The sequence below is a fragment of the Hippoglossus hippoglossus genome, chromosome 11 (genome assembly GCF_009819705.1).
Source record: "Hippoglossus hippoglossus isolate fHipHip1 chromosome 11, fHipHip1.pri, whole genome shotgun sequence".
Taxonomy (NCBI): Eukaryota; Metazoa; Chordata; class Actinopteri; order Pleuronectiformes; family Pleuronectidae; genus Hippoglossus; species Hippoglossus hippoglossus.
In genome coordinates this window covers 18,407,231-18,551,409 of record NC_047161.1, presented here as the reverse complement: position 1 = coordinate 18,551,409, position 144,179 = coordinate 18,407,231, and the positions used below count along the sequence as shown (strand labels likewise).

The window sequence follows — 144,179 nt, the reverse complement described above, 5'->3', positions numbered from 1 at the left end:
CTTCATGCAAATTAACACTTTACGTCATTTGTGTTAGTTAAGACAAAACAATGTTGTTTTGAGCCAGTCTGAGTTTACGTGTGTGTGTGTGTGTGTGTGTGTGTGTGTGTGTGTGTGTGTGTGTGTGTGTGTGTGTGTGTGTGTGTGTGTGTGTGTGTGTGGGCACAAGCAAAAGAGAGTTAGAGAGATGAGTCAAGAGAGTCTGAATGAATCTTGTGCAGCTGTGAAGAAAGATTTTATCACGGGAAAGTATCGATCATTACATGAATCGATAAATGTGGTGATCAGAGTTGATGAACCACTGTCATATCAATATTACAAACAAATCAAGAAGAGAAAAATATGTTTGAAAGACGTCAGCTGAGTAGTTCCCTCATAATGTGGCTCAGGACGGATTTGCATTAACATTGTGAAAAGAATGTGGCCGGGACCACCTCTGAATGTGGTCTGGCGTGATCGCATCTATATCCGATCTGAGTGCATTCACACCTGTACTTGGAACTGTCTGCTTGTGATCGGATCACAAAAACCAGGTGTTAATACCAGGTGTATTCGGGGTATTAAGTTCCTCAGAGAGGCACCAACATGGCTGCTACAGTCTCATTATTCACTCACTCAAATCGCTCACTGAATGAATGAAAGTTAAACCCTGGTTTCCTCTGGGCTCAAACAAAACACACTTTAAAAACATGATAAATCCCAAAGTTGAGGAATGAATGGATAAATAAATCTCCCTTCTAAAAAATGTCAGACTACCCTCTATCTTTCCAATGAAAAGAAACCACCAACCCCCCCTCTCATCACCCAATTCCTTTCCACATAGTCTCTTAGTGGTTCTACTCATGTATGACCAATACAAAAAATAAAATACTATGAAGTGTTTTTGTTCACAGCAAGTGAACAAGTGGTACCAGCCTCTTCACAGGTATTCACACTACCTCCTGTGCTCCTGGTAACCAGCCAGCCAATGTCTGACTCCACTTCATTTCACCATGTTATCTCCTGGTTGTCGTCTTCTGCAGCTCGTGCTGATCTCAATTCAGAGGCCCTGATGATTTGTGACGGCAGGTTGGATAAAGGGGAACGTTCCTCATGGAAAGCTCATATGTGGATAATAAAAGAGCTGCTGGTGGGAAAATTTATTGAAGGTGTTTATTTTTCACATAGTCAGAGGGTGTGACGTGGTGATGCTGTGCTTTGGAAAATGTTTGGTGGACTTAGAGGGTAACGTAGAACTTCTGTGTATGAACCTGCTCTAAATCTATTGTTTAAAAGACAGAGATTTTATCATAAAGGTCTATTGTACTGTACGTGTTCGTAGAGCCTTATACAAATAGTTGTTTAATACAGTAGGTAAATGATCGGCAATTGAAAACTATCAATCCAATCAAATTTGTACAGATTGTATTATTAGATAAGAGCTTCCAGAGCTCGGGTCGTCCTGTAACAAATGCAAATGATCATATTCACACAGGACAAACAGATTACGTCCTCTTTAAATATCAAACCACTATTACTGTAACTACATTTTTATTTTATTTTTATTGTGAATAATTAAAAATACATTAAAATATATTTTTTAAATTGTTGTAGTTATTGAATATCTTTGGGCTGTTAGTGAGGTAAAATAAGCCACCTGAAGAAGTCACCTTGGAGTTAAGAAGATTTTTGATGAATGTTTGTCACTTTTAATAAGATTTCATGGAACAAACAATTAATCAACATTAATGGAAAATGAAAATGATCTTTGGTAGCAGATGCAAATACAAGATTACAAAGTCACTAATGAGCCTAGATTAAAACATGTTGCAGACCGTGCAGAGGAAATTGCAGTTTAGATTCATATATGCCTAAATGATTGTACATCACGGATGGTAACAGGTGTTTTTCACTCACTTTGGAAATAAAAACGTGTGTGCTTGTTTCCTTGGCTCCCAGCTTGACCTGAGCAGGCTTCCTCTTTAACAAGGATACAGAATGTGGAGGCGAAGGCTCAAAAGCTTCCATGGAGAAGGAAACGCAGCAGCTTTTCTGAACACAGCGCTACACTACACTTGGTCAAATGGCACCTGAGGGCTGTTTTCTTCTTCTGCCGCAGAGTCTTTCCTTACTTCACAAAGTTGTTTTTATCTGCAAATAGCAGTTGTTGTTTTTTTGCTGTATCTCTTCCTCTGTGAAAATGCAGCATTTTACTGCACTAGCAATTTCATATGAGCCATATAGGAGGTTTGCCCTTCATGAGTTTTATGCTGCTGTTTTTATTTATTTATTTCACATCAGGCAGATCTCAGAAGAATTGAATCCTCCATATATTGGGCTGATTGATCTACTGAAGAGCAATGTTGCTCTTCTTTTTGCATTTAATGGCAGAAGAGCTATGGGAGCGCCCCTCGTATTCTGGCCTGTATATATGCACTCTCACAAATTTCCCGGAGCATCAACAATTCACTGATATATGCTCAAGATGTCTGCCCCATCGCTTCCCCACAGCGAGCTGTTGTCTGAGAAAAGTGGGTGTTTGTGAATGGAACACATTTGTTCTGCGAAGCTACCTGAGAGCTCAGAGCACGGCTCTTCTCCGCAGCTCCTTGAAACTCGTCTTTGTGAGAGGCTGTTTTCTTACGCCGGAGAGAGAAAAGACTGGTCAGTGTTAAGCCGCCCACGCTCCACCTCCACAAGGTCACCGGGGGTTAAGATCACCAATCAGAGAATGGTGATTGAGCCCTTGGGATGAGAAACTGCGAGAGCCTCTGGCGATCCAATCAAGAGTTCCCAGGCAGGATACAAAATCTGCGCTTTAGCGGACTCTTTCACATTGGGATTCAATCAGGTGCTTTGTGCGAGATGGGGAGTCTTCTCATGTCAAGGTTAGAGATAGTGAAAGAGAGAGAGAGAGATGGATGCATTAGAGCAGCTCTTTAATGGTGTTAGCGCCGGCAAAACAAGGTGCAGCTAATCTTCTTTTTGAGCGACATCCAAATTGGCCGACACGAGTAAAGTTGCATCAAAGTTTGTCCCAGGGCTGATTTACTGGAGAGAGCTGCATTTGAGAATTGTCAGTGTGTCACTTTTTCTGTCCCTCCCTCTCCTCTGGCCCATCTCTCTCTCTCAGGCACTCTAAGCTGCACAGATTGGCACTCCCTTAATTCCCATAATTCTATGCATTTACAAACAGTCACATGAAAACCGCTGGTGAATTTCAACCACAGCCTGAGAATGGGGCACGGCTTTGCCTGCTGCTCGTATCGATTTCTACTTCTTGGACTGAGGCTAGGAGTGTCAAGGGCGAGAAAAATTCTGTTTAAGGGTTTCCATGACAACAAGTGCCGGACCAGTCATTTTTGTGTCTGCTGTGTGTGGGAAAGGAAAGGTTATCCCACACAGGTCGATGATAATTGCTGTTCAAACTCATCTTCATTGTAATAGAGAAAACACTTCTGTAAGATTTCACAGCATCAACTTACTTTATGCTTCAATCCAAAACATGATTTGATGTTGTCAGTCTGCAGAGCACTTCAACAAATGCCGTGCAAATTCATGTTATGGAAACAGTAACAAAGTCCAAGTATTCATATAATATCCTCAATAAGTCCACCTGCACCGGCTCCTTCCTATCACCATATCAGCTACAACTATGTGCTCGCGTCACATAAGGATTGGTTTGATATGTTCGACCGGTTTGGCAGTGCTGAGCCACCTTCCCACACCGCCATCAGGGTGTCTCACAATCTAAGAGATTACAGGAATCAATATGCTGAATTCAGAGAGTTGCTTGGCCAAGCGCTTTAAGTCACTAGAAATGGCAGAAATAGATCAGCATCACTGTGGTTTCACAGGAAAGGTTATATGAGAATTTCATCACAACATTTTAAAAAATGGTTATTTCAGAAACAGAAAACACCATCAATAATCATGAAAGTGCTGCCGCTCACATTCTTATAAAATAAAAGTAAAATATACAAAGAAAATTGTCTTTTCCAAAGTGACATCTGCAAGTTCGGATCAATCCAGTAGTAGTTAAGCACTGCCCGCAGTACTACGAAAGAAGGAGGCCTCTGAGGTGAGAGACAAAAAGGAAAGTTTGTTTCAGTCGTGTCTCATTAGTTGGAAAAGGACGCAGCGGCAGTCTGTTTCAAATAGAGCTGAAAGACTAAACGGAGAGCAAGGACATTTTTCACCTCCAGGTAATCTTCTTTTCGCAGTGCAACAATTATTCAGCCTGATGAGGTTATGGACAGAGTAGAGAGGACACACCGAAATCCTGCCTTCAGCATTTTGGAAGTACAGAGGAAGCCTTTCAGTGCCGTGCAGCCAGAGCGAGCTTTTGTTCCAGTTCTTGTTGTTTATTTTGTCACAAACCACTTCCCAGTGAACAGCTATGAGGAAATCATCATTAATATCTGCTGGTATTGACTGGGAAGACATTTGAGCTGAATAGGCTTTGGCATCCAGTGTAATTGCACACCTGAGCACAAGGTAAACAGCAAGTAACACATGAAGGAATGAAATAATGAAGGTGTTTCTATCAGCTGAATAACTCCTGTTCCTTAATCCGGTGGACAAATTAACAAGTATATACATAATGAAACAGTACAGTAGCAGTAGCAGTACAACAGGAAAATGTCCTCACTCCCACTGTCAACTAACTTTGAATATTTATTATTATCTGGCAATCATTTCATGGTTTTTGTTCCAATTTTCATTTAGATTTTAGTGACATTTCTGCTTCGTTTGAGTGCATTTCTCACAATGTTCACAACTAAAAATCTGTATCAGTCTGAGTAAAGCTGTGCACATGTCATGTGCAGGGTTAACAGATGTTTCCATACTATATATCAATATCACATTAATAACGATATTTGTAAGTTGATCTTTGAATATCTGTATTAAGCTGTTTTCAGACATAACCTCCGGGTAAAATCCAGAGAATTGGCTACGGAGTTTACCCTCAGTTTGCCTTTCACACATGCACAACACAGCGGGAGGTTTTCTGCACAGACACTTTCACAACAGCAACAAATCCAGCGAGAGATGTAGCAGCTGGGTGCAGGAGACAGAGGCAGGAAGTGACATATAAAGTCCGCTGTGAAGATCACGTGATTTTGTTTTCATCACTGCTACACCATCAGTAGCTCTTTTCACCACAAACTATCTTGACATCTTTATTCTTGTCTTCTACGTGTGTGACACCGCTTTTTATTTGTTTATAGAGATATTTGTTTTTTTTGTTTTTTTTTCCTTTTTGCGCCTATCTATCTATGGACATTACACTAGGAGGCCAGGCAGATAATGTTTGTAGAAATTACGGAGCGTCTCACTCGGACATTTGTATTCACATGCACCTCCTCCGGAGTCAATACGAGTCCAGTGCATGTCTGAAACGCTTTAGATAGATGTTCCCTATCTTTAGGGGAGGCTATTTTTCCAGGAACTTGATTTAAGGATAGAAATATGTAAATTTGTTGATCATGTTGTTCGGTTTTGATTCTGAATAAAATGCGTCACCAACTACATGAGATATTTCCTGGAAATTTTGGACAGACATTAATGGTGGAGCTGCTGAGCATGTTAATGCAACCATCAATAGCAGCTTCCTTGCACAAATAAGTAATAAATACTGGTTGAGATTTCCCATTGAGATTTCACTGCGAAGAAATGTCTACTATAAAAAATCCTGTGGCAGAAAATGAACTATGAGCAAATAATATACGTTTTACTCCATTTTAAGTAAAAACAATACTGAAAAAGACCAATCTATACAGTTTGCTGATTGAAGGGATTCAATTCACCACAACCATTTACATCATTAAAATGCAGCATGTGATGTCAATACATAAATAATAAAGGTAATTCTGCATATATTTTTACCATTAATGCCAAAAGTACAATTTGGTAATAATATGTATATGTAATCAAGTAACGTTTTTGTACTGGAGTATTGCTAACTAAATGTTCTTTCCTATATGTGATTTATTCAAATTGGAAACAGGATGCTGTGGCAGGACTTTAACCAGAAAGGTGTAAACCAATGACACATCACTTGTTGGATTAACTTGTAATTTCATGTGGTCTTTAAAGCAGTCTTATAAAGATTATTATGTAATCAAACCAGCAGCCTCCTTATGCAGAGAGGTGGTGTTATATTAGAGACGTAGCTAACCCTTGCTGAGAATTAAGTGCTGTGGGAAATAATCAAGGATTATTTGGCTGCTGTGAAGAAAAACAGGCAGAGTCGTAATTTAAACTGCTCAGATTACCCCCCCTCGCATTGACATGAGATGGATCAAAGCTGTAACTGTGCATCTTTCCATCACCTCTAAACGGGGGAATGTTCCTTCACCTCCACATAAAATTCCCTGTATGTTATTTGAAGTGGTGCCAGGACCAAGTGGCACAACAGAAAGCCAAGCCATGCTGCAGCAGAAGCAACATATTATCATTTAGTCAGCGTACGAGCACTCCACGAACTTGTTTGTCTCCGGGCCGGGAGCTATCATCCTACCACAGAAGTGTGTGCTGATACTGACTCAAGTGATAGTCTCCCTACGAGCTCTGACATGTTCATTTGGGTATAATTACTTGCCCCGCTCAGGTATTCGGTCGACATTTGTCACCGAGACACCCGCACCACCTGAGGAGATTAATTTGTCATATTTCTTGTGTTGAATATTTTTCCTTCCTGTAACTGGTCTGATCCTCACAGCTCAGCAGAGTGCAACAGCACAGGGCCCTCTTTTACCTGCAGAGCTGGAGTGCTTCTGTGCAGAGTGGACCGCCTCCAGGCTTATTTATGTGAGTGGTCCCTGCACCCGTAGATAACGTCATTTAGCAGGACCCGGGAGAGCGGCCCCTTCACTCCTGTTCAGCCCTGACACCGGGCAGACAGATTTAGCTCCTCTGCCCTGACTCTGCACCACTTAAACTATGAGCCATTCCAGGCTCCATTAAGAGAATCGCTTCCTAATGAACCCTCTTCCTCAGGAGGAAGTGATTAATAGGAGTGGCCATCCAGGATTGCATTACCTTGCAACACTCCGCTCTGCAAAATGGGGCACACACAGGAATACAAATAGAGTAGAGTGCTACCTTGCTAACAATCATCCTAATGCTGTCAGGAAAGCAGGGCTGGTTTTAGCTGAGAAAAGTGTTTCTATTCTCACTATCAGAGCTTTGGATGTCCCATTTCTACATCACACAAAATGGCGTATCTGGCAGAAGTTATTTACTAATCCTTTGATTCAGTTTGATGTTTAACACCACACACAACGAGTGATCACATGGGACTCAAGTTCAAGCACAGTGGAGATAAAGGGATAATGTTGGAAATAACCATTTGCTGTTTTTAATCACTTTCACTTTCACTAAAGAAGCCACTGGACCTCAGTGTTTCCTTTGGAGTCTGCTGTTGTACAATGAGACTCCACAACAATAGATGCCGACAGACAAAGCCACAGAAGCCATATGTTGGTGACAACAGGATGACAACTCCGCTGCCTCCACCTCCCTAGGGCTCAAATCATGCCAAACTCAGTAGTGTGTCGTCTCCATTTTGCTTTAACATATGGCAGAGCAACGGCGGGAGAATATCATGTGTTGCACGGGGGGGGATTCTTGACAGTCGCACAGCTCCATTGACTCTGAGGGGGTTTCATTCGCTGGCAGTGATACAGAAGAGGATCAGGCAAAGTCTCTCTAGGGGTCACCTCCATGCTGCGGAGGAAAGCTGTTTTCTACAGTATTAATCTACTGATCTATGACTTGAACACAAGCCCCATAAACTCTGCAACACCAAACGGCAGGAGGAAAAAGTACAGGTCATTTAGAGGTGGTCGGCTTGTTGAAAGACTTAACAACGTGGCTCACTGCTTTACTTGTAAACTTTAGTGATCCACCGTCCTGACCTCCGAGACTTGCGGAGGAAATTAGTAAAAACCTTTGCCCTGTGACGCTGGGCCCGCTGTACACCTCCATGGAAGGTTTTCTAAAAAAAAACATAAGAGGATATAGACAGCCTGAACCTTTGACACCCTTGATGAGGTGTTGAGAAAAGGAGCGATGAGTACTCAAGGCATGGACAGCTGAGAATGATTGCAGCGACCGCTGGGGCTTTTCAAGCTCATCTGAGCGCGCTGGCACTCGCCACATACTCCGTGACCCGGCTCCCGCACAGGGAGACGCAGCGTGAGAAACCTGCCGCTGTGCTCTAATTCATCAGTGACCTTTAGCCTGCATGCATGAACAGAGCTGAGCCTGTGAAAGAAGCGACACGCCAACCTGTTGGTGGCCTGTAGTCACAAGCCATGAAGGTCACTCCGGCTGAAGCTTTGAAAGAGACGCTCGGCCGCAGAATGGAGTCCATTGTTTGCACTTCATTTTTCTGGTCAGTTGGCATTTGCACTCTGATTAGCTCATTATGGTATTCAACGAGTGGCAGGCAGCACAGCCAGCCAACCTGATGGAGTGCACTGGGCCACGAAAAATAGCTGCTATCACAGATGTGTGTGACAGACATTCTGAGGCATTAGCACCCTGTTAATGAACTACAAATGATGCTGATGCTGATGACTGTAATTAGACCCATTTCATACGTACATGTTTGCCTGCAGAGAGGAACAAGCAAATGGTCTGTTGAGCCCCAGAGAAAATCATTTTCTGACAAGGGGTGTGGTTCTATCTGTCGTGGCAGCTTATAGGTTTGTTGGCATTAATGCATACTTTATTAACAAACCCTCCCCTTAACACAACAAACACACAGAAACCAATACTGCACCTAATTAGCTTTAGTGAAGCATAAATTAGAACCTGACTCTCTTAAGTGACACACGGCAACTCAGTCATTCTGTGAAGTCGTCTGCTCGCCTCATAGGAAACATTAAGTAATTGTCCATTCAGAATGAGACTCGCACTGCTCGGCGGTCTTAACAACATCGTTTTCTGCTTTTCAATTTGGAAGCTGTGCTTTACGAGCTCAGAAAACTCTCAAGAAACGTCATAAACATCGCCTCATTGCACTGACTGTTTAGTTTTTAGCACCTTCTGTCCACATTAAAACCCAAAGACAAGCTTGAACTCTGAAAATGTCGATTAATTGAGAGTGTCAGTCAAACCCCGCCAATCCATATGTGATCGATTGCTGTGAGCTGCAGGGAGAGTGTGGACCCGTTAAAACAGCAGGTCTGTCCTGAGACGCTATGTAGGCAGAATGTTCGTGATCAGTTTGACCTTCACTTTTTTGGGGCGGACGAGAAGTGCACTGCTTTGTCACGAACACAGCCCAAAATTCTCCAAGAGGGGTGAGAAGTTTTCCCTTGAAACTTCACTGAGAGCTTAGCAGTTGAAATGGAGATATCCCTCTGCAAATCCTTAAACGACGGTTACTCCTCCTCTCCAAAGTGAAGTTAATCCGCTCCTCTCGGCCCACTAGCTACTGTCTGCTGCATATTAGCACTGCCTGATTGCCAGCACAGGTGCCGCCTGCTGCTGCTTCAGGATCTAAATAAAAATCCACTTTCATTCATCAAGCAGGTTACATCACCTAAAAACCCACAAGTTAGAGAAGGAGGTTTTATTTTTCAACGTGTTCAAGAGCTCGATGTTGATTATGTGAGAAAAACACATTCTTGGAGGAGGACATGACAGCTACTAACTTGACCAAACTTAGCTCATAAAACCAAATTATATGTGGCAGATGCTGCACCATAAGAATCTGTTGGCGAAATAAAAAAGAACCATGACAACAGATGAGGAACATAATCAGAAAATAATAAAATAAACTTGAAATGATGCAGTTTTTTCCGAATGTTACACCTTTATTGGCGTCGTATAGTTTTTGTCTTTGTCTATCAAAAAAGTTGATAACAACCAATTGCAGGGACACATTTTATTGAGACTCCTCAATAATAAACATTAACAGATTCATTATCAGTATTATAGCGGCAGAGGAAGTACTCAAACATGTTTTAAGTCAAAATACAAATCAAAAGACAAAAATTGTAATCCAGTCAAAGTTAAAGTACCACATTAACTTTTCTACAGGAGTAAATGCATCACTTGTTTTTAAACGTACTTAAAGGTTTAAAAGGAAAAGTACTTGCTGAGTGTTCCCTAATTCAATGCTCTATTATATCATTATATCAGAGTCTTTGATTTGCTATTTGGTTCAATCTATAGTGATGGAAAATGTTACACTGCTGGCTTTATCCCTCTGTTATCATTCAGATGTATATATCTTATATAAACTGTCATAAAGCATTATTAAGAGACAAGGTTATAAAATAAACCATGATGTTCACATATTTGACATGACGCTGCAGAGTTGGGAAGTGATGATATAAATTAAGAAAACATTATTTTTCTGTTCTCTCAGAGGCTGATTTACTTTGCTACTGAAGATTAAATTTATGACCATTGTGAATAGTAAGGACGCTCCCCATGCTCCTCACAGTGAATCACTGAATACATTTCCTCAGTTATTATACAGTAAATTCTGCTGCCCGTGTTTCAGTGTGTGACAGTCCATAAGCATCGTGTGACAATATGTGTCCTGTGTCGCTGTTGGACTCACAGTGGATGAATTAAAAAGAAAAGGACCAGAGTTAAAGTACACAGCCACAGAATTAGCCAATAAAGCAGGAGCTGTCTGAGTTGATATTGTATGTCAGTGTTGTTAGTAAAACGAATCATGATACCAAAACCAGGTAACATGCAGTGAACCTGGGGCCAATCATTATCTGGGGCCCCTGGGACAGTTACCCACTTCGAAGTGTGTGTATGGATGGATGGATGGATGGATGGATGGATGGATGGATGGATGGATGGATGGTCCACTAAGTGATGCCTGAAGGTCAAACAGTTGTTGCACAGCAGGCTTCAGGTCTCAGATTGTGAGGAGTCACCGATTGAGGCCGAGTGCCGATAGCATGGTTGGTAGATACGTATTTGTCGTCCCCACCTTAGCCATGAGAACTTTCTCATACAATACACAAATACTGCATTTGGCAGTTGTACTGTTGACTCTGATGAGGGTTAGGGGGTTATCCTATCAACACTTGTGCCCAAACTCAGCTGGTTAGTCACAGTCTCATCAGAAAGAGTCAAAATAAACAAAATAATCTGTGTGTTTTACATGTAAGACGTATGTGTTGCGTTCAGCCAGTTCATCATACGGCCCACGTTAGCAGAGTCTTGTACCTGCGACCTGTACGCTGTATTTCAGACAGTGTAAGTGGTGAGGAGAATCCAGCATTTCATCTGTGCACACTCCGCAGTGTAGTACATTCATCTTGGGACCGTGACAGCACCCAGCTCAGTGACCCCTGCCCCCACTCACTATTCTCAAACAGTAAATTATTTCTGTTCATTGCATAATTATAAAGCCAAGTGCAAGTTATTCCAGCCGACGTGCACTCATCTGGCAGACATAGCTGTCAAAGTGGGGCTATGCAGAGTGTCTATATGCTCTCATTTCGAGGGGAGAGAAGATGAGCTCAAGAGTAACACTGTGTAGGATGCTGGGATCAGAGTTCCCACTCAGGCAGCAGTGAGGGAGCATCGTGTGATGAAATGGAAAAAAAAGGGGAGACAGAGAGGAGACGAAGAATGGGAGGATAAAAAGAATAAGCGGAAATGTGATCAAATATGAGGAAAGAGATGAGATGGAATGGGAGCACAGAGATGAGGAAGGAAACTGAAGCTTGTACTATCTGACAGCAGCTCGTACAGCTCTTATAGGACAGGATAGGTCTGTAAATCAGAAGTCACCCTGAAAGTCCCCTCCATCAGTAGACCTTTCTACATGGGCAACTTTGCATTGATGTGGTAGCCGAGCATGGAGCGGAGCTGAGAGTCTCATGATGGGATGGCAGGGCTGCGGTTGCAAGATGACTGATAGGAAGAGCTCTCTCAAGCACTCAAGTTACACCTCACTGGGTGGTGTTGACTCGCTGGCGGAGGCAGCATCGCACTGCTTTTCATCACAGTGCAAAAAGGTATACCCACAAACGCCCGAAATAGAAGCACAGTTCGACACATAGTGGAGTGTCGTAACCTTCTTTATTTATACCTTACACCAGAAAGAGGAGGCATGAAGATTTAAGTGATAAGAGTAATAGTTGGGGGGAAGAGGGTGACACAAAGAAAAGAAAAAGAAAAGAAGTGCAGCCGCTGTGGTGAAAGAGCAAAGGCACAAAGACAGCTGAGGGACTGCGAGGATTCAGATGCCGTTTGATCGCTCACAAAGTTGCAGAAACCCTTTAACAAGCCCAGTGAGCCGAGCCGGGTGGACAATTCACTGTGAACGAGGCGATCACTGCACGTCAGCGTGCACGTGGAAACAAAAGGCGATGAACTGGAAAGAAAAAAGGAGATGCTTTTCTATGAGCCAACACAACAATTTGGGTGATAGTTTCAACCAGCTGCAGATGGTCACTAGTGGATACTGGTGTGTGAAGAATTAGATTATTGCAGTCAGTGAGCCTTTCTCACAGCACAGCGTGAAGCAGACGAGAGCAACTCCTCTGTGTGTGGTTGTTCCTAAAATACTGCTGCATTCGTTTCAACATCAGCTTCACTCCACACCTTTAAAACCCACCTCCCATGGTGCTTTGCGATGATTGATTTAGTCTCCAAATCGATGGTTTCTTCAGTGCATGAGAGGCCTCTAGTGGGACCTCCAGCTCAATGATACACCTTTTGGGTGCAATTTAACAAGACAAGAGACGATCCCAAGCAGCAGCCTGGTAGAACGATTACAGCATCGTAATCATAGTTTTCACCCCTGCGATGTCTTTCTCCCTGCAGCTCCACAATCCAATGAAATGCTAAATGAATCATTCAGATACAGAACTCTTCTTTAGTGGATGTCTGAAGTGGTCTGTGTCTCAGAGGTGATGACACTGATGGCTGTGGCTGCCTGTGGGACATAAACTAGTGAGAACACCAAACAAAGAGCAAAACAACTAGTTTGTGCTGGATATTGTTGTGTTGTTATTGAATCATGGGCTCTCATCTCACCTTCCTATGAGAACGCTGTGACTGTGCTGAAGCTGGAGTGAACAGAGGAACAGTAACAGAGGCTCAGCTCTGTATCTGTGTCCAACTACTGCCCCCTGCAGCATGTAATGGAAATAACTTTCCTTTTTTAGATGTTTTAGAAAAAGCGCAGGAAAGGAAAGCATCTTACAGGATCATGTAGGGCTGCTACAGTGTTTCTGCTCATAATACATTCAGTCTGCAATATGTATATCTGGTGACATGATCTATCTATCTATCTATCTATCTATCTATCTATCTATCTATCTATCTGGAAAAGTAAAAAATGCAATACTGAACTAAATATGATACAAAATATTGAATCGTCCCACATGTCCCCTCCTAACCTTTGAAGAGGAGGTTCACCTGTCTTTCACACTGAAGTCTATTTCATGTCTCCACAGGGCATTGTGGGAAGTTCTTATTGTCCTCAAGTGAGTCTGCACCATTTGAGGCTGGATTATTGATAAGATTATTATTATTGTTTCGTTTGTATGTTAAAAACAAAATTGGTCAGGTGTTGCCTGCTACTCAAATCTGCTTGAGGTGACAAACCCCAAGCAGCACTGTGGGAAATGGAGGTACCAGGTTCTCAAAAGGAGGAAGAAAATGTGGAATGAAAATGATGAAGGATCTGGGAACTACATTTGACACTTTTTCTTAGACCGTTCTTCATGAGTCCGAAAAATGTCAAATCAGTGGATTACCCTTTTAAATCTACATCTATGTCAAAAACGCTAAAATCTGAAACGCTGTGAAAATGATTTGTGTGATGATGTGTATAATGTCCACATTGACATTTCCAGGTCAATTTGTAAAGACCTTTGTCCATAATGAAACATCTGAGCACCTTAAAAATGGACAGAAATGCATGCCAGCCCTGCTGACCCAATCCGTATTTCATAACCGTGATCCAGGTTATTGATAACAGCTCTGCTACGGCTTTTAAAAGGAGGGATGACAGCGAAATTTAGAGGCGACTAAAGGTGGTCCTGTAAATTTTACTGCCACACAGATCCAGAGGGCTGGCTTCGGAACTATTTTGCAAACACCAGCATTTTCAGATTTACATACTGCTGAGGCTTTTCTGGAAAGAAAAATTAGTCGTGCAGGGAACGAGAACATCTGGACAGAGGTCTGAAATTCAAAAAAAAGAAAAAGTTGCTTTTACAAATGTGACCTGCTTAATGTGCATGTACTCTCTGGCATTCATCCAGTCCACTAAGATATTGCTGTTAACAGATTTCCTGGGTAGAGTCTAATGGTGCTTTGCCACCGACCTCTATACAGCTGCACATACTGTACCTTTTGCAGCTTGCTACGTGCATTTGAACAGACTAGTGCAGTGTACGTTCTAACAGAGCCACTTGAGAATTATTCCCAGTGAGTCCTCCTCAAACATGTTCCACAGTATACTGTCACATTTTATATAAGCCACACACATGAACAGTAATGAAGCATCCTACCTGGTTTATCTGCAATGAAGATTTAATAGTCAATGTTTTACATTAAAGGAAACTGAATTTGCTTCATTACTGTTCATGTGTGTGGCTTATATATCAGTTTGAGTGATTTACTGAACTGCTGTTGTTTTTTCATATGTTGCATGCCGACGATTTCAGAGGTCTGTTTAGCAACCGACTCATTCTTTACACAAAAGACCACAACTTTCCAAAATAAAAGCTCTGTTATTCAGCTCGATGTAAAGCATTGCAGCAGCAGAACAAGCATTGTGCTTTTACTTTGAGGACAAATTGCCTCACAAGTCACATCACAGTGTCTGTGTCAGTCCGATATGGTGAAATACAAATAAACAAAATATCAAAAATGATCTGGTAGTTTGACCCAGTTGCAGACTGCTGCTGTAGTTTATCAGAGGAAAAAGAGGAAGACATGTTCAACTCAGTCCACAAAGTCACCGCTGCCGCCACTGACTGCTACAGAGCGCTGGTCGCCTGTTAATACACATTTTTATTAGTATTGAACGTATTGTAAATCCAAATCGCACCAAAATCAGCCCTGCACTTCCCTTAGCCATTAAAAATACACATGCCAAGTCTGAAGACAATTATTTAAACGGTTCTTGAGATGAGCGTCCCACATACAGACAGACGGAGAGACGTTTGTGGAATTCATAGGCTGCCCTTTCATGGATCTTGAGATTGTGACCGCAGTTGGTTCATTTCATAATAGAATAAGTAAAATATCCCTGCCAAGACCTCAACATTCCTTCACTCTAATATACTATAGAATACTTTAGAGATTTTGTCTTCAACACCTTGAATTTTAATCTTATATCATTGCACTGGGGATATTTTCCAGCTACGGTGCTGAATCTTAACATATTGTAACCATGAGATTCTTCCCCTGAGGTCTTCCTCTCTCTGGAAGACAGAAGTTGGCAATGTGAGAAAAACTTTTAGGTAGACAGAATGTTCAATGACCAAGCGCAGGGTCATCTCGATCCAATCAAAATGCTGCATTTTCCTCCCCATACAAAGCCAGCTTCAGAGCACTCTGGCAGGAAAGGGAAAATACAATAAAAAGGCAGCACTGAGTTTGAACTGCAATGGGGATTTTTGTCTTGATTTGCTTGTGGCCACCTGAGTCAGCATTTGTCACAGCGCATTTGGTTACGTACGCGGTCAAACTTATCTGGCCTCTAATCTGATTTAAATGCCGTGGGAGGAGAGAGCGGGCCCTGTGGCGCGTACTATCAGGGCCCAAGAGCCAGAAAGTTGATATTCAGACCCAGCTAAAGGGACAAAGATAGAACACCGGCATTAATATTTCATGAGGGAATGCCATTTTCTTTGTATAATCAAAATAGTGTTCTTATTTTGCTGTGGCATTTTGATAAAGCGTTATCAGAACTGTGGCTGTCACGCATAGAAAAAAGATATGTCTCGAGTGTGCATCTTAATTAGTGTGAGAATATATTGCGCTGCTGCTGTTGAAAATATTCAGGGGATGGATTATGATCCTTAGCCCAAAATGAATGTCCTTGCATGGTCAGGAGCTTCTTCAGCGCTCCTCTGAGAGGGAGATATAACACTGATTATTCATTCACATGATGAATTCCTCTATTGATTTAACCATGAAAGGCCTCTATAGATGCAGGATGGCAGCTGTTTCTTTCTTTTTTTAATCCCTGAAGCAGGTCATCCTCAACTTCAGGTCACGTCAGCAGCGATGTCAAAACCCAGTTTAACTTACTGATTGCAGCATCTTTGATGTAGCGCTGTTGATGGCTGCGCTTCTGAAAACTTAATAAGGAAAGTTTGATTGATGACATGAAGAGTGGCCAATGTGTGTGACTGCAGTGTGTATTGTTTCGTAGGTGCTGGGCAGGAGGGGAGAGGGTGGGGGTGGATGGTGTCAGGTAGTTTATTGGCCCATCACCGGCAGTGCAATAGTATTACATTCCATTTGCATTCTAATTTTGTACAAATCCACTGCTTGTTCAATGGGCCTTAGTGAGATGGATGCACAGGTTTATAATAAACAGGGGACATCATTATGCAAATGAAGGAAATATTACACCCAAGAGTCGTAAAAACGTCTGTGATGTGTGTGGTAGGTGACGGAGTCTTGAAAAAGTGTGGCATAACACTGTTCATTGCCTTACACAAATGTCATTATAGTCAGATTAGGAGGCGACGGGGACCGAGGGAAGTGAAGCAGTCACTGGCTTGGATAGCAGACTGATAGGTTTGGCATGGGAGACGGTCTGTAGTACAGCATTTGGCCGCTGATTGCATAGAAGATGTACATGGCTTTTAATAATCAGATTTACTGAGCACAAAGCAGCTCTAATTGGTTTTAAATTTTTTGCTAATTGGCATTTATGGAGAACCGCTCAGCGGGAAAGAGGGATGGCGAGGAGAGGAGGAGGGGTTGTGGATGAGCGGCCTTGGCGGTGTCGCTCAGCTCGTAGAGGCTTTCTGTCAACTCCAGTGCCTCGCGCACATTAACTCCTCAGCGGTGAAATAAATAAATAAGAATGGCCAAACATACAGTGGGAGAGACACAGCGGGGATTAGTGACGAGCCCCTAGTTAGCATTCAGAGAGAAAAGTGTCCATTAAGGTTAATTTTTAGTCTCTCCCCAGAGCTAGCTTAATGGACAGGAGCTCCAACAGCCGCTGGCTCTGAGTCCCAAACTGAAATGAGCTCTGACACACACAAGCGGCTGTGTGAGAAACTTAATCTGCATCAAACAGTGTGCATTAAAGCAGCTCCAAGGAGCCCCCAAGACTTTATACCCTCAGGAAGGCCGGGCGTTGCTTTTCGTGGCGTTACAGTAGCTCATGTAATCGTGACAGTTCATGAAAATATACACACAAAGCCAACGTGAACACAGACTGCTTATTCACTGCTTGTATTAAAACAATCAGTCATGTTGTCACGGTTTTCTTTTAACACATTCATCTTCATGGTGGAACTCGGCCACATTAGTCTCTATCCTAGACCCGCCACGTTAATGTTGCATTCATACTTCTCTTTATAAATAGCGCCACAGGGGCCCTGGGGCCTGCTCGCTCGGTGGCACGGATGTGATGAATGGCTGCCAGCGGCTGTCACTGCCGGGTTGACGGATGGAGAGGAGGAGGAGGGAGGAGGGTGTTAATGTTAATGGCCTATTGTTTTAAGGCCCTCGCGCCCAGCGTAACTTATAGCGCTATGAAAGCCTTTTGCCGCAACCCCATCAATTTGTCACAACTCAAAACTTGAGAAAATAAAAGTCTGAATATAAAAAGGACGCAGGGAGAAAGGCTGCCGGATGATTTAAAGTTAAATGTGCGGCAAGGGAGCACAGAGTGAAGCAGGAGGTGCAGCGACGCCTGGTGCACCATATGTTATGTGGCATATGTTAGCGTTACATACAGCTTGCTCCCCTAAAATGGATATTTTTGTTTATAGTGTGCAGAGTGCCTAGCTGATAAAACATCTGCGCTGATGGCTGTGGGTGATAACTCAGTGGATGTAGCGTTCCGAAAACTCAGAAACAAACCAAAACAGATTACAGCCACTTGAGAAAAAAAGGAAAAGCTTCTTCTTTTTCCATCTATACAGTGTGTCGCACGGTGTGTAAGTGGCAGCTTCCATTAGCCTCAGAGAAAGAGGGGTAGGCTGTGTGGGAAGTGGATTTGAACCTGTCGAGTTGACACCTCTTCAATTCCAGTGTCAGTGTTGTACCTGCGAGGAAGCAGGAAATTCCCCTGAGATCAAGTCCCCTGTCGTCTGCAGGCCCCCCTGCAACATTCATGAGTGGCACTGCATCTGTCTCACCTGTTCTGCAGCTGTCATTACCACAGGTATTTAGCAGCTTTGCACAGTGAATGTGAAAACCAACGACAAAGGAAGGTTGATTTGAGCCTGTCGAGCTGACATCTCGTCACTTCCAGTAGTGGTGGTGGTGGGGGGGGGGGGGAGCTCAGTTACTGAAGTCACAAGACTCAGATTTGAACAAAAGTCTGGAGAGCTGTCGAGGGAAAAGCGAAAGAACCACCACAGTCGATTGGCTGACAGACGTCTGTCAACCAAGCTCTCATGTACCTGCACACAGTGTTCTCTTAACGCTATAAAAAGACTGTTTCACCCATCACTGGTAAAAAGAAAATATTGATAAGTGCCACTTTAAATTTGCTATAGCGTACTTGTTGCAGAAAAACCTTAATCGACAAAACTTGGTATATTTGATTTAATTTCTTAATATTTGTTGGAGCCTGTAAGAAAACTGTAAAGTCCAGTTTAAATATAGTTCTGCCTTATTAAAAGCTGAGTCGAGAAGAACAGATTTGGACATTATCATCAGTTAAACTAAATCATTAAAGTCAGTATGTAGCCTTATGTTTGTTGGTAATTCTACCATCTACAGCATCAAATCCAGAATACATGATAATACATGATAATAATAATCTCAACTCATACTCTTGAGTTGAGATTATTAGATTGGTTTAGTCAACTTTTCAATATAGCAGCAACTTCAAACAGGCTCATGTACTCATGTGTTTGAATATCAAAAAATGTCCCCTCGGTCAAATCAATGTTCATATTTAAATATAGGAAACAGACTTTATCCAAACCCCTTGATTTTAAAGTAAATCCAAAGGCTTGCATAACTCAGGGAAACTGAGGCAGATCAAAGTTGAACACAGACGTCAGAGTGAAAGCTCCAAAGACTACTGGACAGTTTGGGTAAAAATCGGACCTCCAGCCACTGTCACAACCTCAATTTAACGTTGTTGCAGCTGTGGCAAACTGAGCCCTTAGGCTATCGTCTGATAATGACGGCCTATATTTTGTTGGCTTCCAGTGTGTCAGTGGATATCAGGACCACAGTACACTATTAAAGTCTGACTAGTTTTCACAGTGATACTTTTTGTGGGTGTGTTAAGTTCAGACGATATTTTGGCTAATCTCTATTAACAACTATCTGCATATGACTGCAGATAATTTTAAAAGCTGTTAGTTTAATTTCTGCTTTTGCGCTCCACACAGACTTTTTACATGGAGGGAACCAAAGCCTGCTCAAACGTGATTGGTCAAACTACATTGAAACAAGAAGACTTTCAGCCCCAAAACGTGAGTCTCCCTGTTTCCCTGTTTGTTGGCATGGACGTGGCTGACGTGGCTTTCCCATCCTCACTCTCCTGGCTCTCAGCTCTCAGCTCTCACCTGCCTCATCGTTTGCAGTATAACTACCTGTCCATTCTGCCCAGGTGGCTGTTTCAACCACAGCAGTAGCAAACATTCCAGACTGCCTTTCTTGTTCCTTTAGTGAACTGTTTTCCTTGTATGTTACATTAAGTAACTTGTTTTTCTTGTGTCCAGGAGCAGCATGCCTTCCTCACCACTACTTCCACAAGACCCAGATTTCTTGCCATTAGCCCCAAGTTCCCCCTGAAATAGATGTTTTTCTTAACAACCTCACCCTGTCTGCATACTGTTTATAATGTTTGGGTCATCTGACTGCTTTTGTTTCTCCGTAACATAAATAAGAATAGCTGTTTCTTTATGAATAAGACTAAGGTTGTAATTGACCAAACATTCTTATATTAGTCTCAATCAACTTTTCTCCTCATCAATTGTTGATTCTGAGCCTTGATTCTTTTGAAGCTACTAGCATCAGTGATAAAAGCTCTTTGTTCCAAAAGCCCATTTGACTGTACTATATCATTATGTCTGTTTGGCAGCTTTTATTCCACACCACAAGCCTCGCCTTCCATTCCACTTCTCAACTATTAGAACATTTGTATGGAAATATCAGACTTGTTCCACAAGGCACAGCATGTGCAGGCCCATTCAGCTGTCCATGGCATACTTGGTGATCTGTGACATCTATGACTTCATTTCAATTTTCAACACTTTCTTTCTCAAAAGAGTGATAATAGAGAGAAGATATATATATATATTCTACAATGTATCCCAGTGGAACTGCAATGCACAAAGTATCAAAGACTAAGCTCCCAGTTAGTCCATTTCCATGAGAAGTAGAAATCATGTCGGCAGTAAGTTGTGGAGCATTTCACAGCTTTCCATTTTGCGGGATAATATGCCAACTTATTTCTGCTAAATTGATCCCCTCCTCAATCTTCCACTTTCACACCTACCCTTTATATTTTTCCATTCCCTTCTTAGTCCTTCTCATTTCACATTTTCAGTGCCGACATCCAGATCAGAGCAGATAAATGGTCCTCATTGTGTTTCCAACAGGAACAATTTGCATAACAAGGAACCTGAGACATGACATCAAAGACATTAATTGACTGAAATGTTTCCTGAAGAAAAAACTCATGCTGTCTTTGTCTCTCGCTCCCTTGCTACTGATTGTGTGTCTGTTATGGGATTCGAGACGTTGAATCTCTACAAGAAGAAACACAAATAGCTGGTCCTGGAAAATCCATTTCTGAGGAGCAGCTGTGAACAGTAATTTAGTTTTTTCCTGGACACTGCCATAATCCCCTCCCAGAGGACAGACTGACAAAATATGATGTGATATGATGTGCATGGACTCCCTGCAAGCAATTTATTCAAAAATAACTGGTGATGTAACAATTTGGTTATGTAGGCATGAGTGTGTATTATTCTCTATTTTTGGACAGTGCCACAGAGCATTTTAAATCTGTGGGTCACATCTGTTATTCACAAGACAGAGTAACATGAGACTTAAGGATTCTTTTGGAAATTGATTTTTTCCTCCCACTGTTTTTCTCCCTGAGCTGAGCCTGGTGATGCTGACTGGCTGGTTTATATGGCTGTTACTTTGTGTAGGTGGTACTAGAAGCTTGATGTAGTGACTATTTGTACCTGGAGAGCTAAATACTGACAGCTGGAAACCAAAGACTATATATAAAGATGGACAAAATGTTTCCACTGCCTCCCGCTGTATAAAAATGTAACTAAAATATCCCGGATACAATAACCACCATCTCCCCCCTTCGTTGTCATTTGGAGCCAGACCCTGTGGAGTAGTTATCGTGGAGTGGAGCCGCGGATTAACACGCTCAACCAATCGCAAGTAAGTCTCAGCTGTCAGTCGGTTTATCCTATTTGCACATCATCAAATAACTAGTTAAAACCAAGCTTATCAGAAAAAAAATCTAAACTTTTACATACATCACTTTGATAAGAACTACCTAAATGACAGAAAACATATTTTGAGAAACATGTATTTAACAGGTTTTTTTTTGTCAGGTCCATGTCCCATTCACTAACATGGAGGAGGCAGGGTTCATGACCTATACTATAGCCAGCCAACAGGGGTGATCAAGATGGTTTGGATTCACTGTTGAGTAGCTGTTATGTCGTCCGTCTGTATTTACAGTGGTGGAAACATGCTAGCACTTGTCAGTTTCAATGGATCATTGAGCTAGCTAGCATAGCAAGTGACATTTAGCAAATTAGCTAAAACAGCCATTCCCGAACCGATCAATAAAGTCATGCAGTTGGTTTGAGGCAAATAGAACTTGATTTCTCTGTAAAATCTTGACATTTTAATTAATTGTTAATTGATTATTTTACCAGACATTAAAACTTCATCCAACATCTACCGAAACATCATTTTTTAGGGTCCTCAGAGGATAATTCCTCTTTGGTGCCAGTCACCTCACTCACTTTTGTCCACAAGAAATGTCACAAACTTGATGAAGCATAATATACTCTTCCCGGGTTATATACCCTTTTAACCCTATACCCTCCTCTTAGCACCATCGTCAGGTTAAACCTTACATTTTTATACCCGATACTGCTAAGCCTCTATGAATAGCAAAAGTCAGTGTGTTTCTTATTCTGTCTATAGGTTATTCAGGCTGAAACTGTAGAGGCAAGACAACTGCATGTTAAGTGGAACATATGCAAATTTGCTCTAGAACGGTGCAGAGCCAATTTGCATCTGTGTGAGAAACTTGTGCTTCTCCACAAACTTTATGACTCTACATTATAAACTTAAAAGACACAAGAGGAAAACAAGGGAAATGGCACACGCGGCTGGTGCAATGACCCCATTGGGGCTTTGCGTGGCCTGGTGATTAGGTTCTGGAAAACGGGTTGAAATTTGATTATGAGGGGTTGCTAAATATTTAACAGTGAATAAAAGATAAGATAAGATAAGGTAATCCTTTATCAGTCCCACAGTGGGGAAATTTGCAACATTAAAGCAGCAAGAGGGCAGTAAAAAAATAAACATCAGGTAAGTAATAAGTAGCATGCAATACTTATATATTAATATTAGTATATACTAATATATACAGTGTAAACAGAATATGTGCAGTGTGAACATACCATACATATACACATACTCATATTTATACGTCAACATTTACCATGACTTTGGGTGAGAATTAGAGATGCCATCCATTAACACATGCAACCATGATTTATAAGGGGTCACAAGCCAATAAGGTTGCCTGACAATGAACACCCACTAAATGTGATGGATTGTAATGCAAGTAAACTTATTATGGGGTAGTATAGGAATTGCAGGAGTGAGAGGGGTCAAACATCTTTGTGCAAATGAACTCAAACAACAAGTTCCAACAAAACCAAGCAAGGTGTTACTTAGTGCAAGGGGAAGTAAATGATTGGAGAGAAAGTGGTAGATTGTTAAGCAACCTTTTTGCTAGCTTGGAAATAATGATGCAGCCCTCAGCAACAAGTGAGAAGTGGTAGATTTGATGCTGCGCAATTGTTTCTTTTCTTGATCTTGAATTTTAAGGGCTCAGTCTTACCAGCACGTATTCTCTAACTGTGATATATTAAACTACAATGAAGTTATTTCAGTAGAATCTCCATGATTAGCATTTGACATGCACATTTGTACAATTGAATGAATGACAATACATACAAATCAAACTTTACATTTCTTTTAGTGTCTCTTTTGCTAAAAACGTAAACTAGACACAATGACGGCAGCCACAACATGACCAGAAAGCCTCCAGGATAGATTTCAATTAGTTTTTTGTTGGAGATTGGTGTACATGTTCACAGTAACCACCTTCAGTTGTCAAATGTGGAACATTTTGTTCGGAGCTCATCGGCAAGGAAAAAAGACATAAATGTTTGGAAGCCTTTTACTGCATGTTGTTGAAATCGTTGCAGGATAAGAAGCAGACAAAAATACAACAATGTCGATGCAGGTGACTCACCCTGAGCCTCCAGCCTGCTGCTCAGATCATTTAATACATGAGTGAAGTGCGCGGTCCATCTGAAAGTCTCACGCCTCAACATAAAGTGAACTGCATCAACTGTATCGCAGTGTGTCATGAGAACAGTGTCCAAAAAGTACAGACTGCAGCCTCAGCGGGAGGATTTCACTTCACTACAGTAATTGGAATCACATTTACTTTCCCTCTTTCTTTTGATAAATCTTTATCAGAAACTTGCAGATGTAGCCTCAGTGTATTTGGATACACAAACTGTATATTCACCCAAGCAAACCGTGCTTGATATAATTAGGCATTCTTCCAGTTTAATCAAGTAACCCTGCTACTAGACGCACACACACACACACTCACTTCCTCCCTGTTTGAAAGCAACTCAAAAACATCAAGCAGCGTTCCTCTTCCCATTCACACTTCTGTTTATCTGCTTTTCATTTAAGACTCCCTCTATCAATTTGGCTCAGAGTTGCTGCGACTCGACAACGCTTGCAGGATCGTGCTCCACCTCTTAGAAAAACAACTCCACAGTCACCAGTCAGGATTTAGTTGACTTTTCCACAGTGGCTTTGCATAAATCAAGTTCGGAAGTGATCCCTGAAGTGGGGATGGGGGTTGGGGGGGGGATCGCAGGGACTAAACTGCGATAAGACTCAACAATCAGTTATTATTCTTCACAATAGTGGGAGCAAATTGCCGCAACAGCGCACAGTGCCTGAAAATCTGGGGGAGATTTTAACTGCTGAGCTCTGCCTCATCTCCTATAAGTACTGAGGCATTTGGAGTAACTACTCCTACACTGCTGTACTGTGGGATGGCACCATGTGGAAAGTGTATGTGACTTAGGGATGAGATACACACACACACACACACACACACACACACACACACACACACACACACACACACACTGTAGGCCTCTGGAAAAACATCAGCGTTGATCAGATGCAGAGTGAAATCATGGGATTATGCGACTAATGATCACGATCAACAACTTAACACAAACAGAATTTCCCAAACAACAAACAACTAATACAAATGTAAAGAAATAAAAGCGTATGAGGTCTGACATGTCTTCATGATGACAATTTAGAAGGTAAAGAAAAGAGATGAGTCTATAGATGTGTTTAAATGATACCATCACAGAAGGAAGATCTATCTATGCTTGCTGTTTTATTATTATTATTGTCAATCATATGTGAAGCACTTTGAACCTCACTAACCTGCATGAAAAGGGCTAAATGAATAATGTTTGATTGATTGATTGATTAGTGAGTGGCAAAGTATTCCACAATATTAGCCCAACAACTGAAAATGCTTTTGGTTTTTAACCTGGTGTGTGTACAGCAGTCATTGGTCAGCAGATCTGAGAGGTGGAGAAGGGGATGAAGCAAAACAAATAAAAGAATCACCTCTGTAACATGACCATGTGCATCGTGGGTAGGACCCAAGACTTACAGGCTGACATTGAAAGATCAGTTAAATGTCGAAAATTCAAGTGGGTTAAAGGGACGGCAAATGAGGATATTAAAATCACCTAAAATTAAAAGGTAATCAGATTTAGTTGCCATGAAAGACAAGAAATCAAAGATTCCACCAATAAACAATGTGTTGAATTTAAGGGCTCTGAATGAGGTCAATGCTATTTTTATTTATTTCACCAGTTTTCCCCGATGTCAGTGGGAAATTGTCCCAGTCTCATCAGTGAGCTCAATGATATTGGTTGTCTTCAGTGCAGGGGACCAGAGCACCAAGGGATCTTTTCAGTCACCAATTTCCTGTGCTCGTATGTTGTGGCCTTGCACCAAGTGGTTTCGCTGGGTGCCATGCCAAATCCTCCTATTCCCTGTCGAGCATGTCCCACAATGCACTTGTACATCAGATGGTGTCCATTTTCATCCAGGTAGTAGAGGCGGAGCAGTGGTACTGATAGGCTAGTCTCTGGATGTCCTTTAATGTCATCTGTTGTCTTACTTTTGAACACTGAATTTCCTCTGTTAGACTTAACACTTTACTAGATGTAGTTAGAGGATCCCTTTTCTGTAGAAGCTAACATTGCTAAGACATCATTGGACACCAAGCCATAATGGTTTGCTCCATCTTCTCCACAGTTGTTACGGGCCATCGTAGACAGTATTTTTGATGTTCTTTAGAGCATTGACGATGCCATGTCTTAGTTGCTGCTCCTGCTCTTTGTTCCTCGCAATCTTTTAAGGCTTTTGACGGGCTGCTCTGATACTGTTAGTATTGTGTTGTGGTAATGTAAGATTATAACTACAGTGAAAATAGTATATAGTGATCACGGATAAAGTGATCAACAGTTTATATGGATCAAAAATCTTGGACAGAATCGTTCCTATACAAATGCCGTTTAAATACTTTGGTTATAGTGATCCAGTAGTCTGCTTACAGTGATTATTTGGGGTGTTTTCATACGTGTTTGGACCATAAAAAAGTATTTTTTTCACAGTTTTAACTGGCTCTGTCAGGAATTTACTGCTCCTCTCTGTGTCTCTATCATTCATGCTGCGACCTGCCAACCGAATTGAGCCAAACCAAGCGCGCCCGCTATCTCCTCCGGCTCTCCATACATTGACTAACTCTACAAATTCTGTTGTTTTTACCCAGACTGAGTTTACACATGTGTCCAATGACACTGTATGTGCCTGTAAGTGCGTGTCAGTGCACGTGAAAGCATAAGAGCAAGCAGGTGCGCAATGTGATATTGCCAATATCTTAAAAACTTTCAATCAAGTTCTGGGACTATCATACAAAGCTATGCAATTTATTAACAGTATTCAAATGCTTATAGCGATCAATTTGGCCTGGGACAAGCCTGATCACTATAAGTGGTTTCCACTGTATTTCTGTTGTGTTATTTCATTTGCAATGATGAAAATGCAGGTAGGGGCTTTGGAAGTTGTCTTCGCTCAAATTCTCACTTCCTCTTTCTCCTTTCGACTGCAGCTGTAATCAAGACTGAGAGGCGCACACCTCCATTTGTTCACGGCAATTTAGGCTAGAAAACCTATACTGTGAGCACACATGTCCCCAAAATAATGTCTCTAAAAAGTCTGAGCATGTGAGAGACGTGCTTGCTGACACCTACACAAAAAACAATGTTTACAGAGACGTGACTCTAAAACATCCTCCTCCGCTTGACACTTGACACTTATTTACCATTTATATCAGCACTTTCCCAACAGCTTTGATGGAGCATGTATGGAATGGAAAGTCTGAGAGGTTTTCTGCGGGATCAAGTGTAATTCTGGTATAGTAGCTATTTACAGGGTGATGATGTTTTTATTTCCCTTTAACTGCAGTATATGATTGGCTGACTGGTTGTTGTTGAGGATGCTTCAAACACACAATGGTTTAACCACCATTCTAAATCCTTATACTAACTTCCTTGACCTCTAGACATTCATAGTAGCAAAATTCAAGCTTTACACCGTATAACCAGTTAAGAACTATCTAAAATGAGAGAAACCATCTTTGAGAAAAAGGTATTTTGACGTGCACTTTGACATTTTGGTCCATCTTCCATCCACTGACCTAGAGGAGGCGGGATTATGACCTATACTGCAGCCAGCTATCAGTTGTCTCTCAAGGTGCTTTGGATTAACTTTGGGGGTGTTATCATGTTGTCCACCTTTATACAGTAGTTATAAAGTCATGCCCATCACCCAAAATGTAGGTAAAAACCTGTGTAACACACAACCATGTAAATTAAAAACAGCAACATTGTGTAGAATCTGCCTCCAGTTTTTTTATTCTGGTTTTAAAGGCATTGAGTGAACTTCATTTGCTGAGCTTTAAGTCCTTCTACATCTCTGTAGGCTGTATGCATTGGCTTTGCGCTAAACGCTAATGTTACCCCCTTATTACGTTCACTGTTGCAATGATAACATGCTCATGTTAAACAGGTTTACCATAAATACAGCCTTAGTTTAGCATGCTAACATTTTCTTATTAACATGTAACACAACGTAAAGCTGAGGCTGATTGGAATAATCATTTGTTTTGCATTTATCTGGTCATTAACCACAACATCCAACAGATTAAAGTTTTAACCTGATGCTACATGAAAAGTCAAGGGATCACCAAAGGTTAATTTCATGAAGTCCTCGAGGTAAAGGCTAGGATATTTCAGTATGGACCAAAGTGACAGATGAACTGTTTGCCATCTTTAAGGAAACACCATGGCTACAAACCAATGTTTTCTCAATCACTACAAGTGTAATCACATCATGCAGTTTGGTTTTATGTACCAACATTTGGCTGTAGCTGCCCCTTACATTTTGGCATGGTTACGCAAATAAAGTAAAGGTGAATTCAATTTTCTTTTGTGCAGCAGTAAAATCTCTTTTTCCAAATAAATGTCCTGATTGATCAGGATAATCCACAAATCCCACTGTGGTATTATATTATAGGGACCACCTCTAACCGTCTGAAAGTATTATTTTCAATATGTTCTGTGATGGGAATTTCTGCAATTGGGTCATGTTTAATGAAAGAACAGACATGTATTTAGATGAATGTATGGACAAATGTGTTTCTGTGAGTTAACTTAGACTTTATGGGTGTTGCTCAAGGAACTTAGAAGTTTATGACTTCCTGAATACCGAGTGTCACTGAGCAAAGGCTTCACTGCAGGGGTCACTCAAGGTGTCTGAGCAGATGGGTGCAGGGATCTCTGTCGTGTAAACAGGACTGTGGTCTTTTGTCTTGTAAACGAAGATAAGGGTCTCTGAGACACACCAGAAGTCACTCCAGGGTTCTGGTACAGAAATGGAGAAAGGATGTCTGCCCACCCTGATCAGACATCAAGGAGCTGATAGAATACCCTTTGCTCCTCTCAGGGAAGGGCCTGTGATTGTATAAGTGTATTGATTCTCCTATGCTCTTTGCTCATTGATACACGTCACTCTAGGTGATGTGTGGGGTGAGTCCATCTGCAGGTGTTAGAATTGAACTTACCGAGAGACAATCTATGACTTTGTGTATGATTAAATAGAAATTTCCACGACAGTTCCATGGGGTTCCTAAGAGCTCCTGGGTTACTGTAGGTCAATCAGTTTATGATAAAGTAAAACTGTTTAATGTGATGTTGTTTTGCACCACTAAAACACCATATCAATTGAGGACATGATAAGGACAGTATACTGTTTTGTTATCTAATCTTGGGCGAGGTCGGTTTTTAATATACAAAAACACACTGGGGGCCGGTGTAGTACAAACACCTGTACGATGATAATATCTGTATCAAAATGCCTCTGGAATCTGCAGCCTTCAAAAGGTATAACTCTCAGTAGAACTCTGTGAAGAAAAATAAACTTTGAGAAAACATTTCTTCATGTGAAATTGCAGCAGAAGACATCAGCCACTATCAGTTCTTCCCTTAAAAACCTCAGCATTGCTTGAGCCCTGGCTGATATCACTGAGCAGCCTCACATCCCCTCCCTTATCAGTAGACATGTTCAACCACCTGCTACTTTTAATATTAACAGCATCTCTTTGCTACATTAAAAACTCAGTCAGCCCTGTAATAATGTTTTCACATCTGAGACCATCATTCCTCCTCCACATGCCGACTATATCGCAGTCTTGCTCATCATCTCTGCTGATCTGTGTTTCTCAAACTTAATGTGCCTGATGCACTGACCCCGCTCAGCTCCGCTCGCCCTGCTTCAGCCTGTCTGAACTCCATACGCAGCCTTGCAGCCTTGCAGCCTTGCAGCCTGGCACTATTTTTTGTTTTCCCCCGCTGACATTTTCATTAAGATGATGTCAGGAGATGTGTTTACAGGAGGAGATACAAGCCGCAACCTCTTTTTTTCTTCGTTGTGATCTTAACATGGCTCTCTTTAGATAAATAAAAATAACATAAAAATTCAAATGGGAAAAGATAAGAGGAGCATTTGGCAGAGAAACTAATGTTAAATTCAAGGATTTTTATTAGATGTAGAGTAAGATGCATAATTAAAACAATGTAGTTTGGCACATCAGTTTAGAATTTAAACAATTCACTAAAGAGGGGCTCAAGAGTCACAAAATCAAGTTGCATAATAAACATCTCTGGATACTGGCAGCAGCATCTACCTGACACAAAGAAAAGTCTTAAGAGGAAATAAAATACAGCTCACAACTGACCTCTAGATATTTCATTTAAAGTCCCACTCCAATGATTTAATACTGTGCTTCCATAAATTCCATTGAAACTCATCAGAGACACATTTCAAAAGAAAAATGGTTTAACTTGAAGCAGTGGAGGCATTGTAAGATATTTGGACTTTTAGCCACCTTTTCTTTTGGATTCTAGAAAAAATCCATGTCTTTAGAATGCCATCACCCTGCAGTAGCTTTTTGTTAAACTGTTTGGGAACAACATCTCATCATGCTCGTCAGCCAGTAACCAAATCATCCTGCCCCTTGTCCAGACCAAGTTTTACTTCCTTTTCTACTGATGGGCATTGGGTAGCCTTTGCATACAACTAGTTAAAGGTATGGTACGGTTAACCTACCATCTCTTCACTATCAACAGTAGTAAGTAGATAGAAAATATATATGATGTGGAAAAAGTTACATAATAAATGCATTGGTTCCAAGCTTTCTCACTCACCCTGCTCCTCCTGATGTCACAACACAGGTAAGAGAGGTGAAGCTGATACAGGCCAATACATATGCATTGCTCTGCTTTTACTTACCCACCATTTGGCTGAAAGACATTCTGCAAGCTTTGCATTCTGACCACCACAACCAATCCTTAGTACAAATTCATTGTATGTTAATCTTCAATTCACTCAGTCTCTCTTGACCCTTGACTCTGTGGATGGAAGTTTGAAAGCAGAGTGAAATATCTCTACAAATATTAGATGGCGTGCCATGAAATATGGTACAAGCATTTTGTTCTTCCCAAATAATGTATCCTAATGGCTTTGGTGATCTTCTGAAGTAGATATATTACCCCCATATTCAGGTTCATAATTTTAATTTGTGTTATTACTAGAAAATGTTTATACGCTCTAAAGTCCAGAAAACAAGTCACATTCCTCACACTTTGCATTGCTGCAGCTCCTCTTTTCAGCCTCTGTCTGAAACACTTGGTTTTAGCTCTGCCTCCTGATAAAGTCCAGTCTGCTCTGATTGGCCTGCTGCCCCGCTCTATTGTGATTGGTCAACCGCCTCCAGTGTGTGCTGTGACTAGCTGCTAGGCATGCATTAAGCAAATATGAGGCAGCATGATGTCACGATGATACGGAAGTATCAGCCTAGCTACTGGGGTTCTTCAGGAGTCATGTTTTCTGTTGGGAGAGAAGCTCCCTTTACTGTGGACTTTGGTTTGCATCAAAGGTCTCAATGACTGTTGGGTGGATCACAGAAGGTAAGAAACTCCTAATTAAAGTTACAAGGCAACATGCCACTGTGATAGACCCAGTGTGGACCTGTTGGTCGTGCAACACAGTGGGTGTTTTTGTTGCTTCATCAGGAGTTCCTAACAGAACAACAGTCAACATTATCACTGACTGAACTGACCACGAACCAGAGAAATCATTTGTTTGGCCACTTGAAAACACGTCAGAAGCCACAAACAATACAAACTTTTACTCCAGAGAATAAATAACTCTTTAACTCCCTTTTTAGGATGAGCAGAGAAAAGTTTAACAAGTGCTTATTAAAGTAAATGCATGTGATTAGTCATCTGCAGGCTGTGCACAAGTAAAAAATAAGTCATAATGAGCACCCAGTCTATACTGTCAACACTGTGTTCGCTGAGGAAAATCATTAAAAGTGTTGTGCCCATTAAATCCCGCTCTACATCAAACTTTGCCAAGCTAATGTGTGTATTTAACATTAAGGATGGTCCCATCATGCTGTGTGTGTCGCTAATGATCCGAGGTCTTGTGCATACAGAGGGTTATTGAGCTGTCATGTGGAGCAGGTTATCTCAGGTCATTCCCGCTGTGGTAATGAAGCCATTTCACACAGGCTTATCACAGGTCATCTGTCTACAGAGTGCACTCCGGTTCTGGTCGCGTTAAACTCTGCAGTCGGAGAAGTTCACAGTGTGTTTCGCTTTCACCTGCACGTTCCTCCTTTCATCTGCAGCCTATATATTTTTCGTAATCTCTTCTGTGCAAGAACAGCCGAGCAAATCAGGCATTGTGAAGGACTTCTCCAGCATGGACTTTGACAGCTGTGATATTTCCTTTTCTCTACAAACCTTTTTTTGTCTCAGAACAGTCGTACATTTCAGAAAATATCAGACTTCACAGTGACACCGTGATTGTCACCTGTGTTATTCACAGCATGTGTTCAGCCAGGTACTTTCTGTGAGCAGGAAAGAGCCGGGATCTAAATGCGCTTAGTTGGTTTGACAGATGTTCTACAGGACCTAATTAATATTTTACAGTTAATATGTGATGCTGAGATAGCAGCTCCCAGACTGTGACTCTCAGAGGTTCTTGATGGTGTTCTAGAGGTTCATGGGCCCAATGAGAAATAGTTAATTTCTCCTTCCTACTCTTATCTTGTCACATTGTTAGAAAGTAACTCATTGTTCAAATAATACATTTTAATATGATTTTAGGTGCTTGAGTTTATCTATTTTAACTTGCAATTGCAAATACAAAAATTAGTTTGCATTATTAGGATTTGTTTGATGAATATTAGCTGTGCTATCAGCAGCGTTGGTCCAACACTTTGGATCAAATTTCAACAATGACTGGATAGAAAGGAAGTGGAGACTCGTGGTCCATCCAGTGGTGGACTGCACATCGGGAGCACCGGGACATTTCCTGCTGGCCTGATGGTCCTTTTGGCCTTGAACTGACAACTTGGCCAGCAGTAATATAGCAAGCAGTAATGAGGTGACAAACCTTTCAAATTCACTTATTTGGCAACACTAAATATGAACAAGAGTGAGGTGAAATATCTGTGTCACCTGCCAAGGACTTTCTTTTTATAATATGTAAAACGAGCAAGTTATGTGAGCTGTTAAGAGAAGTAGCCAAAATTTGCCATTACATTTCTCAAAAGTTCTACTATAAAATCGCTTGAAACTTGACACACTGACAGTGAGGGTCACCATGAACACGAGTGAGGTGAAATATCTGTTTCACCTCTCAAGGAATAAAAAATGTATAACAATATTACAATTTAAGCAAGCTATGAGTGCACTAATGAAAATGTAGCCAAATTTGCCTTTAATTTTCTCAAAGATTCTACATTTAAACCTTCTGACACTTGACATTTAGACAGTAAGGGTCACTATAAACAAGAGTGAGGTGAAAGTATTTTTTTAATAATATTTAATCGAGCAAGTTATGAGTGCCATAACAAAAATAGTCAAATTTGCTAATTGCTAATATGCAGATTTTAAATATTATTTATTTCTCAAAAATTCTACAGTAAAATCCTCTGAAACCTGACATACTGTATAGACAGTGGGGGTCACCATGAATAAGAGTGAGGCGAAATATCTGTCACCTCTCAAAGATTTAAACATTTTTTTTTTTCTATGAGCAAGTTATGAGTGCCATATTTATAAAACCTTTAGAAACTAGCCTAACTGAGAGTTGGGGTCACCATGAACAAGAGTGAGGTGAAATATCTGTGTCACCTCTTAAGGATCAAAAAAAATATATATATGAGCAAGTTATGAGATTTGCCAATTTTGCCTTTAATTTTGATAAAAAACATATAAATACAATATTCTATTTCATTATGCCTTTTATTGTCTCATGTGGAAATCAAATCAGACGTCCATAATAAGTCATTCAACTTTCAACGTTTGTCTCCGGCCTTTTTACCGCTCCAAGGACTTTTACTTAAAGACCCCGGACGAACTTCAAACAAAAAAATGACAGTTCACCAGCTCAGAGTCTGACCCAAACAATATCAGGACATTCTGGTGTAGAATTTCAAACTATAAGCCCTTGACATATCATATTTTCACTGTTTTGGTTGTGGCAACAGAGAAGGAGATTCTTATTGCACTTGACAAAGATGACGTCATTGAAAAGATGGCTGCCTACTTGTTTGCTAGTCTGGTAACCGTTAAAAGGTTGGCCTGGAAATGAGTCAAATTCCTGGCCTGAATTATTGTCCCAGTCTGGATAGACCCTGGGTCCATCTTTATATAAAGTTGACCGTGGCTTTCACTGAAACATCTCAACAATGGCTGTATGAAGTTGAGAACCCTCCAGACCCTCTTGATCCAGTAACTTCTCCTGTAGCGCCATCTGTAGGTCATTGCTTTAACTTATCCTTCATAATATCTCATTTAATAGATGAATTGACACAAACCTTCAGGGTCCCCAGAGGATGAAGTCCAATACACTGATGGGCTCTTGATATTATATCTAATGCCCCAATGAAAATAGACCGTAAGATTTTCTGTTGTCAAACCATTTCTCCTCTTTGATTAACCAGTAAAATAGTAATTCTGTGTTATTATATGTGGAATAACATTCTAATAGTATATTAAATATATCTGACAAATACCTCCAGGCGCTCTGCATAAAAAGTGATTAAAGTTAGATAATACACATTTTGCTGATAATACTTGTATATTATACTTGATGTGTGAAAACAAGAACTTGTCATCTAATTGAGTACTGTAACATTGGAGTATTTCTGTGTTTACCTGTAAGTAACAGATGTAAAAAGCACATTGATACTGTGTAGTCCTTCAATTCAGGATTTATACTTAAAGGTCCAGTGTGTAATATTTAGGTGAAAAGGATCTACTGACAAAAATTGAATATAAAATAATCCTAGTGATGTTTTTCACTAGTGTGTTTCATCTAAATTGTACGAATTGTTGTTTTCCTTACCCTAGAATGGGACTTTATATTTAAATACTTTATATTCACATCTGGAGAGGGTCCTCTCTACGAAGGCCGCCATGTTTTTTTTTACAGTAGCCCAGACTTGACAAACTAAACACCTTTTGAGTTTTTATGAAAACTGAAGGCTGCCACAGGTTCTCTTTCATGTTGGGAAGTGGAGAGTGAGGTGAGAGGTATTCAGCTGCAACATGCAACTTCACCACTAGATGTCACTAAATCTTACACACTGAACCTTTAATCCTGGCAGCTCACGCTATGCAATAAGGGTAGGTAACCCTTATATTTGAGAAATATCAGTTACTTTTACAAAGTCAGTATGGGAGGCAACTAAACTGTAGTAATCACATTTTAACTTCCTGTTGTGATCTACAAATATAGTTTTTTGGTGAACAAAACAAAAATGGATTTGGTAACTGATACAGATGATTGCAGTGAGGCAGAGAGCGACAGAAAGAACAACATTGCCCTCTAGTGGGTTCTTTGAAAAGAACAACTCCAAATGCAGCTTCCTACCATGAACAGTGAAAACGCTGATGTACTAAGTAAGAATAATAAGAAATTTCCTTGGATGGTACATGAACAAATAAAAAACAGAGCATTTAGATTCTACAGCAGTATTTTTGTAGACATTATACCTGCATAAGATGAAGTAGTCGAAGTATATACACTCTGTACTGCAGTACAATTTTAGGTACATGTACTTTATGTGAGCATTTCCATTTTATGACGTATAATTAAATAAAAGAAACTTTTGAAGGTGTCGCAAATATGTTGGTAGTTGTAAAAACGAGATATGTAACATTAAAAATTGCGAAAGATACACATATTATTAACAACCAGTAACTAATAGTGTTACAACAGGTTTGAAAATAATAGTTGTAACAGTTTTCGACAAGACTATGTTTTATGTCTGGTAAATAACCCCAACAGCAATTAAGAAATAACATTAACACTACAGGTCAAAACAACCCTCGGCTTGGGTACTGGTTTAAATTAACCCAGTATTACTAGATTGTTATTCTTAATGTGTGCTTTTTACCCATCTTCAGTTATTTAAGAACTAAGTAAATTACTAACTAAGTAATTTACTAGTTCCTCTTAAAAATGAGATTTTACACACAAAACATTTCAGTTAATGATGTATGATGCTCTGCCATAGATTAAAAAAGCCCAGCAGTTACAATATTAACATGGCATGAAAGCATCTTCATAAGTCCTCCCCCTCTGCAGAAATATCTCTTCTCCAGTATGGCTGTCCAATACTGAAGTTTCATTGATCAAATCAGGGATTTAAAGATAAGAGTATGGTTCATGGTGTATAGACCGTGAAGCCTTCTGACACTATTTTTTAACTGGGCTTGAAGCAGACTAAACCTCACAGGAATCGTTTGTAAGCAAATTATTAAATCTTATAATTACCTGATCTTTTTTTTTTCACTAAAATATACCTTTTACACCAACTTTATATACCATCACTCTGTTCCTGTCCAACCACATTAAGAATATTATAATATAAATTTTCAATCATGTGTTCAACTCAACCTTTAGTATCTTATCACTGTCATGAGTTGTTTAAGTCAGGTTTGCTCATGTTCTCAAATATGATAATATTCAACTTTGTAAAATTTGTATTACTGTTCTAGCCAGAATGTTATATCTTATTCAAACAATAATCAACATGCCTATATATTATGGTTGAATGCACTTATTGTAAGTCGCTTTGGATAAAAGCGTCAGCTAAATGTAATATATGGCAACACAACCGGTTTGATTCGGCCTTTTCCAATTTTAATTTCACCTGAGTCACCACCAGAGGGAAGCAAAGAATCTACCCCATGGATTTAGGAATGGTGATGTCATCAATACAGATCTGTTATCACCATAAGCCGGAGGCGTGGTGTCCTTCTAAGTGTTTGACTTTGTAGATCTCCAAGAAGCAGCATTGGGTATTAATTGACAGTGTTCGTAATAACCAATATGTAAAACAACTAACCTGGAGAGAATGTGGTGAATAGTGCAATACCTTTCCAATTCTCCAGAAGGGGGCTAAATGCTTTTGAGCAGCCTTGTAATACAGTTTAGCTGTGAGACATGAAGGAAGTATTAGTGATGAGTTACCTCACATTGCTCCTAAAAGGGCCATTCATTATATACATTTTCTGCACCACTCTTAACTTAGAAGAGTAATGCATGTGTTTACTACTCATTGAAAGCAATACTAAACGAGTTAATTTCCATGTTGGAAGAAGCTGCATTGAGATTGTGTTGTAGTTACACCTTCCATCTTCAATCAAAGCAAAACATAGATTGAGGTTACTTTTTTTATTTGTTTTAGTACAACAGTTCAAGTCAACTAGCCACTGTATCTATTGAGATGCCAGTGTATTGCTCTTTTGCATTCCATGTGTAGACCCCTCTTCAGTGATGTTCAAGATGGCATCCATTTTCATGTCTGGCATGTTCATTCACAGCTATACAGCAAGAAGTCATGTGCTTTTGAAGAACAAACCCAAGGTTTTACAAGAGCAAAATCAGCAATAGCACAAAAACATGACCTGCAGGAACAAATGATTAGCTGCACTAACACCTGCATGAATAACAGCCAACGCCTTGATCAAACCTTGTGCTACTTTTTTTTTTTTTTTTTTTTTAATATACAGTAAGTGCCGGGAACAGGTGTGATTCACAGGGACATTTTCAAAACGCATGAAATAAGCAGGGATTAAAGACCTATGCATAGAAACATGCTTCCTCAAAAAGGTTAAGTACACTGCTAAGTTTCAAAAAGGGCTGAAGCTGCATCGACTAGCTACATATTAAATGGATTAGACTCATGGGGAGGAAATGATCCACATGTAAAACCAGCGCAAGAACACTTATAGCAGGAGAATTGAAAAATTCACAAAGTGGAACTATCTTATTTCAAAAAGGTGAGTAGTGAGCACAAAGAAATACTGGCCAAACGAAAAATAAATCAATCTTTGGATACGTAAAAAACCCTATACACACACAATCCCTTTTGTAACTTTCAGTTTTCCGAAGTGCCTTCTTCAGAGGAGGGATCTTTGGTTTCTTTGTTCTTCCGCACCTCCTCCAACTTCTTGTCCTGTTAAAGAAAAAGAAAGACGCGTCAATATCCAACACCCTGGTAAAAAAAGTGGAGCAAGGGAATCTTTTTAAACTTAGGCTCAAACACTGACCTTCTCCTTGAATTTCTCATTCATCGCTGCCATAATTGCTGTGCGGTTCTCCTTGTTGGCCTCCATCTTCTGATTAAGCTTCTCCTCTGCCATCTTGCTGAAGTTGTTGTTCTCCTCCTGAGCTTTCTGTAGCACTTCCTTTTCATGCTCACGCTTCTCAGCTAAGTGCTTCAGAACCTCCGCCTCATGGTTCTAAAGAAGAATTGTTAAAATATAAATGAATACAATTTTGTCTCCAGCTCATCACAATTTACATTTCCCCAGTCGACATCTAATGCAAGATTCACATGCTTAACAACCCGGTGATTTTAACAGCTCACGGATAAATAAGCAGATTTCTGGGCTGAACGTTTCTAACAATGAGTAATTTTTACCTTGCGTCTCTCCTCTGCAGCATCCAGCTTCCTCTGAATCTCCTCCAGTGAGACATCCTTCTTCTTGGGAGGAGACAGGGGGAACTCACCCTTGGGATCCGAGGTACCATCACCCAGGATGACCTCAAAGGCCTGGCCAGAAGCCCGCTTGTCAAGCTCCTTGACTTTGATATCTGGACACAGGAAACGCAAGACAGAGTTTAAGCCCACTGATCAGTTGATTCAGTAGAGATCAGAATTTCACTTTTTAAACTTGATATAACTCACCTTCAGCGGCTGCCATCTTTAAGAGTGCTGCAGGTCAATTTACCTAAAGGAGGAAATGGAAGGAAAGGTCAGATTGACGCAATTTTGAGTCACTGTGTATTTGATGACTCTAAAATTAGCGACCTCTAGTGGCTCTTTTACACCGTTTCCAACGAAACTGCCTCTTTCAAAACAAGCCCGGCGACAGAAACAGGGCTACTATGGCGCCACCCAGTGGCCGTCTTTGGAAACTTAACCAACCACCGCCCATCAATCCACACAAAACGGCGCTGGCATCCAGTGTGTGCGTGTTACACACAGAAACCATTGTTTGGTCTTCAAACGCGTGGCACCGTTGACATTCAGATGGATGCGCAGAATCAACTCTCTTCTGAGATGTGGGGAGAGTTTTTCCGAGGAGAGCTTCTTAACCGCCGCGTTAATTGATAATGAAGGACACATGCCACAGCGCCGAGACAAAAGGCTGAGCAGGGCGGGTGCAGCAGGCGGTGCCAGGTGCACACAGGCCCGAGGTCAGCTCCCAAAAACCGCCAATATGCACCATCTGAAACCAGATTAGTTAAGCAAGGCGCATATCCGGAGACAATGGTCATGGGTGTGCACCTGTTTTTTTCCACTGTGTCTGAGCCGCAGGAGAAGAGGGGGGAGGAGGAGGAGGAGGAGGAGGAGGGGGCGCACATGCAGACACAAGTGTGGCACAGCCCAACACACACGCAATGCCCGCATCCTGCTGATCACATATCACAGCAGAAATATTAATCATCAAAACTTTAAATACGAAACAACATGTGGGAATGCGGGGGCAGAGACCGCAGCTGTCACGCCATCGTGTGGTCACAGACATCGGTTGGGCTCAGTGAGTGAGGACCCCTCCCCTGATCTTCCACAAAGGCTGCGAACCAGTTCAAAACGTGCCGTTCACTTCCCATGCAAAGTCCATGGCAGCTGAAAAAGGAAAATGTGATTCTTGACGCGTTTTGAACGTGGTGGGATGGAGGTCCACACCGGACGCGGACAGTTGGCATGAGGGTGATTTGCCGCCAGACTCCATCCCGACGACACAGCACGTCGCTCCTTCCCACTCAGCTTCCTTTGAGCTGCTCGGTGTCGTTTAACCAACGGCACCGAACAAAGGCGCGTCTGACAGCAGCTGCAAACAAAGACGAGCTCAAGCTGAACCCGAAATCATGATTACAGAGGTTTCCTCACACCGGAGAGAGACTGAGGAGGAAGAATGTCACCTTCTGCCGCGCAGAAATGAGAGAAGCCCTCGAAGTCTGGTCCTCTTGTGTGTCGGTGCCCACTGTGCCAGTGTCTCCCGCCACACAAAAGGCGAACAGACCCGCCATGAGCGGCCTCGACCCACGCAGCCGTCTGCCAACTTTTATCCTTTAAAACGACCTCAAATTAAACAAAATGAACACAACGCGGTCTTACATAGCAAAAAACAACCTGCCGGACATCACGGCAGCTGGCGCAGGTGCTTATCTAGCAAACACAATAAAACAAAATCTGTGGAGTAAAATTAACCAAAACCCTTAAAAGCACAGACGCCATGAAAGTACTCGCCTCGCTTGTGTGTGTGTGTGTGTTGCCGGCGGCGTGGACTCCCGGAGCACAGAGGACCTGTTGGAGATGATGAAGTCTGGCACACCCTCCTTCTTCTTCTGCTGCTTCTTCTCCGCGCGCTGCACGATGATGCTGCTCCGCCACCAGCACTGTCTGACTGTGAGCGAGCTTGCCGGGAGCGCGCATTAATGGACCGAAAACAGCGCCGTCACGCCGTCCACCGCCGCTCATTGGTCGGTTCCCCCCCAAAATAACTCCCCGGCGCTCATGGGAGTGGTAGTTTGTCTGGACCTCGAGGTTTAGACAATGAGCTCCAGCTGTTCAAGTGTCTAATGTCGCCCCACAACGTAAATTAGGTTCAAATATCGATCCACAGTGATCTGATGGAAATAGTTGATGAGATAAAACACCAAGTGGCGGGAATAAGGTGCGTTTTTAACTCTTTTTAGTGGTTTTTATTGTCGTGGCTCCACCCAGTCAGTCATAATGGATGATGGAAGTTGCACTGTCACAAATCTCCCTCTATCAACAATACGTTTAGCTTTTTGTGTTGTAACCAAGGCATGTTTGAATTTAACCTAGTATTGCTTAGATAATAGGAAGTCAGGCTGTCCAGCACATGATGCACTTAAATTACATTTTTACACATTATTTATAATTATTTATTATTTCTGTTTTCGACTGTTGCCTGTAAAGGGCAAATTATGATGTTTTGAGTGACACAGTACGACATCAGTCCACTCTACCATTGTGTTGTAAAAAAGGGTTTGAAGTTGTATGAATGTGTTCAGTCCGGCTGCTGTGACGAAAAGACGACAAAAAGAGTAATACAGCCCCGGAGAGGTGTATTAATGTTTAAAGCTTATACGTAAAAAAAGAAAATGTCTGACAAACGCAGATTTGTGTGGCATCCAATGTAGTCTGGCAGCCAACCATATTCCAGCATGAACTTTAGACATGTGAATCACTGAAATGTCCGTAAAGTGCACTAGTCCATTAGTAGTTAATATTTATACAGTCATAAATTCAAAATGTTTCAATGACAGAGAAGGACAAATGTTTGATTCGTAATTTTAGGGAGCAAACATGACACAAATAAATATTCAGTATATGCGAAAGCTACTTAGCAGCAGGCACAACTTTACATCATGTCAGAGTAATAGGAGGAGGACCTAGAATAAATAAACAAAATAACATCAACTGAAATAGAAATGAGAAACATATTCCATGGCATGGTGGCACAGTGTTTTGCACTGGTTCTTGGTTTGAATCCCAGCTTCTCCAGGGCCTGTCTGAGTTTGCAAACCTTGTGTCTGTCTGCATTTTCTGCTCCGACTTTCTGCCACAATCCGAATAAAATGCAGATTGGGATTAGGTTAATTGTGGAATTGAATTGTCCGTGGGTGTGAACATGAGTGTGAGTGGTTGTTTGCCTCTGTTGGCCCTGTGATACAATGTCAACCTGTCCAGGCTGTACCCCATCAACCCCATCTCTTTCCCAATTTCAGCTGGGATTGGCTTCAACTCCCCTGAGATGCTAAAAAAGCATAATATATGACGAATGGATGGATAGATGGATATTTTTCAGTAGAATAAAAAATCAAATAGGAGAATACATGAGGATTCATGCATAAATCCAAACAGGCATATCTTTTTTCTGTCCAAAAATTTCCCCTATAGACCCTAACTTCAACACTAATCCTAAACATTATCTCTCCCCTTGCATTAATTTAGTCTGTGGTTATGTTTCCAAAGCCTTAAATGAACTGAAAATACAGAATTATATAGTATTTAGAAGATGTCCCTGCATGTGTAGGAAATCAAATGGTTTTAGATATTGGAGCCGTCAGTGAAAAAAGCCAGAAAGCACATTTAGGCTCAAGCCCTTAGATCAGCAGTCTTCCTCTGTGGTGAAGTGTCTTTAATCCGTAACTAGGGAGAGGACGGGGTACCAATGAGAAAAATATAAGATAAATGTTATCTTTCATTTAAATGCAAAAACAATCTTACATGTGAATTGGGATATAAATGTAGTCATCAAATAAATCCACCACAGGAGCATGTAAAGATTTTTATGGAAATGACGACATGCTGCTGTGAGTCCCATCCCTGACACAGCGTCTGACTGAGACATGCCGACAGCAGAAAGCAAACGGTCGCACAGGAATCTGGTAGCAGCAGTCTGCTGCAGCCGGCCCTTCCTGAAGTGCTGCTGATACATGCCAGTCACATCAGCACACACAGCTTTGTTATTTAACTAGGGCAGCACTGCTCAGCTGGACAGACGTGTGGAAGTGCACAGAGGTGATGAGATTTGAGATAAATGTAAAAGGTGAAAATGTCACATTAACAAGATGTCAGGGAGTTTTAACATTTACAAAATCACATCCTCAGAGGGATGACAGTGTGATTTAACAGTGAGTGACAAACATCCTATAAAAGACTGGCAGTGTTCTTCTAAATGTGGACAAAACCAATAAATCCTAGAATATGTGCTTTTTCACGCTGAGAGTATTGATTCAATCACTTGGAAAATAGATCACAGAACCAGAAAACTGCAGCTACCTTGTTTCAGAATAGGACCCATATTTTATATCATCTTTTTTTTATCCCTGCCATCATTATAGTGTCGCCTCGGCCTGTAAATGTTCAGAAATCGTGATTTCTCTCTGACTCTGTTAATCTCATTCATTATCAAAGTTGTTTACAGTGTGTTCTGTTGAAGTTAAAGTAGCTCTTCTTAATTAATTTATGTTCAGATCCGATCCAACCACTAAACCGCGTGAGATTTAAGTGAATCTTTGTGACTCGCTGCTGCACAGTTTCAGTTTTGTTTATTGAAATAAAACTGTCAGGAGTTATGTAAATGCAAAAGCTTGAACCGAAATTAGGTTCAATCGACCTATCCTGCACTATTTGATTTGGGACTATTTTTAGCTTAACATGATTGTGACGACAGGAGGAGCAAATCAGCGCTCTGTCACAGTGATGCTGTGCTGAAAATATTTGTAACCACGGGGCCGATAGTTAGATCTATTTTTACTGTTGCCATGTGGATGTCATTTCATCTTGTGATTTAGGCCAGCGCTTTATGTGCAAGTTGAAGGCACTTTGAGAGTGAAGTTTCACTGCAGAGGCAGACAAATCAGTTCAAACTGCACAATGGATGCATGTGGAGGCTGGAAGTCACAGAGCAAAACTGCAGCCTCACCGATCAGATGGTTATGCACCAAGTGATTCAGTCCCACATCACTCAGACATGATTCCTCTTTCCCCAAAAGGAAAGTGGTACAAAACCCCAAATCAGGGATGGAAACTGAGTGATGTGTTTTCAGTGATAATGTTACAGTTGTGCAGAGCACGAGCAGATTATAATTAGCATTTTGGGGTCATCAGCAACAAACCTGCCAAGTTTAAAGTCAAATCACATGAGTTGTCAACAAAACTGGAAAACAGAAAGACAGAGATTTCTGGATTTATCAGTAGGATGTTGCTTTTTTCTATTTAAAATGTGCCTATTGGTATATACATAATTTATAGATACATGGTCTTGTTTCCTTTAGGAAATAGGGATAGAAAGAGGCAGGAAATGGGGTGTGACATGGAGTAAAGGTTTCAAGTCGACATGACGTGTACCAAATCTCCAAAAACCTGGTGTATAGTCATGTAGGGATGGATGACATCACAGTGCTAAAGGAATATTATCCAATGTTGTTATTTATCATGTACAATATACCTGAAAAACAGCATAGAAATAATAGAACTGATTTTCAAAGCAATAAAGTATGTTCCCTCATTCAAATGTCAATATTATTAATGGTAACATCGATGATATCAATCAATCAATCAAATCAAATATATTTGATATATAAATTTGTCTTGGGCCAAAGTGCTACAGCAGCTGCAGAAGAATACATTGTACAACAAACAACAACAACAACAAAACAGTACACAAGGACATATCAAGACCTTGACATATCAAGACCTAGAATAATAATGCAGAATAAAAGTGAGTTCAATATTGCACCTGCCCTAAAAACACTTCAAATGTTAAAACACTAAAAGGATATAACAACATAAGCAAGATGAAAAACCCAAACTGGCATTAAAACTTAAAAATGTGCCAGACAAAGTCCAATGGTACATGACCGAATCACCACGTCTCCTTATATAACCTTTAATTGGGACTATTTTCTCTCGTAGAAAGTAGTGAATGCATTGAGACATTTGTTTTGTCTAATTTGACTTTTCAATATTTACTTCCATTATGTTATACAGTATATTTTATATGGGCTAACATGCAGCATGTGAGAGGACATGAACTTAAGAGTACTTAAAGTACTATATTAAACTTTACCAAATTTAAATTAAAGGGATCCTAGTAGGGACTATTTAAACTAGAAAGAGTTTAATGCATTTCTGTTTTATATGGTAAAAGCCAGAAGACAGTTAGCTTAGCATATCAACAGGAGGGCGGTTCATAAGCTTTACAGATGCTGATTTTTAAGACTTTATCATTTCATTATTATTATTATTATTGTTGTTGTTGTTGTTGTTGTTCCTTTAATCAAGTGCAGTCTGACAGTAAGTTAGCTTTGCTCAACTCAACCATGTCTGGATAGTATTTTTCACCCATCAGTGGGATCCTCCTGTGTCCTGTTTGTTCAGTGCCAGTCTGCTGAATGTGGCTGAGCTGCTCTGTCTTAGTGAGTAGGACCAGATGGTGTTCACGGCCTGCCAGCATCAGTCCCCCCCATGAACTGGATCTGTGGTGCTTGACAGGACAAAGAAGAGCAAACCAGAGATAGAGGCAGGGATACAGCAGGGGGAACACAGGAGGGCTCTTTGCTGTTTGCAAACTCCAGGGGCAGCACTAGCCAAAAATCACAGGTGTGTGTGTGTCTGTTGAAAAGATGATTTGCTCTTTTCTGAGCAAGTGAGGCTTTAGACTTTGTTTATGTGTGTGTTTGTGCTGCTGATTATCTTTTCATAAATTCAGCCCTGTGGCTGAGTAAACAAAAAGTCAGTCCCGCTATTTAGGTCATTGCTTTGAAATTGGAAATTTGCTTACTCATTTGCATTTTTCGATGAGTTTAAATAAAAATAAAACCTTCAGACCCTTTTCCAAAATCAGCTTGGCAAAAATGATCCATGGTCCTTATTATCTTCAGGTAGTAAATTCTGCTCCCCCATAGTTTTTTGACATATCCTGTTGTTGTTTATGTTTTATCTATCCTGAGAAATTTGTTTCCTATGTTATAAAAGCACTGGGAAAACATTGCTGTCCGACAAAGCAGTGCTCGGGGTTGCCAGTATGGAGATTGCAGAGCTCTGTGATAAAAGAGAGGACAAGTGGCTGCATGATGGGGGACACACAGGGTTATTATGAATCCATGCATCGCCTACTGAGCTGCCACTATGACACACGCACACACACACACACACACACACACACACACACACACACACACACACACACACACACACACCAGGAGCAGCGTTGACAGCTGATCCACGAAGCATTCTTCGTAAGATGGTGCAGGAGTGGGACACTCCTTTCAGAAGCATTCACCCATGCCAGTGTTTGCCTGGCACTGGAGCAGAGAGCCTGACCCATTTTTAGTCCAAACAAACACGTTGCAGGCCACCCCACCCACCCACCATATCCACAGAGGCATTGGGATCCAACAGTGAGCAGATTAGGGAATGGGGGACATTGAGTTGTGAATGTTGTGATGGGAAGCCCTGCAGGCGTGATGTTTGTCTCTGGGACACAAACATTACAAAACTTAGGGGAGGGGAGGTTTCAGTATTGGAAGATAGGATCTTAGGATAGGATGACATTTGCTGCTTGTGATGAACACTGACATGGAACAGCTGAGAATTTAACTCTAAATAATCAAAGTCTAATTCACAAGAAACAAAAATGCCTTTTTTTGTAAATATTGCCTGCAAGATGATAAATTAAGTCCTCTGTTGCCATGACGCTAAATCTATAGGGCAGCCATGTTTAAATGTAGTGCTAACTTTTATGTAACTGGATTACATAATCACCAGCTCAGCTGCTCTCTGCTCTGGGAGGCTGCAGGCTGTCTGGAAGTGGTTTCAACATCCCTACCCCCAACCTCCATGTGCAGTACATGTGTGTGCACTCCATGCATAATTGTGTTTATGTCTGATTGATGGCTTCTCACATGCAGTATGTATTGTACAAATGTGTTTATTCAAAACAGGGACAAAGTTGTGATCTTGTGTCAAGGTTGATATGCCTTTGCCATTTGTTATCTGTAAAATAATATTGAGCTTTTGATCATTCTTAAGCATGTTGTCTTATTCTGAAATGTATCAAATCCAATCAAAAAATTGAAATGAGAAAAGAAATACACCAGCGTAAACACCACATCAGATGTGATAACCGCCAGCTGGTTATTAGGATGAATAAGGTCAGACGGACCTATAGAGGTATACTGTGGAAATCTTTTCCCCCTACAGGGGATTGCACTGCTCTTAACCACAAGAAGAATGGGTGGTTGCTCTAGATGTGGCCTGATGGAGATAAGTGCCTTTTATATGGCTGATCTCTATGCTGGATATTGTGGCCAAAAAAGACCTAAAGACAAGCAGCAAAAGGGATGTTCAACAGATAAAGCATCTGCACCTGTCTTGGCATGGCCATGTTCTCTGAGTCCTCCAAAAGTCTTACAGTGTCAGTAAAGTGGTCCCAAGTTGGGACTAAACAATCTGGATCATCCATAGAACAAACGGGACTATTTAACTTTCCCGTTGCCCAGCAAACATGGGCGATGGTCATGTGCAGACACCACAAGTCCTTTATGTCTGAATGTCTGACACAGGCATTCAACCCCATGGCCATGGTGCATTCATGACAGATTTGATTGACTATTAAGCTGCTTTCAGACCTGCACTGAACTCCTGATAATCTGACATTCTCCGGGGGGTCTGTATGTGACAACGAAAATGTGTGAGTCAGAGGCTGCAGATTTTCTGAGTTTCTCCTGCCAGCCACCTATAAACACTCTGGATGATATCCAATTGAGCCCATGTGAGAAAACAGTGGGTGATCCTCCAGAGGATTCACCACGAGCAAGTGGGTGTGTTGCAGGCCCGGATCTAGACTGCTCAGATTGGGGGGGCCAATTGAAATTTGGAGTGGACACCTTTTCCCACAGTGGAATTAGGGTTGAGCGTTCTTTCCAGGTTTTAAAGAGCTGTAGTATAATAATAATATTAACAATAATAATGATAATAATAATAATTCATTCATGTAGAGAGATAACATTTACTTTAAGAACATAGACTAATGTAGAGTTCACAAATAGTTCACTTTTATGTATGGTGGTTATGTTTAAGGATTGACATAGTAGTACATTAAACCTCAATTAACTGCATATGACTACTTTAAGTGTAGCACTATCTAACAAGGTACATTAACTTTACTTATACTGAGTGAGTGTTGATAAACGTTAGCAAACTGTCAAATGCGAAATACTATAGGTACCTGTGCTTGCTAGCTATTTATATAGTCAAATAAAAACTAACAGCCACGATATCTATTTAACACAACACTACAACAAACTATACAAGCATTTTTAACAAAAACAAGCTTTAATAAGAAGAAGAATACTGATAAGAATACTAATAGGCTTCCACTGTCACATATGATTAGTCTACAAATGCTCTGCATGCAGAATGACAACAGGGAACTGAGTCTTTCGTACTTATAATGTCCAACCAGGGCTGGGTATCGCCACAGATTTCCCAGATCGATTCCACTCCAATTCACAAGGTCTCGTTTCGATTCAATATCGATTCAATTACAGGATATTTCATTGTACAATACCACTTTTGCTTGGATATGAAAGAAGAATAAAGCTGTAAACTGTGCAAGGAAACCTCTAACTTGGTGCAAAATTAAAAATATTATGGTAGGCCTGTCATGATAACACATTTTGTTGGATAATATATTGTTCCAGAAACTATTGTGATAAAAGATATTATTGTCATCACGAAACCATTTCACACCAATGATATAATGATAATATTATAAACATAATAATAATAACCTTTACAAAGAGCAATTGACTTTTGATTCTTAATAATATTCAGTCTGACATTTGAATTAGAATCAAAAATATAAAAATATCCTCAATCAATAAAACATGATTAAAAACCACACAAGCAAAACAACAAATAAAATGGACCCTCTGGCATTATTACCAAAATTGCAATTGAATTCAATTGAACAATTCAAGTCAATGTCTGTTAAAACAATGGAAAAGTTTGTTGTTTTCTCTCATACTCTACATGCTGCCTACTGACCCTTGAGTTTAGGTCAAAGCAGTTGACCATGTCAAGATCCAGACCCCCAGCAGCTACCTCCTTCTGTTACTGCGCCATTAGAACTAATCCTTGGTTCCCACAAACACCCACAGAGACCCTCCCTGTCCACTTTGTCCTTGGCCCCCCCACTCTCCTGTCGCCTTAGTGTTCACACAATAGCCCTGTTTTGGTTTTTATCCCGTATACACCAATGGCAAGGACAGAGCACTGAGTGAATAACCGTGTGTGTCACTGTACAGTGTTTTGTCAGCTAGTAGAGGGAGATCATCGACCAGGAGCAAAACCTCAAGCAGTGGTTGGTATTAGCGTTAAATGACTGCATTAATAATGTATGCTAGCAGCACAGAGGATAATGTGTGTCAGCTTCGCCTCATCAGCAATTTTTGAAAGGAGACCTTTTAATTGTTTGTGTAAGACATTGGCCTTAAAACTGTTTTCAATTGCTATCACACACCTTCTTTGTCCGAATCATTCTGAAGTTGTTTCTAATAGTTAGTATATCTCAAATAAAAATGATGTACATCAAGAAAGCACAATATCATACAATATAATGTATCAAATGTATTAAACATGGTAAGCCTAGTCTTTAAGTTAGTTCAATTTTATATTACTGTAATGTTTTTGCAGTAATTGCAGAGTGGGAAGGTGATTAGTGTAGCTAAGCAATATCCTGGAAGTCAGCAGAAGCTTTCTCATTAAAGGTTATGTCTTGGTTGTTTAATCTGGACACCAACAGAAACGTAAGTGAATACCTGTCCTATTAATTTAATTTCATAAAGATACATTGCATATATTTCGAAAAACAAGAATTTGTACATGTGCTTGACTATTCGATTTATGCCTTTACAGCATATATCACTTTGCAGTCTTTACGCTAAGGTAGGCTAATGCCCCCCAGGCTCAGGCTTGGTGTTTAAGATTAAGAAAACATTTTCTTCAAATCTGTGATTTAATTTGTGGAGAATAGAAACAGAACAGAAAAAAGACAAACGCACTCCTTACAGGGAAATCTTTTGTATACTTGTGTAAATTGGACATAGAGATGATTTGTAATAAATAAGTAAATACATTATTTTGTTTAGAATTGTAAATTAATAATTTGTATAACTGAATAAAACATGAAAAGGTTGTTTTGAATGATTTTAGAGGATGGCAGTCTTGGACTGAAAGGTTTCCTCAGATTTTACTCTTTGTTTTCTGTTTTCCATCCTATCTGATGTCAGAAATACAGAAACTGTTATAACAAGGATGATGCCGTCTCTGGCCAGTGTAGGGACCTTCCCCATTGTGTTGTTGCTTTTAAGCAGCATTTTTTAAAATTCATCTCAAGCCCTCAAATCTCTTAACTTCTCTTTGTTCGGTTTGGTCGACATTTCTTTGCTGCAAGTGAGACCCAAATGCTACACCCTTAAAATGGGAATAAGAGGAGAGGGGTAAATGTAGAAGGTAAAACATTGATGATCTCCTCAATATTCATACTTTAAATACATTTTTCATTTTGGTGATGCCCTGATGTTTCCCAGTAATGTTCTGTAGCCGTCCCAAGTACAGCCCACGGTGAAATAAGAGCCCTGCCCACTTGGGAGAACTTCAGTGTTCAGTACAGTAAAAGCAGACTGAGCCCCAGAGCCTGCTTAAGGCTGGAGTGGTGGGGTGATGGAGGGCGGGTGCAATGCTAAAGGGATGAGGGTTATAGGAGGATAAAAGAAAAGATGAGAAGAGGGGTGGAATATAGGTAGGGAGCAACCACTGCCAGAAAAGTCTTGCAGGGAGGGGGCATCGATTGAACGACTTGCTGCTGAATCAGGGCTTGTTACCATCACAGGGCTCCTCTGGGGCCATGATGTAAGCCCCGGGACAGAGAGAGGAGGGGAGGCAAACAAAGGGATGAGAAAGAGAGAGAGGGAGGTGGAGGTGGTGAGGGAAGCCACAGAGGGATTGACAAAGAGGACCAGCAGAGATGATCCACAGATGGCTGCTGAGAGCTGCAGGCAAACACTGGATGTCAGTGGAGACGCATTTGAGACCTACAAATCAGATTTTTTTGTCCACATGATGAAATTAGAGTCATGACTTGAATGATTCTCGTTATTGATTTCTGTTAAACTGGCTACAATGTGTATTTACTTGTTGCTGATTGGTCCAAAATTAGACATGTTGGCTATTAGAGGTCTATGGAAGTCTGTTTGTGGGCTGAAGAGTGATAATCATAATCCCAATCTGGGTGATTAGTGTGATCCTGATACTATCATACCAACATCCATTTATACAAACCAGATGTCTGCATGTTCATCAGGCTCAGCTCAGTTCATTTCAGAGTATTACCGCAGACCGTTTTAGTGGCTGTTAGCTCTGAGCTCTTAGATACGACTATGATCTCTTTAGCCAAGGGGTGAAATAAAATATGCCCCATTTACTTTATGAATGGAGGTGACATAAAAGGGGAACTATTATTTCAGTCTTAATAGTTCTACAATATATTGTCACTTTTTTTTATATTGTTTGTGTGCTGGATGTGTGTTCAGAGCTTATTATAAACAGTCTATGGTGCAGAGTGAAGTTTGAAAACTTTGTGTTCATCCCACCTGGTTTATCTGCAATGAAGATTTTATAGTCAATGTTTGTCACCTGTGAGATTTCTGTTTTACTGAACTGGTGTTATTTTTCATACATTTTCAAACTTCTTACAGTTTTAGCAGCTCTAAAATTCCGGAGTAGTGTGGACATCAGGCATATCCATAATAGTTGTAGTAATGTGGAAGTAGCCTGGTGTTAACACCAACTCCTGTCCTCTGCAACGGCCAACTTTTCACTTTACCTTTCAGTGTGGTCATTCAGATCAGGTACAAGCACTAGCTATAGCACTAGACAAGTCATATTTTCAGGGTCGTTACAATGGCACTTGCCTGCATTTTATTAAATTAATGACAGATGAGGTAGCTGAATGCAGAAGAAGCTGTCAGCCTCTCCTCTCTGCATCTGCAAACTCCCATCTGACACGCTCAGGCAGTTTCAGGAAGAGGCACTGAAAAGTTTTGTTCGGAAATGTACCAAACCTGGTTTCTTGACAGGAAATGTTTGTGTTAATGGTTATCACTCGAGAACTTCAGTCATTGTTATGTTTAAGAAAAGGGATTGTACCATGTCGTCTGAGCAGCGCTACGTCTTTACAACTGACACTATAGTGACAAGATGGGCTAGTTGCATGCAACCATCAGTACATGTAAGCAAGAGTTAACACTAGCCTTCTTTTCAACCACTGAAGACAGCTCTACAGTCAATGTTCAAGGTAATTAGTTTGTCTTCAAGGTAGAAAACTAAATCACAGCTAGTAGCTCAATACAGTAAGTGCCAGTAGTTCAATACATGTATGTTCTGGCCACTAATAATCTATAAAAAGCAGTCTGCACTGAATCTACTGACCTATTCTCTGTGCAGAGAGAATATTGATGAGATGGGACAGACACGGGGGCAGTCTTCACTCAGACCCTGTTGCTAAATATAACCAATTAAGAACAGACTTCAGCAGAAAGTCAGGAGAGAAAAGTCTCCCCTTCTCATCCGTCTGTATATATTTCTATCCAGAATATGCTGGAGAATAGGCAGGAGATGGTCTAGGCCCGACATGGCAGGCCGCAGAGATCGCAGCACATAATGTTTATGCAGAGAGACACTTGGTCTCCGTGAGAACGGGGTCAGGCTAATGCTCGTTTCATCTTATTGGGGGAGAGTGATGCCAAGCTGAGCTGTCTGACAGAGAGCTTATAGAGGGAGAGGAGTTGTGCTCTCCCACTGTGTCTCTGTGTGTGCGATGCCAGGCCTACGCCGCCAGTCTCCGCCCCGTCACTGCTCGGATGATGTCATATGTCTGTGTGTGAGCGTGTGTGAGTGCGCGTGTGTGCGTTTGCTGCCTTGTGATCATCTCTGGACAAAGAACGAAGTCACTGCCAAGCTTGGATCAGAGAAAACGTCTGATGGAGAAATTTAAAAAAAGATCTCCTTTTAAACACATTAATTCTCTCAGCCCCAACCCCCCTCGTTTCTTGACGGTCTTGGTCTCTTTCATACATTGAGGATGGAGGATCAGGATGATGTTTCGGTCACACTTATTTAACTTGATTGATGCTTGGCCACTGCTCAATGGCCTGTTCACAGATTACACAGGGAGTAAAGTCTAATCCCAGACCCTCACTCTGTTAAACTGTCGGGCACAAACTGCTGTCAGTTGATAGTTTAACACCTTACACTTCATTTTCATTCAGGACGTTTTGCATTATTAATCTATATTTTTGATTATCATCATGACATTTTACAATAGGAGCAAAAGCAACAATGTGTCCCAACTGATCACATACATTTGTAAAACGTCTTTCGAGTTTCATTTATACAAAAAAGAAAATCTCAAGGACCTGTCATTTTTTGTGAAGGCAACTCAAATGGGGACATGTGCAGGTTGTATACAAGAAGACCCAGCAGCTCCTTTTTCTGCTTCCGAAACCTCAGAGGATTTAATGTCAGGAAAAAGATGATTGAGCAGTGTTCTCCACGCTCAGATTGAAAGTGTATAAATCTTAAACATTGTGTCGTGGTTTTGTCACCTGTCTGTGAAGAGCAAAGCCGAACCTTCTGGAGTCAACCAGGGAAGCAAAATCACCGGCTGCACACAGACCCAACCCTCAGTTTTTTGGGGGGGACTATTCACTGCTGCGGATTAATACAATCAAAATGAACGGGTGTGTTTTTAAAGGGATAGTTCACCCAAAAATTTTAATTCACTCATCTACTCACCACTATGCGGTTGGAGGGGTGAGTGAAGTGTTTGAGTCCACAAAACACTTTTGGAGTTTCGGCTAAACAGCGTTTTGCAGCCAAATCCAATAAAACTGAATTAAATGGTGACCGATTCTTCAAACGTAAAAAAACATGTTGTCAGTAAGTCCCAACATTCAAATTTGTCTCGTAACAGCGTCATTAACAAAATGTTCGTAGCCTAAATGTCCTCTGATATCTTCCTCTGGAGCTGCGTTCATGTGTGGATCCCAGTGGACATTTAGGCTAAAAACATGGTGTAAATGTACTTGTTTCAAGTCGAGTTTCACTGTTGGTTGTAGTATTTTTCCAGAGGACATGTGCATATGAAGTAAAACATATAGTCCGATATGACCTAAGGCTCTTTAATTTATGTATCAGTTCTCTGTGACTTTATCAGATACAGAACATTCATTCATAATGCTGATGAAAATGTACTTTAATGTCACTTTACCTTGTTCAGGGTCAACTGGACCGAACGGGGTATGAAATACATTTAAAGGGAAAATATACAGAAACAAGACTAAAAGCCTCTAATCATCCTATAGCTGCTCCGTGAGGCTGTAACAATGCAACAATGCTTAGAGCTAAGTGCGAACATTGGCATGCTACAGTTAAACGTGAATGTCAGTGATAATGTGCTGATCTTAAGTAGCTGTAATCACCATCTGTTCAACAATTTAGCTTTAGGTTTCGTCCTGTGGGGACAATGAATTTTCATGGCACCTATCCAGCAGTTTTGGGGACAAAAAACAACAGTGAGCTGATCCCAAATGTAGGAGAATGATGCATTTGAGAGGAGTCACAGAAATATCTCTGCAGACCTTCACAGTGCATCTTAAATCTCAGCAACAAGCTGATTGGACGATCCAACTCCTGTTAGGAGGTGAGTGCAAAACAGAGGATAAATGTTGTTTGAGTTTTATATTCAGGGGTGAAACAAACAGCCAAGTGTCTCCTGGTGCACGATTTGTGCTGCATAGAACATAGAAAAGCACATGAATAAGCTTCACTAGGTGGAAGGAGGGGTCGGAAGAATACATCCAATTTTAAAGAAGATCCGGATCAGGGGGCGGATCCCGAAAAAATTTTTGGTCACCTATTTCCCAGGGAATTATTCATGGATCTTGGTGATAAAATAATGGGTCTTGTTAGAGGTAAAGAAAAGAAAAAAAGATTGTATCCAGCTGTTTAGGGGTATTACTCTACATTTAAAAATAACAAAAAACTAAATTGGAATTTGAGACTAAAAAAGTAGAAAGTAGAAACTAAAATAAATGTTAGAAAAACAGCCTTTTCCTTTGAGATGAGCAGGTATAGATAGTTTGGTGGTGAATGATGATAAATGAGGCAACCTTGTCTAGACCCAGCTTTCAAATTCTTTCCCCCCACTGCTCTGTTGTTGATATTCTCTCTCTTCCTTTCTCCCCCATCTCTCCTTCCGAGGCTCCTGTGCATCAGAGCTGGCACGTTGACTTCCACGTGAAGGCTTCTGTGTTCGCTGGGCTGTCTGCCTGCTGCCTGGCATCCTCTGTGACCCATGTCTGCATGGTCTCAGTGCCAGTCTCATGATCCACACCCCCACCCTTTCTTCCTCTCACGGTCTTTCTCTCTGTACGTCTCTCTCTCTCTCTCTCTCTCTCTCTTAAACTCGCTGTCTCCTCCACAGCAGCTGGATCCCTCTCTCTGTGGCCTGGTCATCAGGGCAACAAGATGCCCAGAGAGACGGAGGGAGATAGAGATTGAGAGGAATGGAGCCGTGGAGCACCCAGAGGTGGCTGGTGCTGTTCATTCACTTAGCCTCGATTGATAACACAGCGTTCGGCTCTAATTTGAACCACAGTGCATTTGTGTGAGGCAATTACAGGACTGTTTCCTTGAGGAAAGCCAATAGCAAACCGCTTATACCATCGCTATTCAATTATATAAGAAGACAGAGAGCTTTCCTCTCCTCTGCAGGATTAGAAAACACTCTGTCTTGTTATTGTCAATCTGAGAGCATATATGTTAACAATGGAAAAGATGACTTGGTATTTATGACATTCACTACATTCAAAGCTATTTTTAGATATTGCTTCCACCTTTTACTTTTTTTTAAACAATCAAAGGCAAGGTTATATTTGCCCTCACCTGAGGCTACCAGGGCCTCAAACCTTGGCGTACCCAGCCAACATCACGGACATGCCTCATGACCTCCTCATAGCCATTAACAAAATCTCTTAAAATGCCTAAATGCATACAGTGCAATAAGGCTGAGGCTTCTCTCAAGGCTAGGTTACCCTAGCAACAAGTTACGTAGCAGCAGTCTGGGCGAGGGAGCTACCTCAGAGGAGAGGAGGATGCATGAGAATGGAGGTGGAGACTAACAGGGCTATTTTAGCAAAAAAACAATGAGTCTCAAATGGATAACACATTTCTCTTCTGCTTGAATAAATGTCCGAGATAGAGACGATGCATGCAGCAGAGCCAGTGCTCCGTCTTTAATAAATAATGGTTCTGTTATGTCATCAACGAAGCACAGCATCAGCTCACAGACATGGTGCATTACACACACAAGTGCTTAAATGCTGTTGTGTCTGTGGAGAGACAAAGAGACCTTGGGTGCGTGTATATATGATTTTGAGGGGCGGATGCTGGGACTCAGCTAGACGAACACACACATGATGACACACACGCCCCCCACCCCCCCCCCCCACCCAATCGCTTGTTTTTTGTGGAATCACCTCTCACTGCCTCGAGACAACACTGGGTGTGTCCCAGTCAAACTCCTCACTGGCTTTGAAATATAATGACATGCACAGGAATATAAAAGCAAAATCATATCAAATCATGATTTATGTCTGCATGTTTATGTAATTTAAGGTGTTCCTATAATTATTATTGTTATTTTTATCGTAAACTGGTTGCATCTCAGCCATTTTCTTTGTAGCAGACACAACAAAGACATTCTCTTGTAGGTGAGAAAGCATGATGTGGGGCGAATAATAATTTGGTGGATGTCTCCATCTGCTGCACGCCCAGGTGAACTGCTGCATTATGTAACAGGCCTGCACTAACATGGCTATTGTGGAGGAGAGTGCATGTGGTCTTGCCTTGTGCTGCCTTCAAGTGCTCCTTACTTGACACTTCAGACACAGAAAATAACTGGCACTGTCTCAGGTGCCCTATGTCAAAGATAGGGATTGTGATCACAGTTACAGAGCTATGTAGTGTTTGGTATAACCTGGAAAGAGTGTATCACTTATTTTTGCTATTGGATTTTTATATTTCATTTACCTAGCTCTGCATAATGAGCAAATGGTATGTCTGATCAACAGGTTATGGTAAAATATGTACATTTGTTATGTTATAGTGGACATAAAAGAAGAACAATTAAATTCTGTAGTGCAGCAAGGATCCACTAGAGGCCGCAATGCTCATTATACACAATATAAAACTGTTGGATATAATGAACAACATACTAGTAAGTGTGAAATGTGATGAGGCTGAGATCATCAACATGCATGGCCACTCTTCTTAATTGAGACATCACGGTTTAAAATGTGATGGTTTTGCCTGAGGTTGAAGTCATTTGATCCTCAAGTGATCATAAACCTTGTTGTGGCCTTTTGTTAATTAGGTTTTGAAACATTAGTGTGATGAATAGAAAATAGCTTTATTTACATTGTTCAAACGCTTCAGACCATCAATGGAAAGTGAAATTCAGACATGGAATTGTGACAAAGATTAGATTCGGTTTAAGATGGACAATTAAAATAAATAGAATCACAACTGATGCAGTACAACTAGTAATATTGTCTTTTTTATTCCAGGTATTTTTCCTTCCTCTGTAAACAGTGCCTTCATTACCCACAATGCAACTCTACTGCTGACCTTTTGCTCAAGGGATTTGTGTGTGATACATGGACTTTATATAAAGTTGGACAACAGCTCCCCAAAGTGAAGCAAAATAGGCATTTTGATTGCCCCCTTGTGGCTGGCTATTGTATAGGTTATAACTTCTACCTTTTCCATGTTAATGGATGGGATATTGAGAAAATAAGTGCATGTTAAATATCTTTGCTGAAATATGGTTTCTGTCAATTTAGGTAGTTCTTATCACACTGATTTATATTCAAATGTAAACTTATTCCAGTGAGTTGGTTGTTATTAGTTTTTTGATGATATAAAAACAAGGTGAAGAATCATGATTGATAGCTGAGACGGACTCGCGATTGGTCAAGTGCATGTATGGCGGGATCGTGCTACATCCCACCGATGGCTAGTGCGCAGACTCCACGTGCACAAGTGATTGATTTCGGGAGGAATGGGAGATGTGTCGTCCATCTTTATACAGCCTATACGGTCTACGGTGTGATATCATAATAAGATAGCTTCGACCAACTGAATGATGCTGACTCAAGTGAGATCACTCGAGAAAATGTATTTAATTCCATGTTGTTCTCTAAGCAGCCACAAAAGTCTGTATACAACTGTTATTCACAGACATACTTCTCGAAACCTATAAACAGACTTTGACATGTAATATCAGTGGATATCCCCTAAATTTGGCTTTTGCTGATGAGTCTTTTATCTACTGTCGATACACAAGCTTTTGCTGATGAGTCTTTTATCTACCTGCCACTTTAAAGGTTCAGTGTGTAGAATTTAGTGACATCTAGTGGTAAAGTTGCATGTTGCAGCTGAATACCCCTCACCTCACCCTCCCCTTCGAAACATGAAAGAGAACCTGTGGAAGCCTTCAGTTGTCATAAAAACTCAAAAGCTGTTTAGTTTGTCCAGTTTGTACTTCTGTAAAAAACATGTTGGCCTCCATAGAGAAGACCCCCTTCAGATGTAAATAGGAAGTATTTAAATATAAAGGGCTCCTTCTAGGGTAAAGAAAACAACAATTCATACAATTTAGATCATTGCACACTAGTGAAAACATCACTAGGATTACATTATATTCAATTACTGCCAATAGATCCCTTTCACCTCAATCTTGCACACTGGACCTTTAACTAGTTAGCATGCTGTGCCGATGCTCTCAACAGCTAAATGAGTTTACAATGGGAACAGCAGCTAGAATGAATTTGGGGATTCGCTAACTACTGGTCCATGTTGACTGAAACTATTGTTAGCAACACTAGCAGCTCTGAGGCAGCACATTAAGTGGAATCTTAATATCAATATGTAACATGCTCACATAGTCAATGATAGCATGCTGATATTTCCTCTCACCTTAACCTGTTTTTTCTAATTAGCATCAACATAAAATTTTGCAGGTGTTATTTCCTAAACCAAAGTAATGGATAGTTTAAAGGTTGCCGACATAAAAAGTAAGTGGATTATTACAGTCAGGAGGATTAATCACTAAAATCTGTCATTATTTGATGGCAATCCATCCAACACTTGAGCTGTTTCAGTCTGTACCAGACTGTAAACAAAGATGGACAACATGAATGCTCTACAAAAGGGCGTCTTGACAGCCTCCCTCTCCAAGATGGTTTCTGTCATTTCAGGTAGTTCTTATCACACTGTTGTATCTTCAAGTGTTAAAACGGGGTGAAATATCATGATTGACAGCTAAGATTGACTCGTGATTGGTCAAGCTTGTGTATCGACAGGACCTCGATACTGTGGCTCCATTTCCTGATCACTACTGCACAGGCTGTGGCTTCAAATGTGCAAGATGGCGGCATTCTTATCCAGAACAGCTTCATTTCTGGATCGTGGGAGGAAGTGGCGAAATGTCGTCCATCTTTATATATACAGTCTATTACAGCTTAACACTGATACTATATTATAAAGTTATCATTTAAATATTGATCGTATTTCCAACAAGACGCCATAGGCAAAGCACCAGGAGACCAGAAATAAAACATTCATCAAACAGTTGTATATGTAAATCATTTGGGTTTAATATGGCAATTTTCACCAGCAGATAGAATCAACACAAAGGGATTCAGTCCAGCTAAGTAAAATAAACGCACCAGGTGGAGATCAGGACACTGCGAAGTTACACCTCTGATTCATCATCAAAAATTGTTGATGGTATTGAGACAGACCACGGACACATTCTCGTCAGCTTTAGTAGTGAACAGCATCTAAAACGGGCCAGACAGCAGCAGCACACCAGGCTGTTGCATTTGTTGCATTTGTGAAACACATCCACATAAAGACACAGCCATCGGCAGGAAATCCTCAAATACAAACAGTTACAGAACATCGTTTCGTTGCGGGTACAGTATGTGAATAAAGTCTGGTTATCATACAGGTAGCATGTATGACACAGGGATTCTACTACGACACGGTATATATACAGCAGTAGCAGCAGCAGAGGGTCGATGGCTGACAAACTGTGGCCCCTCGCTGAGTTTTTCCGCGCTCTCTCCGTCTTGCGTCCTTGTTCACAGCTCAGCTCATGTGTTGATGAGTGTGAACACAGTCCGGTGAGGCAGAAGGCAAGTGTGCTGCCGTTTTCAGCGCTCGAAACACATTGCGGTGGTGTTGCTTGATGCTCGCTCCCGTGCCCAGGCAGCGGGCATATGCTGTTGACACCATGTGAAGCACGTGTGGAGCCTCACGCAGACAAAAAATAAAAGCCCTGCAGAAGTTTACGCAAAAACTGAGCGCTTCTCCTGACGAGATTGTAGGATCTGCAAGTGCAGGTTTGCAGAATGTTACAAAAGTTTTTTTTTTTCTTCTTTTACATTTTACGCAGTGATACCCCCTATTAAAACTGAGGAAATATCAGTAGCCCAGAAGAGTTAATATTGGTACTTCACAGAGAAAGAACACAACGTTCTTGGCTATTAACTGCCGCTAGACACATTTTCAGAGGTTTGGAAAATGAAGAGACTTTAAAAAGCAGCTTAAAAGGACATCGCAGACTTTTTTCGGTACAATAATGAAACAGTGTGTACCTTGTTGGCAGTGGGAAACTATTCTCTACAGGAATGTCTCAAGATATGCTATTTCATATTATCACCTTGCACCACATGGACACCTACAAAAAGAATCAAATCTCAGGTCGTTGTTGCTCGGTTCAAAACAGTCTGGGTAGGAGGGGTTAGAAACTGTACATTTACAATGCAGATAAACTCTACAACGACCTCTGATTCGAAAATGTTTTGTGGATAATACACACTTAGTGTAAAAGCATAAGAGAGCGGGAGTTCCCAGTTTTCTCAAATCTACTATTTGCATCTTGAAAAGGTCTGAGGCAGAGCAGGCTGCTGTCAAACCCCTTCCTGTCAGCATAATATGACACACATCACGACAAAACACAAATCAGCAGGAAATCGTACATCTTCTAGTTTGACTTAGGAATTCCTTTTTCTTTAGTTTTAATTGAATCATACAAAAATAGTAGTGAACAATCTGTCACGGTCCTTGTGATTCTCAGTTTAGTGTCAACAGTGGGTGTATGACTTACACACACACACACACACAAAAACAAACTCAGTGGTTCATAACTAGGTAACGTCTGACTGTGTTCAGATGGTCCCAATGAGTCCCTGGCTCCTGGCCTCAGTCATTGGGGAGTCGGTCCGTCGCTCTCCCTCCGTGGCTCAGCTGCTCTGCAGACAGACTGACTCTACACAGATCGTCAAGCCTTCGCCCGCAGGTCACTCCCCTCCATCTCACTCCTCATCCCGTCCCTCAGGTGATCTCTGCAGGTCTCCAGGGAGGTAAATAAACTAGTCTCTACGATCCCTCTTTCCCCTCTGAGCCCTCCGGCGGCGCTGGAGGCTCCTCCGCCGTGGGCGACTGGGCCCCTCCCGGACCATCTGCACACAAAAGCCCACAAGAGACGATAACAAATACAGTATGTTGCTGTTATTTTCAAGGGCAAATGAACTTTCTAAAGCTTTGGTTGATCAATACCAATGACTTCATGGTTATTACATCACCAGCTGTTGACATTTTTTGGTTGAGTCATTTTACAGCTTCTATTGTGTTAATAAACATGGCAAATATTGCTAGTTATTGAGCAATGAATCTATTGTGACTGGCTTGTGAGTTTTGACTATAATAGCAAGATGTTAAAAAATAGGAATTACTTTCAAACTCGTGAGGATGACTCCCGAATGACAAATCTACAACTGGTTGAACCATCACAGAAGTTAGTAGTTCGATGACCAGATGCAAACAAAGTATAGTGTGAAACTTGGTAGAAGGATGCATTATGGGTCAGGAAACCGACCATTACATTTTGGTGCAGATCCGGATCAGGGAGCAGATCTAGTAATTTATTCATTTTATTCAATATTGTGAGATGGAAAATGTTTTTTTAACGTTTTAACCATTTTTCCAGGGAATCATTCATTTCGGGGACTGATATCTATGAGAAATTTTCACAGCTCTGACTTACTTACCAATTTATTTTAATACCCTCACAATCATACAATTGTTAAATACTCATCAGTTCACACAGAGACAATGGTCTTCTTTAGTATTCACTAGGTTTATCACAAGGACAGGCAACAACAAAGGTAACTATGCCACAATGTGCATGTTTTCTATGCTACTAAAGTCTCTAGTAAATACTGTATTTAGAATAACCCACACACACAATAACTGGTGACAAGGACATAGTTTCAGTACCTACAATTCCCTCCATTCACATTTGAGGGAGGGCGGTCTGTGTCATGTATTGATAAAGATCTATCAACATACAACAAACAAGTAAAATTAATCGTTATTAGATGAGGAGCCTACAATTAAAATAATGCAGATACTGTTTAATGCAGGACACTTTTATGTACTGGTCAGTTTTGAGATTTTGGACCATTTTGCTGCAACAATGAAGATAAAACATAAAACACTGCGTTGCGTCTTAACCCTGATGTCCGGACTGTGCACGTCACATAACGTTACACGTTGTGTAGCAGGTTTAAACATGTGTCTCATAAACTCTAGACTCTAGAGAATCAAACATACATAAAGTGAACATCAGTCCTCTACGTGTCCTAATAACTAAGTGGAAAGTGAGCGCAGGTCAGAGGAGTGAGGAGTCAGACTCAGACAGAGACACATACAGGACGACCTGAAGCAGCGCTGTGCCACAGCAGGCAGGCGCTAATGTCTTCAATCTGCTGCGGAGATCAGGTGCTATTCTTCGTGTTTGTTATATCTGAAAAACTGAAACTGTGAAAAAAAATGGCATCCCACTAATGAGATATGGCGTGTTAAAAGTCAGAGCTAAATTCTTGACAGGCAGCCTTTTACATACTCAGGTCCTCAGATGCAAACAACTTTGAGGAGACGACTGAAAAAATCAGGAAAACTAAACAACAAAATAAATTTACAACCTAATCCCAGTTTTACTTTGTCTTGTGCTTAATACTAAAATGTACAAAAAGTACAAATAGTCAACTTTACCTTCGAGGGACATCTCAGCTAGTTTAAGAGGCAGGTCTCCAGGGTTTACGCCTGCTGGAGAGCCCAGGATGTCAGGCAGCGCGTTTCTCCTCCCCGAGCGTCCCGAGGAGGCAAAGTCCAACACCGGCTCTACTTCCGTCATCTCAGGACACCTGTATGATAGAAAGACAAAAGAGTGTACAGTGTTAATATTTTATGCCGTTGAAAATAGTGCTCTCCAACTTTTGGAATTCATCAAATAAGGGCAAAGGAGCTTGCAACAAAATTGGTACAAGAAATTTGTTTAATATTGAGAATGTGCATTATTATTGATATATCGTACAATGAGACAAATAACGGTTCAGTCTCTTATTTTAATCACTATAAACATGTGAATGTTAGCTTGATGCAGAAATGACTGATATGAATAACACAGGATTTAGTGTCTTATTTACTTCGGTGGTGTTTGCATGTACTGTGGAGAAACCCCTGTGTAGAAAGTAACCATACACCATGCTTCAAGTACATTTTAAATGATCTGGTTAGCCCATTTCTTTCCTCCACACTGATGTTTACCACGCTAATTTTAATGTGATTAGTTTGGATTGAATGATTGATCTCAGTATCAGTGATACAGAGGCTGACAGCAGCACTGATGTCTTTATCTGGACGAATCTCAGAAAACAGAATTTGAACGTCAAATAAGAGATTTATCACTGAAGCGGAGGATGTGTCTGTCTGGGCTCATGGCAACGCTGGTGACCGGCTGAGTTACACACACACAGACACACACACAAAGAGTGAGCCGGTGTTGCCATGGCAACAATACAGAAAAAGCACCACTGGCAGGTAAACATATGACTTGAATCCATTCTTTCACTATCTCACATGCTCTTCCCAGTCTCCCTCTTTCGTTGTGTTGCTTTGCTTTAAATAACCAGGCCATTCTGTGGAGCAAAATCCCATCTCCCATCGCCCTCTCACAACAAAGGAATGACATCTGAGTTAATGCAGCTCAAAAACCCAACACACACACACACATGCACACACACGTGCATACACAAACCTGACAATGCACGCAATGTAGATCTCCAGTAAAATGGCCACAGGTTGGCCATCTGTTAGCCTCAAGCGCTATTGTAGCTCAGACATGGAGCTCATATGAGCCACAGTCATTCACTGCGGTCCATTTCTCACAATAATACCACAAGCATAATGTCCTTCAGCACTTTGACACAATTGCATGTTGACAGTGAAACCAGTGACTCGGCACACAGAGGCAGGAGTGATTGGTTAGAGTAGGACAATGTCAGTTCAGTGAAATAACAGTATCTGCCTGTTTTAATTTGAAAAGGGGCCGCATTTTGAACCAAATTTATCATCAATTTAATTGTGCTGCTTGCAATTACAAAAATGACACACACACACACACACACACAGACTGAACAGGATAAACATAGAGTGAGATACAAATAATTAATGCACTAATGATTTATTGATGTACATTTTTTTACTCTGCTGCCCTATTGAACACCCTCACAATAATATAACCAGGACCATAGCCAGTCTTTGTATATACACTTAGGTATATGGGTACGTTTTATAGCTAATTGTTTATTTTAATTAGTTAGATTAATTGATATTTAATTTATATAAATTATAAGTTTATATAAATTGTTGTGTTGCTGTCGCATCACAGCAAGAAGGTACCTGATTCAGATAACCCCTCACCATCTCCCACCCTGCGACCCGGCGGTATAGTGGATATATATAACGGATGGATGTATAGTTGTCTGTATTTGACATTTGTTAACATTAAGATATTAATTATAGATAAAAATATGATTCCAATTCATCTTCATTTGAATGAGCCAAATATTGATTTATGAAATCCTGAGATTGATTTATTTTGAAATACTGTGGAAATGCCACAAATCTCCGAAACCATTTATTGGCACATCACCTGGATTCACAAAAACATCTGATCCAAATAAACAAACCCCAAAGATATTTGTGATGAAGTTATGATCCAATTCTCCACATGTACAATAAGATGTGTTTTGTTTACACTGGCTGCCTGGTGATTTGATTTAAATTCTCAAGTTGTTTTTTATAACATATGTGTTTATATATATATATGTGTGTGTGTTTCATAAATGGGTTTCCTTTACCCATTCAGGGTTGTTGACAGGACGCAGAGCATCTGCACAACACTCTCTGCACTAAATTATATAAACACTTGTTGGTAATGTTACATAAAAAGTCCATTGATGTAACTGCTTTGGATTAAATTCTTAATGTAAACATAAATATTTTAATGATGCACCAGGTTAGAGGGTTTTGTTAGCAAAGAGAACAACATTTTCTTAGCTTAGCATCAGCTAGACGTAGCAACTAGTGTCCCCCACCCTCGTACATTGATTTCAGGTCCTCTTGTTTCAAACAGACAGTAAGACAGTATCAAGACATGATGATTGTGTTCTTAATAGGATAATGTAAAGTCCCTGCTGCCTTACACCGTAAGTTCCAGTAGAAATACTAAGGACATGGCCTCAATGTCCTCGGGGACAGATACAGCATTCTGAAGTTTGTTTCCACCCCAGGAACCTTCACCCAGAACTGGGAACATTTGCAGGAACTCCCTTTCCACTATAGGGACCAAGGCTGGACAGCATTTTACTTCAGCCATGATTGTTAGCACCTGTAGCTGTGTGAACAGCTTTATAAATATTGTTCTCTTGTATCGACATTAAGAGACCTTACAAGAGATGAGCCGACGATGAAGTCCAGGACCTCCTCAGGATATTTGCTGAGGATATTCAGAGGAAATGGGAAATGGCGTTTGTACTGTCTGCATCCAAAGAATCCAGACCATAGTTTTCCACAGGCCTCACATGTCAGAGCTGCTCTTTGTCATGGATTAGAGGCCACAGTTCAAACAGCTTTGAAGCAGCAGAAACAGAAAACACTCTGGTCTCTTCTTCCTGCTTCAGCTGTGTGACAGGCTTTGTCAAGCTGAACAGCTGATTATCAAAGAAAAGATGGGATTTTACTGTTAATCTGGATAATTAAAACTGGACTGGTTGATATATTCACTTGCTATAGTGTCAGCTCTATATTTACCTTTTTATTTAATACCACATACTGGCCAAAAATCACTCACTGCTGATGTGACGGCTTCCAGTTTGTTGTGAGAGGATTTTCCTCAACAGCTTCAGGGTTTTAGTCCGCATGGATAACCTGCAGTGGCAGCAGATTAGAGATTTTCAAAGTAAATATTAACGACTTAACATCAGTGTAAAAGACCAGCTTTCAGTGGTTTCAATCCAGAGACATCAGTGTCAATAACGGCCCTAGAAAACCACCAATAGTCTTGTCCTAATTAGAACATCTGGTTGGTAACTTTCATTAAGCCGTTGCAAGAACCATTGAACCGGCAGTGACCCGTCATCTGAACAGTTTTATTTTAGCTGCTTACCCAACAACAGTTTAGATGGGATTATCTTGTCAAGAAAATTGACCTAGTTCCAAAGATGTCCGTGCCGGGTCAGTCACACACAGGAACAAGCTGCAGGTGTGTTACGCAACAAGGTCGGGTTATAGAAAGTCTTTTGATGGAAGGACTGCCAAGAGGTCAAGGGTTGTTTACAGAGATGTTGCAGAGATGCTGACTACAAATAAATACAAAAAGGCCATCTTCCTGTTTTCTTTCAAACATGTGATAGGTCTGCAATTAAATAAGAGCTCATTAATGCTGCAAATTGCTACCTGGGCTATTTCTAAGCAGAGCGACCTCTATAATTTTGCAGCAAATTATACTGCATGAACTTGAAACATCCTCTGTCTTGCAGGGCTATTGTGTAAATAATCATGCAGCTAAAATTATCCTCTGATATTTTGCCAGTTGGACGTGTGCAAATGAAAAAAAAGCCCTTTCACCCGTCTTCCGAGTGTTTAACGGAGCAGACATGTTGAATCACTGAACTCAAGCAGCCCCTCACATTCAGTGTTGAAGGGTAATTCTGACCACAACAGCACAGGATATTGTCTCCAATCAAACGGCACAGTGCTCTCAACACCAACGAGAGCGGCTCTATTCACGAGAAGCTTCGCTGGCTTTTCAAGAGATTGCCAGCTATTCTAAATGGAAATACAGCGACCCTGAGCTAGACAGCTCGTCACTGACAGTGAATGGAGGTTTTCAGCACCACGGACAGAGCAACAGAAAGACGGCGAGGGAAAAACAAAAAGCGATGCTGAGGGCTCGATAACTTGGCAACCAAAAAGCAGACATAATGCTTCTTCTGTTGTGTAGAAAATGTCAAAACCAGCATTTTCTCAAGAACCTGGCAAATAAATAGTCCCATGGTTCAGTCAAAAGCTGCAGACCTTGTAGAACATGACTGGAGACCTTTCACTGTTAAAGGTTACACATACTTTCTATATTCCAGTCGCACATGCCCACCAGGCCATTCATACTAAAACGAGGCTCTGTGTTGGTTTGGTGTTCCTCACATGCGCATCTGATCCCACATTTCAGGAGGTAGAGTGGTTGTACCTGGAGAATGCGCAGTCGACGCGTACAGTTAGCACAGTAACACATTTTCGGACATCCACATAGCCGTTTCTCTCACTTTCTCTCATTCACACTTTAGTCTGTGTAGCGGTATCTGTTGTGTGTGAGAGTGACCTTCATGCGTGTGCACCCCGTCACCCCTATAAATGTAATTAATTCTGTGGGAAACGCTGAACGTCATGTGTTCAAGCTTGCGCGGGGTGGGGTTTTGAATATATTCGGACAAAAAGTGTGTAATGTCAAATACGTTTGAACTTGATTTTTGGAGGAACTGACAGCCCTAGTGGATGAAGACATTTACATCGCGAAGACCATATCAAACTCCAGCGGACTGGCGAACACGGAAACTATGAATTCGCCTCTAAGATCCTCTCTTCAATTCAGTGCTAAAAACTAATGCACCAACATATATTCAAGTAAATTTCCAATTTTAGAACTGGTTTGATGGTGGTCATTCTAACTTTGCTGATATATATTGTAAATTTGGCAAAAATGCGCCAAAGATGTATTGGTTCATTGCCTAAGAAGATTCAGTGTAACAAATCAATTTATTTATACTTTTGTTTGAACCAGTACAACACTGACACATTATCAGTCCTCGGCTACGCAGTTAGCAAGCGGTTTCCTATTTTCACCTGCAGCATGACATGAAGCAAACATAGTAAATCATCTGGGTACATGTTTGTGTCCAGCTGATGAATGGAAGTCCAGCATCCACTCTCGTTAACCTCTCCTTCTGTGTCCACCCACTGTTGACAATGATATCTGGCTCTTTAACAGCTAAATGCACCACTGCATCCACCAGCTACAACTGCTGTGTCTGGGCAGGTATTACACATGGCTTATCAGAGCCTTCTCTATTGTCAACAATACCACAGCAATGACCCCAAAGATGCTAAAATGCCCGGTGAAGGTGAGGATACTGCAGTCTTTAATAGCTCTCATTGAATTTGACACTATAAAATACCCTTTTTTTTTTAAATACATGAGGTAATTTGATGTGTTTGGAGCTGCTATAATATTTAGTTTTTGCTCAATTATGAGACTGAGTTGAACAAAAAACACATGCTGGTATCTTAACAGAACATACTGGTCAGCTCACTGGTTTCAGGCTTGGAAAACCTACATCAGAACATGGGAACAGAATCAAAACTCATAGGGCTGGGCAATAAAGCAATATCAGTAATTACTGCAGCAACATTTTCATCAATAGCATAATAACAAAAGTCCAATATATATCGATATAATGCTAAATGCATTGTTCAAGCATAGTGAGGAGGTATAACACATAACTGATATACCCCAGAAGGGTTTCTGTTCATTTCAACCTGTTAAATTTAAGACTTTATAAAACCTTTTATACACCACAATTAATCAATTATCAATAAAAGTAATTAGATATCGATATAATTATTGATATATACTGATGTGAAATTTCTATCTCGATATAATTTTTTTGACTTATTGCTTAGTCCTATCAAAACTCTGTTTTTGACAAGTGTTGAACCGTTAAGTAGCATAAAAGAAGCTTTTAAGGATGCACCTGCTGAACAATAATGTCGAAACAACGATGTTTGAAAATGTCATGTCCATTACAGTCAGTAGTTATGTCAGAAGAAATGTGGCATGTTTTATTCATTCTCATCTCCTCGAGTGATTGCAAACACTTGGAAACCGTAATGTGTTTTTCATTAAACCAGGACAAAGCGTCGGGAAAACCGCTCTCAAAATGGGTCAGGAAAACTCTAATGTCTGATTCTCGTGTGTCAAAAATTACTTTTTTTACAAAGACAAAGACCGCAGTTCCTTGAAAACAGCAGTGGAAGTCACAATCCCGGGCTCTGACTGAAACTGTATGAGATCATAAATCTGACATTCTGCTCAACATACGTCTTTAATCTCATCTCTATCAGCCTGTGCAATATTCGTTCATCACTAACAAGAGCTATGTCTGTGAAATACTGAAAATATCCATTCCATGCATGTATTATTTATTCTTCCAATTTTCAGACTCCAAATTTCAAAATTGAACAAGCTCTGGAGTTGCTTTTGGGCAGGGAAACCAAAGAGCCTTGGTTGTCCTGCTTTAAGGAACCGGTAACCATGGAAAAAAGCATACAACAGTTAAATGAAAAAATCTGACAATGGAAGTTCATTCTTAACCTTGGGAACACATCTGCATAAAATATTCTTCCCTCAAGGTTCATTTTCTAACTTTTCTTTTCCTAAAGCATACGAATGTGTCTCTTAAGTAAATGTGACCACATGAACTCCCTCCTGCTTGTCAGGATGATCAACTGCATCACTGAGGCCTCTGCGATTAATGCGTTAATTTCGTGTTAATGTTCAGTTTTCTGCCAGTTTTTCTGTTCACCTGTTTTCAATTATCCCAAATCATCAAGATCTGACATTCTTGTATTTATACCCCCTGTGATTCACTTCCTGTTTGCCAGATTGTCTGTTCTTCTGTACGACCTAGCCAACTGGTTCCTTATGGTCTGTATTTATACAGTGCTTTGCTAGTCTTGGTGACAACTCAAAGCACTTTACAGTACAGTTGTGTGATGTAACCCATTCACACATACATTCATACACTACCAGCACAGCCGTCAGGGGAGATGGAACCAACCGACCTTCTGGTTAGTGTATGACCTGCTTTACCTCCTGAGCCACTTCTTCCAACTCTTCCAACGATACTTGGTTTGTGCCATGTTAGTTTTTGTTCATTGACAAAGGTGAGAAATACTTGCCTTTAACTACGCATAAGCACCATGGCTGTCTCGCATACCCTGTGTCTTTACCTCAGAAATTAATGCGAGGCATACACAAGATGCAATACCAACATAAAGGTAGGGGCAGTAGCGAGTCCCTGACAGGGTCATTGGGCACATCATGAGCAACATAAATGGCAGAGCTGCATTGGTAGAAGAAGAAAAGTAAATGTGGAGTTTTCCCAACGTTTGTGATTTAGGGATCTGACGTAACAACTATGAAAGCGTGATCATCCCTTTTTCTGTCTTAATCTTAACATTAGCCAAACTGAAATTTTCTCGAGTGTCGCCGTCTCTGTTTATGATTACTGCACACAAACCCAGAAGTGATAGAAAGATTGGTCTAACTCAAAGATCACGGAGCAGAGTGATCTACAATCTTTAGTCTGAGTTCTTAAGGTGTGGCCTCTACTGGAATCCTGCATAGTACCGAAGCAAGAATGTGAACAATAACATTCACAACACAGCCGGTTTCACGTACCCATGGTTTAACAGAAAGCAGGCCTTCCTTGTTGGGCAAGTACACTTTGGAACTTTGGACTTCTTCTCATTGTTTTGTGTGATCCTTGCAATAGAAGCAGCTTTTGTGTTTTGGCCATCACAGATATTTAACGCACTATGATGCAAAGAAATATGATGCTATGCAATTCAGTATGGTGCAAATCATTCACTGTGTTTTCCTATATTCTTAAGTAAAATATCATACCAAAAACTGGCACTGTTATTTAAAAAGACAAATCCACTGAAGATGACTTCTCTCCAAACAGGAGACAATGACAGCGATCAGTTCTCTGAGCCAAGCAGCCTGGTCCTGCCGCTGCCTGAGGCTGACCTCTATTCTGCTTCTCATCAGTCTCAACACACAGGGAGGCAGCCACAGTCACTGCACAGACCACAGCTTCACTATATATATATATATATATATACAATACAAATCATTGCATGTAACACATGAACCGGCAGTGATTCAATCAAGCATCATCACATTATCTGGTGATTTGTGACATCGTTTTAATTACAACTTCTCTTTATAGTGATCATTTCACTCTGTTCATCTGTCTCGTTAATTACACTCATGCTTTCACTAATAACAAGGAATGATAATATATTCCTCACCAGACAGCCTCGCCACAGCAAATCCAAACCCTATGCGTCCATCCAGTGCGTGTAGTCTTAGTGCTGCCACTGTATCCCTCCCCGCTCCTATAGTATTAGTCAGACAGAGGAAGACTATGGGGGTTTAGGTCAGAAAACTGTCTGCCCGCCTGACAAGTCACTGCAGAAGAAATTATGTTTACACAGTCGGCGCAGACACGAGAAGTTTTGGATGAATAAATAATGCCTGGGATTAAGTCCCTTGCTATTTTTAGTCGCTCATACCCTGTGATTATTCCCTGTCCTTCTCCCCACTTTTTTCACTGTTATCCTAAAGCTTAACGTGCTCTAGCTGCCATGGAAACCGCACCATTGTTATGAAGGCAGCTGTATAGTGGAGGAGGGGAGCCGGAGAAGACACAGACTATCTTTAAGCTGCTTTGGTTTTTTTCTGCTCATGGACAAAATGATGTAATGCTGACATCTTGATTTGAGCTTAACATGAAGTTGCTGGAGCCTTCGCTGCGATGCTATTTTACAGGAACACAATAGAAACGGTAGAGCATGTGGGATGTGAAAATGTATTAAATAGAAGAATAGAAAATGCATGAGATGAGATGTATGCAGGGGCAATACTATCACGGTATATGTAAAAAAATAAACATCTGCGAAAGAGTTAGAGAGAAATTAAACAGGCTTCACCCATCATATTCACATTAACAGGTGCACAGGAGGGCAATGCACAAAAACATGGAAGGTGAAGCACAGCTCTGACATCAGCGCTTGATATTTTTGAAAGGGCCGTGTTTTTCCTCCTGAGCAGCAGCAGCAGAATTGAGCGAGAGAGAAAAGCTGAGAGGTGAGACTGATCTAATGAGACGGCGTGATCACAGCGTCCCCTCAGATCTCACAAACATCCCGGGCAGATCTTCCTGCCTTCTCCGCTGATCCGCGCAGATCTTTTTCTCACTATGGCTGCCTTGCTTTCATGTTTCAGGAGCCAGTTCACGCAGACAAAAACAAACCAGCGCAAGGCTTCCACTTTGTAGATAATTTGCTGGGTGGGGTGTGGTGGGGGGCTTGAGGGAAATCTTGTCTAGTGAGACAGCTCTGTGCGTGTACAGTACAAGCTGAAATGTCTTGAAAATGAAAGGATTTTATCAAAATTCCGTCTGTTAATATCAACCTTTTCACAAAGAATCTGACTGATGTGACCTGTGGTGGTTGGAATTCTGCTGCAAAGGTTTTCCATCCAAATAATAACTGAATTCTGGGGGGATCATTCAGTTGATTTTTTGCAAAAACCCTTCATCCAAGCAGCAACTGTCCAATCGTTATGCAGCAACTGTAAACTACAGGGAAAACTTTCAGGCAGATCACTATGGCAGAAGTTTGTAGGGTGTCCATATTCAACCTTTCCAAAAACAAAAGCACAACAGCTGAAGTGTAACAGGGACTTTGCTCTAATATCAGCTGCAAATGTTAGCATGCCTCGCTAACTGTGTTAATTCCAAAGCCAAGGAACGTGTCACATGTTAACATTATTACCATAATGCTAACATAGAAAACATTTGTTCGGGGAGGTTATGTCATGTTAGAAAATGCTGTTGGCCCTCATGGTCAAAAAGATCTCGAATCTTGTCTTTCCACGTTGACATCTCCGTTGCGTCTTCTATAGCTGCTTTCAGACATGCTCTGAACTCCGGAGAACCTCAGGACGTGCTGTAAACTAAATCATGTACTCACCACAGCGTAATTAATACTTTACATCCTGCTGCACCACCATCGCCTGAATCCTGCTGAGGATTTGTTGTGGTTGTGAACACGCTAAGCACAGAATTAGGCTTACGGAATTAGCATTAATTAGCTAGCTACAGTGGATACACTTAAACCATTGCTACAAACAAGAGCCCTACTTTTGACAATAGTAATATGAAAATGTTGAGTGTTAAATTTGCCACATCGCTGCAAACTAAACGTGGGACATGCTATATTGGAAAGTATGACAGGTTTAGAAGGTTTAAAGAAAGTTCAGTTCTTAGCTTCTATTTGTTTTATTGTTTAACAATGTAAACCAACACATTTCAGAAACATTTTAGAGACTCAATCTGCTGAACATAATCATTGTTATTGGTCTCAGGAACCTCCTACGACACCAGAAAGGAAGTTAAGCACTCAGATGCTATAATTTATACAGCTCAACTGTTTCCAACACTATATTGGTCCAAAGAGCAGTCCTTCAAATAGCATCCATAAGCAAACTGCCCTTTCTGTAATCAACTGCATGTTCAATAACAACAAGCCATTTATACTAAATTAGGCTGACAAAGTGGTCTCCCCACTGCCAAATATCAGACAGTTTGAGCAGCTTTCCAAAAGGGTCAATCACAACAACAGAGCACCCAGCTATTTAAAACAATTAGCACATTTGACAGAGAGCTGTAAAGAATGGCTGGCAGGCAGCGCTGACAGAGGCCTCCAGTTCTAATTCAGCACTGATTAATACAAATACTGACCCCACACAAGTGGCACTCCACTTCCATCCATTAGAGCGGTCAAACATGAGAAAATTACATTGTTCTTACCCAACAAGAACGTCCTATTTTTGGTGGGCGCACACGTGACACCACTGTTGCTGTTGATGTTGTAACCCTACTGTGAGTCTGTTTAGACTGGGTGAAAGTAACAACAGGTTCTATGTCTCAGGCTGCATCCACGAACAACTGGCATTAGCCTCGGCTAGCAGTGTAGAAGGCAACATGGATAATCAATTACAAGCGTTGCTGAACGTGTTGTCTTAGCACTTAACTGTTGTGAAGTGAAATTTTATATTTTACAACTGCTGTCATGTGTCGAACACACGCTAATATTTAGGAAATCTGATTCCCGTGAACACGCACATGCCCTGTGTACGAGTGGTCATGTGACATGTGTTTTCAGACCTGTTAGTATCGATGGTGAATAAACACTCGATTTTGCAGAGATCGTTTTAGTAGTACAGTGTATTATGGATGTGGCCTCAGTTTCCCACGTTCCCCCGTTTGGTTCGATCGTAGCTTTTGAACGGTTGCATGTGTTCCATGATTTCTGCAGAAGCCTATTTAAATAAGAAGCAATGGCCACATTTTTTTTCCTTCAACATATATTGAGGTGAATGTCGATTGCTATCTGCTTCTCTTTCTTTTCATGTTATTGTTCTGTTCAGATGAAATGCTATTCCTCAGGGGAGGAAGGTGACAGCAGGAACTTCCCTGTCATCAGCATCAGAGCATCTTCACTGCTTATGTGCACCCCAGATTGTGTGTTTTAAATAACACTGGTATTTTGGCCTGACTTTCAAGGTCTGTCCATCTTTGGTTTTAGAAGGATTTATGACACTTGTTTGGAGAGCTTACTGCACTTAACATAATGAGTTGTCAACCTAAGACATACACGGTGATACTTTGGTTTCATCATGCAAAAAATGTGAGGTAGAGTTTAAAAGGACTCATTCATTGTGGCTTAGCCTTCATAAGGAAATTATTATCTGATGTGCATCACCAATCAACATCCATATACCTGCTTATAAATTATAGCAAAAATAAGTGCCTGACGCTTGGTGCCATGCCACGCAATCACAGTTTTGGGACACACAGTATAGCCGGCTATCATGCTAACGTGCAATGCTAGCTATCAATACAATGCTCAAGAGAAGTACAGTACATGGAAAATAAAATCCACAACCAGATGAACAGACAAAAGGTTCACCAGCTGCCTCTGCTTCCACGGTCACATTGATGTGATTTGATTGGCTAGCGGCTGCGATTGAGTGTTTGTTTAAACATGATTTGATTGGCTGGTGCCTCCGAGAAATGCGACAGAAGTCAACCACTGAGTCCTGTGTACCAGTCGTCCCTTGGACTATAAGTAATAATCATTTTAATAACCAATTCATCTGACAATTATCTGCTATTGTTTGGAAAAAAACGCCCATCAGATATCCCCAGTGGCCAAGGTGACATCTTCAAAGTGTTAATTTCGCCTAACTGACCATCAGCCCAAAACAAAAAGATACAGAATTTAGCCCGAATCTTCACAGTGGAGAAGCTGCAAATGGAGAAAAAACTTTTTTTCAGAAACCTTTTGATAAATCATTTATTTGTTGTATGACTAGCTCTTTGAGCAGGTATTTAATTAATAATTTGTAGTATCGGCCTTCATAAGCCATAAATCAGCTGCACCCGTAGCAGCAGTAAGGTCAAGAGAATAAATCTACTGATGCGTCACACGTGTCCAATACATATGTGACACCAGGAGGACAGTGTGCTGCCTTCACATCAATATTTCAACACAAAGCTTGTTGTTTTGAGGAGTGTAACCGAGGCCGTTCTCCACCCCGGGCACTCTCCTAACTAGACCATCATGTCAACAGCGATGCAGCCAGGGTGGCTGGGGCTGCACGTGCTGCTCCTGCACGCTGGCTACCACCCACGGGCCTCTGGCACTCTCTGACAACAAGCCTGGTAAATGGGGCATCGACGGAAATACACACAAACACTAACAGTACAAAAAGAATTCTGCAAAGCCAACACACACAATGCCACACTACATCAAGTGTCAAGTTCTTGTTTGTGATTAAAGCGGCAAGAGAAGACGATTTCATCTCCACCAGTTAGAAAGATCCCTCTGGACTTCCACTTTTCTCTCCATCCAAAAAGTCCAAACTCAACAGAGGAGTGACATCCTTTTCCTCTATTTTCACTTAGCTCCCAAAAATATCTCAACAGGGTGATGACCCTGATCAGATGCCATAGCCACCTCAGTTGGATCCATTGTAGGAAAAAGAAGAGGGCCACCTGCGATGTTGCCCTAAAACATTCTAGTGTCATATGAAGTCTCTTTTCCAACCACAAGGAGACTGAATCTTTATGTCCACACTGTGACAGAGGTAAAATGCAACAAACAAAGGAAACTAAACTCACCAACATCAGATCTTCTGTCCATCTATGAATTGATTCTAAATACGGCTGCAGCTATCAGTTACTTTCACTTTGGATTCATCGGCCAATTACTTTCTTGTTTTGTCAATCAAAAGATGTGAGAAAAAAGTGGTTTATCACCAATTCCTAACATCCAAGATAAAACCTTCTTGAAATATATCACTTTTTCACAGTGGATTTTTCTGCGAATATTCTGCTTTATTCATTTCATCCATCGTTGTATGACCATCATGCAAAGTGCATTAAAAGATGCATTAATTGTTGTTGGGGATTACATGGCAGTAGAACAAGCTTAAAACATTGCACCTATTATCATCTTGTAAAGTTGTCATGTCGAATGTGTTGGCAACAAGCTCTGTACTTACATTACCAATCATTTAGAGAAGTGTTTCTATCAATCAGATCAAATTTACGTCCAACAAGAACAGCACTCAGAGAGCGCATAACTCTGCCAAGGCCAATGCCCTTTCTTGCCATGTTAAAAAAGGGGGGGGAAAGAAATTGATCCACCCCTAATACAGATCTGCACCAAGATTTTATCAGCTCTTCCATGACCAATACCACATCCGTCCACCAAGTTTAATGGTTATCTGTCCAGTAGTTTTTGTGAACTTCTACTTACTAACAGACAAAAAACCTGTGACAACTTCACTCCTTTGAGGAGGTAATAAAAAACAAAACAATTTGAGGACGCCAATGTGTAAATTTGTCCGGTGCAGCTTCAGAGAAGTGCCATCAAAAAGGGATTCAAACTGCTTTTGCACCTCTCACCCTCTCACTGCCACCCCACTCGCCAATCAGCCGAATGAGCTCTTCAGATGGACGATGTCTGAACGGTTTTGAGATGCCGTGCCTGTTTCTAGGGCAGATGAAATTCCATGCAGTAATTAAGGGGTAAAAGGAGGCAGCTGATGCTATTGTGTGGGGTAATACACTGAAAAGGTCACTGATCTGTGGACTGAATGGACGCCTTGGGAATTACAATAAAGCCTTTGTCTCTGAAGAGGAACCCTCCCATCTCACCTATACTGTATCCCTTCCCATCTAATCAGCATGGACAGGCTGGCAGCAGTAGAGATGACATTGACGAACCAGTCCTTTCCCATAGAGCCAGGTGGAGGCATGCTGGGGGAAGTCTATTGAGTTATGCTGCCCCCCCCTTCGGGCTGGGCTGCAGGGAAAATGGGCATGGAGAAGTTGAGGTCAGAAAAGTCGCACACAGCGTCTGAGGGGAAGCAGTTCCACTCTGTTCCTATTACCATCCTCTGTCCTCTACATCTCTGCACAACATGTCTGGCATCTGATATGTCTCCCACACCCAGATGGGCAAACAATTGACTGACGCGTTTCATGACATAAGTAGCCATAGCCAAATGGCAGCCAGCCATGGGTGACAGTAAAGGGCAATGAGCTTTACAGATGCCCCAGAGCAGACTAAACTCTTTATAGGTCACCGGTCAATACAGAGGAATAATGGATGACGAGCATTTATCCAGGCAAGTTACTGTTTTCATCCTCAAAGGGGCAAAGCCCCCAATCAATGGCAATTGAATTTGGTCGCCGGGTGGTAGAAATGTGACTGTCAACCCTTGGCTGTCGCTTATATTGCTGCAGAGACACGTTTAAAATATGCAGAATACTTTTCTTTCCTTAATTAGCAATTTTACAGCTGATGAAAAAAAGAACCAAAACATGTGCCCACTTTTCATCTCAACAATTTACAGCAACTGTACTGAGTTTCCACAAATACCTAATTTCAAAACAAGCCAAACTTCTCAAATGCTGAATGTTGTGTGAACACAAGCTGGTATAACAAGAACCCCACTGAAATACAATAGGAGCAGTAGGAGCAGTAGAGGCCTGATGATCAGAATGAATGTCACCCATTTTGTTTTATTTTGGAGGGGTTGTTAGCAATCAGTAGTGGAAAAACACATCCAATCGCCTGCATCATTACGAAATAGGGTTAATTAGAAGTTGGTAGAGCAGTTAAAAATACACTACTTTAAATTGGCTGCCTCTGTTAAGTTGGCTTAAACAGCCTAAGTCTCTTTCAAGCAGATATCCGTGTTTTTGGCAATTTGTCCGTCACTATTTTGGCTCTGTAGGTTGGACAGGTTAGTTGTGTGTTGACACACTCTGTCAAATTGAATTTAGTGTAAGCTATTAGGACAGTGTGCAGATCTTTTGTCTGGCTTTTTGCCTTCTTGATCCATGACCTGTAGAAGGTGGTATGGAGGTTTTCTGGAAGCTGGTGAAAGGAGAACTCAGGCAGCAGTACTGCTTAGAGAGAGAAGGGAGTATCTGTGGAGTTAGACAGGCACTATTCTCCTGTACAGATATAGTGTAATATACAATATACATAATATATAGTAGCATATACAGTAATGTGTGAGGATGGTCAAAAATTCCTCAACAGAAGGGATATGCTTAACAAGACCAATCAATGATTTGAATAAAGCGCCATCCTATTTGCTTTATGTGCTTGACAATCTTTGATGTGCCATTTTGCTTCACAAAACAATGATGTGATGTTTTCAAATTGCATGTTTGTCTATCGAAAGCTGTGTTTAGACCGAAGGTGGATCAAAGTCAGTGAGAAGAAAGTCAGTGCAAAGACCTGGTGGATGAACTGAAAGATGCATCTGCGTAACTCGAGTGACAGATTTGCACAAATTGCCAGCTTACAGCTAACATCTGTACGAATAGAATATTGGATATTTTGGGTTAAAAAAAACACAGATGGTACAGTTTCAGGTCAAATTCATGCAAATGACTGGTTCTTATGTCTCTCGTGCATATATTTCAAATCTGACATCAGAGACATTAGTTTAGTTCAGTTCAGGATTTTTGTGTAATTCCATAACATTTCATTGATATTGATGTAAGATATGCGATGTGATATGCATGATATGTGTTTTGTATTTAAATACCAACACAAAACTCTTTGGATTCAGCTCATAAATATCAGTCAATCACACTGATTGAACTCAGCTTGAATACACCTTGTTCATCTGTCCGTCATGGCTCTTCAATGAGTTAGATAAGGGATGAAGATAAACTGCTCAGTAGTGTTGGGGCCACTGGAGATTAAGCAGATTTTATTGGTAAAGCAGTTACCTGTTTACTGATTACAAAAGCACCCTTTGTTCCCTGTAAAATCTAAAGATAAAGCTCACTTTAGTTGCTCAGGACGTTAGCAATAGAGGATTGAGCAGCCATACACGTCTGGCACCTCTGGGACTCCAGAATCAGAATGGCTGGGTGGAGGGCACGCGGTGCCATGTCATCTGTCTGCTTTCATCTGTGTTAACACACGGTGACATGAGGCCTTGTTTCCAAGAAAGAGCAGGATGTGTAGGGAGAACAGATGATAGGAAGCCAGATAATTCACCCAGTGGTGACACAACAGAGCAGCGACGACAGTGTGAGCAAGGTACCGTCACTTCCCACGACTAAATATTAACTAAGGAAGTTTAAGAGTGACATGATCTGACTGTATTGCCCAGAATATAACGCTGCTGCTCCCACACTGCTCCATAAAATAGTTTTCACCATCTTTATTTGGTTATTGCTAATCTCAGGGCCCAGTTCATCTAAATCTCTTACAATACATTTATGTTTTATTGTAGATTAACTTAAAGCTTTATTAACAAAAAACTTTTCATCGTCAATAAATCAAGTTATTATTTGTCATTTTAAAAAGTAATCCCACAACAGAAAATGATCAGCAGTTCCCTTAGGATCTATGAAATTTGCTTTTCCAACCTGAATTATTTACCATTAAGGCTCATTTATGCTGCCTTTACAAAGGAAAAGAGACACGTCCACATGATGTAAACATCACTGCCCACATACTTCCAAGCATCCTTTACGTCGGCATGGTTGTTAAGCAATACATTCAGTAGAGGGCACTGCAGTCTCGAGAGTTTCTGACAACAACAAACTTGGCGACGGTGGAGGACGTTGTGATAATGTAAGAAAGAAGCAAAAAGCGAGCAGCCTATTTGTCTATGTACCTGGGGGCGAAGTAACCAACAAGTCCTTCCTCAAAAACTTCCGTCATGGTTGAAATTTCTTCCTCGAGTCCTATATTTGTCTTGCTTGCGCATCAGCTGCACTGTCCCCAGGAATTTTCATTGGTATGTCTCTGTTAAATACATGGATTTGTAAGCTTTCAGAAACTATGTATCAAACATTGAGCATAAATGAGCCGTAAGGTTCCCTCTCCCCGCTCTCATGCAGCCACTTTTCCCGCTGCAGCACACTGCTGTTTCTGTAACCAAGGTCTAATAAGTTTCCTTTAGCACCAAATGGCAAAAAGTGAATGTTAGAAGCTTGTAAACATATTTCCTTTATACACCACATTTAGAACATATATGCAGTTTCATATAGGAACCTGCTAAAAAAGGCAAATTAATAAATTTCCATTATTGCCTCTTTTTTTTCTTTCTGGTGTCACATTCAACATCATAAATGTGCCTGAAAATTGGGTTCATAAACACTTGATATCAACATGGAGGCTTGGCTCAATGTTACCAAGTTTACATTTTTTACCTTTTACTTCAGTACCTCTTGTCTCTTTCACTCAGCATCTTGAGTTTCCCACACAGTGCCTGTAACCTGCCAACTTATTTCCTCTTCCCCCTCGAATCAGGAGAAGCTCCATCACCTCACTGTCTTAACGATGTTTCATCTTGCATTGTAGCAAACAAAGAAAGATCCTGGCTGTTTATGAACCACACGGCCCTAACCTTGAGATAGTGTCATAGCATCGCATTGGAAAAGTTGAGAATGCCAATTGAGGCTGGAGCCGTTCAATACCCATGACTCAGTAGTCATGTGACCCAGTAATGAACCTCAACTGTACACTTATTCCCTGAAGACAAGAGCTAGATGTTGGTATGTGTTACAGATTTCTTTCTCCGGCGTGACAGCAGCTATACTGGAGCACTCAGCAGCCAAAGAGCCAGACAGTGGTTGGCTGAGACAAAAAACAGGATCAAAGGAAAGTTGAATGAAGGACTAGTAATCTTCAGGTGGCCAGGAGCATGGCTTCAAATGAACATTAAAGTCACAACATGTGTGCTGAATGAATGAACAGGCAACGTTCGTCACATTGGGTCAGTGTTGTGTCTACTCTACTTAAAACGACAGAGACAAAAAAATATCTTTTACTGAAGCTTAAAGGTAATACACAATATATTTATATTCATAACATTAAATCTTGGTATTGTACATCGAAGCAACGTACAATTAATACTTGAAACTATTCATTTATTTAATGCTTTTACATTTACTGTTTCCAACTGTTTTTCAAGTGATGCTTTCATCTAGACAAAATAAGCATTTGAAGGTTAACATGAGCAGTGCGAGCGAGCACAGCCCAGACGGCCAGATACAAACTCATCAGCAACAAGAAGAATTCAAAGAAAATTCAAGGCCCAGTATTTTACCCACACGGTCTGACTGACAGGCGATAACAGGAACACCACAGCAGCTGTGCCGAAGAAATGAGACGGATTTTCAAATACCACCTACTGCACGAGTAATTAACACAGAGTGAAAACATACAAGTGCGGGAGCTGAAGCAAATATTAAAATCTGTGCTTCTCTTTGAGAACATTTCCAGCCTCACATTCACCTGCACACACATGGAACAGCACTTAAATGTGATTAGATGCTCTCTCAAGGATAAGGACAATGTAAGGGCTAAAACACACACACACACACACACACACACACACACACACACACACACAAACTAAAGTGCATTTCTTCGACACAAACTAAGGTGTTTTTCTGACTGAACCAAAGAAAAACCAAACCAAACCAACCAAATCATAATGATAGCAGATCTGATGACTATTTTAGATGTTCAGTGGTGACTCACAACAGTTTTGGTGACAAATTGTGTGAAATGACATTTGGAATTTATATTTCAACAACTAAAATGAAGTATATATTTCCTTCGTTTGTTAAAACGGGAAAAAATATATATACTTTTGCTCCAGTTTCTTAAATGTGAGACTGCTTTTCATGATTTCACAAATAGTTTAAGCATTAAGGGTTATGAGATTTTTTAAAGGAAGTTTTAGATATTTAGCTTCTCACTGTGGCCTATAAGTGGTCAATCATCCCTACTTTTAGCAACACAGCAATTGACTGCACACAGGAACAAAATGGCCCTTAGCTTTGGCCCTCAGAAACTGACATTATGTGAACTTACTTTCAATATAAATGCATTCTGTTCAAGTGTAACGGAAACCTTTTGCTTTTCTGCTGGTGTTACTGGTTTTCCTTGAACATTTAAATGTGTAATGCTGGCGGATTCATTGCCAACATCTTAACAATTTCACCACATCCCGGTGCCAGTCTGAAGGTCACAGTTTATGCACCTTTAGATAAACCGATCCAGCTGATGCACCCTCAGCACTGGGAGCTGACAGGTGGAAAGTGAACTGTACCGTCGCTTTAGAATATTGCTCAGTATTAAGGAGCTTGCTGACGTGACTAGTGTGGATCACATCATTCGTTGTTTCAGCTCCTGTTGTTGTTTGGATTAGTTTCTGTGTTTATCCTCTGTGCAGTGATCATGGCCCCAGCATGTCTCACTGAGTCTGTCTATATTCTCCTGTAACCTGCAGCAGCTCCTCCAGCGCCTGTGTGAGTTGGATGTTGGAGGAGGCAGCAGCAGCAGCAGCAGCAGCAGTCTGGTGTCCTACCTGTGGAGCAGAACAGGTGACCGAGTGTATGTGCGCAACCACTCACCGAATGATCTCAGTGCGCTTCGCCGAGGGGGGATAAAAAACCACACGAGCAGTCCGGAGTTGGAACTAGCCAGCAGACACCATGTTCAGCGGAGGAGGAGGAGGAAAAGAGAAAGCGCAGCGTGTTAGGGAGTCCGTGCGCTGCGACACGTTACATTACACGGCTTCATCACCGCTGACGCGCCGGACCCGCGGCACAGTGGACGGAGCGGCGCCGACAGAAACACCAACAGCCGAGCGCTGCGCAGCGCGCCCCGCTCCAAGCGACGGGGAGGAGCGTCAGTGCGCACGGTGTTAGGCCGGAGGATACCGGAAGAGGGGACATGGTCTTCAAAGTAAAAGCAGAGCAGATCTGGAGAAAGAATAATGGAGAGGAGAGGGAGAAATACGACTTGAATTCTGTCCACAAGGAAAAGTGGCACATTGCAGAAAACCATTGGTGTTAGGATATGGAGAGAAAACCCAACATAGACATATTACACCCAAGTTGCATTAATATATATTCATAAATTACAACAATTTAGAACAGATTTTATAATTATACTTCAATTACAGTAAAAAGAAAAGGAAACAATCAAACACAGCCTACATGTAAATAATACAAAATAATTTAGTCACACATATAGCTACATTATATATGGATTTCAAAAATAAATGACGACAGTGCAGGTGAGGAAGAAATATGATTCTAATTATGATGAGTGGGACATTGCAGTAACATAAACCAATTATACACTAGTTGCATTAATATATAATCATAAACTACATATCAATAGACTATATAAAAGATTCTACTAATTGTACCATAGATCGCAATTACAACAAAAAGGCATTTAAACCTGATAATCATGAAAATATTTGACCCAGACCTAAAGCTACATAATATATGGATTTAAAAATAAATAACCTTGACAAAGTTCAAAGTAATGTATTCATCTCTGTGGGCCCAAAAGTTAAGATAATTCCACTGATGGATTTTCTGTCAGATTTGAAGCTTTCATCATGAACATACCATTTGCAAAAAACTATGTACTTCAAATGTGATATATGCTTAATATGCGCTTATTCCGTGATTCTCTGTTCTCCCTTATGGCTCAGAATGCTGACGCGTAGTAACAAGGAGAAGAACATTGCCTCTTACCTAAAGAGAACTTTACAAGAAGACTAAAGAGCCAGAGTGTGGGGCCAGAGATCACACATCAATGGATACAGTGCCTTGGGCATGTCCTCAGAATGGACCAGTCCCCTGCTGACATGGACACCGGCAGGTTGGGCCAAAGCAACATGGCAGTGAACTATGATGGCACAGCTGAGAGAGATGGGTCAGACGTATTGAGACGCCCAACACGTAGCCCAGGACAGGCCTTGGTTGAGGCAGATTGTCGATACCTTATGCCTCGCTATGGACAAAAAGGATTGAGTAAATTAAATAATTCAGTTATTCAAAATACCTGAAAGCTTTTTTGTAGCCTGTCATTGCTATTGTACTAGTGAAGTATGTATTCTTTTATTTTGAAGTCCCATTACTACAGTTTCCTGTGTTATTCTCGCTTAATCCGGCTCTTTTCGCTTGTCGCTGCTGCTCAGAGGTTTGTACCATTGTCTCAACAGTAAGGGGTTTATCTCATAAAAATACAATTACATAAAATTGTTGATTTTTTTCATTTGATCGAATCCAATCACTGTGTAATTTGTCCTCACCTCATTCTAGCTGGAGAGATAATAAAACCAATGCATGTCTACTGTAGATACTACCTGAGTTACAAGGTAACTGAGACAACTGTGTTTTACAGCAAAGGCTGCAAACGGTCAACGGTCTCTTTTACAGCCCCACTAACCTTTTACTGTTGTTAAATCAAGTCAGAGAAACTTGATAAACATGTGAAATCCATCAATATGACGTAATTGCTGCCAACAGGCTTAAGAGACACAGGACAATAACAGGGGTTTAACATACCCTGTTTTTAATACTACTACTTTTACAAAATGTGAAAGATAAGAAGCAGAATGTCTGTGATTTTAACCAGCATCAGTCCCTGATATGTGGACACTGGCATTACATAATGAGGCTGTTAACTGATTAACATTAATGGTCTAATGCTCATTATGGCCCTGCAGTCACCAGAAGCACAATCCTGATGTATCTGTGCTGCTGTCTGGACTTTGCATTGGGGCTGATTACTCACAGGTGACCACCTTCACTATGATTCTGAAGGTTAGACCCTCACAGATGGCCGTTTGCCCCCCTGCTGCTTTAAACTCACTCTTCTGACCTTCCCTGTCTTTCCTGTTTACTCACCGTACGCGTGCCACCTCTAGTGAAACTGAATCAGTACATTTTTGCTCCAATATGGTCGCAAAGTTTGGCCATACAGCGACTGCAATGGTGTTACTACTCTAGTTAATTTCATATATAAATTCAATGTAAGCTCCTTAAGATTTTAATGAAACCCAATGACTTTTTCCATATCTTATTTTCAATATTTTCCAGCAATAATATAATGTATTTATATTCAGGGATTATCCCACTGTTCTAATTGATTTTACCATACACACAAGGGGTTAATTTTATTTATATAATTCAGTATTACTGTTTATAGTTTAGTTAATTCTACAACAGTATTTAACATAGTTTGGTAGAAAAAATATTTAAAAAGTTACACAATCTCGTTTTGGAACAAAATATTTTAAAAAACAGTTGGAAAGTACATTTACTCAAGTACTATACTTAAGTATAAATTTGATATACTTGTAATTTATGTGTAATACTAAATAGTAAACTTTATTTCTATAGCATAATGTCAGAAATATAAAACTGAATATTCATAAAATGATCAGTGTTAAACTGGAACAGGCAAAAACAATTGAATGCATAAAATCAAATGTGGTATGAACAGAAATGGGAAAATTAAATCTCAAATTAAATCAGGGAAGGTTTTCCGATGAAGTGTGTCTTAAGAAGGGAAAACTGACACTGCTTTAGAATTTTACAATTCTACTCCATTAGACATGGGATTATAAATATTAAGCTTTGTTTTTGTATCAGTCAACTATAGATACAAGTTACTTCGCAGGGTAAGATGTTTCACCAAAACAAACGATACAATACAAAATGATCTGAAATTGAATGAGCTGTTAAAAGAATACACCAGTGGTTTCCATCCTCACTAGCTTGTTCTAAACAGCATTGAGGCTTAGGTGTCTGATCCCCCTTGCTTCTAACAATCAGGACAACACTTTTTATAAGTTAAATTTAATGTCATAGTGCACACCAGCAGTTACTGTGAACCAGCACTGTAAGAAAAAATGACAACTAATCATCAGCATACATCAGATGGTTAATAAGACTAACAAGACAATCATTATATTAATTTTGACAAATTTGAAGTCCAATACATACAATGAAATGAAATATAACGTTGAGTTTAGCTGAATTACATAAAACACATTTAAAGTTAAAGTGGAATATAGCATGTGTGGTAGTAAATGGTAGGACAATAATGAAGGGGCGGGTTCTCTTTTTCGCATTAACATGCAATTGGTCAAACATTTGGAGTAACTTCTCGTTGAGCCAATCGCAGTCCGAGTTGGGCTCACGCAGAAAAGATGTAGCCTCTGATTGGTGGCAGCGACGCCCTTTGTAAAGTACACTTTCTGTCCAAATTTAGCCAAATGATGCCGGAAGTTGATCGAATACAAATACAACCGAACGTGTGAATTCAATTCCTACAACAACACTTTTTGTATTCCATAAGGACACTCGCCCCAAAACACATAGATAAACAAACAAATTAAATAATCTGACATCCCTGTAATTGTAGTTTACGAGTGTAAATTAATCTAACCTTTTATTTTGAAGGGGACGGGCGGATTCCTGTGTGTTCTTTTTAAAGGACTTGACGCCGCCATTTTAAGTTGGGTTTCTTCCTTAAGTTTTCCCGAATCGTCTCCGACAGTTCGTCGCTTTGAGAGGAACAAACATGGGTGCTTGTTTAGCTCTGGGCTCCCTCGCCAGTTGTGTGAGTACACGGCTCCCAGTCTTACTGTCAATGTAGCGAAGTTTACTTGTTTTTTAGCAGAGACACGAGTTTTGTTGATGTTGTTTCGGGTATCGACGACACGACGTCACGTGAGAATAACTAAAACCGATATTTTACATTTACATTAAGAGCATTTAAATCGAATGAAATTAAAGTTAATATTTCAACAGGCAAAACATAAATGTATCAAACTTAAATGCTACATCTGTATGATCTTTTTTAAACTGCGCTACTTCCGGGTTAACCCAGAATCTTACATATGACGTCATTAGTTTTGTTTGCCTTTTTTATATATTTTTTGATCTAAACTGTGAACAAATGTAAATATATTACAGGTGTGTTCTCTTCTATAAATATAACATGTATCACCAGTGAAGATGAATGCAGTTACTGTTCAGTTGCATTTTGATAGAGGCCAGAGACTGTAAACAATATCCCAGTTAAGGACACTGCCATCTTGCGCACGTGAAGTCCAATCACAAGTCAGTCTCAGGCTGTCAATTATGAAAACCAAATTTACTGGTAAAATGAACATGAATATGCATCAATGTGATACGCATTGCCTACTATGATATAAACCATCTTTAAGAAAAAATAATTTGACAGTCCAGCTGTCATTTCGTCCAAATGGTTTCTACTCACTGTAAATGACAAATAGATTTTAGGTCAAATAACCTTTTTATGAGGAAAATCCAACTGTGGCTTTGTCAACTTCCACTCAAAAGCAGCAAAATAACAATAAAGGAAACTTCCAAACAATCCCACGAGTCTACTAGCATGTGCCAAACAGTGGAAGAATTTAACCTCCAAGACTCAGACTGCTTCTCAGAGTGCAGTAAGGTCACTGATAAGAGATCCCAGCTGTAAACCAACACAAACAGGCAGGTCTAAAGCAGATTTGATTTCTACAGATTTTCTGGTTATCCTCCAAACATCTGCTGTGATTCAGGGTTGAAGCTGGACTTCAGGTTTTTGCTACGAATGTCTTAACAATATCTCAGTTTTAGTGCCACAGCCACTATGATTGCTCTCTTGTGAAGTGTTTTCTAAACACAGGGAGTTATTGTACAAGCTGGCAGAGTTTAGACATAAATCAGAAGGTATAAGGTGCCAGCTTTCAGTACTGGACAGTGTTGAATACTTAAATTTTGGACTGCGACGATGACAATGGTGCTGGTTGTGGCTACATGTTGCAGCAGTGTGTCAGAGTTCACTGACGACTCAGTCATTCTGTCTCTCTTCAGCAGTGATAATCCTGGCCCACAGACTGGTGCAAATTGTCCTTCTTCGACATTAATCTGTCCAAGACTAAAGAGATGAAAATTGATTTTAGGAATAATCTAATTGTTATCTCTCCTCTGCTGATTAATGATCAGGCTGTTGAGCTGGTGCAGCAGTGCAATAACTCAGCACTGTCACTGATGACAAGCTGATCTTCAAGCCTCTATTGATGCTATGTGTTGAAAAGCTCATCAGTGCATGTGCTTTTATTGTATACGTCATCATTTGAATGTCAATTGCACACTTTATTCCTGTTTGATCAAATCTGTTTTCTTTCATCTGCTGATGTGGGTCACTTGCACTCAAAAATAAGGAGTGGCTGTAGGATATTATGTAAATGGGTTCAGCAAAATTGCTTGTATGACCCTAAATGACCTTCATCACCTGTACAGATTCAAGAAGGTCTGAACCATCCTAGATGATTTGAATCACCCACAGTTTACTGAGGTGTGGCAGAATTATGAGATTTAAAAAGTCGAGGTCCTTGCTGCCGTCGACCTTTTAAATGTCTCACTGTGATGTAATTATATTGTTGATGTATTTATTGTTATTATGTGGTTACTGCTGGCTGCAGAATTCATTACCCCTTGGTGGTAATAAAGATACATTGAACCAGAAAATATTGGGGTTTAATCACCAGCCTTTTTTCAGTGTTGTAAAATAAATCTTCAGACTCATTATATGGGTGCTTTGATGTTTAATATTCCCTGTTATCACTTTGAGTTCCTAGTAATACTCTACAGTAAACATAGAGTTATGAGCAGTTTTTGCCTTGACTGCTTTGGAGCTTTTTTGTTCCCTGGGCAGTATGACATAGGACAGTGTGAACCATGGAAACTGGATTCTTCACCTCACAGCTGCAGCATTCATTTCTTGTAGAAGCTTGTGCTCATGTACTTGTGTTTAGTGAAGGATGGATGATCTCCGCTCCAGTAAGTCTCTGCCTCAGTGCTTCACATATATGTCAGCAGTCGCCGTCTGAATCTTACAGGAATCCTCTGTGATCCTGTTTCGCATTGCTTGCTAAAAAAAACTGAGAGAGGCAGAGATTTGTTATTATGGCATACCTGATTACTGCCTCTGTGAATCATCTTTTATCTCTGCTTCTCTGGACATGTGCCGGAGCAGGACGATGGTTGCCCTGACAGCAGACACAATGTTTTTTCTTCTTTTCTTCCTCCACATTCATTGTTGCAAGCCATGCATGCATTACCCTGATTATCCCACAATGCAGAGCCGTGTCCGCAATGTTCATAAAATATGGATCTGTATGCATGCCCTGCTAATTCTTCCCCTTCCTCTTCTCCAGGCGTCCTGTTTGTGCGGATCGGCCTCCTGCCTCCTGTCATCATGCTGCCCTTCAACATTCAACTCCACCATAAGCCGGTTGGCCTTCTCCTTCCTGCTGCTGCTCGGGACTCTGGTCTCTGTTATAATGATTCTACCAGGCATGGAAGAACATCTTAAAAAGGTACATTAGGATAAGACTGGGTTAGGACAAATGTAATTATCCACGTGGGGATGTGGGGCTGTCACATCAGGTACCGTTAATCATCGCATAAGAGCATTTCTGAACCCACATGTTATTACCAATTCAAGGAAAGATGGAAAACTACAGCGCTTTCATAAAGCTGTAACCCAGCAACCGTGATGCTGTAGAGCAGCAGGACAGGATGCTTGGAATAATTGGTTGTTATAATTTCTGTCACAATCTATCTTTTTCGATTCCATTACACTTCTCACAGGCCAGGATTACGGCCTGTCTAACCCATTATTTCATTGTTCGTTTTCACCCTGTCAGATTCCAGGATTCTGCGTTGGCGGGACGTCCATACCTGGCATAGAGAACAAGGTGAACTGTGACATCGTCGTGGGCTACAAGTCGGTGTACCGCATGTGCTTCGCCATGGCCTGCTTCTTCTTCCTCTTCTCCATCATCATGATCCGAGTGCGCAGCAGCAAGGACCCTCGAGCCTCCATCCAGAATGGGTAAGTGTTGCACCTCTGGTTCAGCTCTGTTTCATGAGAGAATGCTGCTCTCTGGTGGCCGAACATGGACACTGCTTTCTCTTAAGATTGTGTTTACCCCATAGACTGTATATAAAAGGTTTAAGAGTAAAAACATTTTATTTTGTTTCTCCTCAGTTTCTGGTTCTTCAAGTTGTTGGTGCTGGTCGGCATAACAGTGGGCGCTTTCTTCATTCCAGACGGCGAATTTAATACAGGTATGAAGCTAGGACACATGTTTTAGCCTGATTCATTGTTGTGTTTTTTTTTTATTTCTAGTTTTCTTTTTATTTGAATCCACCAGCAGCTGTCACACCTTCTCAGTTCAAGATAGAGTCTGCAGATTTTTTAAGATATAGCTTTTTACTCATCTGCAATGAATTGTCTGTCTAAAAACAGCAAGACTTGTCTAGTATATTTTGTTGAGTTGTGTAATTATATTTTCCCAAATTTTTCAAGCAATTTTTCAAGCTGGTAAAATCTCTTTTAATCAAATTATTGATCTGGTTCATTTGGTCACCTGTCTGTGACATCGTGTCCCCTTTCAATTGTGTTTGTCTGCCAGAAGAGTCCAAATGGACCTTCATTTTTCTTATTTTTACAAGACCTTATAGACATAATTTAGATATTTTACTTAAACTATATATTTTTAGTGGATACAGTTTTTTTCCCCCCTGAATGTCTGGAGGCATCAGAGAAACAAGCTGAGCAAATGTTTGCGGAGGCTCAGCTCATTCCAGTGTCTTTTCAAACAGCATCAGAGAAAGACAGATTTTTAAAGTGAAGCTGTTTTATTCCGTGTTTTTTTTTTTTTAAAGGATTTAATCAATGTGTCTATTTTGGAGTGGAGGAGTAGACCTCTGAGGACAATTCTGCTCCTGGTTAAAAAAACAAAACAAACAAACTCCTGAACTATCAGAATCTGGCAGCTTTGACAGCAGTGGTGATGAGAGCAACTCCCATGATCCCACTAAACTGTTTTGTTATTGCTATGATTGAGAGACCCCCTAGCATCAGAAACTTGCATGTTTTGAATTCAATTCAAAATGAAGGCTCCATATCAAAGTTCAATAGTTCAACAAAATAAGTTTCAATAATACAGTTGGCAGTGAACGTTTGCTTAGAACAACATTTTGTTTTACTTGCTGTTTGATCAGAAAGTCTGTGAATCATATCAGAACTTACAAGTTTAGAATGTTTAAAAACCTACAATTCCCTGAGTCAGTCTTCTTTCCTGTGTGCTCTCAGTGTGGTATTACTTCGGCATGGTGGGCTCCTTCATCTTCATCGTCATCCAGCTCATCCTGCTTGTGGATTTTGCCCATTCCTGGAACCAGTCCTGGCTGGAGAGGGCAGAGACTGGAAACTCCAAGTGCTGGTTTGCAGGTAGAAAGGCCAAATACTCTCCATTTATTGACATAAACCTTTAAGTGCAAGTAGAAAATGTGTGTTTTTCTTTATTCTCCCATTTTATTCCATCAAATATTTCCCTGCAATTTCTCACGTTATACAGCTCTGCAAGTTAATTATACCTCTGTAAATAAATCATATAGATGTGTGTGTAAGTGGAACATTGAATTACAATTCAGATTAGCCTTTTTGTGCCGGTGACACTGACAAATTACACAGCAGTTATGTAATAAATCAAACTGCTTGAAATACACTTTGTGTGAGTTTTGATGGGAAAGTCTTGTTTTACAGAACTAACCAGTGCAAACAATCTGAAACACTCACCCGACTCCAGCTGCAGTTTCGCTGTCAGGTTTCATTCGTATAATGACCTTGATGTTTGTTTATCTCGCAGCTCTGCTGTCGTTCACCATCATCCACTACGTCCTGGCTTTCACTGCTGTCGTGCTCTTCTATGTGTTTTACACCACACCTGACGACTGCACCGAGCACAAGGTCTTCATCAGCCTCAACGTCATCTTCTGCATCATTGTGTCCATCGTCTCCATTCTTCCCAAAGTTCAGGTAATGTAGACTTATGGTATTTATGGACTGATACAGAATATTGTGATCCAAACAATATTGTTACGTAGTTACAAATCTTGTCAATTTAATAAAATATATTTGTTTGTAGACAAAGCTCAAGAAGAATAAAGCTAATTCACTTGAAAAACACAAAAGAAAACAACTGTGATGAAAGGCATAGAGATTTCAGATTTTATTTTGATGAGAGATTCGATCCTCTTGGGCATGCATGATACCAGCGTTGCATTAATCTTTGGAGAGTACTGTTGTTCTTCACAGATGCTCTTTTGCTGGAGGTTTTTTTGTTGTATGTATGTATGTATGTAAGTTCTTTTTTATTAGAGCCAAGTCAGGGGACAGGAAACAGTTTTCACTTTTTTCTGTCTTTACAAACACTTTGGTGATGCTGCCCTGTATCATCAACATACTCCCGCCTCCCTGTTTCACTGTCAACACTCACAGTCACTGTGCTGGTCCTGGTCAGGTCCACACCAACCATACAGGACTGATCCAAACCAATTGACTTTTGGTTTCATGTGACCAGACAGAGTCCTGCCACATTCATCAGGCCTCTTCTCATGTTCTCTGGCAAAATATCTTCTTGTAGTTTTGTGCTGACTTATGAGTAATAGTTTTCTTCTTGGACTCAAACCATAACATTTGACTTCATACAGTGTCTCATTGTCTTATACACCAGTTTCCACAGATGATCCTTGTGTCAAGTCAGAAGTCTTTCAATACAAGCTTGAGTAAATGGTGACTTGTGCATACCATCATTTGTGGAGGATGACCATTGCACCCTGCTATTAGTTGTATGGCACTTCCTGAACCCCACTGCTGCAACTGTGTTTAGTTTACTAGTTCACCGATGCTCTTGTACGTTCTGCCATCTGAAAGAGGACTCACTATCATGTCTGACTTGTTGAGGCAGTTTCTTACCATGTGGAGCCAAGTTGCATGACAAGCAACACAGCTCAAACCTGAGGAAGCTGTGGTGCTCACAGGATATTTTATAACATGTTCATGTGATTAGCCTTAAATGTAACTCACAGGTGTAAACAAATGTGTTAGCATGATCAGAGGTGAACTGAGGTGTGTGGCAGTCTCCACTTGTGTGCTCAGTGTTGAGGTTGCACTAACCTTTTACATGAGATCAATTACCCAACTAAAATGAAGCTAGTGAAAGATTATACAAATCTGAATAATATAACAACTTATTTATTTCACAGGGGTATATCGGAAAGAAATGTTCTTTATTGCTCAATCTAGGAGTCAAGCCAGTAATAAAAATTACCATTTGTCGCCACACAAAACCACTAAGGGGTTATGTATGTTTTAGAAGCACAGGGATTTATTTTCTGACTCATCCTCATGCCTCATGTCTCTGCAGGAGCTTCAGCCCAGCTCAGGGCTGCTCCAGGCCTCCCTCATCTCCCTCTACACCATGTACATCACTTGGTCAGCCATGACCAACAACCCCAGTAAGTCTAAATGAGTCAGAGTCACAGAATCATTTTATCCAAAACCTCAAACTACAAACCTCTGTGGCTTTAAAAGTTACCTGATGTCAACTATTTACACTGATTTCTGTTTCCAACCTCAGACCGACAGTGTAACCCCAGTCTGTTGAGTCTGGTCCAGCCCGGCAGTCCAACCCCACCACCAGGTCCCGCTATGCCTACCCCGGCTGCTCCAAATGTCCAGTGGTGGGACGCACAAAGCATTGTGGGATTGGTCATCTTCTTGTTCTGTACTCTTTATGCCAGGTATTTTACCGTCACCACTGGTGTCTTTGTGTCATGACGAGTCTAAAAGCAGCCAAATTGCCTTCAGAGAAGGAAAAGTAAAACACTGCCAATGGATACAGGAAGCCAAATCATTTAACCTTGTGCTTAATTGATTTAAGCTAGCTAAAATGAAAAATATCACTGCATATAGTGCAGTTAGAAAATGTACAGACAGACAAATTAAAGGAAAAACTTATCTTGGAAATTTAGGGATGATTTAATAGGTGTTAGGAACAGCTTACATCTCTGGACTCTGCTGTAGTAACCAATCATTCTTCTAAAAGATATCCTCTCATTTTGTGTTTTGGTGATGGTGGTAGATGCTCTCTAACAGTCAGTCAAAAATCTCCCTTAGGTGTTTAACTGTGGTGAGATCTGAGGACTGTGAAGGCCAGAGCTTATGATTCATTTCATCTTAATACAAATCATTTATTGACCCCTCGTCTCCCATGGAGGGCAGCATTGACATACTGTTTCTCTGTTACTCTCTTTCCTTTAATTTGTGTGTCTGAATGTAAATGTCATAAATAGACTAACTGAGCATTTTAGTTAAAATACCTATAGTCATAAAATAATCCAATCAGCCCATCATGTAGCTGCACTGTAATTCATAAAAGGGAAGATGCAGGACAGGAGTTTCAATGAATGTTCACATCAAACATCAGAATGGAGAAAGAATTTGATCACAGCGACTTTGACTTTCTGAAACTGCTCATCTCCTGGGATTTTCACACATAATAGTCCCTGGAGTTTAGTCAGAAGAGGGTTTTTTTGGCATCTAAAAGGAAAAAATCCAGTAAGCAGCAGTTCAGTGGGCAGGAACAGCTTGTTGAAGAGAGAGGAGAATGATCGAACTGGTTGGAGTTGACCGAGAAACTACAGTAACTCACTCTTTATAACTGTGGTGAGCTGAAAAGCACCTCAGCGTGAGAACAACACGTCCAGAAAATAGAAATGTGAGGCTGAAGACTGACTAATCCAGGGAGACAACCTGCCTTGTGTCAACAGCCGAGGCTGCATGTGGTTTACCATCTTCTAATGTCCTGGCTCCAGCAGGATAATTCTCCATGTTACAAAGTAAAAGACGTCTCAAACCTTCCTCTGCGTTCTCCTGATCGGAATTCATTAGAGATCCTTTGGGATGTGGTAGGAAAGAGATTGGGAGCATTAATGTGTTTTTCCAACATTCGATCAACCTGGGAACAAAATGAATTAAACCTCAAACTTAACTGGGAGGAGATTTTCAGAATGAATTAACTGTCATTTGTGTTGCAATGAAACAAATGTCTGAGGCAGATATTTCATGTCCAGTAAGTCAAGACGAGTCCTTGTGCTCTCAACCACCACAGCATCCGCTCCTCCAACAACGCCCAGGTGAACAAGCTGATGCAGACCGAGGAAGACCAGGGTCTGACCGCCGACTTCGAGGCCTCTAACGGAGAGGACGGAGTGCGACGGGCTGTGGACAACGAAGAGAACGGAGTCACCTACAGCTACTCCTTCTTTCACTTCAGCCTCTTCCTGGCTTCTCTCTACATCATGATGACACTCACCAACTGGTACAAGTAAGTATCTGCTATTCCTTCTTTTTGAAATAACCCCCTGTTAGACAAATCCGACTTCCCTCTGACCTTGTCCCTGGCTCACCAGGCCCGAGAGCGACTACCAGGCCATGCAGACCAGCATGCCCGCAGTGTGGGTGAAGATCGGCTCCAGCTGGCTTGGCTTGGCAATTTACCTGTGGACCCTGGTGGCCCCGCTGGTGCTCTCTGACAGAGACTTCAGCTAAAACAGGGTGAAGTCTGTCAACACTGGTTCCATAGCCTCTTGCTGTTGCACTGTGAGGAAACGTAGCTTTAGCTTCAAATTTCTCAGCTTGAGTTTTTAAATGCTGACAACTACACATTTAAATTTGGAAGCCAAAATAAGGTAGAATGTTTTTTTTAAATCTGAAATAAACACATGTACTTTTGGTGCATAACCCTATAATGAATAATAGGTTTGTGTACCATCAAAATTATTTTAAAGCCATTTAGGGTAGGAAATATATATTTTGTCGCTTTAAGCCACTTTACAAGTTGCCTAAATGTTGATTTTTTTTTGTTGCTCGTTTGGAGATGTCTGCAGTTGTCTGTAATTGCGCTGTAATTACTCACTCGAGATTGTTCTTGACTCAGGTTATCTTGACTCTGGTTATTTTCTATTTTTCCTTCACTGTTACAGATTTTAGAATTGAGAGCACTCCATGCCTTTATTGGAAAGACCAAAGGAATCTGTGATTATCTCTGTAAGATTTGTGACGTTCATACTTTTTTAATTCAGTCCGATTTTATGGAAAGTGCCGTTTAAATTTCTGCAATCTACTTTTTCTAGCTATGCCTTTTTTTTCACAACTTTGTCCATGTTCCCCGTTTTATACCGAGAATGGTTTATTATATTTTGCACACAAGTTGTTTTCCGAGGGACCATTTTTGATTACCTTTACAAAGTTTATATGACACTCAGTTTCAGTGTAAAGCATATGTTCACTTCTCATTATAATGAAATAAAGTTCACTTTGTTTAAATCATTCGGTGTAGACTCTAGATCTGTCCAATAGGTGGGACTGTTGTCCGTCCGATAACACGCATGTCACTATATACAGTTGAGTCTGATGTATGAGGCGTAAACATTTCTAAACCTGAAAAGTAACCAGTTCTTTTTCTTTCTTATTTTTCCCTTGTGATTGTTTTTTCTTCAGAAACTGCTAATTTCATCAAGTCTGGTCAGCAGAGGTTCACTGCTCTCTCTCAATTAATCCCATGATCCCGCTAAAATGTGATTTATTGTTTTTCGTCCATGCAGGATTCCCTGCTGCAACACACACACACACACACTCGCACACTTACTTGGAAAGTAATGTAGAGGGAATGTGCTTTCCCCTATCACAAGATCAGCATGAGCAGGGGCCTGAACACAACACTTCATTATACTTAACAATATTCATTCAAGGCTTGTGTTGGGGAAATGAGCGGTCTCTGAAGTCGTGCTTAGACATCTGGTAACAAATCCCAGACGCTATATTGGCAACATTACTGTGCACATTCTGACCCACACAGCAGTAACAGAATCATTATTCACTCATTGGATACCGTCTTTGACTTCTATATGTCAAATACAACCACTTTAACTGCATTATCAATCATTACAACCCTGGATAACTCATCCATCTGTGCATCAGATATACTTTGTGGTTATTTGTATAATGGACAGATGACTGAAATGCACGTGCAATAGTTCCAATGCACCAAATAAAAATCACTTAATATTTACTAATAAATTATTATTATTCCTCTTCCATACAGCTGACACTCACACTCACACAAACTAAAATTAACAGAAACATATGGATCAAGCTCCAAAAATACGAGATCCTACATTTCCCATAATGCAGCGAAAAGTATCTTTTCTCTAGACCCTCGCCACTTGGTGAATGCTAACTTCTGTCTAACTATTCATCTCAAGTTCATTGTGCAGTCTTTCTTCAAATAATTACAAGTTTCAAAGCCTAAGGCAGAAATAACCCTGACATCATTAGGGGTTCATTTTTTTAAGTTTTAACCTTGAGCTTGATGAGCAGTCTGAATTTTAATGTCTTCTTGTTCAGGTCCCTGTTTAGGATGTAGTTGTTTTGCGCTTATCGATTATTGCTGATAGTGGGTTGCTATGTTTGTTTTTTTTCTCATTGGCCAAAGAAACACTAAAGATTTAAGTGCTGTCATCACACTTTTAACATTGTTAGATGAATGAGAATGAATTGACTGTATTAATATAAGATGCTTTTTGTTGGAAATGCAGAAGTGAGATGGCAGCTTTGAGCATCTACCCTCCACCAGAGTGGAGAATGTGCTTGCATAGGTCTGGTAAACTCTAACTCTTGTAGCCTTCAGCCCATATACTGTGTATAAGGATGGATTACATGACAGCTCCCCAAAGGTGAAGCTAAAGCATCTCGATCACCACCTGGTGGCCCGGCTAGGGTATAAGTCATAAACCTCGCCTCCATGTTCTCGGATGGGACAGAGACCAAACTTAACGAATCAAAGTACACGTCTAATACATTTTTCTCAAAGGTGGTTTCTGTCATTGTAGTTAGTTCTTATCAGACTGACGTCTTTTCAAGTGTTAACCTTTCTTGAAAGATTTAGTTATTTGATGCTCTAAAAACAGGGTGAAACAGCACGATTAACAGCTGAGACCGACTCTTGGTGTGCGTGAATCTCCTGATCACTACTGCACAGACTCTGGCTCCAAATGCACAAGGTGGTGGCGTTTGTATGAGGGATATTTCAGCTAGTGGCAGTAAAAGGTGGTGCGTCCATCTTTAATACAGGCTATGCTTCAGCTTCGATTGACGCCGACTCAAGTGACATCAACTCTGGTCAGTTATTCAGATTTGATGCAGCGTCATCTGGAGTCGCAAAAAAGGCTGCATTCAACTTTTCTCACATTTGTAATCAAACACCCGAACGCCTGGTAACTCTGAATCTGATGGGCGGAATAGTTGAGTTGTCCTTTTCTCCTGCCTACACAGCTGTGGTCAGCTCTGTTGTTTTTGTCCCATCTGGAAAAAGACATCAGTAAAACAGTGAGAAAGACCAGACATATCTGAGGTAGTGTATAGGGTGCGGCTCAATCGGGAAAAAGATGATGTCACATCCTTATATGCAGTGATTACAACAGAACAGTACTGAAATCAGACAAATTATAGATCCTGACAAAGTGCAAGAGTTGAGCTTTTGAGTGTAAATGGTACCCAAAGGTGTTTATATTTAAAACATTTACTGCCTATTGAACTGTAAAGATATGAAACCCAACGTTATACTAAGTCCTTTAAATTATTAAAAAACATGTTTCAAAGATCTCAATGTCTTTAAAAAACAATCTCACTTAGTGGATCTGTAGTTTTTCATCTTTGTTGTCCTTTGGTTAATTAAACCATATTTTATTGTTTTTTATGTCTTACCTTATAGACATATTAAAAATTGTAATTACATTGACACGTTCTACAATTTTACAAAAAAACACAAAGGATAAATATGTAATCATCAAAAAATGAAAGACAAGACACTAAAAAAGATTTCACGTCGAACAAGCTGTTTGTGACAGAGGCAAATACTTGGGTTTGAAAATGACAATCTGATCTTGTTTGCTTATTAGTAAATTATATTATTGGAATAATTTCTGTAATAATTTACATTGTAAATATCCAATAAATGATATATTATAGTTGATCTATACTTTATTATAACAGGATACATATAGGAAGCAGTCTGAGCCAGTGTTCCCTCTGTGCTGATGGGTTTCCTGACACACACACACACACACACAACACTAAGCAGGCTAGTTTAGCACAGGGACCAGTTATGTCAGTAATCTGCTGTTGGTCCACTTTATCTGCAGAAATTCGGCTTTAGCATGGAGGAGACACTGCTTTTTATTGGCTAATGACACCGACGCAGTGACCTTGACAGTCCTGCTGCACCGTCACACCGTCTCCTCACACTCGCACTGTGTAAAAACAGTATAATTCCAGGCTGAAGTTGTGATGTGACCCACAGTGTTGACAGTGACAGTGGTAGTCCCTGGCCCAGCTATGAGCCGCAGCCTGGCTTAATGCCATTACATAATCCGGAATGAGTCTCTGATCAGTTGCATAAGCCAGTTATTGGGAGCTCACCACGCTCATCTGCCTGTTGTGTTTTGGTATTCTGGACCCTGCCCAGGGGTGGGGGGTGGGTACCTTCTCCATCCTCATTACAGCCACCAACAACACCCCTCCTTCGCTGCAAACACCTGGCAACCCAGGTGGAAAAACAAGCTAAAGGGAGCCCTGACACGCAAAGGCTTTTAATGGGCCTCCCCAGTGGTCTTCATTAGACAACAGTATGATGGTTCACGTCACACTTGTTATCACAGGTACAAGTGTGTGAGGTCAAAACAATGTCAGGATACATCCAGTGTTCCTGTGGTAGGATGAGGGCGTGATTGACTGTTAAAAATAAAATGCTTCAGGCAAGAAATTAATTATACAATCAAATATTTGATAAATAATGGATGAGCACAACTCTCTTAATTCTGAGAATGTGTTTTACTTATTATTCCCGATGTTTCATAAATATAGTATATAGACTCTAAAAAACAAGTATATATTAAATACACTGACATCGTTTAAATTCAGATATAAAGAATAGAGAGCCAATAGAGAACCTAATGTAATGATAATATCTTATTATCATTATTATTATTATTATTAACTGTATGGTTAATTTATTGGACAAACTTGCCCTACTGGAGCATTAAATTACGTACAAATTCTCAGGTTATATATTCATATTCTAATGTTACTCTAAGGGGGCGGGGTCTCGCGGTAGTGCGCGTGGTTCTGAGGCAGCAGCGTGTTCGCCTCGCGCTCCAGCTGTGGCTGGATGCTGGCAATAGTCAAGTTAACATGAATTAGACCAATACAAAGCGGAATGTCAGCAATTTGACCTTCAGAATAATTGCAAAGAAACTTAAAAAATGTAGACGCTTGCCCACATGTCTTTAATTAACATTACGTATATATTCATTTTCTTGATTCGTCAACATTGCATAAAGGATAATTTAAAATAAATAATTCCAGCCACTGAAATCAAATTTCAGTGGCTGGAATAGTTGAAATTCCCTGTTTGTTTTTAAATCATCTCTCAAAACCTACTTTTACTGCATGGATTTGAATTGATTGTTTTACCTATTATTTTGATGATATTACAATTTTCCTTTAATTTTAAATGATGTTCTATATGTAGTTGTTCTCGTTGTTTTTCAATTTTGTATGATATAGTCTGCTGTTTTTGCTTTAAATGTTATTGCCTTTGATGTGTTTTGGTTTTATTTGTCTTCTTTATATGTATGTCTACCTAAACTCATTATTATTATTATTATTATTATTATTATTATTATTATAATAAGTAGTAGTAGTAGTAGTAGTATGTTTACAAAGTTGTGGCCGGAAATGCAGTTTTGTGTTTACGTGATGACATTGACAGAGGTGAAGATAGCGCGGTGGTAAATTACTGCAACAACTTTCCGGAGGATCCATCCCCTGCTGCCTGCAGAGCATCTGGAGCAGAGCATCTGGAGCAGACACAGGGACCGGACCTGTCACGGCATCACCTGCAGCAACAGCTGTCCTATATGGAAGCAAAATAAATGTACAGCGACAGAGCAGAGCTGACAGGCTGAGACCCCAGATACCAGCAGCTGGAAGTGTAAGGATAAATAATCATAAATACTGTTAACTTATATGTTGCATGAGGTTTTGCTGAGGATGACATTGTCAAGCTTGCTAGAGTTAAACACGGCGTTTTCCGGTCCGAAATGTAACCTGCAGCCATCAATAGAGGACGCTGATCTGATCAAAGACAGCCGAATAACAGTTTAAGCCGCATATTATTGTACAAGATGACCCGATGAAAGGATCGCACGTATTCGATCTCCATTACAATCCAGTCGACCCCCCCAAGGCTTGTTCCTCCCGCGCTTTTATTTTGACAGCTTCATTTGAGAGTTTCCTGTGTGCGGTGGCAGGAGCTGCGGAGGTTTGACGGAGCTGGCGGAGCGGTGGCCGCAGAGCAGAAGTGAAGTTGAGCATCCTCCTCCTGCAGGTGATGTCCCCTCGCACACGGTGTCAGTGAGCCGCTGTCCGACACGTCGCCGCGGGCCGAGCTGCGGTGTTTCTACCGGGACATTACCCACGAGGGGACGGGACGGCCGTTTCCCTGCGAGGCGTGTTTTCCTTGGGACGAACGGTAAGATAACCAAAAAAAACCCAAAATGCAGCTAACGTAGCTAAGCGGGGCTGAGGGGACCCGCGTCCCGCTCCCTGCTGGGCTCGTCGCGGACATGTCGGACCGCTGTTGCGGCTCCTGAACCCGGTGCCGGGGCTCGTCCGTCTCCTCTCCACGGGGCTGGCTCCATTCATTGTCTGCGCGAGGGAGGAGGCGGCGGCGGCGGCGAGCTGCGGCAAGTGAGCCAGAGTGGGACATAACAACACAGGAAGTGGGTTGATTGCAGGTTCAAAATAAACGTCGTGGATTCGCCTTGTGTTCGGAGTAACGGTGCTGCTGGAGGCAGCTGAGGTGATGTTTAAAAAAACCTAACTTAATAGTGAAACATTAGCGGTAGAGCTAAAATTGTTTTATTTTGAAAGAGGTGTAGAGGAGTATGTGTGGGCTTCGATGTGTATTTGGAGGCTTTGATATTCATTTTGCCCTGTCGCTGATGATAGTAGTGTGTGTGTGTGTGTGTGTGTGTGTGTGTGTGTGTGTGTGTGTGTGTGTGTGTGTGTGTGTGTGTGTGTGTGTGTGTGTGTGTGTGTGTGTGTGTGTGTGTGGCTCGCTATGTTGCATTATGTAGCAAAACTGCTTCTACTTTACATCAGTGATTTGTTAATCGATTTTACACACGCACAGTTAACGCTGTGGTTTGCGTACAACAGCGCTGCAGGTGTTTTTGTGTCTCATATAACAGCAGCTAGCGCCTGTTACACTCATTAAAACCCCTCAAAGGAAGCTTTTATTCGCCCACACACACACACACATAGGTGTGTATCCTGTCTAGTGGCTTGTGGTTATTGGCTTTGTTAGTTGCATCGCACTGGGCTACATCAGCGCAATGCCTGCGACCCGATTGTACGAAAACCAGAGTCCTTTTTAAAAAATGACACTTTTATATTTACTCACCCGTCTGCAAGCGTGCATCCACGTTAAGAACACGACTGACTGTGCGTTTTAACAGCGAATGTTGCTTTATTTCTCGGCTTTCACACTACCTCTATTTGACGATTTCATATCGACCATGCGTAGTCTACTTGAAGTTCGGTGGAAGATCACAGAGCTAAAGGTCCTCATTTACTCAATTTGCCAATGCCGAACGAACACCTTGACCTTCAGTCATCAGGAGATACAGTTCGTCTTGTTTTTTAGTATACGCCTCAGGCTCAGGAGCATATTTAGTCTTAAATGAGTGATTACTTTAAAGGAACTCGGCGTCGCCTTTCTTCTCCACCACATGCAACAGAAGGCGAAAGCCGTGTACTCCAGCAGCAGCAGCAGCATCACTGTGGCTGCACACCGCCTCTCTGCTGCTCGGACATCGCTGCGTAACCTGCCTGCAACGCAGCCAACATGACATCATGCGTGAGAAACAGTCCCGTTCTGGGCGGATTCTGCTTATTTATTTATTTACTTATTCATTTGTGGCCGCGGGATCTAATCGCCGATAACATTACATAATCACTACTGGGCTTAAATTGGGGGCTTGATTTGGATGTCGGTGGCGTGGCCAAGTGGATAAGCTTTAACGTCCCATCATGCTACAGTAAATTTAGGCATGGGGGGCGATCTTTGTTTCTGTCCCAGTTGAAATGGTATAAGAATAAATATGTGTGTGCATGAGTCGGTGTCCACACAGAGGCAGGAAATGACCGAGTGAACATTACAACTCTGCAGCGCTGACACTCTCCTCATTGCAATGAGGCGCGCTGGATTGGAGGGCATCTGAGGACAGCTGTGGTGCTGGCAACATTGCTCTGCTGCAAAACACTTCACACAATAGGACACTTGTGTTTTCCATCTCCTCAAGTGAACAAGACTGGTTTATTATAACATCGTGTGTTCTCTAAACGCACACGACACGTCTGTGCACGAAGTTAAGCAATAACTCTTGATGTGTATATTTAATCTGCGTGATAAATTTGGATGTTGTCATGCTACTAGCTTTGGGAGGGAGGGGCAAGCATGGCGCTGGAACAATTGTTATTTTCAGAAGCATTTAAAAAAACAAAATGTAAGTCTATAAAAAATCTGTAGTAAAATGCATCACGGGATCCTGGAACCCAAGGTGCCCTCTTCAGACCGTTTTTTTTTCTGACCAACAGTTAAAGACCTATGTTCAGTTTTCAATGATAAAAAACAGACAAAAGGAGCAAATCTTTATACTATATTATAACTATATTCAGCCTAATATTCAAGATGTATGCATTTTAGGCAATGTAAACCTCGTTATTAAGCCTTTTAAACACATCTAATCTCAGTTTCACTTGTTTCATGCAAACTTGCATAGATATATAACATACATTTAGTAACGTAGTTTACCTTTAAAAGCCTAATCCAAATGAATGGAACATTTTAATGCAGTTAAAATTCATATATCTTAAATATTAGGCAAAATAATATTTGAGTAAATTTAACAAATTTTACTTGGTAAAGGATTAAAATGCTTGATTATAAAAACAATTCTACCTTATGACTAATAGGTCAATCAGCATGCTTTGAGTTTTTATTGATCACCTACCGTGTAGTCTCATCTTCTCTGTATCTGAAGGGAAACATGGTGACAGGAGGCAGTAATGAGAAACAGATGCACACAATGACTTAGTGCAGGGTGAAGCGACTTATGACAGTTTTACAGTAAAATCTTTATTGTTGAACCACATGAAGTGCTGTCATCATTTAACTCGAACCCCAGGCTGCCGCTCTGTGTGTTATGTTGTCCTGCTGTCTCACTGCGCAGTGACGGGGTCAGATATTTGTCATTCCGTTGTCACACTGCGTCCTCGACGGGGGAATTTCTTTCCCCAAAGGACCTGTGGAAAAAGCCAGTATCTGTGAGTGTGGTCGTGTATTATCATTTTCCCTCTCCCCGGTGTTGTCCTTCACCTTAGGAAGGATGCACAGAGGGGACATAACACTCCACGACTGTGTGCTCCAGCAGTGGGGTGTGATGCTTAGTACCTGCATCAATCACTCACCCGCAAGATGAGCAGGAGGCAGTGACTGTCATTTGTTGTCGCAGGATTGCTGGTGAGGGGAACATTGACCTCATGTACCCTTTGATAGCATTAGACATCATTTTTGAAACTGATCACGTTCCTTACGTCATAAATCTGTCAGTTGTAACATGAATATATACACATTTCGGGGGCAGTTTAACACAAGAGCAGTGAGCTCGACGTGAGGAGTAGTGTTCTGTGTGCGTGTGTAGTGTCTGCTGTCGTCCTGGAGGAGCTTTGTGAAGTCTGACAAAATAACCTTGAAGATGACATTGGGATTGTGCTGTTATCTCATAGCAAAAAGCTGGTGTTATAAAGCAGGTGTGGAAGCGTGAAAGACATGAGCATGTACCAGTCTGCTGTGGTCTGTCCTGTTCAGATGTGACATTAAAATGCGTCCTGGGTGATCGGGTTATGACAGGACAGCTCTCAGTGTGTCAGTTCACATCTGAGAGCAAAATGTGTCTCTTCATGTGTCTCCCATGACCACTTGTGATTGGATCTTTTCCCCCGGCTACATCATTGCTGCTTGCAAAAATCTAATGTTATCATTTTTAGCCAGCAGGAGGCGGCAATGCACTTCCTGTGCCTAATCTGCCAGAAATTAAAAGAAGAAGAAAAACATCTGAACATATTATCTAATCACTCACTAATCACTATATACTGAGTTCGCATTTTCATTGTGACGTTCGAATGATTAGTGACATTTTTTTTTACCCTATATAGTGGACTCATCGTTTCCCACAATGCATCGTGAAAGTAGTGTACAACCGATGGTCATTAACCAAGCAATATCTACCATAATGCATTGTGCTTGTGGCAGAGAGACAGAGAAGAGAGGGCAGCAGGAACAGTGCGACCTGTTGTACAAATATAAATAAGAGCAGAGCAGTGATTCACAGCAGAAACTGCAGCAGACAAGTTTATTTCTACATTTCAAGATGGTCATTATTTTACCTAAGTGCAGTCCATCCCCAATTTGTCTTGGATTCCACATCTTCTGTACCCCTACATTAATATACATGAAAGCAGTTTTTCTTATCCATCTCACACATTTTTCATCTTGTTTTATAATAATCAACATTTTGGGTCCTTTTTTTATCCTGTAGACTGTTTTAATGTTAAATCTATCTATTTTCATGTGATTATAAAGCATGTTGAGCTTTAGAAATATAATGTATTATTATTATTATTATTATTATTATTATTATTATTATTATTATTATTATTATTATTATTATTATTATTAACTGCTGAAATGCAGTGTGCCAGCACTTTAATCCATAGCAATTTACCAAGCTCTGTGCATATCAAGCATGGACAAAACCATCATCACAGCCTTTATGGACACTGTAATCCTGTTGGTTTGTTATGGATCCCTGTAGGTTAGAATTCCCCCCTAATGAGCTTAATGTTTCATGGGTGCTAAAGTGGAAGCATAATGGCCTTACTGTGGCACTGATAGGCCCGAAGCCCAAATGGCTTTCATTGTGTTTGCCACTGGAGCCAGAATGGTGTAAGTGTTTTTTTGACACTGGGCATTAGCAACACGACTCAAAGGGTAACCAGTCTCAGAGTTAACTCTGCCCGGCTCGTAACACACACAGTGGTGGTATGATAAACATTTATGCGTTGCACAGAGTCTCCGAATGTGTCCTGAAGTCCCACAGCGTGCTGCTGCATTATAAAACTGCATACTCTCTTGGATTTTGCAAAGGCCCTGTCAAAGGTCCCTCTGTTCAGTGAAGGGCAGCAGAGCCTGAAAAAGGACAACATTGATATTCATACAGCTTGTTCTTATGGAGTCACCGGTGGGTGCCTCATCCCTCAGGTGTCAGTCATTACAGTGTCCTCGGTAGCAGGTGAAATGTGAGGGCACTTGTATCGCTGCAGCTTCACTGATGTTCTCCAGGCACTTAGCAAAGGGAGAATTCGCCAAGTAAACATACGGTCGGAACCCTCGCTGAAACATAAAGTGTGGTGAGGGATTGGAAATGTGTTTACCGAGGGAAAATGTGTCTTCGTCCTTCATAACTTTGCCAAAGCAGCCCCTTTGAGGACAAAGTGAAAATGTCTTAATGACTTAAATAGTTCCTTCAGATATCAATCATGTCATAATTAGGGCTCTGTATCATTTGTTTAAAGTTTGTCAATCTGTTACTCAAATGTTGGTACTTAAATAATACTTATTTTTGCTATTATCCTTAGGGGGTCAGTGTCGGATGTTGGAACAGTGTCTGAAATCCCATCACCCACACCTTTTTGATGTCTGACTGAAACGTGGGGATGCTCCAGATAGTGTCACTAACTTTCTGTAAATGACAATCCAGCAATCACGCTCCCTCTTCAGACATTGATCGGTAGAGAAGGTAAGCGTCTTCTCTCTCAAGCAATTTAAAAATGTGAAAGCACACCTATCAATCATGACATCCTGCTCTTTCTATGACAACAAGCTTTTTTCATACTGAGTTTGAGTGTTCAGAACATCTTTGCCTTCAGACGAGGTCAGTCAACATGTCACATGAACAAATTTAATTTAAGCACATCCTGGCATTTATTTTGGACATAATTTCCTACAAAAGCCTTCATTCAACAAAAGAAGCCAAAGTTCTTAAATGTTCTAAGTTTCTTGGTCACTAGTTTTACATTTTTTTATTTAAAGGTTAAGTTTGTAAGATTTAGGTGAAAGGGATCTATTGGCAGAAATTGAATATAAACTAATCCTAGTGATGTTTTCACTAGTGTGTTTCATCAAAATTGTACAACTTTTTGTTTTCTTTATCTTCTAATTTAAATCGAGAGGAGTCGGTCCTCTCTACGGAGGCCGCCATGTTTTTTACAGCAGCCCAAACTGGAGAAACTAAACACCTTTTGAGTTTTAATGACAACTGAAGGCTACCACAGGTTCTCTTTCAAGTTTGGAAGGAGAGGGTGAGGTGAGGGGTGTTCACCTGCAACATGCAACTTCACCACCAGATGCCATTAAATTCTACACAATGAACCTTTAAGTCAAACCATCAAAGCATATGTTGATAAGATTAGAAATCTGACCATGGCCAACAATTAGCTGTTGTTCTTAATTGTCTGAAATCTTTTACTGCTGTGTTCTGGGTTTTACCAGTAGAGTTGAGATAGCTCAAACTCTTTGGTGCTTTAGTGTGTCAAATACTTGATGGAAGGCTGCAATTTATGATTGTTTTTACTGGCTAATTTGCATGTTAATTTCTTCATTAATCAGTTTGGTGTCAAACAATTAGAGATGTTTTTATTCAAATGTTTTTCCCCATATCAGTCGATATCGATATATCACGATGTAAATCAAATCACTATTTCTGTCATTTCTGCATCAGGTGGTAAAAAATATTAGTGGTATTACCTGTCTTTGTGGGAACATGCTTTCAACGCAATTTGCCAAAATATCTCCACTCTATGAATTCCTCTGACCCTTTTTAACATCGTCCTCGTCTTTTGAGCCTCGGGCTGTGTCCGTTGAGGTGTCTTCTTCAGCAACACTGTCGATCGAGTTTTCCTTAACATTTTCTGTCGTCATTTTCTCTTTTATCTTGCTTTCACTCCTGACGTACTGGTGTGCACGGCTGCAGTAACCAAAACATTAGCACGTGTGCTGCTGCCAGCTGCTACTCCCAATCTGTATTGCTAGAGGAAACAATTTTAGAGGAACATCTTCACAGAAAATAGTGAAAACTTGCAATCAAAAACTCAAATGCATTCAGTTTACAGGATTAAGAAAAATAGTCACATTTGATAAGGTGTCGAAGTGATTACTTTTGGTCTTTGGCTTTGTAACTTTATCTTTAACTTTATTTAAATGGTTAATTGATCATCCAATTTGTTGCCAACAAATTTTAACTGTTCATTTTTATTTTTATTTAACAGTTTAAATAAATTATTGCAGTTATTCTATATTGGTTGGTACCAAAAGGTTTTGTGTTTTGATACACAGTCCTAGTTAATATATAAACTCTAAAGGGTTCTTCTACTGGTAAACAGAGTCAGTTTGATTGTGAGCATCCTCTTGCTCCTAAGAGGCCAGTACAGGATGTCACAGTACAAATTGTGATCACCATGTGCAGTTTAAGTAGGAAGTAGGAAATGACTGTATACCATTTCTTACAGTGGTTACAGTACACAATGCTGAACTTGCATTCCTCTAATTCGAACAGATCTCTTCCCAGTGCAATATATCATCAAACTCCATGTCCTTGCCTCGAACATGGAAAACAATTTTCACTTTAAGCGACTCCTGCAGCCATAAATCATAGATTTCTTGTGCAAAACCTTGCGTTTATGATTTAAGATGTGTCACGTAACCAGCAGTCACATGCGACTTATAGGATGCGATTCGCACACACACGCGCAACTGCACTTATATAAGGGTAACAACATTCCAGCTAGTCATGCAGTGGGAGACCCAAGGGTGGGCCCTGGTCATCAATCAGGAGGACTTCCCCCAGCCACAGAGGCAGAAGCTGACATGTCAAAACTGCCATAAGCGAACAGATTTCCTCCCTGCCAGCAACCGGCCAAAGACGACGGGATAGGAAATTGACTCTCATCCTTGTTAATGAAAGGACGCACTTGCATGTGTGTGTCTGTGTGTGTTTACATCCTTGCCCACGCATTTGCTTTTCCCTGGAAAATCTTGCACGTGTGTGTGTGTGTGTGTGTGTGTGTGTGTGTGTGTGTGTGTGTGTGTGTGTGTGTGTGTGTGTGTGTGTGTGTGTGTGTGTGTGTGTGTGTGTGTGTGTGTGTGTGTGTGTGTGTGTGTGTGTGTGTGTGTGTGTGTGTGTGCGCGCGCGCGCCTGGGAGCCTGGGAGCCTGGGAATCAAAGCATGTGCGTGCTCACTGCGAGTTGTTCTGCCTTTGGCCGCACTGCAGCCCTCTGCTGGAAGGGGTTGGATGCCGTCAGTGACCCTGGAGGCAAGCGTATGGACCCAGCTTGGGTTGCGCTGCGAGGTGGAAGGGCCTCTTGTTTCTGTGACCCCTGTGGAGAGAGCAGCCTGTCAGGCAGAAGGCCTGTCAGCTGCAGTTCTCATTCACAAATCACCTTGTGAATGCACACACACACATGCATGCAGATAAGCCACAAAATGTCCCCCTGTTCATGTCTAACCCTGCCTCTGCTCCTTTAAAACATTTAATTCAAGCTATGTAAAAATTGTATTAGACATTATTACAAATCTTTTATCAGATTCATCGCATAAATTAATTAATGTTTTACTATTTCTTTTACATAATTTAATGTCATGTTATCATAGGTTTCATAAAGGTTATATCCAGTAGGCAATTTGTTGTAGGAGGAGGGGAGATGCCATCTGCCTGTGTATGCAGATAGATATTTTTTTTCAGCAGGTGAGCATCCTGTAGTAAGTGCTGATATATAGGCTACATATTAGGATCCACTGTTATTATCAAAGTTGAGACCAAATGGCATCAAAAAGAACAGGAGGACATCACTCTTTGCCTTGCTCTCCCTGTCTATTTCCCACACAAGCACACTGAGCCCTTTGTGTTTTTATTGACACCAGTGTTTTACCTTCTGTGACAAGTAAAATGTATGCTGTGAAATAGGTCCAAACCAGGCTTTTTTTCCTGTTACCATGTATTTTAAACACGAAACCTTTTGAAAGTGGGAGTATAAGTGCGGCTGGTATGTAGGCAGCTTATTATGTTATGATGAGCTGTAAGCACATCAACATATGACTGTATAAAGAGCTCATGGTGAAATTTGTAGCGTCCTTACCCACCCAGGAGACATGAAGCAACAGTATAAGTCTTTCAGAGTCTTGTTTGTTTCCAGCTGATGAGTGCAAGTTGAATATTCACTCTTCTTATAGCTCCTTTTTGGCCTCCACCAATTCCTGGGAAAAGCATCTGTCTCTTATAGCAGCTGCTACATGTTCACCTGCTTGTCTACCTCTGTCTGTCTATGTGTCTGCCTCTCTGTGTGTAGTCTGGTCAGGTAGTGTACAGTATGTTTGCGATAGACCTGTTCACTGCAAAGAGCTGCCTGCTGCTGAAAACGAGGTGGATGAGAAGAGTCAGAGGAAACCAAAACAGCGAAGTGATGCTGACTGCTGAGTTGCTGATAATTCTCTGTGGGTCACTTAGCACGTGTCTTTCATATTACACACAGCTATTTGATCCACTGTTGATGTAAAGATATTGATTAAAGTAACTTTAGCATGGTGTGGACACATGCACTTACTGGAGACTTACCACAGTGACGTCCACACCTCAGTGTTGCCTCCTCTCCTCTGCTTACTCCTGCTGACATTAACATTGTGGATCAAGGTCAATTTTATCTGAGTAGAGAGAGGACTACTGTATGTAGTACTAGACCGCAGGCTTTTGTATTATGTAACAGCCGTTGTGTCTATTTTTCTGGATTTGTCCCACAGTATGTCTTTTGTTCATGATCCTCCTGCGATAAAGATTGCACCACTACTAGATTCACACAGAGATACTGCTGACTCAGCAGCTACCTGCAGGCGGACCTGAGTATCATTGGCAGCCACGTCTCAATCACTGCTTTGAATCGTGAGTTTATGTCAAAATATTATCATCGCCTCAAGTAACACTATAGCTCCTCTTTGTCTGTATGTGTGGAGGATATAGATTCCTGGACAGGCAGGCTCTTTGGATCACTGCCTCATCCCTGTCTGTTAATTCAGTGTTGGTGAAATAAGAGAACATATGGCTGCTCTCTCCCTGCATTACATCACCTTGAGATCCAAGCCGATTATTTGCATTTACAGTACTGAGAAAAAAATTGGATGGATTTGCTGTGTTCGCTGCAAAAACTGGCATGCCTGGCTTCCCGAAATGAAGTGTGTCTTAATGAAGTGGATGCACAAAAGGTCAGCGACTTTTTTTTTTTTTTTTCTGCTTGGAATGAATGCAGGCTGGGATGTACTTTTATACTCTGTATCCCGCTTAACCCAGCGCACAGCTCAGCCAGATGCATTAGGCTCAACAGTGTTATTATTGATCCATCCGAGTTATATCACATCATGCAGAGTTAGTGCCCGCTGTACACATTCAGGCTCCTGTGAAGACTTTGCATGTGGTTGTTATCGGCTATTCACTGGTTTCCATTAGCTTCTCTCCCTGGCTCTTTTCATGCACTGATGCACCGTGGACGCTCACTGCTCTGATATTAGGAGTGATTTGGTTCAAAACATCTTGATGGCATCTTGACCTCAGCCAATGTCTCTTCTTACCAAGCCAAAGCACTCTCATTAGAAGCTTGTTGCTTGAGCTGGGTATGGAAGCTCAGTACTTTTGGTACAGACCAGATGAAAGTCTGATAGATCAGTCTACTAACTAACTTCATCTAGAATTTTCTGTGCCACAAAGTCATCATCAGTTGATGGAATTGCCTAGTTGTTGTGGAGAAGGATCTGTTGAGAAAAGCTTTCCTGTACATGTTAACGACAAGTTAAAGAAACACTTTGTAACTTTTGCCAAGCAACAGCAACCTCTGCAGCCACTTGTGGTAATTACCTCTTTTGGGCTCCAAGTTCGTGCAATTAGGGCAGATTCCATGAACAGAAAGTGTAGTCACTAGTTACAACCCAAGTTGCAGCGGAGGCTCAAGAAGTGCACAACCTCGTCTAACTGCCTACCTTTCACTGTATAAGTTTGATATAACGTTTTGAGCCAGGACAGCAAACAGTCGTGATTTTGTTGAGTGGCTAGGTGTCCCTCGCAGTGAGGAAGCAGCAAGCAGATTGGCCGATGTGGAGTGGACTGGCTGGGTGTAAGGTTTAACCATGTCCTGAATGTAGACTGGGCCCGATCCGTTCGCAGCAAGGTACGCAAGTACTAGTGTCTTTAAGGGGATTTCAGGCAGCCACTGGTAACCAGTGAAGGGAGTGGAGGAGCGGTGTAGTGTGAGAGAACTTAGGTAGGTTGAAGAGGGAGTTGCAGTAGTCTAGGCGTTAGATGACGAGAGCCTGGACCAGAACCTGTGCTTTCTGAGTGAGAAGGGGACATACTCTCCTGATGTTGCCCTTCCCTGGAAGGAAAGGTAGCTCGCTCTTGTCAAGGTTGATTTTCAAGTGGTGTCCGGAAATCCACTGAGAGATGTCAATTAGACAGGCAGAGATTCTTGCTGCTACCTGCATTTCAGACTGAGGAAAAGAGAGAATTAGTTGGGTGTCATCTGCGTAGCTGTGGTAGGAAAATCCATGTGAGTGAATAACTGAGCCAAGAGAGTTGGTGTACAGGGAAAAGAGTAGCTGGGCCAGGACGGAACCTTGAGGGACCCCAGTAGTGAGTGGACAAGGTTCTGACATAGATCCTCTCCAAGTTACCCTGTAGGCACGGTCTTTGAGGTAGGATGTGAGCAGGGAGAGTGCAGAGCCTGAGACACCCATATGCTGAAAGGAGGAAATAAGGATCTGGTGGTTCACCGTATCAAACGCAGCAGAAAGGTCCAGAAGGTTGATCACAGACGAGAGAGAGGCTGCTCTAGCAGTGTGAAGAAACTCAGTGACAGCAAGGACGGCAGTCTCAGTTGAGTAGCCTGCCTTGAAACTAGACTGGTGAGGACCAAGAAGGTTGTTCTGGGGAAGATAGTAGGAGAGTTGATTAAAGATAGCACGCTTGAGTGCTTTGGAAAGAAAAGGAAGAAGAGTAGTTGTTTATTTCAGACGGGTTGAGGGTTCGTTTCTTGAAGAGAGGGTTCACTCTTGCCTCTTTAAGAGAGTTAGGGAAACAGCCAGTTGATAAGGAAGTGTTGATAAGATGGGTGAGAAAAGGAAGAAGGTCGGGAGCAATAGCCTGGAAAATGTGAGAAAGGATGGGGTAAAGGGAGCAGGTGGTTGGGTGGAGGTTACCAGAGTAAGAACTTGATTGGAAGACGGGGGTGAAAGAGAATAGAGTAGGGGATGAAGATGTGGTTGATGGAAAGGTAATTTCACAGTGGCTTGGGGAAGGGAGGAAGGAGGAGAGGGGCTGGGGGGTCAAGGAGGATAGAAAAGATGGAGAAGAGTTTTTTGGGGGTTGGAGAATGAGGACTTTTGTCTGATAAAAAGAGCTTTTAGCTGCAGAAATAGAGGCAGAGAAGGAGGAGAGAAGAGATTGCTATGTAAGCAGGTCGTCAGTGTGTTTTGATTTCCACCATTTCCTTTCTGTTGCCGACATAGTGTCGGCACGCACTGAGTCAGACAACTACGGAGCTGGGGAGGACTTGCGCACCTGCCGTGAAGTAAGAGGACAGAAAGAGTCGAGAGAGGAGGACAGAGTAGAGAGGAGAGTATCTGTGGCAGAGTTAGGATGTATGCGTGAGAAAGAGTAAAATGAAGGGAGGGCTGATCAAACAGATTAGGCCAGAGAGGAGGGAGAGAGGAAGTGGATGTTGTGACGGACAGTACAGAATCTGTTGATGTAATAGGGTTGTCAGATTGGGAGAGTGAGAGAGAGTAAGAGATTTTACAGTGAGGTTGGAGGTAGAGCAGTTTCTGGTGAATATGAGATCTAGGTGGTTGCCAGCTTTGTGAATAGCTGGGGAAGGAGTGAGCGAGAGAGCGAAGGAAGTAAAAGTAATAAGTCAGACGACTTCTCTGTCTGGATGTTAAAGTCACTCAGAAGGACAAGTGGAGGGCCATTTTCAGGGATGTTCGAGAGGAGGACGTCTAATTCCTCCAAGAACTTGCAAAGGACCTGGTGGATGGTAGAGGACAACAATATTGAATTGTACCGGATGAGTTACATTCACAGCACGGCATTCAAAAGAGAGTGGAGTAAAATGTGTCAGCGGGTAGAGAGAAAATCTCCATTTGGGGGTGATGAGTGGACCACCACCTGTGCCAGTGGGTCTGGGTGTGTGGGTGAAAGGGTATGCTGAGGAGAGAGCAGCAGGGGTGGATGTGCTGGTGTGATCCAAGTCTCAGTGAGAGCAAGGAAGTCAAGGGATTGCTGGGTAGTAAAGTCAGATGTGAAGTTTGTCTTGCAGGTAGTTACCTCACAGGTAGAAAGTAAATCAGAACTTAGCCCTAGAATTAGAATACAATTAAAGCAACCTCAACTAGAACTGGTTCTAGCTATCTCACACCTGAGGGAAAAGAAAATCCTAGCTCACACATTCCTAGGTAGGAAAACAGCACAAACAAAGCAGTCAAGTTAACCTAAGACAGCAGATACAGTAACAGCCAAGCAAAGAAGCCAATTTAAAGAAAGTGCTCAGCTTAAATTCAAGCAGTCCAGCAGTTGGAAACCCAATGCCCACTATGTGATGCAGTCGAAATGAAACAAGCTGATAATCTTTCACAATAGCTGCATTGAAATACAAGAGATAAGAGGCTGAAATTAGGGAAGCAAATCTCCCTGGATCTCACCAAGTTTAGAGTCTGGAGCTGCTACGTGTAATGAAGATTTGGAGAGAGTGTTGGAGGGAATTTCCTTTTACAGAACTGATATTGTTTTTGAATGAATCCCACGTCGGATCCAACACCTTACACATTAATTCTGTTCTGGTAGTTTTCCCAGTTCACTATGTTAGTAAGAATGGATCTTTTTGTTTGCTTTCGTTCTCCAAGAATTCATTGTTCAAATCCCAGAAATGTTGATTTACGCAGAAGTAAGAGATGTAGGCAATTCACCTGACCACAGGTGTAGCCTTTAGCAGTACGATTCTGTCATTTTAATAGTGATGAGTGTATGCAAACAGTGTCACTGTTTCAGCCAGAGCTCACACCGAAACCCACACTTACACCCTAAAACCACCAACGCTCGCAGACACAGACGAACTTAGATGTGGGGACAGATATAGCAGGCGGCTGGTCATTTTTCCTATATTTAGCTTTTCCTCTCAGCGTTCTCAACTTGTTTTCGCTTTGCTTGCACAATGGCTTCCATTCTATGGCTCTTTGTACCTCCTTCCTTGTTCCTGATTTGGTATGCTACTGCTATAATTACATATTTTCCCCCACTTTTCAGTAAATGAACCTGTGGTCAGTGAGTCTCTGACTGTAACTATCAGTATAGCAACTATTTGTATTTATAGAGTGATCACCCTTGGGTTAGCTATATATAGAACATACATTGGGGACAGTGAAGTTTGAAGAGCAGAAAAGTCATATTGAGCATGAGTGTGTCCGGTAGTGGGTGTGCGCGTGAATGCTGGTAAACAGATAATATGCGACTTTAATAGAACAATGTCTTCAAAATTATTATTGTTAAGTGTGTTACTATTTGTTTGTCACATATACAGTATGTGGCTAATTGTTTGTGGGGTTTCTATACTTCAATCAACTTTTATCAGCCTGCCTTGACCCAGGACATGCTGCAACATCAGCCAGTGTCTGGCACAGCTTCCAGCGGCCTGTAAGCAGGGTTTTTCCTGGCTCAAAATAGAGATTTGGTGGTGGACCACCCGTGCAGATCAGTATGCGGACCATGATTGACTGAAACTGTTAAAGGATTGGTTCACGCTTTGGTGGTACATGCTGCACATCTATCAATCAGCTTCTTCTTATTTTGACAAGGATAGGGCAGCATTTGTCTGTATTTATTTATGATACTGAAGCCTGTTGTCGCAAATAAAATACAGTAACATTTTACACTGTATATTGCAGTAACAAAAATAAACTGCCCTTAATATTATTGACAGAACTTGGAGTCACATCAGACAAGCATCTTTTAGAAGTTGCTGTTTCAATACTAACCGTGAGAAAATGGTAATATTGCTGATTTGTTCCACTAAAACTCCTTCATAGATGTTAAAATGTTCTAACATAAATCAAAACAACAATTAATGTAGTAATATGATGATAAACTTTATTACAGGCTCTAGACCCAATAGCAAGACATACACCATAAAGAAAAAAGAAAACAGATACATAAACACATACAAACATACTCTTATTCATGAGAGTCTTAAAAGGCACCCATACCAATGTTTCCACAGATGTGATTGATATCTGACCGAGCTGCACCTGGGGCTTGTGAGCATCATTATAATACAGGTCTTAGGTCTAATAATTAGGTCTTATTGATATTATGATAAAAAGCCTTTTTTTCAAGTTTAAAGACAGATTTTTGCTCCTGAGTGAAGGTTGTTGTTATAAACTCTTCTTTATGAGCACAGAATAACAAACAGCAAAACATTTTATAACCTTTGTTATATTGCTATTTATGAAAAGTACATTGTGCTAATTATTGAAAATGTTTTATTGCCTAGCTCAAGTATCGCAGAAGATCCTTTGGACAGTTCTCAGTCTCCACTTTAGCTGCGGAGTTATCTAATGTTATCATTTCACAGACTGACAGAGAACACAGGGTGAGAAACTAGTGGAATGACATGCAGTAAATGATCCGGTTGACTCTTATCCATGGTCCAGCTGCTGAGTGGTATGTGCCTTAACCATTTGGCTAATGGGTCACCTTCCCCACTTTTAAATAATTTAATTATTTTTGGGGTATACAGGCTCATTTTTTAACAACAAATAAACAAAAACTAATTGTTTTGTCCGGAAATCAGATTTTAGGACAGGATTTTTTTGCAGGACCAAAAATAAAACCCCATCAGTCACACCTTGGCACACTGAGCAGTAAACCAAATAAAGACCAGAAATCCCTCAAAACATTTTGCGATGCAAACATGCAAAGTACCACAATATTTTAATTATTGCCCCTTGCGTACATACACAGGCCTCTTTGGTCCAAAAAGGTACAATTGTAGTTGCATGGAATTTGTATGTTATTGGAACATTTGGTAGTAGGGTTTGAACCAGCACCACCCACCACAGCTGAGCCCTGCACAACATCAGTCAACACAATCCCTCCTGGAATTGTGGCAATCGTAGACTACTGTGTGCTGGTCACACTGCTGTTTTCTGTGGCCATCACGGCAGGTTAAGATTGAGAAGGGCATCTGTTCCTTTCTGGTCGGTGGATGTATGGTGATGCGGGGAGGAGGGTGGGGGGGTCTCTGGTCTGTCTGTGGCTGGTCGTCTGGTGGGGGGCAAGGGGAGCTGTGGTTATGGTTATATGTTAGGATTTATTTGCTGGGTTTACACACATGCAAAAAGGTAGACACTGTTATTTTTATAGTCAGCTACATACATGAAGAAGGCCCTTCTTCTTCTTTGCTCTCATGGAACCGACAGTCTGCTCTGGCAAAGGTGCCTTTCAAATGAAACACGCAGTCGTCCCACATGTTAAACAGTGATAATCCATTTCAGAGCTCATAAAGAAGGACACCATCCTGTACTGTACACAGACAGCTACAGTGACAGACTCTGCTGTCTCTGCGGTGTTCTAGGGCCATATGTGAATATGTGATCTGCTGGGATGCGGAGGAGGACGCTGTCTGGGGTTTCTCTCTCTTCTTTATTGGTACCGTGCCCAGAAACCCCCTCCTACCAGCCTATTTTACTATTATTGACCTTTTAGGTATAATCAGATACTGACTGGTCCCTGTTTTCGTACCTCCAGTTTGATGGAGCTTCATCTCTGACCACAAAGAGTCAGTCAGACTTCTAGGTAGAGGAATGATCTCGTTGTGGTACTAGGGGGTAGGCTTGGGTGATGACTATAGTGAAAACATTCTCCTATAAAGGTACTTTATTTTTTCATATGTTCTTTAAGTGTACACATAATGAATTATATTCTATATGAAAATACTAGCCATAGTGTTTTAATTTACAGAATAAAATCAATTCAAAAAAGTGAATTGCAGTTTCAGGTATAGAGCTGATCCATATTTGTCAACCAATACCTTAAACCTGGGTTAGGGTTAGCATTACATAACCCTGTAAACATAAACCCTACTACATCACCGTTGCCTTGTTAAGTTCAAAACAGTTCAAATGTATTCAATTTGTGTTGATATATAGATATATTTATAGCATAATAGGCAGGAATCTAAGTTAATACTTTTTTTTAACTCAAACAAGTATATCTTTGTGGTTGTTGTTGAATTAGACCTGATTGCAAAATTAAGTTTCATTCAAATATGTGATGCTGATGATCATCATCAGTTACAGATGAGCTTATTGATGAGATGGACAAAAAGAGAACAGATTTCCTGAATTGTGACATTTACACATAATAATGTTACATTTTTACATAAGTCCACACAATAACATAAGTGGTGTAGTGGCAAATAAAAGCTGGGTTAAGTATGTACCTTCTTATTATTATATAGTCAGTCAACACAAAAACGACAATACAAGCAAAACACTTTCAATTTCAGAAAAGCAGTGGTGTGGGCTTTAGAAGTAAAAGCTTTTTATTTGCCCTACTTATTTAAATGGTGGCCAATCTGGAATCAGGAAGGTTCACTCTCTACATCTGCATCTTTTAAAATAGGACATTATTTCTATTCAGCCACTGCTAAATGTTAATGTATTGTGTAGCTCCAGGTACAAAATGAATTCCCAGTGTTGGGCATGGAGAAAAGAGGACAGTTTTTATCTAGTTGTTTTCATCCACTTTCCTGCCCTGAATTCCTAACAAAGAGAAATAGTCCTGTTGAGGAAATGTGTGTCTGTGGTAGCATGATATTCACAGTGTGACAAGGCCACGGAGACAGGACTCAGCTGCAAAGAGGCAATCCTCCCCTGTGGACCAGCTCAACACTGGCAGCTCTGTCACCTACAGAAAGGCTGACATGTGGAGTAAGACCGATTTACTCAACCAATATTAGTCTTCATGTCGTACTCAAAAAATATGACAACAAACCGCAATATGTTGAATGCAATAACCACCTTTATTTTCAGCAGATTTACACCTCAGTCAACAGTAATTTGTCTTCAATAGCAGGGTGTTTGAGATGGTTTTTTTTTGTAAAAACTTCAGCAAAAAAATATTTCCAGTCTTGCCTCCACTAGTTTAATATTCTCTGTAAGACGGACCCAAATACTTGCTGAGAAGGACCAGGGGCACTCTGCAGCTCGCAATAAATTATTGTTTTGCAGTGATAACATTTTTCTGTGATTTTCTGTGATTTTCCTCATGCCAAGAAAAAACTACAGGAGTTGTGGCTGCAAAGCCACCATCATGGACAGTTCCATGTAAAATCCAATATTAGTTCAATAAAAATTGATCATCGCTAATTTAAATTTATATTTAACTTGTGTGAGTCTCAATGGGGTAATCACCAACCACAAAAGTACACAAACACACAAAATGTGTGGTTTTCCTGTGATTTACTGCTATTTAAAGCTGGTGTGAATGCAATTTTGACATTGTGAGATCAAATGCTATCTAGCAATCGCACTGGATGTGAATCGTTAAAAATATCACTTTACACTTATTGTAGAGTTGATTTTTTGTTGACAAGTAGCCGGGTTTCCATCCAAATTAAAAGCCAGAAAACCATCAAATGTGAATTAATGCACATTTTCATCCATTGCTCTAAGCCTATGTGAATATTTGGAGTTGGCTCATCAAGATAAACAACTGCTGGTGTTGATTCTCCAATAAATTATATTCTAAAGTAATAAGAATGGTACCAGTCAAACTTTGAATTAATGAAAACCCTGTGGAAAATGTGATGGATGTTGTTTGTGTTGATTTAAGGAAGGTGACTTTCTCCTCATCAGTCCAAACAGATCTGGTGTTTTCCCCGGTGATATTTTATGTCTCTTCAGTGGAATGGAAGCTTCAGTAATGATTTATTTGTCGTTTACATTTGACCTTGTTGCATTTTGTGTCTATCTATGGTCTATCCATACTCCAATTGTCAATCAAGAATAAAAACCTTGACATTCCAGCTTTATTCTAATCTTTTAGCATTTATAATTTTAAATACACATAAAAACATGATGGTAACTATAGAAACCGTTTTAGTGGTGACTGTTGGTTTCATACTCTTTCTAAATGCTGTTTCAAATGGTTAAAACTGTCTATTTATCAGCCTTAATTCTAAAACTTCAATATTCGAGCCTGCTTTCACACGCTATTTCTAGTCCCATGTCACAAGGACTCTCTGTTGCCTGGTGCAGGATGGTCACCCTGGGCTCTCTTCCATTCCCCTCTCAGCTTCCACTTTTCACGCCCGGCCAGATGAGCAACTGACCGCCTGCCTTCATCCCACCGGCTGGTATTCCCTCACTGCTCCACATATCTTCAAGCTCTGAGCCTTCTGAAAAAAATCAGTTGGCGGAGGGGTGAAAAAAACCACATGGCATGAAAGAGCGGAGGGTGATGTCAGAGTTGCCTGGACTCCTTTCAGCCGGACCCCTGGCAGGAGCATGAACACTTGCACTGTGGTGTGTGGACATTCTCCAGAGCTGCTCTTAAAAAGCCGAATGCCTGTGCCTCTCTTCTTTTTTTTTTTTCACGCCGGTCCTTATATGTTTTCAGATTTTCCAGGGTTTTCTTTGAATGCAGCAGCAATAGCTCTCCACCTATGCTGGAAAATTAGACCTGAATGAGTAAACTGTGTTTTAAAAATATGAAGTAACTCCCTCTACTCCCTCTCCCAGTCAAATTAAAACACCGACCACTCACCCTGCCCCTCTGCCTCTCACCGCTCTGCCAGCTGTGCAGCCCGAGACCGCTGCCAAAAGAAACACAAGCTTACGTCAACTTCCAAATAAGGAGCTGCTACTTCACTTTGACCTGAAAGAGAGACACTAAAGGGGGGGTGTATGAAAGAGGTGGAGATAGACAGGCAGAGTGTGTACCCTCCTCCTCATTCATACGCATAATATACTCAGCTACCTGTTTGTCAGCCCAGTGCACGCAGAGCCGAGACTCTCTCTTCACCGTCACTCTCATTCATCCTTTTTTGTCTCTCCTTCCCTTCACCTCTCTCTGACTGTCCCTGCTCTCCCTGTTTCCAGTCATTCACAACAGGAGGACAACACCACCTGCTACCAGGTAAAAAAACCAAAACATTGATATCTTCTTCTTTTTTTGTCATCTGCAGTCGTTTTTGATGTGTGTGAGGTGATGTTGGTGACGTGACGTGAGAGCCAGGGGATTTTCTCCATTCAGGTCTTTGTTATTGCAAAAGGCAGCTCCATCAATGAGCCAGTGAATGGTGGAAAATACGAGTCATTTGTGGAATCATACTCAGCGCGTCAGACACATTTGAAATGAGCCGAATTTTTTGGCCGTTTTAAACATATTCAGACTGCACAGTTTCTGCAATGAGGGTGTTTGTGCTGGTGTGTTTTTGCATGTGTTAGTGCATGTGTGTGTGTGTGTGTGTGTGTTTGTGTGTGAATGAAAGGAGAGGGAGAGTGCATATAGTGAGCGGGTCGTGGGCTGTGTATGTAGTAACGCTCACTGCGCGGACAAGGAGTGAATGAGCTCCCTGTGTTGTGCATCCAACCTCTTATGCCTGGCATGTCCTCCTGAGCGCTCTCGAGGCTCTCACACACACACACACACACACACACACACACACACACACACACACACACACACACACACACACACACACACACACACACACACACACACACACACACACACACACACACACACACACACACACACACACACACACACACACACACACACACACACACACACACACACACAGAGGGGTGTCTGTGCATGCACTGACTCCCAGAGGGCTCTCCTTCTCTGTCCCCAGAGAGCGCCGCTATCAGGCTGCTGATGAAGCTGCTTTCTCGGAATTAACAGCATTGCTAATGCTCAGCTGATGAGGAGGTGGAACCACAACAACAGATGAGGGCATTCAAGGTGTTGCTTAGGTCAGACAAGTCAATGAAATACCCACTTTTTGATTCAACATCGATGCTCTTAATGCCAGTGTTTAAGATAGAACCTCACTTTAGAAAACCGTAAAATGCACATTTTATACATAGATATGTTGTATTTGAGTTTTTTTGGCATGTTGCAATATTGTAGTTGAATGGTAAAACAAAAAGAAGGGTTTAAACAGGCGATTTTAGGTGGATTGTTGAGAATAATGTGGCTTGTATTGTCATGGAGATTGATCCAGTGTTCTTTGTCATCCTGGTGTGTGCATTTCCTTTCTGTTTCCCCCTGGAAGAATGAAGGAGTGTGTGGGTATAGTACAAATTCAAGACTCCCAAAGTATTGATTTTCTTTTGAGATGTGTACCGTTCCCTCTACAAAAAGCCGTAGCTTCTAGGAGGGAGGCACCTTTGCCCGCCTCCCTCTCTCTCTCTCTCTCTGTAGTCGGTGAGGATGCTGGAAGATAAATTTAGCCCTCCAGCTCTCCTTCCATCTGCCACCACATGGTTTAGGGCTGTTACCATAGGAACCACCGCTGGGTGTCCATTTGTGTGAGAAGAGGAAATTCACAAGATTTTTAAAAAGCCATTTGTACAATATTCGCCTTCTGTGGTGTGTGAATGGATGCAGCATTTCACTAATTTATATAACACAGTTGCATTTAGCATAACTGGAGGTGCATTCTGCAGATTGTAACTGTATGCACACACTGTGTCATTTTGTAGTGATATATTGTGTTACTGTTAGGATTGGGTGTTGTGACTGATTTCTGAAATTGGTTGATTTCCTATTGACAAGGTGCCAATTCAATTCCATCATGGATTCACCAATGGATTGCTTGGTCTTTTTTCAGTTATAACAACAGTAAAGCTTAGAAAATATAAAGATGCTTATGATGTGGTAAATGCATGGTACAAGGAGCATCATTAAAATATCAATGCCTACATAAAGAATGAAACCCAAAGCAGTTACATGAATGCATTTTTTTTTTCTAACAAATTTTTTTTAGTGTAGAGAGTGTGGTGTATGTGTCCATTATTGTAGCAAAACTATTGTCTCAATCCTATAATGAGATTTGTGAATGTGTACGTGGATCTGCAAGTGTGTGTGTGTGTGTGTGTGTGTGTGTGTGTGTGTGTGTGTGTGTGTGTGTGTGTGTGTGTGTGTGTGTGTGTGTGTGTGTGTGTGTGTGTGTGTGTGTGTGTGTGTGTGTGTGTGTGTGTGTGTGTGAGAGAGAGAGAACAGGTTTGAAAATGTGTAAAAAAAAATCCTCAAATCTGTATTTAGAATGTGTGTGTGTGTAATTAGATTTGCAAATATGTACAAAAACAGATCTTCAAATATATATTCAGATTTGCAAGTGTATTGATATCTGTAAATAAGAATAACTTTATTTGTACAGCACTTGACTAAACAAGGTTACAAAGTGCTTCACAAAAAGAAGAATGAATTATAATAAAAGGTATTTACTTCAGTTCAATTTTAAGGGCCAAATCATAACATAATAAGGTCAAGACCTTAAAATCTATAGAGAAACCCAACAGTTCCCAAATCATTTAAATTATTACAATTCATTGCATATCATTTAGTTGATGATTTTATCCAAAGCGACTTAGAATAAGTGCATTCAACCATGAGGGTACAATTAGTCTTTAAAAAGCCAAACTACAAAGTGCTAAATGTGTAGACAAACTCATACATAGAAATGAATGGCTGTATTTTGCTTCAAGAGCTGTAAATACAGACAATTCATCAGTTTCTGCTCAGGCGGCCTCTCAATTGTTAAAAGTTATTTTACACGTGACTTTTGCTACACTTCTGCCGTGGCAGATCCGCAAATACGTGCCGCGATCTGCAAATGTGTGTGGAGATTTGTCTGGGATTTCAGGAGCTGCAGCCTTCACACCACTCTGATTACACACAGACGCATTGAGACTCACATTTGTCAAAAGTTTTGCTACAATAATGGGCCCATAGTAGAGCAGAAACTGTATGCTTTGTACAATAATTATATAAAACCACCAGGCAACCAGTGTAAAAATGAGACATACCAAATTGGTCATGCAAAGAGTTGAATTGTAACTTCATCACGAATGTCATCTCGAGTGAGGCTTGTTTCAGATCAGACATTTTGGCAGATAGTGTGATGGGTAGGTGCTGTCTTGATAAAACCTTTTGGAGATTTGTTGTATTTCCACAGTATTTCACCTCCATTTGGCACATCTTGTGTATGTGTTTTTATTTTGTCCAGCTCTTTAAATCTGAAATTCAGACATCTTGTAGCACATGCCCTGGCCACACTACACTAACAGGGTTAAAGGGTCACATATCCACAGTGAAAAGGACTGTAAAAAGTAAACAGTGAAATGCATTTCTGGATTTTTTGAATTAATAATAGATTATTTGAATTAAGATCGATTTAAATCAGATTTTATTCAGCCCCATCAATATATAGGCTACTATAGTACCCTGTTTACAGGTGTTAGTACCCTGTTTATAGACTGCCCGAAGCCCAGTGAGACCCAATCAACAGTTGTATTTTCTCTATAGACTGGTGTAGGCTAATGTTCATGGGCCGAAAAGGCACAGGTATAATTAGTTAAACTAATGATGGCTGCATTCCATTAATTCCATGAAGCTGCTGATGAGCACTCTTACTCACTGGCATGTCTAACTGGAACACTGAAATGGAGCAAGCCATACATTATTATTTGCCAGATCAAGGCCTATTGTTTTTTGGAAAGGATGTCTGATTTGGATTTAAACAGTGATCTACCTTTTTAGCATTGCAGTACGACAGATGGACCAAAAAAATGGATGCAGCAAAATCTGAGGTATTTTTATTTTTTACCAATAATCCTTTTCATCAAAAGTAAGTCTGCTAGCCTCAGACACAGACAAGGCCAGATGTTCTAATCTGATTTCTTTTTAATGCCAAACCCCTAAATTTATTTACTTTTTTGTCTTTTCAACTTGTCGTCTTCGGCCTGAACTAATGCTGACTCAATTGAGGTGACTTGAGGACATTTATCAGACTTCACTCAGTTCCCTCCAGAGCCACAAAGTGTGTGTAGCAGAACTCCCCAACTGCTGTAAACACACTTTGATGTAACCTTGAGGGTTGGAGTTTTCCTTTAAGGCGACATGTACGGATTTTTGATCAATTGTTGCCATAGAAAAACTTTGACATTCTGTCCTCATTAAATAAGCAGTGATTTACCCAAGCAAACAGCTGTCTCACTTTAACACTGAGAACATTTCACCTAGACTTGTGCTCTTCATACGCCTTACAACGGTTCACCCAGGGAGAATCACAAAGGCTGAGAGCTAAGGACAGGGGCAATACAGGATCCATGTAGATAAAGGTGCTGCAGGTTCATTTGCACTATGAGAGGTATAATGAACACTCTTTAGTTCACTCTGGAACAAGTGTGACACATGCAAGTGTAAATTAAGAGATGCATTGCATGATGCTGCTTGTTTTTTTGTGCCATTTCTGAGCAAGTGCTGCATCTGAAATGTATTTCACTCCAGTCATTGTCACCCTTATGCAGGGTATTCTCTGAACGTGTCAGTCTGAGCTGTAAAGCGTTATATTCAATAAGACGCCTGAGTCTCTGACTCACCTGCAAAAGCTTTTAGTCTAGTTACACTACCTGTCTGACCTACATAGCACCTAGTATTCTCACTGCAAGAGATCTGGTGCTGTGACATTTGAATGTTCTCTTGCAAACTACGAAAATCACAGCTTATACCTGCTTTTTCTTATGAAGAAAAGTATTGGTTCAGTATTCATCTTATGTTACCATGTATACAGTTCCCACAAGTTAAACCAAAGATGTTTATAAACCTGTTATCAGTAATTTTGAAATAATTCAGCAACTTTGCTGTCCTCCACCAGAATGTGGGTGTTGAAACCAGCTGGTCAGTGCGTGGGATGCCTTGTTTACTGTTTCTTTATGCTGCCTCAAAAACAGTTTTCTTCAGTATCTCTACCCAGTCATCTTTCATCTTCATTTGGCTTGGCCTTCTAAACATCAGTTTATCTGTGAAAATGATCCATATATGCCATGAAGTAATGAAGCAGGTAGAGCCATTCACATGTGCTCTAATGCTGAAATATTGTCATGTAACACCGCCAGACAGTGATATTTGCTGGCATAACGTGTTAATCATGCAGCAGTAATTAGAGTATGTTAAAACGCTGCCAGGTTCACATGATGCCACAGTCCCTTAGTTAATCCCTGGGTAATTAACTATGCAAAGAAAACTTAAAGCGAACCAATTTCAAGGTAATACATGTGTCATTTTGATTTACTGCTGGGAATGATGTAACTCCCTCCCCAAATAAGAGAATCTATATTTGGTGTTTCTTGCAGCAGGATGATCTGACTTCTATTACGGAAGAGGTTGTGATATGTAATGTGGTGCTGTGCAACAGGAACACATTGTTGTCCATGGCTTTGACATAAATAATGCATGGTTGATTAGTAAACACTGAAGACCAGGACAGTTTCAAATTATGTTGTTATTCAGATGTTCGTGTCATAGTCATTGCAATTACTTATTTCCCCCCCAGGAAATGTTATCAGAGATTGCTTTTACTTGCTGCATGCTTTCATATTTTTGTACAGAAATATTACATAAACAGTTTAAATTTCAAAGTGTTCAGCAGCCAGGGGCATGTGGAAGCTGGATGTTATGACACATACAGTTATTATGTAAGACATGAAACATAAATATCCATATTTAGAAAAGGTTTATCTGTAACTCAAACCTGAACTGTACAAACTATTCCATATAATGAGTTTTTTGTCTTCACAGATCTTAATGTTGAGAAGACAGAAGAATCATATCTTCCACTGATTCAACTGTGTGACTGGCTGACTGCTTTATAATGGGATGCTTTAGGTCAGCATGGCAGCGGACGTCCTCCACAGCGAATGGCATATCACAGCTAAATTGCCTTTTGCCACCATTTTGCATTTGATGGTATCATTCTTCTGTCAAGCAGTAACACTTTAGTAACACAAGTGAAAATTATGAAACGTGACCGTCAGATGAAGTGGATATAATTTGAAGGAATTCACCAACATTAAGTTGTTCCACTTGTCTACCTGAGGCTGTCCTCCCATTTTATGGAGGACTTGCATAGTCGCCTGACGACTGGGGAGCAGTCCGGAGGTCAAGAACATTGTCAACCTGAGTCTCCTCACCGTGGCCTGCAGCCTAAGTCTCCCTCCGAGCCCAAACAGCAGACAAGCTCCCCAAAGCACCATGGCATGCAACAGCAACCCAAACAGTCCAGAAGACCGCATCCTGAACGTAAGCGTCTCAGGCATCAGCGGCAAAGCACTAACTCAGATACAGTGCCGGAACACAAAAATGAAGCAACAACAGAAACAAAAGGAACCACAGTTCCTTGTGACAAACTAGCAGTTGACCCAACCCAATCTAAAGCAGAAAGCCAAGAAAGCACCCCAAAACAGAAACGAGAGCGTAAGCCTCAGAGACCAGGAAAATATGTCTGCACTTACTGTGGCCGGGCATGTGCAAAACCTAGTGTCCTACAGAAACATATTCGCTCCCACACAGGAGAAAGACCCTATCCCTGTGCCCCATGTGGCTTCTCTTTTAAAACCAAGAGTAACCTGTACAAACACCGCAAATCGCATACCCACAGGGTGAAGGCAGGTCTGGCACTTGGGGAGCCAAGAAATCTCGAGGAGCAAGTCACCGAGTCAGAAGATGAAACCAGACAGCTATCATCCACTTCTTCCCTTACTGAAAGACAAAGCAGTGTAACCTTGATGAAGAGTCATGAAACAGACAAGGCCAAAGATTGTACTGCAGGAAGTGATGACTCCAATGCAGTAAAAAAGAGATTAGCTCTGCGTCTAAGTAGAGGAAAACAGACTCCTCAAGATTCATCGGATGAGAAGAATTCATCTCTTATTTTCAGCAGTAAAGGCAGTACAGAATCAGGCTATTTCTCTCGCTCTGAGAGTACTGAGCAGGCACAGGACAGTCCCCCCAACACAAGTGCCAAAAGCTATGCAGAGATCATCCTTGGCAAATATGGACGTCTCGGACACCTACAGAGGATGTCTCGTCATCATAACCAGCAGCCCTCAGATCAGAAGGAAAAAAGCATCCCATTTACAGTGCCCAAGAAGCAGGTCATTGACCATATTACCAAACTCATCACCATCAATGAGGCAGTGGTGGACACTAGTAAAATTGATAGTGTAAAACCAAGGAGATTCTCGCTCTCTAGAAAGAATAGTTCAGAGACTCAAAAGGCTTCATCTATTAAAGAACAACTTATTCATAGCCCTAAAGCTGGAGATCCCGGCTATAAAAAAAACAGTGGCTCCATCACCATGGGAGTCCCATGTGAAAAATTTCATCATCAGTCCTTGGACCAGCCACCTGGCCAAACATCCAACGCTCCTCTGGTGAGAAGTCACTCAATGCCATCTGCAGCTAGTTCATTTGATACCTCCAGTGGTGGCTCCAGTAAATTTCGCCAAAGTCAGTCCTTTGATGAAAGGCAGCCTTCTGAAATACGGGCAGCCCGGCGTTATGGGATGCTAAGACGGCAGCCTGCTATTGAAATTCCACTTGGTGCTGAACTTACAAAAGAGGACCATGAGGGTTCTCACTCATTTTACCCTGACAGCAAAACCACTACACCTGACCACAAGCAAAGTCAACCCCAGCCATATGAATGCGAGGCCTGTGGCACTGGGTGCAAAGATTGGGAAGGTTATAAGAAACACAAGCAAAGCCTGTGCTTAGCACATCATCCCAGAAATGAGGTGGTAATTAGTCAAATGGCGTTCTCACAGTTAATTAACCATGCAGTCAGAGTAGGAGCTTCAACTGTGCGCAAGAGGAGGAAAGAGGAGAGTTTTGAATTTGATGACCCTTCCTCTCCTTCATTACCCTCTCCTGCCCTCTTGTCTGGACAGCTTAAAGACGACAGCAGTGTAGCTTATGAGGGCCCCAGAAGACCTACTTTGCAAACCTGTTCAGTAATTCAACATACTAGTTCATTTGAAAAACAAGAATCTTTGTGCAATGAGAATCAAGGCCCTGAGGTAACAAAAGACTCTCCACCTCATGAAGAATGTCAACTGCCCCCTCAGAAACAACCCCAACAACAGTCAACAAAACTTTCCACACGAAAGCTGGTCCGACAACACAGTGTGCAAGTTCCAGAAATACTGGTGACAGAGGATTCCAACATGAGCACAGTGACCTCTGTAGAGCCAGCCCCCACAGCAAAGCCTTCGGAGAAGCCTGATGAATTTCAGTGGCCACAGAGAAGCTCCTCTCTGGCCCAGCTCCCTATAGAAAAACTTCCTCCAAAGAAAAAGCGCTTACGTCTTGCTGAGGTTGCCCAATCCTCAGGAGAATCCAGTTTTGACTCAATATCTCTTCCCCATAGCCCTAGTCAAGAGAGTAGTGCATCCTATGCATCAAGTCGTTCCACATCCTTTGAGGAGTCAAATAGACCAGACATGGAGACCGCAACATCATCACCACTGAGGAGATCCAGAGCTTCTCACATGCTCACGGTGCCTGGACTGCATCAGCACAGAGAGATGAGGCGTTCAGCTTCTGAGCAGGCACCTCATGACCCCCAACCAAGTATCCTAATGGCTGAGACCCGCAGCAAGTCTTTTGACTATAGCTGTCTGTCCCCTGAGCGCACTGCAGTTGGCTGGAGGGAAAGAAGAAAGTGTCTCCTAATGAGACACACTGCTATTAGAGATCCAGATGAGGAGGAGGAGGACCAGTGCAACATACCAAGCCGTAGTCCTGAACGTGTCACAAGTAGCACATCTGCTCAAGCAAACCCAACCTCTTCGTGCAGCAGTAGGCCGCCTACTTCTCCTGTTTCAGGTGACACACTCTTGCGTTATCCAGTTCCTCAGTGGAAACTTGGTCAAAATATTCAGTTATCAGGCAGCACAGAACTCTTATATAGTCACGGCCCTTCTGTAAATACTGTAAAAGAGGAGACCTCACACATCCATACAGGACAGCCCCCTCCTCAAGCACCACAGCCCTATCTCACACCCGGACCATCAGGGGCAGCCAGAGCTCGCTACCTCCCCATGTCTACAGGGCTGAAGCTAGAGATTCCCTCACAGCATGACGATTACTCAGACACTAGAGTAAGTCTCTCCTACAGTCAACACTCTGCTCCTCACATCACTTCCAGCCTGGAATTACTGAGGCCGATGGCAACTCCTTCAGTAGCAGTGCGTCTCCAAACAGACACCCTCTCCCCAGCATGTGCCATATACACTACATTGTCTCAGTCTACATCTCTGAGGCCCCAGAAGACAGTTGATGCAGTTTCACACCATGCAGGTATTCCAGCAGCTGAGTACAGAAACCACAGGGACACAAGTCCAGATTATCAGTTGTGGTCTGATGATGGTCTAAGGTTATCAGGCTCAGGGGGCAACAAGCGCATGCTTTCCCCTTCAAACAGTGTAGAGCTCCCCCCTGAGTCACAACAGCAGCAGAAACGTGTAAAAGAAGAAGAGGAAGCGAGGGAAATGGCATGTGTTGACAAGGCATCAGTGGACCCATGTGGTCAGGAACTTAAACAAGATAATCAACCGTGTCCACCAGGTGTTTGTTCTCCCATCACACATGTTGGACGTTCTTTCCCCAGTCTGCTGTCCAGCACCTGTCATAGCTGGTGCTATTTAAACTACATCAAACCAAACCCTTCTACCCTTGATGAGCAGAAGCCCTCTGTGTACTCATCGTGGTCCACTAGCAGCTATAATCCCAACCCTCCTGGCCTCTCCAGCAAAACAGCTCTCTCTCTGCTGCACTGTAAGCAGAGGCTCAGTCCCTCTATCTACACTATATCCACCATGTCAGTCAGGACAACTGAGTCAATGGAGCAAGAGGACAACAAAAGACTATGCTCCACTGAGGTAATTACTAACCTCTGATTACAATTGTCTTGCGATCTATATTATAATGTAAAAGAATGTTGAGGAGCAAGTATGTTTAGCCTTAAAGTTAAATTGAGTTTGAGGTTGGTAGATTAGCATGGTGTCCTTGCTTTTTTTCCAATAGTGAAGTGTAAGATTTCGGCAAACTTATATATAAACAATATTTTTGTTTAATTCCCTTGGCAGCCTCAATCCCAAAAAAGACTTAACTATGATTTAACTTTGATGGAACTAAGTACCGGGGAGCTGAGTACAAAAACAAGCAAACATGACACACAAAAGGAAAAAGATGTGCTTTAACAAATGCTATAAAATACAACGTTCAATGAGAATTCCCAATTTTTGTCTCCCTGGGCATGCTGGAGCAGAATTGGTGAATTTGCCCATGTCTCTTTCGAGTGTAGGTCTACAACAGCCAGTCATACGGCAGAGACCAGGAGGGGACAAGGAAGGGGCAGCTGTCGGCAGGAGACATCAGGTCAGACGGAGACGAGGTAAAGGAGGAACAGAAGAAAAAAGTGGAGGAAGTCCAGTCATGCTCCAGAAATAAAGAACCTCCTGAAGTTTGGATCTCTGAGGAGGGGTGAGTGTGGCCTTAACTGATGACATTAGTTTTACTGATGACATATTGTCATACCTCATGACTTGAAGGCTTGCGTCACATAGTGTGGTGTGTTTTGAAAACACCAGTGGTTGGCTGTCTGCACCAACAGAGCCCGTCTGTTGAGGGGATGAAGCCAGGGAGCTACCCAGCTTCCTCTGCTCCTGCAGAGATGAATTTATACAAACCATCACAGCCAGTCACATGGAGCGGCAACCCATTTTCAATCTCTCACACTGACCCCAATGAATTGAGTAGAACATTACACGTGGACATACAGGATAGCATGAAATGGAGCCTGCTATGTAGAATGGGATAAGATCAAGATTTGTAGATTTTAATAATCTAATACTGTTGTTCATTCCATTAAACAGCAGAAAACAGTGAAAACGTCACATCACTATTTTCTCAAGTGTCTTTTTTTAAAATCCCCCAAATCCCGAACTTACAATAGGAAAACTTATGTCTGATTGGCTGTCACATATCAATTACAGCTATAAAAGCTATCTCAAACAATGACGCAAGATTTTAACATGTAGTAGTGTTCTACATCAGTGTGCAATACAGTATATTAATTGGTATATTATAATGCAAGTTACCATAGCAACATTACTTAGCACTGTTACCAGATACTCTCTCTGCATCGGACCTAGTGAGTTAACATTATGAACAAAAATGGTCTAAGACTGGAATACAGCCCACTTTATTATGTTTTGATAAGTGGCAACAGCATAAGAGAAACAGTCATCTGACAAGAGGATGTAAACTGATGCAGTCCTTGTATATGTTGTATGGTAAATGGTCTGTATTTATATAGCGCTTTTCTAGTCTTTTCTAGTCTAGTCTTGATGACCACTCAAAGTTTTATAGTACAGTTTTTTTGCTATTCATACATTCACACACACATTCAGCAGCACCTTTTCAATGAGGCGGGGTTCAGTATCTTGCCCAAGGACACTTCGGCATGCAGAGGGGGAAGACTTATCATCATTCTAAAAACAATCTAAAGAGAGCTGCAGTGTCGCAGAGTTTTCTTGGTGTGTCTCCTGAATTCGCTACATGTGTCACTCAGTACTTTTGAACAAAGCGATGCAGAGAGAGGGTATAGAGGTGCCATCTGTGTGTTTCTTTCTGTGTGTCTGTGGATAAATCCCTGTTGTGAAAAGAATGAGTCATCCTCACGCCTGCACGCTTTCTCCGTCTCAGTCGTTCTGAGCCACAAAAAGACAAAAACTATGGCAGAAAGCTTGTCGAACTCTGGCATTTTTGTACTGCTGTCATTTACGGGATGGCAAGGATCTTGGGCGTGAATAGGTCCTATGACTACAGCTGCTCTATAGCGAGGGAAAGTAGCACATAGGCACGGTTGAAAAAGTGTTCTCTTTCATGAACTTGAACGTTTTTTGAGACTGTAAAAGCAACCGTTTATGATACCTGCAGAGTTTATCCAGCCGTGAAGCATGAAGTGAAAATAGATGGAAAAACTGCCGATTATAATCAGAATGATTGTTTGTCGTAGGAATGTGTTTTCATTTTCAGTGTTTTTTCATGCTTATTTGGAGCAGCAGCTGGTCGGGGCCAGGGTTTCCCTCCCTCTCCAAACTGTTTTTATTGGCCGGCTGCAGCAAAGCCCGGACCTTGGGACACATCGTAGTCTCCCCCTTGTTTAGACTCAGTGGTGGTGTGAGCTGTGATGGGGTTATAAGGCAGTGGGAGGTGGGCGGGGGGTGTCTGGTTTTGGCTTATGAAAGCGGCTCTGTTGAAGCTGAAGTGGGTGCCTCGCTGAGAGACCCTCAGTGTACATGGAGTGTTGCACCCCAGGCCCTGCTGCCACGGTGTGAGCTCACTTTGTAGCAACGTCCAAACAGATAGCGCACTCACACTGGATAAATACAAGCACTAAAAAGCTGCTTACAGGTGCTAAATTACCTGCTGCCTGTCTTTCAGCTCCAGTTACCCTCATATTGATTGTTACTATCATTCAGAAAGGAGCGGCATCAATAGACAACTGACAGGGAAACGCTCTAAGGAGCAAACTGAAACCTCTTGCTCTCTTTGCACCTACAGATCAAATGAGAAGTATGGTCCAATGCGTTGTGGAGGTGGTGGGAAGTGCCAATGTGAGGATTGCGGGTTCCCCCTTAAGAATGCTAGTGTTCTGCAGAAGTGCACAAAGTCCCCTCCCTGTAACTGCAGTGAGTGTCACATTGCCTTCAAAGCCAAAGGTAAAGGCAGGATAATAAAAAAATACTAAACCAGGATTTTTGATGCTTCTCTTCTGTTGATTTCTCACTTCTTCTTGTGTATCTGCAGGGAACCTCACCGAACACCTGAGATCTAAGCCTTGTGGAAAAGAAACCTGTTGTTATACAGATGACAAAGTTAAAGGTATGCTATGTTTTTTATTATTATTTTTTTGTTTTCTACTAACTCACTGTTTATATTTGTGGATTAACCAGAACTAGCATTTTCTTATGTGGATGTGTCAAGTGGCGCAGATTTATGTCTGACTCTCTTTTAAAAACATGATTTCCTTACTGTGCTAATTTGATAAGTTATCCTGCACAGTTCTGGGATCAGCTGGTCATCGTTCTGTTATAATAATAGTCATGGTGACTAATAAAGATGTGTTGCTATTTGTTTTTTATCATGCGTTTATAACAGTATTATTGAGTGTGACTGTACAAAATGCATTTTTTCTTCATCCAAAACACAGACTCATTGGATTTTAGTTTCACTATTACAAATATATTGTTATTGTGTAACAAGCTAAATCTTCAAACTTGTATTTGAAATAAAATATACTGTATATTGGGTATTTAATAAATATGCCTCCAGACCAACTAATTAAAAACCCTTTGGTTTAGTCATTGTTTGTGAAGAATGTAAATATTCTTAACAACCTGCATCATCGTTCTGATGATGGGAAGCATCAGGGGTTTTGAGCAAGGTCACCATATTGAAACAGCTACTGCAACACACAGTAAGCTAGCAGAGGAAGTTTAAGCTGGTTTACTTAAAGGTAAGGTTGGTAAATTGTTTCAGCCGAAGCAGAGACGATTGCCAGAAGTTAGCGTGTCCCGGAAAGGTTGTCTTCTAGCAGTTGTCAGGCAGTGCATGTTCATGTGTTTTGAGGGTGTAGCTTTAGCAAGAGGGCTGATGATAGGGGGTGGGATGTATCTGTTGCATATTTACAAAGTGTGGCCTGCTCTAGCTAGCTTCTCCATATTACAAACCCCTCGCTTTAACAAGCCCTATATGGTCTTTTTAATCTGATATCTGTGCTGGATGTCATGCTACCAGGTTATATGGTCTTTCTCATAAATGTGGACCTGTGTTCCCACCTGGGAGAAATATATGGCATTCTGTGTGAGCGATCAGTTATTTACTGTAGCCAAGTGACCAAAAGTTTAGAGACCAGAGAGGGAACAAACAAAAACACAAGGTCAATAAACTTTATTACCACTGCAAGGAGACGTGATGTCTTTCCTCGGCTTGTGAGCTACTGTCACCAGTGCAGTGTGTTTACTACAGGGATGTTTTCATATGAAATGAATATCACACAGAAAAGATGGAGCTCACTCACAATTTGAATTGCTCACCTGGTGCATAAGAGGCTCAATCCACATGTTCATTAGTCCCTGTTCAGCCTACAGACTTTACATTGTAGGAAAATGTTTGTGTTGGCGTCAATGTGCCCACCAGTTAGTTGAATCCATGCGGACACTACACTACAAGGCCAATGAATACACATAGTCATCACTAAGGTGCTGTATCTATCCCAACATATGTCCGGTACACTTGATGTAGAATTCTAGTTAACATTGAAGTGGGTTTGGCAAGCAGGTGGCGAGAAAGTAAAATTTGTTGAAATTTCCTGCCCTAGGAGTCTGTGAAGACCGTCCACTTCACCCAGAGAAACAAAAAGATCCCTCTGATCTGGGTAAAGGTGGACATGATGAAGATCACAATGCAAAGGACAAAGATGGTAGACTTGAAGACAACTGGCCCAAGGCTTCTGAAAGCCAGTCGATAGAGCCTGAACCCAGCCCATCACTCATACTCCCCCCCAAGGATTCTGCCCAGAGGAGCTCGGCCAAAGCCAGGAGGGGCCTTTTCGCCCGCAGATGCCTTGATTCTTCAGTATCTGTGTCCTCCAGAGGCTCCTGCTCCCCTAGTACTCCATCCCTTACTCCTCGAAGGGAGCCGTCTCCACCTCGTAGCCCATCACCCATGCCTTATCCCTCCTCCTCCCTCTCACCATCCAGTTGTCATGTCTCCACCTCCCCGCTGAGACCAGTCTCCCCCGTTAGAGGTCTTTCACCTGTTATGGTCCAGCCCCATGGAACGTACTCCTGCGGGTCCCTGGGCTCCCTCGCCGACATCTCTATTCGGCATCGAACCAGTCTTCCTCCATGGGACCGACCGTCTACAGCAAGACTGGTGAGTCACTTCAGCTTTGGTTTCAAAAACATGGTGGCATAACATCTGTTGACAGCATTTTGATTAATATTCTACAAATAATATTGATTATTTCTAGTTGTATTACCGTCTGGATTTTGCAGTGTATAATTAACACTGGTCAAAACATGGCTTTCCTTCAAACCACAGTCTTCGCTCACCTGTGACTCGATCCATCTCTGTTAGTTTAGCCTACAGTTTTAAATATATCAGCTTTTGGCTGACAAAGCTAATCTTGTGTGGCTCAGTTGAATCCCAATGAGTCAACACCTAGAACAAATATAGATAGCCTGGTACATATGAGGTTATTTTAAAGTCGTACATTTATTGGAAAAGGAAGGAAAGGCAACTCTCTTGTTTTGTATCACTCACGACCAAAGCCTGCAGCTCCCGGCCTTAAAAAAAGTAGACACAACATGTTTTCCCTGGGCAGCCGCTGATAAAATGAGAAGCAGGCCTATCGTTAAATACCAACTATTGAAACCACATGTCCATGACAAAAAACACATGGGTGAATATCTCAGTTCACCCTAATAAAAATAAAACGTGTCTGCTCAAAACTTGTGGTTATGTCATGGTGTAACCTCACCACTTCCTCTTCACACTAATATAGGTCTCACAGGAGGAGATACTAATTTACATCCTCTACAGGTTAATTTTTTCACATCTGTACACAGAACTTTCTTTTCACATAAGCTACATCTGTAAACTGGTTGTTTTTGGAACGCAGAGTCATATTTATGTCTAAATATTGGATGCGAGGACCTACCACCTACAATGAACCTGCCTCTGTGAATGAGAAGACCCTTCACTGTCCTTAGCTGCTTTCAGACATGCACTGAACTCCAGAGATTATCCGCACTACAAATTATCTGTGGGCGTTCACCGCCTGGCCCCAGAGTGTAAAGTCCGCAGAAAGTCACGAGAAATCACTGTGAGCACACAGCATCTGTGGGGGGGTGGATGGCGCTTTTAACATGCGACAGCTGCAAAATTGAAAAAATCGAAAAGAAAAGAAATATCTCTGAGAAAAATAGCGGAGCCGCACACGTCGAAGACACCGACAGATGTATCAAAAGAGTTTGTGGTGATAAGAGCCGACACCGGTGTCTGTGTGTACTAAAGAAAATCACGTGATCTCCGCAGCAGAATTAATTTGTTACTTCCTTTCTCTGTTTGCTGCACTCGGCTGCTCCACCTCTCGCCTGAATAATGCGGAGGATTTGTTGCTGTTTTGAACGCCTCTGTGCAGAGAACCTGCGTTGTGCGTGTTTGAAAGGCATTTTACAATATACTTTATGTACTATACAGTATTTTCAACAAACTTTATTATATGATTTGGTTTCAATATTATTTTGCACACCATCTGTAAAATGTCCCACTCATTACATATTTTAATAATCGAACATCAAAAAAATTGTATAAACTTTAAAAAATATATATATTTATAGTGGTATCAACTTAAAAAAACTGTATTGTTCAGATAACAATTTATTTCTGCTTTCAAATATTAACACATACATTATTTAATGAAAAGGTTTCTAGGGTTAGGGTTAGTTGTTACGAAATTATTCGGGCGTTGATACATTAATCCCCAACTGATGATCCTTTCTTTGTGAATTGGAGGATGTTTTCTGTCCCAAGTTGTTGTTGTCATTGAGTTTTTCCAAGAAAAATCGGGTAAAGTTTGTATCCTGGAAGTCCAAAGAAAGTGCACTTAAGGCCTTCTGCACTCACTGACTCTCTTTGTATGGGAGCGTGTCCATTACTTCACTGAGTGTGCCAGTGCAGGAACATCCAGACATTTGGATTCAAGCATGGTACCTCACCAGGAGACATGTTTGTTGTTTGTTGTTCCTGTCTGTGGTCTCATTAAACTCGCTCTCAGGCAAGGTGCCTCATAATGATGTCTTTAAAGAGTAACTCAGCAGCAGTCTGAGAAGCACTGTTTTACTGGGTTGGCTGGTGTGTACATTGTTGCACCTGTAACCACACCCAGCGGTGATGTCACAGGGTCCTGGCTTACACCTGTACATCAACGACATTAAACTACTTACCGTAAATAAAGATGGATGACGCATGACTCTACTTCCTCCCACTGTGGAAAATGAAGCCAAAATATCTTAGACAGGGCGCTGCGTTGTTGACATCATTTGGAGCCAGAGTCTGTGAGTAATGATCATGGAGTAGAGCCACAGTATCGAGGTCCTGCACACACACAACCAATCACGAGTCAGTCTCAGCTGTCAATCATGATGTTTCACCCTGTTTTTATGTCATCAAATGCCTCATTAAAACCAAACTTATCAAAAAAACGAAAACACATAAATATACACATCAGTGTGATAATAACTACTTTTGATTTACTTGAAGTGCTTAATTGATCCTGCAGGATCAGTGGTGTAGATAATGGATTGCCCATGTCCTCCCTGCCAACATGGAAGAGGTGGGGTGTATGACGTACTATGCAGCCAGCCATGCTTCTTAAAGCAACTGACTCAGGATCACAGAAAATAGAAGTGATTTATTTTTGCTATAGTTACCTTTGATGGTTTCCCTCGTGGACTGAACTCCAGACATTCTCCTGAAATTTGTGTTGTTTGCTTCAGAAAAATTGGGATAAACTAATAATGAAAACTGAATTCATTCACAACTTTATTCCTTAAACATTTTGAAATAAGGCATTTTAACTTACCATCATTAAAGACTGCATTAAGGTGTAGTGAGCCAGGACAGCAGCCAGGAAGCCCCACAATTGGCTGTGCGTCTTCGTGCCCGTCTGGTTGTGGTTCTGCTTCGGGTGGTAAGGGGATGCCATTTGCCATAGGTTGTGCAGGACACAGCACGCCAGGATTATGCTGCACATCTTCTCAGGTGTATATAGGAGCTTGCCGCCAGCGGTGTCCAAGCACATCCATCGACCCTTGAGCTGCCCAGATGTGCGCTCTATCACGGCGCGTGTGTGGGTATGGATGTCATTGTAGCGCCCCTCTTGAGGGATTTGAGGGTTGGAAAGTTGGAACAGAACTATATACTAAATAGAAATATCAGATTTTTTTCACTACCAATTAACCAGTTAAAAAGTTTAAATCAACTACAGATTTCATGGCACTAAAAATGATTGACCGATAAACAATTTAAGAAAGTCAAAACTGTTACATTTCAATATACATTCTCATATACTTTATTGTAAACTATCTCAACTGGTATAATTTGAAGATTTTAATATGATGAGGATGAAAGGGTTATTTAATATATTTGGTCCATACATTAGTAAATTTAATTATTGTTGTCTATTAAAGGCTTTTCTTATTTAAATAAATGGAGTTTTAATATACTATGAATTTAGTTAAAAGGGTGAGTGTTCAGATTTTCTAGGACTAGCCGGGACTTCATCATTTGTGCATACTCATAGTCTGAGGAAGTCAAACATTCGTACGCACGGTTTAAACACAGATTTGTGCGTACCAACGCTGGTGTCGAATGTACTTTAAACATCAATTTATACGTTATGACCTGCCTCCTGCATTCTCTACCCAGACGCCACTCCTCACCTGAACGCTCCTGTTGTCGTGAACACCTCTGACGTGGGAATTTGCCTAATGTGAAAGGCAAACTCCCATTTTCTGGAGTTCGTGTCTGGAAACGGAACTAGTCTCTTTTTTTAAAGGGAATGAAGGAATAAACAAACTGCCTCGACCTCTCACCACATTTTGACACATGAACATGCTGAAGTGTTGATGTAATGTGAGTCAATATGAGGCTGTTTAACGATCTCTTTTACAACTGTTCTGTAACTCAGCACTTCTCTAGAGCTCGGCTTTCATAAGTTGTTTTCTCAGCACAGAGGCTTAGTAATTGATGAGACACTGCTATTGATTTTCACTATGAACATTTTCATTTAAATCTGCTTTGCTAATGTTCTGTCCCTCTGTATCCTTGTTTAGTTTCTGGTTTAATTACCTAATTCCTCCTGCAGAACCATTCAAGTTTCATCTCCTCTTGTTTTGTTGTAGTCGGTGGATGAGGTTGGTCTGACCCACATCGCCCCGCATCCCCCGAGGCTTCAGGGAGCCTACAACCTCCTGAGTCACCTCCCTCTGCACTCTCAGCAGCCGAGCCGGGCCCCGAGCCTCCTTATTCCCATTGGGGGGATACACATGATTCAGCCTAGGTCCCCCCTCCCTCTTTACAGACTGGTGTGCAGCCCTACAGCAACCACAGCTAATCCCACCGGTACAGGGTCCTCCTGGAGACAGAGTGGCGCTGTGAAGGGGAGGTTTTCTCTGCTGCAGCGGCAGGATACTCTCCAAGAGACGTCGCCCGACAGCGGAGCCAGCCCGGCAGACCCCGTGGAATCGGGGGAAATGCCCAGGAGCAGCCGTTCGGACTCCCTGTCACACAGGAAGAGTCGAGGATACATCCAACAACTGTCGGGTCCAAGTACGCAGGTGAGGCCTGCGGAGGTGAACACGGACGCACATGTTACAGAGAGGTGTGTTTGCCCGGAGACCACCCAAGGCCAAAAAAAGACTCCTTCCTCCCAGACACAGGTGTGATTGGGGGGAGAGTCTGAAGGGACAGTGCAAAAGACTGAAAACCAGAGAGTGGTTTAGACTCCAAGGAGAAAAGGCAAGAGCACTTGAGCACCGCTTTTGAATGACGCTGTTATGTAATTATATGAATAATATATATAGACACTATGTTAGATATGCAGTATGTTTTGTAAATCTTTTTTTACCCTCTTGTTTGATGTCATTGGTGTTAATTTATTTATGTGCTATTATGCAAATTCTGTACTATATGCAAAAAGCAGCTGGAATGAAAATAGACAGTTTTAATCAATTACCCTATTTACCCCTTTGACAGCTCTAATATACTATTGCTGTGTTAATGTACTGTATTACCAAAATGGATATAGAAAGGTACTACAACTATTTATTCATCCTGACCAGTATTTTGAAGTGCAATTTTACGTCAAGATTGTGGTTTTAAAATGTCATTCTTAAAGGCTGTGATTATTCTTATTATTATTTGTCAGTTTCTTTGTCGTTGTTGTTGTCATCTTTGTTTGTGTTTGATGAAGCAGGGTTTACGATCACCTCCTTTTTCTAAAAGAAGTTTGGGATCAGGACGTTTGGAGTGCACTGACAAAACAATATCCAGAGGAAACCTGTTTCATTAACATGGTAGCTACGGTATAGTTTGGTTTTTCTTTTCATAAACAGATACATGTATTTTTGTGTTGTTGCTTTTATAAATGATACAATCACTGTCATTTTCATGTTTACCATTAAACTTCTCATTTTTACAGATTTATATTAAAATTGTGGTGCGTGTGTGGTTTTTGAGTCACTTACAACGACGGATACATTTTCTCAATGTAGGGAGGTGAAGGTCAGTCAGAGGCTGAAGGTAAGAAAGCCACATTTAAATGTGATAAACCCCTTTATGCTGTTTAGCTTTATTTCCTGTGAAAGTCACGAAATTGTGGGAAAATTCTTTATGTCAAAACTAGATCTGCTCTAAAATGAATTGGGTTATTCCCTAGCCAATGCCCCATCCCTTCACCAAGTATAGTCCAAATCAGTTCTGGGCTTTTTATGTTTTGTGTGTCCTGATGAAAAATAGGTAATATAATAATCATTATTTATATAGCACTTATCGAAAGATGGTTACAAAGTGCTTCACAAATCGAAGCAATCAGATAAAACTCAAAGATAAATAACAATAAAATGAAGTAAGAAACAGTAAAAGGATAAAATTAACATTAACTGAACTGCATAATATTTCCACATGGGAGCATGTAAAAAGAGAATAAAAATGGTCCTTAAATTGACCCTTGTGGAACTCCATACTTGAACTTAGTAAATGAGGACATATGGCAATTACTGGACACACAGAATTTGCTATCTGTAAAAAAGGACTTGATCCAGCAGTACCTGAGATGCCCACCCATTTCCCTTGTCTATCTAATAAGATGCAGTGGTCAATTTAATCAAAAGCTCCTCTTAAATCGAGTAGTACCAGGATAGAACACATCCCAGCATCATAGTTCATTAAAAGGTCATTTGTGACTTTGAGAAGAGTGAGAAGAGCAGTCCCTGTGCTGTGGTGCTGATGGAAGCAAGATTGGAAGGTTTCCAAAAAATAAAATTTCCTTCCACAGCGGCAAAGACCTGCTTAGCCACAATCTTTTCCAGTATTTTAGAAATGAAAGGTAGTTTTGAGATGGGTCTATAATTTATCTAAATTCATGTGATCCAGCCAAGGCTTTTTTAGAATTGGCTGAACAACAGCTGTTTTGAAGTAATCTGGAACATAGCCGAGTGATAGTGAACTGTAAAATTATTGATAGTAACCAGGGCCCAGTCATTTCAGTAACGTTAAATAAAAGCTTAATTGGGATAAACTAGAATGGCACTTGGGACAGCACGCACCTCCACCTAGGAATAAGGTCGATCGGATCCCTTTTGTCTTAATACCTCTACCAAAGATGATATGTTTTCATCTGTGTTTCTTGTTTGTCAAAAACTACCAAACCGATTTCCATGACATCTTGTGGAGGGGTGGGGAAGGACTCAAGGAAGAACCCAATACATTTTGGGGTTGATGTGGATAAGGATGAAGACGTAAAGAGAGTTTGTTGTGAGGATAGCCGACACCGGTGTCGAGGGGGTGTCAACAAAACCATGTGATCTCTGCAGCGGAGTTATTACGTGATGTACAGCCTCGTACTCTACCCTGTATTTTGATGCAGAATAATAAGCAGAAAAACTAAGTAAACATACCTTAGTTAAGTAGATACATAGTCTGTCAGTGTCTTTCAAAATAATATAATTAAATCTAATAAAAGGATAGTGCTGCGGAGAATGTGTGTTTTCCAGCTAAAATACAAAGGAATAAAATATAAAGTCGGGCTTTTTAACATGGGAGTCAATGGGAATTGACTCCTTCTTGGAGCCAGCCTCAAGTGGCCACCCAGTGAACTGCAGTTTTTTGCACTTCCGTATTGGCCTCATCGCTCAGCCCGGGATGTTGCCCCTTGGGATAAACATGTGATTCCAGGAAATTTCTTTTCACTTTCTTCAACATTGTGATATAGAACGTAAACCTTGGCTTAAATCCTCAAAGCGCATGTTTTGTGAGTTTTAAATCTCCAACAAACTACGATGACGATGAACGGGACAATCAATGTCTCAGTCTCACAAAGCAGGTACCTTTCAGCTCGACCCTGGATTTTCAGCCCTGCAGTGTTACCTCGAGTGAACGCTAAGGTCAGTTGCTATGGTAACTCATACGGCTGTGAATATTCAGTCTTGAATTAGCCTGAACCAGGACTACAGTGTTTCAAAATGCAACTCGGGGCTAATGTGAGGAGACAAATGTGAAGCCTGGTTTATTTCATGATGCTGAAACAAAAGGCCCAAGATGTCAAGTTGAGATCACATCAGTTCACAGAGAGGAATACAAGACATGTCACGACAAAACTGCTTTTCACAGCCACAGAGAAGCATATATTAATATAATTAAGTCTAATTAATTATTCTTTTTTCATTTCTAGGCACTGCTTCTTCATTTACTCCGTCTTCACATATTTTCATTTTCACTTATAATACACAATATTTGTATTTTCACAGATATTTTTGGGGACTTAATACTATATTTTTTTATTCTACTGTACTATATTGTTTATTTTGTAATAGTATAATGTAATTCATGTTTAATATTATCTAATATATAATATGAAGATCAGTATACTGTGTAATCAAAGTAAATATTTGGATTCAATGTAAGATGCACATACCATCCAACA

The 144,179-nt window shown here is 41.1% G+C and overlaps 4 protein-coding genes and 2 long non-coding RNA genes across 10 annotated transcripts; 3 read left to right on the top strand and 3 right to left on the bottom strand.

Moving 5' to 3' along the window:
* Positions 1–36,853: 36,853 nt before the first annotated feature.
* Positions 36,854–40,125, bottom strand: stmn1a (stathmin 1a). Its single transcript, XM_034600093.1, has 5 exons — positions 39,953–40,125; positions 38,384–38,426; positions 38,117–38,289; positions 37,743–37,934; positions 36,854–37,648 (listed from the first exon to the last, which is right to left on the bottom strand). The coding sequence occupies exons 2-5, from the start codon at positions 38,397–38,399 to the stop codon at positions 37,571–37,573; spliced, it is 459 nt and encodes a 152-aa protein (XP_034455984.1). The 5' UTR covers positions 38,400–38,426; positions 39,953–40,125; the 3' UTR covers positions 36,854–37,570.
* An 18,878-nt stretch (positions 40,126–59,003) lies between these two features.
* On the bottom strand, positions 59,004–82,921 carry pkib (protein kinase (cAMP-dependent, catalytic) inhibitor beta). Its single transcript, XM_034600466.1, has 3 exons — positions 82,663–82,921; positions 62,492–62,643; positions 59,004–60,897 (listed from the first exon to the last, which is right to left on the bottom strand). Exons 2-3 carry the CDS (start codon positions 62,631–62,633, stop codon positions 60,815–60,817), a joined length of 225 nt encoding a protein of 74 aa, XP_034456357.1. The 5' UTR covers positions 62,634–62,643; positions 82,663–82,921; the 3' UTR covers positions 59,004–60,814.
* A 3,615-nt stretch (positions 82,922–86,536) lies between these two features.
* serinc2 (serine incorporator 2) lies at positions 86,537–96,291 on the top strand. Its single transcript, XM_034600183.1, has 10 exons — positions 86,537–86,680; positions 89,292–89,453; positions 89,784–89,971; positions 90,128–90,207; positions 91,238–91,375; positions 91,794–91,963; positions 93,354–93,444; positions 93,567–93,729; positions 95,100–95,315; positions 95,401–96,291. The coding sequence occupies exons 1-10, from the start codon at positions 86,642–86,644 to the stop codon at positions 95,537–95,539; spliced, it is 1,386 nt and encodes a 461-aa protein (XP_034456074.1). The 5' UTR covers positions 86,537–86,641; the 3' UTR covers positions 95,540–96,291.
* LOC117770589 lies at positions 91,971–93,247 on the top strand. Its single transcript, XR_004615421.1, has 2 exons — positions 91,971–92,424; positions 92,467–93,247. It is a non-coding gene; the product is annotated as an uncharacterized LOC117770589 (long non-coding RNA).
* A 4,474-nt stretch (positions 96,292–100,765) lies between the features above and the next one.
* Positions 100,766–141,684, top strand: hivep3a (HIVEP zinc finger 3a). 5 transcript variants are annotated; one of them, XM_034599981.1, is made up of 10 exons: positions 100,766–101,582; positions 106,814–106,974; positions 121,426–121,462; positions 122,187–122,307; positions 127,139–131,280; positions 131,706–131,884; positions 133,970–134,127; positions 134,216–134,290; positions 135,789–136,345; positions 140,380–141,684. In XM_034599981.1, the coding sequence occupies exons 5-10, from the start codon at positions 127,453–127,455 to the stop codon at positions 140,920–140,922; spliced, it is 5,340 nt and encodes a 1,779-aa protein (XP_034455872.1). In that variant the 5' UTR covers positions 100,766–101,582; positions 106,814–106,974; positions 121,426–121,462; positions 122,187–122,307; positions 127,139–127,452; the 3' UTR covers positions 140,923–141,684. The 5 variants fall into 5 exon arrangements, with proteins under 5 accessions (XP_034455872.1, XP_034455869.1, XP_034455868.1 ...); XM_034599978.1 differs by lacking the exon at positions 122,187–122,307; XM_034599977.1 differs by lacking the exons at positions 106,814–106,974; positions 122,187–122,307.
* Positions 115,525–131,610, bottom strand: LOC117770477. Its single transcript, XR_004615397.1, has 3 exons — positions 131,461–131,610; positions 116,597–116,600; positions 115,525–115,536 (listed from the first exon to the last, which is right to left on the bottom strand). It is a non-coding gene; the product is annotated as an uncharacterized LOC117770477 (long non-coding RNA).
* Positions 141,685–144,179: the final 2,495 nt, after the last annotated feature.

Bases quoted from the DNA above. Each gene is read 5' to 3' on its own strand.
- stmn1a (XM_034600093.1), bottom strand. The intron at 37,935-38,116 runs GTAAAAATTACT...ATTCTTCTTTAG, and splicing joins CTGCAGAGGAGAGACGCAAG to AACCATGAGGCGGAGGTTCT. The intron at 37,649-37,742 runs GTCAGTGTTTGA...TTTCTTTAACAG, and splicing joins ATGAGAAATTCAAGGAGAAG to GACAAGAAGTTGGAGGAGGT.
- pkib (XM_034600466.1), bottom strand. From the start codon at position 62,633: ATGACGGAAGTAGAGCCGGTGTTGGACTTTGCCTCCTCGGGACGCTCG. The intron at 60,898-62,491 runs GTAAAGTTGACT...TTTTGTGTGCAG, and splicing joins AGCTGAGATGTCCCTCGAAG to ATGGTCCGGGAGGGGCCCAG.
- serinc2 (XM_034600183.1), top strand. From the start codon at position 86,642: ATGGGTGCTTGTTTAGCTCTGGGCTCCCTCGCCAGTTGT. The intron at 89,972-90,127 runs GTAAGTGTTGCA...GTTTCTCCTCAG, and splicing joins CGAGCCTCCATCCAGAATGG to TTTCTGGTTCTTCAAGTTGT. The intron at 93,445-93,566 runs GTAAGTCTAAAT...TTCCAACCTCAG, and splicing joins AGCCATGACCAACAACCCCA to ACCGACAGTGTAACCCCAGT.
- hivep3a (XM_034599982.1), top strand. From the start codon at position 127,453: ATGGAGGACTTGCATAGTCGCCTGACGACTGGGGAGCAGTCCGGAGGT. The intron at 131,281-131,705 runs GTAATTACTAAC...TTTCGAGTGTAG, and splicing joins AAAGACTATGCTCCACTGAG to GTCTACAACAGCCAGTCATA. The intron at 136,346-140,379 runs GTGAGTCACTTC...GTTTTGTTGTAG, and splicing joins GACCGTCTACAGCAAGACTG to TCGGTGGATGAGGTTGGTCT.